The sequence below is a fragment of the Oncorhynchus tshawytscha genome, linkage group LG17, assembly GCF_018296145.1.
Source record: "Oncorhynchus tshawytscha isolate Ot180627B linkage group LG17, Otsh_v2.0, whole genome shotgun sequence".
Classification (NCBI taxonomy): Eukaryota; Metazoa; Chordata; class Actinopteri; order Salmoniformes; family Salmonidae; genus Oncorhynchus; species Oncorhynchus tshawytscha.
In genome coordinates, this window is record NC_056445.1 from 4,092,763 (window position 1) to 4,236,941 (window position 144,179).

The following is a 144,179-nucleotide window of genomic DNA, read 5'->3' on the forward strand; positions in this document are numbered from 1 at the left end:
ATTCTCCCCTCCCCAACTTTCCTCTGTATCATTGAAACTACCACATCAACATCCCCACTACTTAGTGCTTGTTTAGTCAGTATATCAACTGCCCCGTTCCCTTCCACTCCCACTTGAGCTGGGACCCATGTAAATATTATCTGTATACCCACTTGTTTACTCCTGCCATGGGTTTGTAGTACCACATAAAGCAGGTTTTGTCTGCTATGTGATATAAAGAACTGGAGATGCCTTAACACTGCACATGAATCAGAGCAAATTTACTACCCTTTCTGGCTTAACTTCCTCCACCCACTGCAAGGCCAACAGTATGGCAATCAGCTCCGCCGTATATACAGCCAGATGATCTGTAATACGTTTCCTGACGGCCACCCAACATTCCTGCGCTACAAATGCTGACCCAGTATATCCTGTCCTTGGATCTTTTGAACCATCTGTGTAAATGACCAAAAAAATCCAGATCCGGACATGTATAAAACAAATTAGATGGATCAACACCCTCCCTATCTTTCTGTAGTCTCTCCAATACTTCTAGATCAACTACTGGAAGCGGGGGTAGTCATGGTGGATTTACAGGAATAGCTAACGTTGGGCTAAACTCCCTTCCGTACAGTCCCATCTCCTTCGCCTGGCATTACCCACCCACCTAAAGCTCATGTTCGGTCTTTGCTCATGTTCCCAGCATCCCTTTTATAGGATGAGATACTCCATGTCCCTATAGGTTGACCCAATAATTCATTGCCAGCTGCTGTCTCCTTATCTGCAATGGTATTCCCCCCCCCATTTCCACCTGTAGTGCAGCCACTGGGGACGTCCGAAATGCCCCACTACATATTCTGAGTCCTTGTCCCTATATGACATCTAGCCTTTCCAATGATGTCCGGGCTGCAGAACCATACACTATACTTCCATAGTGTATAACAGATCAGATCAATGCAACATATATGGTCTTCAATGAGGCACACCCAGCCCCCTACTAAATGCACATCACATTTAGTACCTTCTTACACCCCACTACTCACTTGATGTGTTCTGCCCAGGTCATTCTAATATCAAAGTAAACCCCAAAGAACCTGAAGGCTACCACCCTCTCCAAGTTGCTCCAAGCATACCTCATCTCACACCTTCCTCCTGGTAAAGAACACAGTTCTCTACAGAGAACCTGAATCCCCACATTAATGCCCACCGCTCTACCTCATCAAATGCTCCCTGTACCTTCCTGACTGTTTGGCACATTTCTTCCCCTCGTCCATAAGGCCCCATCATCTGCAAATAATGACCTCCCAATATCCGGCTGTACCTAAGAGTAAACATCATTAATCCCGATTAAGAACAACATAGGACTAATCAAACTCCCCTGTGGTATACCATTATCCACCAGGCAGCTGCCTGATAAAGGATTTCCTGTTTGGAAGGTTTATCTAGTTGTACGTTCTTCCTCCTAACCCCACAATATCAAGCATGAATAACAATTAACAATATCAAGCTTGAGCCAAGATGGTGTGGCAGTCAGTCGTCTTTGTTTTTCGTCTTGTCCCATGTATATATCTTTTTCTTCACATAACTTATTTATATTTTTTTCTAAACCTCAACTTCAAAACACTCTCCTGCAACCCGCCTCATCCAATGTGGTGCGGATCTGTCTTTTTTCTAAAGTATTTTTATTCACCTCGAATCCGTAATCCCCCAACAGAAGCTAGCCAGCTCACTAGCTACTAGCTAGTAGTCAGCTAACCACTGCTAGCGGTCATCAGCTAACCTTTAGCTCGGAAAGCTCTCGCCAGTTTGTACAACGCGACTCAAACCAGAGCGTACCGGACCTATTTTACCTCCATATCCCCGGATTCCTACTGCAAGCTCTGGACATTTTCACCTGGATCATCGCAGCTAGCTAGCTGCTATCCGAGTGACTACTGGCTAACGTCGGTCCCGGAGCAAGCACCAATTATCCTGGAACTAGCCTATGCTAGGCCCTTTCTCCCAGCTAGCTAAAGAGGCCCATCAGCCACTCCTGGGCTACAATACCCGGACCCCTTCTACTGCCGGTACAGGGCACGGAACCCCGCCGATCATTCATGACTGGACTACGACGTAATCTGCTCGAGGGGGTACTCAGCGGCCTCTACATGGCGACGTCCCCTGAATGCCCATCTGCTAGCCGCGGCCCGCTAGCTGCCTAGAGCATATTAGACTGTTAGCTGTATAGATCCATCGACCAATTTCTTGGGCCACTATACCCATTTTGCCAATTGGACTTGGACCCTTCTGCTACTCGGAACCCTACTAATCCATGACGACTGGTCTATCGACGTCACCGCACGAGGAGGCTAAAACAGACTTTCGTCCGTTAAGACGTCCATCTAAGGCCCTTCTGCTAGCTTGCTAGCCCCTGCCTCCTAGCTGTTTGAATCGTCATGTCTCCAGCCAGCCCAACCACTCACTGGACCCCTATTGATCACCCGGCTACACATGCCTCTCCCTAATATCAATATGCCTTGTCCATGACTGTCCTGTTTAGTGATTGTCTTATTTCACTGTAGAGCCTCTAGCTCTGCTCAATATGCCTTAACCTACCATTTAGTTCCATCTCCCACATATGTGGTGACATCACCTGGTTTAAACATCTCTAGAGAATATCTCTCATTACTCAATGCCTAGGTTTACCTCCAATGTACTCACATCCTTCCATACCTTTGTCTGTACATTATGCCTTGAATCTATTCTTTCGCACCCAGAAATCTGCTCCTTTTACTCTCTGCTCTGAACACACTAGACGACCAGTCCTGATAGCCTTCAGCTGTACCCTTATCCTAATCCTCCTTTGTTCCTCTGGTGATGTAGAGGATAATCCAGGCCCTGCAGTACCTAGCTCCACTCCTACTCCCCAGGTGCTCTCATTTGTTGACTTCTGTAACCATAAAAGCCTTGGTTTCCTGCATGTTAACATTAGAATTCTCCTCCCTAAGTTTTATTCACTGCTTTAGCACACTGCCAACCCGGACGTCCGAGCAGTGTCTGAATCCTGGCTTAGGAAGAGCACTAAAAACCCTGAAATGTCCATCCCCAACTAACATTTTCTGACAAGATAGAACTGCCAAAGTGGGCGGTGTTGCAATCTACTGCAGAGATAGACGGAGTTCTGTCTTCCTATCCAGGTCTGTACCCAAACAATTTGAGCTTTTACTTTTAAAAATCCACCTTTCCAGAAACAAGTCTCTCACCATTGCCGCTTGCTATAGATCTCCCTCTGCCCCCAGATGTGCCTTGGACACCATATGTGAATTGATTGCCCCGCCCATCTATCTTCAGAGCTCGTGCTGCTAGGTGACCTAAACTGGGACATGCTTAACACCCTGGCCATCCGTACACTCTAAGCATGATGCCCTCAATCTCACACATTATCAATGAACCCACCAGGTACAACCCCAAATCTGTAAACACAGGCACCCTCATAGATATCATCCTAACCAACTTGCCCTCCAAATACACTGCTGCTGTTTTCAACCAAGATCTGCAATCACTGCCTGCATACGTAATGGGTCTGCTGTCAAACGCTCCCTAAAACACTTCTGCGAGCAGACCTTTCTAATCGACCTGGCCGGGGTATCCTGGAATGACATTGACCTCATCCCGTCAATAGAGGATGCCTGGTTATTCTTTAAAAGTGCCTTCCTCACCATCTGAAGCATGCCCCATTCCAAACAAAACTTTAAAAAAGGAACATATAGCCCTTGGGTTTCTCCAGACCTGACTGCCCTTGACCAGCACAAAAACATCCTGTGGCGTACTGCATTAGCGTCGAATGGGTGGGTAATAATTTGTGGAACGTTCCAACAGGAATCCGTTCCAAAAACTTCGTAAATAACAAGGTTGCCAACAAACAACGCATACAGAGTCGTATAACAGTAGAATGAGATACCGGGTAGGGAGTGAGCTATGTAATTACGTTTTTCACTCACCACGTTTATTCTGAAAAAATGTCTTCGTTCTGGTAGCCTCCACCATTTCTCATTCGTTGGTTTAGTTATTATTTCCCGGTGAACTCTGTTGCGCATTAATTGGGGAATCGCTATGTTGAAATGTAACAAATGACCGCAAGCCCCAGTATTTTATTAGCTAGGTGGCTTGTACACAATTGTTACCTATGATACTGTACTACTCGTACTACAGAAGCATGCATTGTATTTTGTCAAGTTCTCTCTGTGTTAATCCTGTTTCCCAAATATAGCAGGTAACTTGTGTCTATGTCGATGTTGTTGAGTTCATCTTGCCTAGTTAAATAAAGATTAAATAAATTAGAACATTTAAAATACCCTGCTCAAAAAAATAAAGGGAATACTAAAATAACACATCCTAGATCTGAATGAATGAAATATTCTTATTAAATACTTTTTTCTTTACATAGTTGAATGTGCTGACAATAAAATCACACAAAAGTTATCATTGGAAATCAAATTTATCAACCCATGGAGGTCTGGATTTGGAGTCACACTCAAAATTAAAGTGGAAAACCACACTACAGGCTGATCCAACTTTGATGTAATGTCCTTAAAACAAGTCAAAATGAGGCTCAGTAGTGTGTCTGGCCTCCACGTGCCTGTATGACCTCCCTACAACATCTGGGCATGCTCCTGATGAGGTTGCAGATGGACTCCTGAGGGATCTCCTCCCAGACCTGGACTAAAGCATCCGCCAATTCCTGGACAGTCTGTGGTGCAACGTGGCGTTGGTGGATGGAGCGAGACATGATGTCCCAGATGTGCTCAATTGGATTCAGGTCTGGGGAATGGGCGGGCCAGTCCATAGCATCAATGCCTTCCTCTTGCAGGAACTGCTGACACACTCCAGCATCATGAGGTCTAGCATTGTCTTGCATTAGGAGGAACCCAGGGCCAACCGCACAGCAATATGGTCTCACAAGGGGTCTGAGGATCTCATCTCGGTACCTAATGGCAGTCAAGCTACCTCTGGCGAGCACATGGAGGGCTGTGCGGCCCACCAAAGAAATGCTACCCCACACCATGACTGACCCACCGCCAAACCGGTCATGCTGGAGGATGTTGCAGGCAGCAGAACGTTCTCCACAGCGTCTCCAGACTCTGTCACGTCTGTCACATGTGCTCAGTGTGAACCTGCTTTCATCTGTGAAGAGCACAGAGCGCCAGTGGCGAATTTGCCAATCTTGGTGTTCTCTGGCAAATGCCAAACGTCCTGCACGGTGTTGGGCTGTAAGCACAACCCCCACCTGTGGACATCGGGCCCTCATACCACCCTCATGGATTCTGTTTCTGACCGTTTGAGCAGACAGACACATGCACATTTGTGGCCTGCTGGAGGTCATTCTGCAGGGCTCTGGCAGTGCTCCTCCTGCCTCTCCTTGCACAAAGGTGGAGGTAGCGGTCCTGCTGCTGGGTTGTTGCCCTCCTACGGCCTCCTCCACGTCTCCTGATGTACTGGCATGTCTCCTGGTAGCGCCTCCATGCTCTGGACACTACGCTGACAGATACAGCAAACCTTCTTGCCACAGCTCGCATTGATGTGCCATCCTGGATGATCTGCACTACCTGAGCCACTTGTGTGGGTTGTAGACTCCGTCTCATGCTACCACTAGAGTGAAAGCACCGCCAGCATTCAAAAGTGACCAAACATCAGCCAGGAAGCATAGGAACTGAGAAGTGGTTTGTGGTCACCACCTGCAGACCCACTCTTTTATTGGGGGTGTCTTGCTAATTGCCTATAATTTCCACCTGTTGTCTATTCCATTTGCACAACAGCATGTGAAATGTATTGCCAATCAGTTTTGCTTCCTAAGTGGACAGTTTGATTTCACAGAAGTGTGATTGACTTGGAGTTACATTGTGTTGTTTAAGTGTCCCCTTTATTTTTTTGAGCAGTGTATATACTTTGACCTATTTCAGGTAACCCCAAGATGCCCAATTTCAACTTCCTGCTACTCATGCCAAGAATATAAGATAAGCATATTATTCATAGATTTGGATAGAAAACACTCTGAAGTTTCTAAAACTGTTTGAATCATGTCTGTGAGTATAACAGAACTAATGTAGCAGGCAAAACCCAGAGGACTAACTGTTCAGAATTATTATTTTTTTGCCTCTCTCTTTTATATTTTATTTCAGCGCTTTGTTTAGCACCTGCAGGGTTGAAATATGCTAACCCCTTTATTTACTGCTGGTGCTATCATCAGATAATAGCTTCTTATGCTTTAAGTAACACAAGATAATTACATTTTTTACCTTTATTTAACTAGGCAAGTCAGTTAAGAACAAATTCTTATTTTCAATGACGGCCTAGGAACAGTGGGTTAACTGCCTGTTCAGGGGAAGAACGACAGATTTGTACCTTGGGGATTTGAACTTGCAACCTTCGGTTACTAGCCCAACGCTCTAACCACTAGGCTACCCTGCCGCCCCATAACAACATAACAATACGGAGGCTATATACATGGGGTACCGGTAACGAGTCAATGTGCGGGGGTACAGGTTAGTTGAGGTCATTTGTAAAGTGACTTTGCATTTATAATTAACAGTGAGTAGCAGCAGTGTAAAAACACTGGGGGGGTGGAGGCTCTTTGACTATTTTTGGGCCCTTCCTGTGACAACGCTTAGTATATAGGTCCTTGATTTCAGGAAGCCTTGATGTCAGGAAGCACTACCCTCTGTAGCGCCTTATGGCCACATACCCAGCAGTTGCCGTACCAGGATGCTCTCGATGGTGCAGCTGTAGAACTTTTTAAGGATCTGGTGATCCATGTTAAATAGTGTCAGTCTTCTGGGGTGGAAAGGTTTTGTCATGCCTTCTTCACAACTGTGTTGTTGTGTTTCTACCATGATAGTTTGTTGGTGATGTGGACACCAAGGAACTTGGAACTCTCACTCCACTTCAGCCCTGTCGATGTTAATGGGGGCCTGTTCGGCCCTCCTTTTCCTAAAGTCCACGATCAGCCCCTTTGTCTTGCTCACATTGAGGGAGAGGTTGTTGTCATCAGGCCAGGAATTCCTGAGGCATGGTTCCAGGGCTCAGGACCTCTGGGAGGGGAGGGAGAGGGAGAGAGAATTAGAGGGTGGAGGCTGAGATACGAGGGGTAGGGAGATACTGTGGCCATGTCCTATGATTCCCCCGGACAGGGCCTATGATTCCCCCGGACAGGGCCTATGATGTAGTGGACCCTACCAAAAAACATTTAGTAATACTCCTGTCTCAAATACGTGTGAAAAATTAACCAGGTTCTTTCTGTGTATATGCAGAACAGTATACAACATACACTAAGAATACATCCAGTCTCTGGTTATTGGTGATACTTTCCATTCTGCCCTATTGTGACCTTTGACCCCTTGCAGATGACATTTCCAGGCGAAAGACTGAAACACCTGGAAAAGTACACTGACATGACCAATATGTCCCTTGCTCGACGAATTGTGTTCTTCACTTGTGCTAAGTTGCGAGGTTGGTGCTCTGGCATGAATGATGTGTTTGGGGATGGTGGTGGGTTATTGGTCATGTCAGTGTACTTTTCCAGGTGCTTCAGTCTTTCGCCTGGAAATGTCATCTGCAAGGGGTCAAAGGCCTTTTGTTGGCATGAAAGAGCTAACTTGAGGTTTGTAGGGGGTTAGAGGCTAGTTCCCATCACATAGAAGGACTGAATTGACACCCTGTATAGAATGTCCTTTTAATCGAGTTGTGATAACATACTATGTCGTGGAGTAACAATATATTCCTTGTCTGCAAAAGCCAAATTTGACCTGGGGGCATGCTTTGTAGACCATTCAAAAGCGTTCTGATACCTTGTCGCCAAGAAAAAAAAACGCATGTTATGATAGCTTATAGACAGTAATAGGCAAATTAAGGGACAAAGTTCCAATATTAAGATGCTGGAATAACATTTCTAGGGTCTATTTGCTGGTAATTGGAAACACGTCCCTTTCAAATTTCGTCCCCCGTTCCTAAACACATCCATCCTATAGTGTAGGTTCTGAAAATTCATAATGTTTGTAGTCATCAGAAGAAGATTGAGGAACGGTTGGTGGACCCAAGAAGTACAAGCTCCCACACCATTCTCCAACCTTTGAAGTGTTGTCTTTGATGTGTGCATATTCAAGTACCCTTTACTATTTAGTCTCTGTCTGTCTGGTAGAGTAGTAGTTATGGTGGTTGCTCCCCAAACTAGAGTTTGAAAGTTCAAATCCCAGAGAAACAGTTAATGGAACAACTTCTTTCTTGTTGCCTTTTGTGTGCCCCATCAAATAGCAAGAATGAAGTGACACCTTGTTTCAAATGTAATTTCAAGAGAGTTGTGATAACATACTATGCTGTGGAGTAACAATACAACCACACTCTGCAAAAGCCAACTTTTACCTGGGGCCATTCTTTGTAGACCATTCAAAGGTGTTCCTAGTCTTGGTCCCCCTGAAGAAAGCCACATGTTAAGATAGTTTAGAAATAGTTGTAGAAGTAGTTTGTGTGGTGTATTCCCAAAGGAGAGGTTGTGAGTTAAATTCCTTCCAAGAGTATGCCAACTTGCTTTTGTTGCCTTGACAGAACAATGTTGAGGTGGGGTTCCGGAAGGACGTTAGACAGCAAGGGAAATTGGATTATAAGGTTTTAGGGTACAGCAACTGGTGTTGCGTAGGAGTGCTGATCTACGATCAAACCCACCCCTGTCCATATAATCTTATTCCAGAGACAACTGATTCAGAATGATCTAGGTAAAGCTGATCGTAGAAAAGTGCTCCTCTGTATGCATTTATGAACTGTCTCAGGCTAAGAATGCTGAACTGGAATCAGTACCCCCCACCCCCCGTCAAAATAATGTTATTCATTCTACTCACAAATGCTAAACAGATCCTAGTTCAGCACTCCTATTTCAAGCCACCAAGTGAATGTTGGGTATTTGGTGCTAAATGTCTTGAACAGTGGTTGAAAAAGTACCCAATTGTCATACTTGAGTAAAAGTAAAGATATGTTAATAGAAAATGTCTCAAGTAAAAGTGAAAGTCACCCAGTAAAATACTAAACGTAATTGCTAAAAGATACTTAAGTATCAGTGGTAAAAGTATAAATTATTTGACCTTCCATATATTAAGCAAACCAGACAGCACAATTCTCTTGTATTTTTATTTAAGAAATAGCCATGGGAACACTCAGACAATTTACAAACAAAGCATGTGTTTAGTGAGTCCGCTAGATCAGAGGCAGTAGGGATGATGGACCATTTTCCTGTCTGGCTTAGCATTCAAAATGCAAAAAGTACTTTTGGGTGCCAGGGAAACTGTATGGAGTAAAAAATACATTATTTTCTTTAAAAATGTGGCGAAGTAAAATGTAATGTAAAGAAACAGAGTAAAAGTACAGATACAAAACAAAAAGATAAACAGAATGTAGTGGAGTACTTTAAATACAGTTTTATTAAGTAATTTACACCACTGGACTTGAAAGGAACACCGGTACCCCATGTATATAGCCTCGCTATTTTTATTTTACTGCTGATCTTTAATTATTTGTTACATTTATTTCTTATTTTTTACTTAACACAACTAAATTGTTGGTTAAGGGCTTCATTTCAGCATTTCACTGTAAGGCCTACACATGTAGTATTCGGCGCATGTGACAAATGCAATTTGATTTGTTACACGTGAAAACATGTTGTGAACCTGGTGTGACATTATTGAACCAGTGCTGACACCTAGTGGACATCAAGAAGACCTACACTACACACATGTACACACATTAACCTTAAAACAGATGGGATGCTTTCCATGAGTTGCTTTTTTTATTTTTTATTAGACACATATATAGATAAACAGACATTCAAAAGTCGGAATGTAAAGCAAAAACGACTGGAACGTTATTTAAAAGCAGCTATAATGAATCAAGCATCTTGGGGTTACCTGAAATAGATCAAAGTATATATTTTAAATGTTCTAATTTATTTAATATTTATTTAACTAGGCAAGATGAACTCAACATCGACAGACAAGTTACCTGCTATATTTGGTAAACAGGATTAACACAGAGCGAACTTGGCAAAATACAATGCATGCTTCTGTAGTACGAGTAGTACAGTATCATCGGTAACAATTGTGTATAAGCCACCTAGCTAATAAAATACTGGGGCTTGCGGTCATTTGTTACATTTCAACCACAGCGATTCCCCAATTAAGGCGCAACAGAGTTCACCGGCAAATGCAGGAACAACGGAAATAATAACTAAACCAACGAATGAGAAATGGTGGAGGCTACCAGAACAAAGAGACATTTTTTCAGAATAAACGTGGTGAGTGAAAAACGTAATTACATAGCTCACTCCCTACCCGGTATCTCATTCTACTGTTATACGACTCTGTATGCGTTGTTTGTTGGCAACCTTGTTTTTTACGAAGTTTTTGGAACGTTCGACAAATTATATCCACCCGCGGCGAATAGCCCGTGATATGCAACTTTTCAGGAAAGTTAAGAACAAATATACACAGGCAGTTAAGATGTCTTTAGCCTAACGTTTTCCCAACTGACTCGAACCAGATGTCGTTTCAGGTCTCATGGCGGTCGCTTATTAAAACAAATCTGAAAATAGTGAATCTTCTCAGGCACATGCACAGATATGGCTCTACCTGTGCAGAGCACTTGCCCCTTTTCCCTATACATTTTTGGTCGTTGTTCTGAACCCATTGCTCGCAAGTCGTCATTAAATTCATATCTATTCTTCAGAACCGAAAAGCTGCGCCACGAGTCTTGATTGTTGATCAATGTCCAGTTATCAGCATTGGCACACAAGGCGGGCCTATCCAGATTAGTGAACAGAAACCACTTGTTTTGTTCCCTCCAGTTTTGCCTAGCAAAACTAGAGTAGGACTACATTTATCATCCATATAAAATACAGTTTAGCAATCTACTACTGACTCATGATCATTTTCATATTTCAGATAAGCCCAGTTTGGGTGGCTATATGTCTAAAGATAAGCAGCTGTAACATCGCACTGCCTTAAATATTATGGGATGATGATGTAACATTTTCTGGCAAATTTATTATGATATTTGTGAGGAAGAAAAGGGGTACCAGGCTGGCAACAAGCATTCTGCAGGCAGGTTGCCCTCCAACGTGATGGTAGCTTTCCATCCGATCCTGCAACCTCTGCTAAAAGTAGGCCATATGATTTAGCTTGCTCTGGAGTCCAGAGATGTGACATCAGATATCCCTACGAACATGAATGACTTTCAGTTCCAAATGCAGGTGTAAAACGCAGTTCAGTTCTGTAGCCTATCTTGCATTTTATGACTGAAATGACAGGCAACGTTTGGAGTTCGGTTGGATATAGTAATGGTAGGATACAGTATTTCCTGCAATCTTTTTTTGACTGGAATTGTGTTGGTTATTGTTAAGTGGTGAATTTAATCAATTTCAAATTAGTTTTTTAAAATCAAATTTATTTATGTAGCCCTTCGTACATCAGCTAATATCTCAAAGTGCTGTACAGAAACCCAGCCTAAAACCCCAAACAGCAAGCAATGCAGGTGTAGAAGCATGGTGGCTAGGAAAAACTCCCTAGAAAGGCCAAAACCTAGGAAGAAACCTAGAGAGGAACCAGGCTATGAGGGGTGGCCAGTCCGCTTCTGGCTGTGCCGGGTGGAGATTATAACAGAACATGGCCAAGATGTTCAAATGTTCATAAATGACCAGCATGGTCAAATAATAATAATCACAGTAGTTGTCGAGGGTGCAGCAAGTCAGCAACTTAGGAGTAAATGTCAGTTGGCTTTTCATAGCCGATCATTAAGAGTATCTCTACCACTCCTGCTGTCTCTAGAGTGTTGAAAACAGCAGGTCTGGGACAGGTAGCACGTCCGGTGAACAGGTCAGGAATCCATAGCCGCAGGCAGAACAGTTCAAACTGGAGCAGCAGCACGGCCAGGTGGACTGGGGACAGCAAGGAGTCATCATGACGGGTAGTCCTGACGCATGGTCCTAGGGCTCAGGTCCTCCGAGAGAAATAGAGAATTAGAGAGAGCATACTTAAATTCACACAGGACACCGGATAAGACAGGAGAAGTACTCCAGATATAACAAACTGACCCTAGCCCCCCAACACATAAACTACTGCAGCATATATACTGGGGGCTGAGATAGGAGGGGTCAGGAGACACTGTGGCCCCATCCAATGATACCCCCGGACAGGGCCAAACAGGAAGGATTTTAACCCCACCCACTTTGCCAAAGCACAGCCCCCACACCACTAGAGGGATATCTTCAACCACCAACTTACCATCCTGAGACAAGGCCGAGTATAGCCCACAAAGATCTCCGGCCTGGCACAACCCAAGGGGGGGCGCCAACCCAGACAGGAAGATCACATCAGTGACTCAACCCACTCAAGTGACGCATCCCTCCTAGGGACGGCATGAAAGTAAGACCAGTGACTCAGCCCCTGTAATAGGGTTAGAGGCAGAGAATCCCAGTGGAGAGAGGGGAACCGGCCAGGCAATAAATTGCCACCATTGTTTGGTCTACCATTCTTTTTTTACAATTCAGAAGAACTGTTTTGAGGTATAGGCACCAAATTTGGAACCAAGATCATTTTATGGACCCTGGAAGATGTAGATTTGGAACCCCCACAGACTTGGCACCTGGGGGTCGTGGCAGACTGTACCACTATTTTACAAACCATTAATCTACAAAAAGTTATTGCCTTTTAAAAGTAATATATTTATTGCCTATACTACTTGCCCTGGAACTCCTGAAAACAAAAAAGACTTGACATTAACACACAGTATATTTCAGTGAGTACAGAGGGAAACACAGCAGTCATGTAGGCCACATTTATTTTATTTTATCTAGGATAAGTGTAGCAGAGTCGAGTTAAAACACTCTGGTGATGAAGTAGCCCGGCATACAACTTAAAACCACCCTTGGCCAAAGACTGACTATTTCTTTGGTCTAATGGTTAAGAAGTTTGGTTCTGTTTATGAACTGTACATGTGCACCTCACTCAGGTTTCAACTCAGGTTGCATGGCCTTAACTTGTGTATGGAATACTACATGATAAGTGTGTAACAGTATATAAAGTATGCTAATGTACTGGTGTGAAGGCATTTGGGCAGTGGTCAAAAATACTTAAGTAGTTGTCACGTTCTGACCATAGTTCTTTTGTGTTTTCCTTGTTTTAGTGTTGGTCAGGACGTGAGCTGGGTGGGCATTCTATGTTGTGTGTCTAGTTTGTCCGTTTCTATGTATGGCCTGATATGGTTCTCAATCAGAGGCAGGTGTTAGTCATGGTCTCTGATTGGGAACCATATTTAGGTAGCTTGTTTTGTGTTGGGGTTTGTGGGTGGTTGTTTCCTGTCTTTGTGTTCTCTGCAACAGATAGGACTGTTTTGGGTTTTGCCACGTTTGTTATTTTGTATTTGAATAGTGTTCACGTTATCGTCTTTTATTAAACATGTTGAACACGAACTACGCTGCATTTTGGTCCTCCTCTCCTTCGACGGAAGAAAACCGTTACAGTAATTTAAAGTATTTTTGGGGGGGTATCTGTACATTACTATTTATATTTGGGGAACTTTTACTAAACTACATTCTGAAAAAAAATAATGTACTTTTTACTCCATACATTTTCCCTGACACCCAAAGGTACTCGTTACATTTTGACAGGAAAATTATCCAATTCACACTCATATCAAGAGAGAATCCTTACTGCATCTGATTTGGCAGACTCACTAAACACAAATACTTTGTCTGTCAATTGTCATACTTGAGTAAAAGTATAAATATTTTCAAATTCCTTATAATTAACTAGACGGCCAAAATAATGTACTTTTTTATTTTTATTAAGTACTTTTTCCACCACTGGATGTGGCTGGGGGTCATAGCATTTATTTCACATGACCCATCAATTTAGTGTGTCTGGGAAAGCGTCATCTAATATTTATCAAATATTTCTGTCTGGACGCTTGCTGTTTACCTGACATTTTTCCTTATTGTAGGCTCACTGTTTAGCACATGACCTCATGTGAATCCTTAAAGAGATGGGTGGGGCTGGCTTAGGATGGTGTGAACAATGGTGAATGGGTGTAGACAAAGGAGAGCTCTCCAGTAGGTACCAAAACATTCAATAGCTCCTTTCCTCAAAAGTGAGTGTATCAATTTTCAAAGCAATACCAAGAGAATACCAAGAGTGTGCAAAGCTGTCATCAAGCTAAAGTGTGGCTACTTTGAAGAATCTAAAATATATGTTCACCACCACATGTATCATTTCATAGTTTTGATAGTCTAATAAAGAAAATGTGTCCAAACATTTGACTAGTACCGTATACTGTGGTTCTGTTAATGATACGCATAGCCCCAGGCTGTAACTCAGGGTTACGGTGGTGGTATAGCATGCCAGGCCAGCTGAGGAACACGTATGGTTAATGCTGGGAGCAGAATGTCATGTGCTGGGGTGGGAGGGGTGTATCTGTTTACTCTTGCTGTGCAAAAAAGCAGACAGTCACTAGAGAGGTGTGTGTGTGTGTGTTGGAAAAGATTAGACTCACAACACAACATTCAGGTAATTTCTTTATTTAAAAACTGTGTACTGTGTAAAAAAAAGTGAATCATTCTCTTCTAAGGTAAAACACAGATGTTCTTTGTCTGTCTGGGCTTAATGATATAAACACTATAGCCCATAGATAACTCAAGATTACAACGTTTCATTAAACATGTAACATGACACCTCAGGTAACACTAGCATTAGAGAGCATTCAAAGACAATGTAAAAAAATAAAGCACTTATTTTTTTTTAAATCAGAAGAGTAGACATTGTTGAAAATGTTTTAGCATTTTTTTCCTTCATAATTTAAAAAGCTAAAGTAAACAAATAGTTTAAGTTCAGAGTGAAAAGACTTGAACTGCATCGGTGTTAAACCGAAATTACACCCGGAGATGCCTGTCAACGGTGTGAAATTTGCTTGCGAGAGGCCAGCGTCAATTCACATATACTGCGTAGCGTATGCCAACGTAATCGTCATGATAATCCATAATAAACAGTTGTAATTGTTATGTTCGCTATATAGCACCTGGGAACTATTTTTGTGTGTTCCTTTTGACTCATCTTAGATGTCCTATGGGAGCCACCGTACCTGCCTGCACAGGCTAAAAAATTGTTATTCATGAACATGAGGAGAGTTGTAGCTAATAAACCCGAGCAGTCTATAAGGAATTTAGCTAGTTCGTTCTTCCTACATAATAGTATTCTCTCTTGAAATCGTAGTTCCTCGAGTTTCCCAGCCGTAGTCTGCCAAGGCCTGGGGTCTCCAGCAGGTCGATCATGAGCTACCAGTAGCTCGCAGCTCACCTATGAGTAGCTCACCAAACAATTCTGAAAGCATATGCAATTTTTCCTCTGTTCCATCGCAAACTGTCATAAACAAATCTCCCAATTATCCGACACTGCAAGCTACCACCTATCTAAACAACTCAACATTGACATTATCCCACCCCTTGTTAGCCACTATTGGCATAGAGAATTAAACCTTCACAATATCTGCCAATTCATTTCCGGTAGTATTGCGCGTCTGTCTACTGTATATGGTGTGGCGCGTTTGTCAATCACTCCGTGTGTAGCCAGGTGATGCGATAACCGTCTTGTGGCAGTAGGCTTACCAGGCAGAAGTTTATATATAAATGATATAAGTAAATATATCATTTGTATCTATTTGTTATTTACTAACTTTGCCATTAAATGAGCAGCAGCAGCAGTACAGAACCATCGCCAGACTGGCACATTAGACGGCACATTCCTTACTCGCTAGATGCACAATAAAGGGGAAATCTATTTGTCCCCCCCAAAAAAAAGGGTATCCTGATGTGATTTAACCATTGACATGTCCTCAGAACAAACTTCTCTATGAACAATTGTAATTTTAAGAGTAAAATCAACATCTTAAACCAGAAAATATAAAACAGAGAAAACGTATTTTGGGAAATTGAAAACATAATTTTGGAGAAAACAAATCTGACTTTATAGGTCTCCCCTTAGAGTTGTTTATTAATCCTTATTTTACCAGGTATATTGACAGAAAACAGTGCACTACTTTCTCTTATACACTAAGGACCTGAGGAAGAGTTGAATGGGAGAAGAGAAGCGACATGTTACATTTTTCTTAAAGTAACTCAGGCTAGAAAAAACTTTGGAGACCCCTGGCCTAGGCTATATGCCTGTGATCGAAATTCTATGCATTTGTTTTCATATATGTATTGGCAGTTAAAAAGTGTCTATTCAGTGTTGATCAGTTTAACTATACATTTCACATTTCCAGACATAACGATGCAAACAGTCTATTTTCTGGCAATTTATTTGCTCATTTTACCAGCATTGCTTCTTGTAGATGTGGAGAGAAATAGACTTGCTTTCTAAACTGATGTGTAATGACACCGTTGAGGCCCATCTGTTGTCTCTCATTCTCTCCCATGCATTCTATTTCCTGGGTGAATTAACGCGCGTAAAAACGTTGGGCTTTTGTCAACAGTCTGCAGTTATATGCTCTCTACAGTTCACTGTGTAACATAATCTTCTAAGTCACTAAAACAAAATGAACTGAGTACTGGTAACTTACAAAAAAATGTGTTGCTTTAATTTAATGAGTCAAGGCAATCAGTTTTTCAAATAATTTGAGTTAACAGAATTATGTTTTACGGTGATAGGTCTGAAAACAGGCCAATCTCTGGATTGCATGATTATAATATTAGTTTTAATCAACTGCAAATGTCATGTAGGTACTGTTGCTCTCAGTAAAGCCAAGATGAGGATTTTAAACAAAGAAAATATACGTTTGCATTTTCAGTCATCTCAACTATGGCTGTACTAACACAGTCATATCGGTGTGATTAAGTATTCAAAACACTCACAGCAATTCAGTGTTATACAGCCATTCAGAAAGATGTTGATAATATTTCAGGCAAGTGGCTTAGTTAAACCTTACTATATATATTCTGTAAAGACATTATACACGACTGCATATAAGATCTTAAAACCTTTACTAAGGGCAATAAGCTCCTTTTTTTTGAGAACTGCTGAAACTAGAATCAGAGTTAGAACATGAGTGTTGCTGTGGACACACACTGCCTTTTGAGGGTTCAGAGTGGACACAGTTCTAAATCAAAAATGGTGGTTGTAAGATTACCACTCTAAAGATATCTCCTATGATTTTCATTTATGGCAGCAGTGTGTGTATATATCTCAAGACGCCTTGGGCCAGATATTGTAAAAGTTTGCAACTAAACAACTTGAACAAAAACTAGGTATATTGAAAAGTGCAGGTGCAAATGTTGAGTAAGTCTGGGCCTGTGTGTCAATAGCATAGCTTTATAGAGGGATGTTAGTCACATTAATCAGAAAACAGACAGTTTAGTCAGCATACAGACAGGTCTAGAGGCACTCCGTTGTGGGACGCCTTAGTATCAGTGTTTTAAACAAACATGATTCGTGGTGGAGCTAAATGGGTAAATGGGGTACACACAGGAGGGGCTAAAGTACAGGTGAGGAACAATAAACACATGATCACAGTTTCAGAATAAAAGATCAAACAGGCTCTGGTTTTGCCATTGCCCGAGATTCACACTTTAAAAGAAAAAAGGGACATATTAGTAGTTGAAAATCAGTACATTATTGAATCATGCAGTAGCACCACAATGTTGTTGATGAGGTCACTTCTTTTTGCTGCTCTCTCACTTCCTCCTCCGTCCGCAGTATATACCCTGGCAGTCGGCGACCCCTGAAGGACCATTCACAGCACAGCATCTCAGGGCCATTTGATCAAATTACATACAATCAAATAAGAATATTTACAGTATAGCAAGGGTGGAACAACATGTATTATGCACAGTGGTGTCCGAAATTACTGACAACAGCCCCAGGACCAGTGGAAGGAAGCAAAATAGCCCCATAACTTCAATGATCCACCACCATATTTGTCTGTTGATATGGGGTTCTTTTCTGGTTATGCATTCTCGTTTCAATACCAAGCTCACCACTGGTGTACGTGGCCAAAGAGCTCTATTTTTATGTCATCCAACAAATGGAAACGCCTGGAGTTTGCTAAACGGCATTTGGATTGGAACTGTGCTTTTGTCAGATGACATGAAAATGGAGCTCTTTGGCCACGCACGCCAGTGGTGGGTTTAGTATCGAAATGAAAGCAGAAAAGAATCCCATACCTACTGTCAGGGACGGACTGGGACAAGAATTCGGCCCTGGAATTTCATCCTCACCAGCCCACATCACTGTGCGCACTACCAACTCATCCCAAATGTATACATATTTTATTTTTTACCTTTTAACCTAGGCAAGTCAGTTAAGAACAAATTCTTATTTATTTATATGCAGTACAGTACCAGTCAAAAGTTTGGACAACACCTACTCATTCAAGGGTTTTTCTTAATTTTTTACTATTTTCTACATTGTAGAATAAAGTGAAGACATCAAAACTATGAAATAACACATATGGAATCATGTAGTAACCAAAAAAGTGTTAAACAAATTATAATATATTTGAGATTCTTCAAAGTAGCCATCCTTTGCCTTGATGACAGCTTTGCACACTCTTGGCATTCTCTCAACCAGCTTCATGAGGTAGTCACCTGAAATGCATTTCAATTAACAGGTGTGCCTTGTTAAAAGTTAATTTGTGGAATTTCTGTACCTTCTTAATGCGTTTGAGCCCATCAGTTGTGTTGTGACAAGGTAGGGGTGGTATACAGAAGATTGCCCTAGTTGGTAAAAGACCAACTCCATATGGCAAGAAGAGCTCAAATTAACAAAGAGAAACAACAGTCCATCATTACTTTAAGACATGAATGCAGAACATTTCAAGAACTTTGAAAGTTTCTTCAAGTGCAGTCGCAAAACCCATCAAGCGCTATGATGAAACTGGCTCTAATGAGGACCGCCACAGGAAAGGAAGACCCAGAGTTACCTCTGCTGCAGAGCATAAGTTTATTTTAGTTAAATGCACCTCAGATTGCAGCCCAAATAAATGCTTCACAGAGTTCAAGTAACAGACACATCTCATCATCAACTGTTCAGAGAAGACTATGTGAAACAGGCATTTTTATTAAACAAGGCAGTTAAGAACAAATTCTTATTTATAACCCTAACAACACTGGGCCAATTGTGCTCTGTCCTATGGGACTACCAATCATGGCCAGTTGTGATACAGCCCGGAATCTAACCAGGGTCTGTAGTGACGCCTCCAGCACTGAGATAAAGAGCCTTAGATCGCTGCACCACTTGGGAGCCCTTCATGGTTGAATTGCTGCAAAGAATCCACTACTAAAGGCCACCAATAAGAAGAAGTGACTTTATTGGATAAAGAAACACAAGCAGCGGACATTAGACCGGTGGACATCTGTCCTTTGGTCTGATGAGTCCGAATTTGAGATTTTTGGTTCCAACTGCCGTGTTTTTGGGAGACAGAGTAGGTGACTGGATGATCTTCGCATGTGTGGTTCCCACCGTTAAGCATGGAGGAGGAAGTGTGATGGTGTGGGGGTGCTTTGCTGGTGACACTGTCAGTGATTTATTTAGAATTCAAGGCACACTTAACCAGCATGGCTACCACAGCATTCTGCAGCGATACGCCATCCCGTCTGGTTTGGGCTTAGTTGGACTATCATTTGTTTTTCAACAGGACAATGACCCAACACACCTCCAGGCTGTGTAAGGGCTATTTGACCAAGAAGGATTGTGATGAGTGCTGCATCAAATGACCTGCCCTCAACAATCCCCCGACCTCAACCCAATTGAGATGGTTTGGGATGAGTTGGACCATAGAGGGAAGGAAAAGCAGCTAACAAATGCTCATCATATGTGGGAACTCCTTCAAGACTGTTGGAAAAGCATTCCAGCTGAAGTTGGTTGAGAGAATGCCGAGTGTGCAAAGCTGTCAAGGCAACATTAAAATATATTTAGATTGGATTAACACTTTTTGGTGTTGGTTACTACATGATTCCATGTGTTATTTCATAGTTTTGTGTGTCCAAACTTTTGACTGGTACTGTACATATAAAACATTTTGTACTAACAAATCACTCATATTGGCCCGTCGGCCACTTGTTGCCGACCCCTGCTCTACCCTGCCCTGCCCCTACACACCTTAGTTAAAAACAGGCAGTAGTGCTGACACATAACAGTACATACAGTACAGTGTTTATCAACCATTTCTGTACCAGTGACTGGCGAGATATTGTCCTCATCTTTTTTAACCAGCTTATTTTTTTAAACAAATACAATGTGTAAAAACACTACTGGCAATACAACTCACCGCTATTAACTGTGCCTCTGCTCTAGCCATTTAGTTTCCCTGCTGTAACTCTGTGCTTCTTTTTGTTCTCTGTCTGTCAGCCTGTCTGCTTCAGCCTTATACGTTACAAAAGCCAAGCTAATGACTTAAGGCCGGTTTATAATTGGTCTAACGACATGTCTGTAGACAATTTAGAATGTGAGTCAAACTCTGGTGGAATGTCTGTAGGCCGTCGCTGCAACTGTCGGTTTCCTTTTCGCACAGACATTAAAAAAGTTTCCGCCTCTGCGACTAACGCAATGCCGTTGCCATGGTTACAGGACATCCACAGCAACCAGACCAAATCCTCCTGTGACCAAACAATGCAGGAGTTCTAAAGTTCTCTAAAATAATTACCTACTGTTATTTATTCACACTGCAGTAAGCTATTTTCTGTAAGCTCACCATTACCTTGTAAATAATATTGTGGTTTTATTTTCCTGTAATAACGAATAAAAAGTAGCTTAAGTTGTCAGCTATACTCTGGTCATTATTTGAACTGGCTAGCTAACTAGTTAGAAATGAACCAAAGCATTGTTTAGAAAATTGCTTTTAGTTGCCTGGCTTGCTAGGTTGACATTTACTAAATTAATTTGGTTCAGAAGTAAGTTGCTTTTAACTTTTCCGGCGTGTGTGCTCCATCCATATCTCAAAGCCATATCAAATATCTTGGTTGTATTAAGTTGTTATTAAGCTGAATAGTGAGAGTTGAGAAATTATACATACAGAAAGCTGAGACCCTGCTCTCTTTGACAGGGACAAGGGGACGAAGCTTCCAAAGGTGTGTTTTTCCCGCAATTGCATTTTTAAATGTTTTACGATCAGAACGCATTTTTCTCTCAAGTGCATTGGGGAAGAGGAGAGTGGTTCGCTTATCACAGCAGCATACTCCAGCATAACAGGCACAGGGGCAGGGCAGACACTTTCATTACAGGAATAATTAGGATAATGCCCTTTACTATTAGCTATGAAGTTGAGTGAGGTTACAATATAGAATGTGCTCTTTCTACGTTTATAGGCACCCTTTCTGTTTTTTACGATTCATGATCTTGGCTGTCTAACTAATGATGGAGTCGGAGCAGGTCTCTTTGCTGATGTCGCATTTGACTTTGAATGTTAGTTTGCGTGACTTCAGCTCAGCCTATCAGAAAACCGTGCTGGTCCAGCTTGGTACGGGGGCTGGCCGTTGCCCACTGATCAGCCAAAGGCTTATTATATAAATTGAGAAATTGCAAAAACGTTGTCAAAAAAAAAGCCCAAAAAACTGTTCCAAAGCACATGGGCCGTCAGCCATGTCACCTATTTTAGTTCACCTTTTTTTAACTAAGCAAGTCAGTTAAGAAAATTCTTATTTACAATGACGGCCTAGGAACAGTGGGTTAATTGCCTTTTTCAGGGACAGAACGACAGATGTTTTAAATGTTCTATTTTTCTATCAAACAAATATGGTGGTGGATCTTTGAAGTTATCGGGCTATTTTGTTTCCACGTGTCCTGGGGTCCTTGTTAAGGTCATCATGAACTTTACCCAGTACCAGGACATTTTCCCCAAAATTTGGTCACCTCTATCAGGCGAATTCTGTACGGAGTAATGGACTAAGATCCCTCCCAATGTGTTCTCCAAAAAATAAAACATCCTCGCAAGGTGAGGTATTGAAAGCTATTAAAAACAGAGGTTTCAACCATTTTGACCCCTACCTTTTTGAGAAAAAATTGATTACCTGTTGAACAAAATCTGTTTCTGTGAGCTATTGTATTAGTATAAAATAATATACTTTTTTTTTTAAATGAGCACACAGCATAGCTCATCTTTATCAAGTAGGTAAATCATTTTGGACCCCACTGTATATTATTTACAACACATTGTGCTCTGGTATTGTTGTTTACCTCTGTAGCTGCGTGCTCCCAGGAAGCCTTGCATGGCTGTGTATTTGGCTGCCTTCTGTGCCTTTGCTGGAAGAGTAGAATAAGACAAGGAGGTTCATCTATTTAAACCTTATGTGTCCAGTACAGCTCAGGAATGCCAGAAACATGTTTATTTCATGTCTCAGGTGTTGTGCCATAAGGTCAAGTAGTTTTGACTCAATTCATCACTAAGCAAAATGAGACCAAGTCCCTAAAAGACAAAAAAATAGCAAACTATGTGTGAGTCTTTGAGCTGATATTGTGTTTCATTATGTTAATCATTCTGACTCAGTGAGGTGTCAAGCTAATCAAGATTAACATGTGTTAATTAACTGTGAGCAAGTGGGAGTGAGCATGCGTACATGTGTATTTGTGCTTACATGTGCATTTGAGTATCAGGACAGTAATTGATTATAATATGTGAAGCGGAATGTCTTACATTTCTGCCCTGACTGTCCCGCTTCTCCTACTCCGTAGCCTCCTAGAGGAGAAGAAAAATAACAGGAAATAGACACATCAGTCATAATAAACAGCTGATCATTCCTACTAAACTGACTATTTAATCTGTTCATTTTTTGTCAGGCATTTGTTAACATAATAAATAAAGGACTGACATCTCTGCAACATCAATGTTTATAAAAACCAAAGACTTTGACTCTCAGAAAATTGTATACTAAAGCGTTTCCAACATCTTTTTTCATACCATGGGAGAACATAGTGAATATAAACTCATGTGAGAGGTCTCTATAGTAAAACTCGTTAACATCTTCTAGCATACACAGTGGAGGATTACACTTAGAACTATTGAGAAAAAGTGCATTGATATGGTGTCGCAACAATGTTTTACGACACCTTGGCTGTTATTTAGATATTTCACTATTGACTATTTTGAAGCAGAGATGAATTGGTATTTGTGAATTGACATTGTAGTCTCGGTCCTAATTTATGTGCTCTACATCACCTCTGGCCGCATGGCAAATGGCCCAATACAATGCCCAAAGGTCAGTCAGCCCTTCCCTGTCAAGAGGCCAAATTCTCTCTCTACAGTATCCAGAGGACTTACCATTGGAATGTGTGATATAATAATAGTAAGGATTCATGTTTGGTATCTATCTGAAACTTGTTCACTGAGGGTAACTCTGATGCTATATGGATGTATGATCTCTGTGGTAACGTGTATATGTTCAGTGTGTACTCTCGACACCATAAGCAAGGATCTCTTTTGTCCTCTTGGGAATTATCGCTCTCCCTCACCCCCCTAGGTGACCACATATACAGTAACTTCAGAAAGTATTCATACCCCTTGACTTATTCCACATTTTGTTGTGTTACAGCCTGAATTCAAAATGTGTTAGATATATTTTTTTTCTCACCCACGTACACACAATACCCCATAATGACAAAGTGAAAACTAGAAATGTTTGCAAATGTATTGAACATAAAATACAGAAATCTCTCATTTACATTAGTATTCACACCCCTGACTCAATACTTAGAAGCCCCTTTGGCGGCCATTACAGCTTTAAGTCGTCTTGGAAATGTCTGTATCAGCTTTGCACATCTGGATTTGGGGATTTTCTCCCATTCTTCCTTGCAGATTTTCTCAAGCTCTGTTAAGTTAGACGGGGGAGTGGTGGTGCACAGCAATCATTAAGTCTTTCCAAAAATGTTCAATGGGATTCAAGTCTGGGCTTTGGCTGGGCCACTCAAAGCCTTTCACATTCTTGTTCTGAAGCCATTCCAGCGTTGCTTTGGCTGTATGCTTAGGGTCATTGTCCTGTTGGAACGTAAATCTTCGCCCAAGTCTAAGGTTGTTTGCACGCTGAAGCAGGTTCTCATCAAGGATTTGCCTTTATTTTGCTCCATTCATTGTTCCCTCTATCCTTACCAGACTCCCAATCTCTGCTGCTGAAAAGTATCCCCATAACATGATGCTGCTACCACCATGTTTCACGGTAGGGATGGTGTTGGAAGGGTGATGAGCTGTATTCTCCAGACATAGCGCTTTGCATTCCGGCCAAGGAGTTACATTTTTGTCTCATCAGGCCACAGAATATTTTGTCTTATGCACTCAGACTTTCACGTGCCGTTTGCAAACTCCAGGCGTGCTGTCATGTGCGTTTGTCTCAGGAGCGACCTCTTGTCTTGCCACACTCCCATAAAGCCCAGTTTGGTGAAGTGCTGTAGAGACTGTTGTCCTTCTGGCAGGTGCTCCCGTCTCAGCCAAGAAACTCTGTCGTTCTGTCAGAGTGGTCATTGAGTTGTTGGTCACCTCCCTGACCAAGGTCCTTCTTGCCCGGTTGCTCAGTTTGGTTGGATGTGTGTGTGTGTGTGTGTGTGTGTGTGTGTGTGTGTGTGTGTGTGTGTGTGTGTGTGTGTGTGTGTTTAACACAGGACAGGTCAGTTTGTGTAACTAAAGAACAGCTCCTTAGAGCCAGCGGACTGCATGTTTGAATTCAGAACCATAGTTAGCAACATGTTCATAACACTTGCACTGTTAAAGCTCCATGGTCTTTGCGGTGTTGCTCTCTCACCTGGTTGATAGCCAGCTCTACCCTGGGAGCCATAATAACCTGGTTGATAACCAGCTCCACCCTGGTAGCCATAATAACCTGGTTGATAACCAGCTCCACCCTGGGAGCCATAATAACCTGGTTGATAGCCAGCTCCACCCTGGGAGCCATAATAACCTGGTTGATAGCCAGCTCCACCCTGGGAGCCATAATAACCTGGTTGATAGCCAGCTCCACCCTGGGAGCCATAATAACCTGGTTGATAGCCAGCTCCACCCTGGGAGCCATAATAACCTGGTTGATAGCCAGCTCCACCCTGGGAGCCATAATATCCTGGTTGATAGCCAGCTCCACCCTGGGAGCCATAATAACCTGGTTGATAACCAGCTCCACCCTGGGAGCCATAATAACCTGGTTGATAGCCAGCTCCACCCTGGTAGCCATAATAACCTGGTTGATAGCCAGCTCCACCCTGGGAGCCATAATAACCTGGAAAGAGCACACATTAAACAAGCCATCTAGCCTGCACTAAACAAGCAGAGGCTACAGAGAATACCAACACATGGGATGTATGTTCCTACCCCCCTTGGTAGTTCACCTTGTACCTAACTCCAGGTACACCCTATATTTACACCCCAGGTAACTAACCTGGTACTCCTCCTCTTCGCCCGGTAGCTCCAGCACCAGGTACCCCACCTGCTCCACCACCTGGAGAAGAGGTACAGGTGTGTTAGGGTGTGTGTAAGATAGAGGGGAGTTCAACAAGGGTGCTGTTTGCGGTGAACAATTTCAGTTCAACAATTTGAATTACCATTCCAAAATGTTACAGTAAAGCTGCAAATAGCAAATCTTAGTATGGATAACTGTGACTTTTTACCAGCAATATTCAGAGTGCAAATTACTTTGCTATTATTACTGCGTAGAACACAGCCACACAACCCTACACAGCCACATTATTATTTGTATCAGCAGTTTAAACCCGAAACAGATACTTATGTTCGCCAAACAATGACCTTCCCATATCAAATACATGGTAAATATAAAGAATTGGCCCGAAAATATATTTCCAAATGTATGTATTACAAATATATTTACGTTTCAAAATTGCCAAAGAAATACCTTATTTGGCAAAACATTTATAATTCACATGTATCCTAAAATGCATCAAGGTTATATACAAAACAAATGGAATGTTTCCCTTCTTAAACGCCCCTATGGACTAACACAGGTAAACTGGACACACCTGAAGAACAGATTGATTATAAATTCAAAAGCGCCAGAAGGCCAGTGAAAAGGTAAGCAGGTGTCTAGTCATCATCAGTTGTAGCTACACCAATACCCTGGACAGTTAACTACAGAGGGGATACAAGTATGTTTTCTTCCATACCTGGTCCAAAGAGAGCTCCACCCGAGGAGGAGGAGCCATAACCTGATTTGTTTGGCTTCACTGCACCCTGTCCGGCTCCACCTGGTCCATAACCACCAGGCCCAGTCCCATAGCCATCTGGTATGGCCCCAACTCCTCCCTGGCCAAGTCCGGTCCCAGCACCCCCTCCTGGTCCATAACCACCAACAGTTCCACCACCAGGTCCAAATCCTGCTCCAGGACCATAACCACCGGGGACACCTCCACCACCACCAAGCCCAGATCCAGGCACTCCACCCTGGCCTACTCCAGTCCCTGCTCCCCCTCCTGGCACACTTCCCTGGCCAGCTGCTTGTCCTCCTCCAATGGTACCACTTAGCATACCTGTCAGTGGAAGAACTTCATCAGCAAAAAGATTATTCCTTACGAGAATTAATGGAACTTCTAAAAAGATGATATACTCACCATATTTACGAGCTTTAGCATTTGCGTCATATCCTGCAATACAAAACAGGTATCACAAATTGTTTGCTCTAAAGTGCATTTTTCTGAGTGGAGAGGTGTATAAATAAATACAAAGAGATGATCTCTATTGATCCACACTTAAAAGCAGTTATTTTCAGTACCTCCAGCTCCAGTTCCCTGTCCAGCCCCAGCTCCAAGTGGTCCATAGCCACCTGGTCCGACCCCGGCTCTTCCCTGACCAAGTCCGGTCCCAGCACCACCTCCTGGTCCATAACCTCCATGGGTTCCAATGGCAGGTCCATACCCAGCACCCGGACCACTACCGCCACCAAGCCCAGATCCAGGCACTCCTCCATGGCCTAGCCCAGTACCTGCTCCTCCTCCAGGCACTCCTCCCTGACCTAGCCCAGTCCTTGCTCCCCCTCCTGGCACTCTTCCCTGGCCAGCTGCTTGTCCCCCTCCAAGGGAACCACTTAGCATACCTGTCAGTGGAAGAACTTCATCAGAACAAAGATTATTATTCTTTGAGAGAATGAATGGAACATCTAAAAAGATTATGTACTCACCATATTTATGAGATCCAGCGCCACCTGGTCCATAGCCACCAGGTCCATAGCCACCAGGTCCAGCCCCATAACCTCCAGGACCAGCTCCGCCAGGACCAAGACCAGCCCCAGGCCCATAACCTCCAGGCCCAGCACCATAGCCACCAGGTCCTGCCTCTGCTCCACCTGGTCTGGCTCCACCTGGTCTGACCCCAGCTCCTCCCGGCCCTGCTCTACCTGGTCCATAGCCACCAGGTTCAGCCCCATAACCTCCAGGACCAAGACCAGCCCCAGGCCCATAACCTCCAGGCCCTGCGCCATAGCCACCAGGTCCGGCCTCTGCTCCACCTGGTCTGACCCCAGCTCCTCCCGGCCCTGCTCCACCTGGTCCATAACCTTTATGTCCGGCACCATATCCACCTTGCCCGGCCCCAGCCCCACCTAGTCCGACCCCAGTTCCTCCTGGTCCATAACCAACTGTTCCGCCACCATAACCACCAAGCCCATCTCCAGCTCCAACAGCTCTCCCATAGCCTGAAACAGAGGGGACAGTGAATTCACAGACACTAGGATACATTTTTATTTTCACACATGATTTAAATGTGATGTGACATTATTAAAAATGTATGTGACAATGTTTCTGCCATACTATTAGGTGGTTTTCCAGTGCCAGTTCCTGTACCAGTTCCAGCACCTGTGGGGTATCTGCTACCAACTCCACCTGGTATATATCCACCTGGTCCAGCTCCACCTTGACCTCCACCTAGACCGCCTCCTTGACCTCCACCCACTCCTCCTGGTCCGGCTCCTATGGCACCCAGGCTGCCAGCTCCACCCAGACCTCCACCAACACCACCGGCTCCAGCACCTCCAGTCTTGTATGGCTTGGATCCATATCCTCCAGGCCCAGCCCCTGTCCCGTAGCCACTTGGCCCAGCACCATAGCCACCTTGTCCAGCACCATATCCACCTGGCCCAGCACCATAGCCACCAGGACCAGCTCCAGCCCCATAACCACCTGGACCAGCACCATAACCACCGGGTCTGGCCCCATAACCACCGGGTCCAGTGCCATATCCTCCAGGACTGGCTCCGTATCCGCCTGGTCCGGCACCATATCCTCCAGGACGTCGTCCTCCTGCTCCAAATTGGCCAGCACCATATCCTAAGTGGAGGAGAGAGAAATGACATGGATGAGCCTGAAGCAGATATTTTTTTAGAAGAGATACAAACACAGAAAGACATGCAGACAGCTGAAAGAATGCTCAAAGGTACCTTTGCCCGGCTTCCCTGAGCCCAGTCCTTCTCTAGCCCCAGTTGGGTAACGTAGACCTGAGAAACCAAGCCTGTGATTAATGCTCTAATAAAATTAACATTATGTGTGTGAACTCCTTTCAGACTGACAGGGCAGTAACTTTCACATACCTCCACCTGGCAGGACTCCACCAACTCCGTAGCCTGCAGAGAGAATAATTACCATAATGAAAACATCAGGACAATCATCTTGTTGTGGTGTTGAGTTGAAACCAGAAGACTTGTTTGGTTTATCTGGTTTGCAGTCATGACTTACTTTTTCCTGGTTTGGGGGTTCCAGCTCCTATATCACCGGCACCACCAGTCCCAGGGACCAGAGCTGCTCCTCCAGCACCTCCTGCACCCAGACTGCCAGCCCCACCTGCTCCATAACCTAAAGTTGCAGAGACCAGATCATTAAAGTGTCATCTTAATCTTCACTTCGTTGACAGTGACAGCCCTATATAGTCTTGTTATAGTACAGTAACTGTACCTTTGGGTGGTTTGTCACTACTGCCTGGTCCTGCACCTCCTCCAGGTTCTACTCCTGCTCCTCCAACTCCTGAACCTCCAGCTCCCCCTGTACCGTTAGGACTTCCTCCCACTCTAACTGCACCACCGTCTTTCCCCCCTGCTCCTCCCGGTCCTCCTCCTCCTTTACCATCACCATCTCTTCCTACACCGCCAGATCCACTGTCTGCTCCTCCTGGTCCTCCTCCTCTACCATCACCATCTCTTCCTACTCCGCCAGATCCACTGCCTGCTCCTCCTGCACCATCAGGACCTCCACCAACACCTCTTGCTCCTCCTCCTGCATCTCCCTCTCCTTCACCAGGTGTATCTCCTCTTGGAGCCTTCAGAGGTTTAGCTCCAGGTAGAGTCCCCCCTCCAGTGATATCACCGTTAGCAGCACCTGTAGAACCAATCAGGTGACAGAGGTTTCAGACCCAAACCTTGCCAGACAGATCGATGTGGAACACAGAATACCAGATCGTAACTGCTGCAATTGTCTCTTGTTAATAATAACCTTTCTTTTAACAGTTTCATTCAGACAGTCTTAGCTGATATTCCATGTTTTACGTTTTACAGGAGATTGTTTTGGTGAAATCATGTACACAATGAAACCATCAGCTGCTTGTCTTTCTTTAGAGGGTTTTCCGCCGGCACCAATACCGATGCCTGTTTCCGAACCTAATGAAGATAAAGGACTTAAAATGACATCACCTGTACACATAGCATAACTGTTAGTCAAGCACTACTAAAGGCTATAGGGGCGGAGCTTGATTTGGCATCTACAGTACCTTCAGAAAGTATTAAAACCAATTCACTTATTCCACATTTCGGTTTTGTTACAATCTGAATTCAAAATTGATAAAAAAATGTTTTTTCAATCTCACCCATCTACACACAATACCCCATAATGACAAAGTGAAAGCATGTTTTAAGACATTTTTGCAAATGTATCTCTTTTACATAAGTATTCACACCCCTGAGTCAATACTTTGTAGAAGCACCTTTGGCAGTGATTACAGCTGTGAGTCTTTTTGGGTATGCCTCTTTCTACCCCTGGATTGTGCAACTTTTACCATTATTCTTTTCAAAAATCTTTAAGCTCTGTCATATTGGTTGTTCATTATTGCTAGACAACCATTTTCAGGTCTTGCCATAGATTTTCAAGTAGATTTAAGTCAAAACTGTAACTCGGCCACTCAGGAACATTCACTATCTTCTTGGTAAGAAACTCCAGTGTAGATTTGGCCTTGTGTTTTGTGTTATTGTCCTACTGAAAAGTGAATTAATCTCCCAGTGTCTGGTAGAAAGCAGACTGAACCAGGTTTTCCTCTAGGATCTTGCCTGTGCTTAGCTCCATTTCCTTTCTTTTTTCCAGAAAACTCCCCAATCCTTAACGATTACAAGCATACCCATAACATGATGCTGTCACTGACCTTCTGACCTTAGTTCTTTTGTTATGTCTTTGTTTTAGTATGGTCAGGGTGTGAGTTGGGTGGGTTGTCTATGTTCTTTTTTCTATGATTTGGGTTTTCTGTGTTTGGCCTGGTATGGTTCTCAATTAGAGGCAGCTGTCAATCGTTGTCCCTGATTGAGAACCATACTTAGGTAGCCTGGTTTCACTTTTGAGTTGTGGGGGATTATTTTCCGTGTCAGTGTTTGTGCCACACGGGACTGTTTCGTTTGTTTCGGTATTTCACGTTGTTATTTTGTAGTTTAGTGTTCATGTAAATAAAGTATCGTTATGGACACTTACCACGCTGCACATTGGTCCGATATCTCTTACTCCTCGTCAGAGGAGGAAGAAGAAACTCGTTACAGATGCATCCACCACTAACTTGAAAATATGTAGAGTGATACTCAGTGTCACGTTCTGACCATAGTTCTTTTGTGTTTTCTTTGTTTTAGTGTTGGTCAGGACGTGAGCTGAGTAGGCATTCTATGTTGTATGTCTAGTTTGTCTATTTCTATGTTTGGCCTGATGTGGTTCTCAATCAGAGGCAGGTGTTAGTCATTGTCTCTGATTGGGAACCATATTTAGGTAGCCTGTTTTGTGTTGGGTTTTGTGGGTGGTTGTCTTCTGTCTTTGTGTCATTGCACCAGATAGGACTGTTTCGGTTTTCACATTTGTTGTTTTGTATTTTGTAGTGTTCTCGTTTATCGTCTATATTAAAGATGTTGAACACTAACCACGCTGCATTTTGGTCCTCTCCTTCAACGGAAGAAAACCGTTACAGAACCACCCCCCACAACAGGACCAAGCAGCGTGGCAACAGGCAGGAGCAGGAGAGGCAGCGATGTCAGGATTTCTGGACATGGGAGCAGAATCTGGGCTATACAACTTGGGAAGAGATAGACAGGTGTGCGGTCGACCCAGGGAGAGTGCCGGAGCCCGCCTGGGATTCGCTGGAGCAGTGCGAGGAGTGTTACAGGAGAATGAGGTTGGAGAAACGGTAGGAAGCCCGAGAGTCAGCCCCAAAAACGTCTTGGGGGGCGGCACACAGGGAGTATAGCGAAGCCAGGTAGGAGACCTGCGCCAACTTCCTGTGCTTACCGGAGAGCGAGAGGGACCGGGCAGGCACCGTGTTATGCTATGGAGTGCACGGTGTCTCCAGTGCGGGTGCATAGTCCGGTGCGGTACATACCAGCTCCTCGTACCGGCCGGGCTAGAGTGTGCATCGAGCCAGGTAAGGTTGGGCAGGCTCGGTGCTCAAGAGCTCCAGTGCACCTGCACGGTCCGGTCTATCCAGTGCCACCTACACGCACCAGCCCTCCGGTGGCAGCCCCCCACACCAGGCTTCCTGTGCGTGTCCAGAGCCCAGTACTCCCTGTTTCTCCATCCCGCACTCGCACCTCAGAGCGTGTCCTCGGCCCAGTACCACCAGTGCCGGCACCACGCACCAGGCCTACAGTGCGCCACATCTGTCCAGAGCTGCTAGAGTCTCCCGTCTGTCCAGAGCTGCTAGAGTCTCCCATCTGTCCAGAGCTGCTAGAGTCTCCCGTCTGTCCAGAGCTGCTAGTCTGTAATGAGCCGCCAGAGCCGCCAGTCTGTCATGAGCCGCCAGAGCTGCCAGTCAGCATGGAGCCGCCAGTCAGCATGGTGCCGCCAGAGCTGCCATTCAGCCAGGATCTGCCAGGAGCAGCCAGAGCCGCCATTCAGCCAGGACTGGCCAGAGCCGTCAGTCAGCCAGAAGCTGCCTCTCAGCTACCCCTCGGTCCTGAGCTACCTCTCATTCATGAGCTGCCCCTCAGTCCTGAGCTGCCCCTCAGTCCGGAGGAGTTTGTTTAGTCCAGTGGGGCCCTTTAGTAGGGTTGCCAATCCTAGGTCGGTGGCGAGGGTCGCCAAAGCGGACAAAGACTATGGTGGAGTGGGGTCCACGTCCTGCGCCAGAGCCGCCACCGCGGACAGATGCCCACCCAGACCCTCCCCTATAGGTTCAGGTTTTGCGGCCGGAGTCCGCACCTTGGGGGGGGTACTGTCACGTTCTGTCCATAGTTCTTTTGTGTTTTCTTTGTTTTAGTGTTGGTCAGGACGTGGGCATTCTATGTTGTATGTCTAGTTTGTCTATTTCTATGTTTGGCCTGATATGGTTCTCAATCAGAGGCAGGTGTTAGTCATTGTCTCTGATTGGGAACCATATTTAGGTAGCCTGTTTTGTGTTGGGTTTTGTCGGTGGTTATCTTTGTCATTGCACCAGATAGGACTGTTTCGGTTTTCACATTTGTTGTTTTGTATTTTGTAGTGTTCTCGTTTATCGTCTTTATTAAAGATGTTGAACACTAACCACGCTTCATTTTGGTCCTCCTCTCCTTCAACGGAAGAAAACCGTTACACTCAGTAATATGTTTTGGATTTGCCCCAAACATAACACTTTGTATTCAGGAAAAAAAGTGAATTACTTTGCCACATTTTTATTGTTATTACTTCAGTGCCTTGTTGCAAACAGGATGCATGTTTTGTTATATTTTATTCTGTACAGTCTGCCTTCTGTTCACTATGTCAATTAGGTTTGTATTGTGGAGTAATTACAATGTTGCTAATCTATGCTTAGTTTTCTCCTATCACAACCATTAAACTCTATCTCTTTTTAAAGTCACCATTGGCCTCATGGTAAAATCCCTGAGCAGTTTCCTTCCTCTCCAGCAACTGAGTTAAGAAGTTTTCCTATATCTGTAGTAACTGGGTTGGTACACCATCCAAAGTGTAATTAATAACTATACCATGCTCAAAAGGATACGCAATATTTTTACCCATGTCCCAATTAGGTGCCATTCTTTGCGAGGCATTGGAATAGCTCCCTAGTCTTTGTGGTTGAATCTGTGTTTGAATTTCACTGCTCGTCAGAGATCTTACAGAGATGAGGTAGTCATTTTAAAAATCATGTTAACTATTATTGCTACTTTTATGTGACTTGTTAAGCACATTTTTACTCTTAACTTATTTAGGCTTGCCATAACAAAATAGTTGAATATTTATTGACTCGATATCAGTTTTTAATTTTTCATTAATTTGAAACAATGTCAAAAAACATAAATCCACGTTGACATTATGGAGTATTGTGTGTAGGCCAGTGGAGACAGTGTTTAGATTATAACTGGAGGTAATTCAGACACTTGCATATATATATAGACTAGGATTAATTTGTTTCTAATATATGTTAATAAGTATTGGTGGTTACGTTGTACAGTTACATTGTTATTGTTTAATTTGTTTAAAAAATAACACAACTGCTTAAAGCAAGTTAGTTACAGTACGCTCATATTTGTCATGGAGAATCAGATTGTTGATTAGTTTTCGGTGCAAGAGGAAAGTACTTTGGTTTTACAATTCCAAATGGCTGAGACAGCCATGCAGTAATAGAATAATCCAGAAATTGTACCTGCATTAGCCCTAGACCAGGCAGGGTTAGATCACAACAATAACCAGGTTAAAGTCCTGAACTAAGTGTTTGAGACATCACTTTTAACTCTTATCTTGAACAATGATGAGCATCTGGAAAATGAATGATTAATTATGTAAGCAGAAATCTTTGATTATAAAAGGGCTTATCTTTGCACTGGCAATGTATTAGTAGTAGTAGTAAAACCGTACAAACAAGCAGACCATCAGTGAACCAAGCAGCTTGTTTCCTTCTTGAAGCTATTAGTGGTGAATACTGCCAAGTTCAGGCATATCTACATGAATGTCACATACTGTTCTGCATAGACATGTTATGGTAAGCTCCAGTCACATACTGCACTGGACTGACATGTTATGGTAAGCTCCAGTCACATACTGCACTGGACTGACATGTTATGGTAAGCTCCAGTCACATTCTGTACTGGACTGACATGTTATGGTAAGCTCCAGTCACATTCTGTACTGGACTGACATGTTATGGTAAGCTCCAGTCACATTCTGTACTGGACTGACATGTTAACTGGACTGACATGTTATGGTAAGCTCCAGTCATTCTGCACTTGACATGTTATGGTAGCTCCAGTCACATTCTGTACTGGACTGACATGTTATGGACCAGTCACATTCTGCACTGGACTGACAGCTCCAGTCACATTCTGCACTGGACTGACATGTTATGGAAAGCTCCAGTCACATTCTGCACTGGGCCTGTCAAGGCACAGAGCCTTCATTTACATGGCTGACCAGCAGTTTACTGGCCCACCAGAGCTGATACCAATACCCAACCCAATACCACCATTGCCCAGCCCGACAATACCAGTGCCCGCACCAACACCAGTACCAGAACCAAACCCCACACCAATCGCATCACCAGATGAACCTGACCCAGAACCAGCGGAACCTGATGAAGAGACCATAGGTTGAAAGAGATGAACCTGTTGTCAATGAGGTCATCACTCTGGAGGTACTTTCATGCTCCTCCCATGTCTTCTGAGTGTTGTAGAAAGACAAATAATCTACATTCAGTTTCAAACAGCCAATTCGACTGGATCAAACAGACTTATTTAGTTAAAACTCCACCTTTTCTCTTTGTATATTAGACAGTATGCTAGACGAGCATCATGTCCATAGATATCTATATACAGACACACACACACAGTGGTGGAAAAAGTAGAAAACTGTCATACTTGAGTAAAGTAGATAACTTAATAGAAAGTTTAAAAATAAAAAAAATAAAAAGTGAAAGTCATCCAGTAAAATACTACTTGAGTAAAAGTCTAAAAGTATTTGGTTTTAATTAGTCTCTAGTTCCCCTCTTTATGTGAGGAACATCAGGGGTCTGACAGTCACTTACCAGCACCAGACTGGCTCTGGTGCTCAACACCAGCTCCTAAGTCCTCTGTAGAAAGACAGACCACGTGATCCAAGTGCAGACCACAGAATGAAAAAATAGGCCCGTAGACATAAGGGTATGGTATTAGTTTACAAATATGTGGTTATTCTATTTCTCACCTCCAGAGGGAACTCCTACCCCATCTGCAGCTCAAGAGAGTGATAGTGGGAGAGGAGGGGGTGGTGAGTTAGAGGAGGAGGGGGGGTGAGTTAGAGCAAGAGAGAGAGGAAGCCGGATGGAGTGAAAGACAAATAAAGAGAGAGAGAAAGAATACCTTAAGTCACGTATGCCTGCGACAGATATCAATAATTAAAAGGCTGTTATTACATATGTATATTGATATCACAATGAACACAAAGACAACTGATACTCACCAACTCCAGCCCCAGCTGTATAAGACAAGACATGAAAGATAGTATTAGACTTCATGTAATGGTGACACAGACATCAAGATAATATCAATGCACCACAGACTCACCACTGGGTTGAACAACTCCAGCCCCAGCTGTATAAGACACAAGAATTTCAGATGTTGGCCAATGAAACCACACCTTATTGAATTCAGGATTAGTATTTTATACCTCTAGATTCTTAAATCACTTACTTTCTGGCACTGCAATTCCACCTATGGAACCAAATGGAAACAGACATTTTAGAAGTGAAACAATACTATGTACTGTACATCTGTTACATAATAGTGATAAAAGTTAGCATGAAAAGGGTTGAGAGCTGATGTGTGAGAAACTCAGAGTTGGAAGCGAAGAGAGGTGAGAAAGGGTGAGAGCGAGATGCATATTGCCTTACTGGGTGAATCAGGGGCTGTGTCACTAATGATAATAGCGATGCCTGTTGCCAAAAGAGACAACAGAGAACAATGACTATGGTCCTCATCCTCAACATCACTGCATCCTCTCTGCAATTTCATTGGCAGTGCTATGTGTGCAAAGTACCAGTAGTTGGTTTTTGTCTGGCTTCATGTGCACACATATGATACCAGAATACTTTGTGTGCTTTCCGCACCCTATTCCCAACATAATTCACTACTTTTGACCAGGCACTACTTTGACCAGAGCCCTTGTCGGGCCCTGGTCAAAAGTATTGCACTATACAGGGAATAGGGAGCCATTTGGCATGCATCCCTTTTGTGTTCTACAGCATGTCTGGAATCATATGTGTGCACATGAAGCCAGACAAAAACCAATTACTGGTACTTTGCGCACACAGCACTGCCAATGAGGTTGCAGAGAGGATGCAGTGATGTTGAGGATGAAGCAAAGGTAACTTTAACACAAACAGTGCTCATTAACAGATGCAGAAGAGACCTATTACATTCTCTCTAAAAGATCAGATGAACACACCTGGGATTGCTGTCCCCCCGAGCCCCGATTGATCTGTTAAACAGAAAAGAAAGATAAATGCACGTGTTCACACATACAACTAAAGCCCAAGACTGGGACTAGGGATGTTTGATCAGGTAGTTATCAGACATACCTGGTTTTCCTCCAATGCTAGGGATTCCTGTGTCTCCCACCCCTCCTCCAACAGCACCAGCTGTGACGCCGGTGCCTGTCATGAGATGATAAAGGTGTTATAAGAATTATATAATGTCAAAAACATCACCTTAGTTTATGGCTTCTTCTCTAAAACCACTGTTGCACTCATTGAAGTCAATGGCTAAATCTTGATTGACCAGAAATGATGTTAGAATGGTTTCAGCAATAGGATTTGGCCTAACCCACCACACCCACCATCTCCTGGGCCAGCAGAACTTCCAGATCCTTCTAGAACCCCACCGGCACCACCAGGCTCACCTGGTGGAACAAAGTAGCTACAGGTAACTGGCAAAATAGAGGAAACACCAACATAAAGTGTATTAATAGGGCGTTGGTCCAGAACAGCTTCAATGCACTTTGGCATAGATTAGTGTCTGGAACTCTATTGGAGGGATTCAACACCATTCTTCCATGAGAAATTCCATAATGTTGTTGATGGTGTTGGAAAACTGACTCTAGAATCTCCCATAAGTGTTTAATTGGGTTGAGGTCTGGTGACTGAGACATATGGTTTACATCGTTTTGATGCTCATCAAATCATTTAGTGACTACTCATGCCCTGTGAATGGGGGCATTGTCATCCTATGGGGGTATAGCCATGGTAGCCAAAATAATAGCCTACACAGCATTTTTATATATGATGGGATGCTCATTGCTGAATTGACTCAAGAACCACACCTGTGTGGAATACTTGCATTCCTCATTTACTCAAGTGTTTTTATTATTTTGGCAGTTACCTGTACTATGAAAACTGGGAAAGTTTCAAATATTAATGGAATGAATATGACACATGCAGTGACATTCCAGTGTGACATAGCAAACAAAAAGGGAGAAAAATGTTTATATTGGACATCCTAGATATTATTTAAACATCCATTGCAAAGTTATGGCATGTGTAACCATGTATTTACTGTAACTGTTAATGAAAACATGCTCCAACAGACCAAATCTAAATATCTAAATTCCATGGAGGCACCATCCAGAGTACCTCCAATACTGTTACCTCTGTCCACATAAACCTAGGTAACATCCCAAATGGTACTTTGACTTTACCAAGTATTAGATCAAATGCAATTGTGTTCATTGTCCGTAGCTTATGCCTGCCCATACCATAACCCCTCCGCCACCATGGGCCACTCTGTTCCCAACGTGGATATCAGAAAACCGCTCGCCTACACAATGCCATACACGTGTTCTGCGGATGTGAGGCTGGTTGGATATACTGCCAAATTCTCTAAAACAACATTGGAAAACGGCGTATGATAGAGAAATGAGCATGACATTTTCTGGAAACAGCTATGGTGGATATTCCTGTAGTCAGCATGCCAATTGCACGCTCTCTCAAATCTTGAGACATCTGTAGCATTGTGTTGTGTCCCCAGCAGAAGGTGCACCTGTGTAATAATCATGGTGTTTAATCAGCTTCTTGATATACCACATCTGTCAGATGGGTGGATTATCTTGGCAAATGAGAAATGCTCACTAACAGGGATGTAAACAAATTTGTGCACAACATATGAAAGAAAGAAGCTTTTTATGCATCTGGAAAATTTCTGTGATCTTAAAAATTTTAGCTGATGAAACATTGGACCAATATTTTACATTTACGTTTATATTTTTGTTCACTGTAAATAGTGTGCCAAAAAATGTTGCTAGAAATATGCAAATGTTTAATGGCAAACAGTTCATCAGAGGGTTTTTTTCTGCCGAAAATACTTAACCATAGAAGAAAAATATATTGGAATTGGAAACCTAGTAAACTAGCTTTCTACCAAAGTTGTTCCTGATAACTTGCTAATAAATTGTCCTAATAAACCTAAAACTCGCTAGGTATTTGATGCCTGGTTAGCATTGTCATGTTTTTATGGTATAGAGGGAAGCACATTTTGTTACTTGGTAGCTAGCTAATGGTTAGCGTTTAGCTAGCAAGCTTAGCTTGCTAAAGTTGGCTATTATAACTAGCTAACTAATGATTCGATTGATATCTTAAAGACATATTTTTAGATGAAGACGTTGCTGTCTTTAAATACCAATATACATGTCAATATGGTAGCGTCACTATTCAGTAACGTTAGCATGTTTATTAGCTAGCATAACAACTAAGGTAGCAACTAATTGAGTTGATATCTTTTGCGGATTGGGATACCCTTTTTTTCCCTACTCATGGTGTTGGAAGAAGCTGCATTGGGAAGAGGATGCATCAACACCCTGGAAAGATTTTTGTGGTACACTTAAGACTTTTTTTTATTGATAAATATATTTATCGTCTTCAAGCTTGATAAGGTAAGAAAATGCATCTATTGTTCTCAAACGCCAACTCATTCATTCTATGTAACAATTGGATCTTTCATTACTTTATACTAGGAGCTCTCTCTCTCTTTCTAGAAGCAATCAGTTACCAGGCAAAAAGACAGATTGAAGCTTTCAAACGAAGGAAAGCGAAATATGTGTGCACCAAATCAGGACTTCTTGCATGCATTACCTTGATGTAACTCAAATATAATTAATTTTGGAAAAATAATAGAAATAGCCATATTAGGCATAACTCAATTTTATGTTGCTTTTCTTCCACACAAGCCTCATACACCCAAATCAGGAATAAGAGACAGCTAGTAGACATCTGGCTCTTCATCATGATGTCTGAATGCAGTCTAGATTGAAGATTGTAATTAGTTAATTCGTTTGAATCAATTGTGTTGTGGCTTGGCCGAAGAAAAATCTTGTATAGGAACGATTTAGCCACACATTTAAGATTTAGTAGGCCTAAGTCCCACTTTATGCTAGCTACATCGTTTGTCTATATAGAATGTATACAAGGCAGAAACATTGTTTCCTTGCTGAAAAATATATAGAATATCTGTTTTAGTTAGAAGAAAAGCAACATCAAGGCAACTTTGTTACAGCTCAACCAGTTTTTCCAAAGCCTAACCCAGCCATTGGCTGGTGAGTCTACCTCTTAAGATGCACAAATATTAAATGTTTAGGTACTAGGTTTAGGTTTTCTATCTTCATTTTGTTTTTGTTTTGTGTTCTCTGATTGTTCCAGTGCATGCATTCAACAAGCTTTGGATGAAGGACTCCAAAGTTCACTCAAAAAATGCAATAGTTCTGACCTGGGTTTGATTTTGTTTTTGTTGTTTTAATTGTTTAAATTTGGTTTATTCTATTTTAAACCCATTGGTTGAAAGCTCATTGCTCAGTTATATACTGTCCTAAGGCTAACATCCCTATAGTGTTCACATTTCTCTCATGTAAATGTTGTAGCAATGTGAAAGCATTAAATAAACCATTTATTTTGGGAAATATTCAGTCTTTGCTCTTTTTTTCATTAGCATGCTGATGATTTCAAGGGTAACATTGTAACACTTGGCATTATGTTTTAATTGTAGGCTAGATAAGAATTTGATTGGATTTATTTGTATATGTTAAGACATTCAATACATGTTGTTTAGTTTACTCTATGAAAAACAAGTTCATTTTAAGCTATGTGTGATTGGTTTTATGTAAATAAGACATTTCAATGTGAAGTAATCAAAAACCTCATCTAATTTGCATATTCAGAATGAGTTTGAAACCAATTTGCAACAAACCGTGTTCTCCACAAGTTTCCCAGAATTGTTTGCCAGATGTTCACGTCGTCGCAAATTTGGCACAACAGTTTAGTGAAAATATTATTGCCACAACTGTTTGCCAGAAGCCTGTTTTTTTTCTGTAAGGGCGTGCAGCAGGTAAAGAGAGATGAATAGATGCCAGAACCAGTTCAAACAGGATTATTCAGTTGAAATGAATTGAAATGAAGTCGACTCAAACTTTGACCCATAAAGAATTGAGGTGAAGTTAACTCAAACTTTGACCAATAACTCTGATTATGTAAGCTACCTCCTGTGCCTGCTCCTCCTGCGCCTATCCTGTCTCCTCCTGCTCCTGTCCCAGTGCCATCTCCTCCTGCTCTTGTGCCAGGGCCAGGTGTAGGTCCTGCACCTCCTAAGTAAAAATAGAAATAAGTCATCCTCAACATCCTCCTCCTTGTCATCATTAGACCGGATAACAAAGGATGGACCCTCATTGTATTTATCAGGTTTGCTTCCGGCTCCACTAGGCGCAGCTGCAAAACAGATAAACCATAAGCTCTGTCCCTTCCTAGACTCTATCCCTAACAGTACCAACTTGACCTTACCTCCAGCACCTGTCCCAGCTCTGGTCCCGGTCCCAGTCCCTGTCCCAGCCCCTGCACCTCCAGCTGCCCCAGCACCAAGGGCCCCTCCTGCCCCACCTGGTCCTAGAAAAATAAACATCAAGGCAGTTCATATGTCTGCATCTTTCCATCTGAGAGATGATGGGAAATGCAGCAGCAAGGTATAGTAGGGGTAATGGGTGCCGGTTTAGCTCTGGGAACGGCTTCACTTGAATGCAACAGTGCAGTATTCTGGAAAACAAAACCTTCTCACCATATTTGTCTGCCTTAAATCCAGATCCAGTACCATAGCCTGCAGATCCCAACCAAACACACAGAGACCAGTGTCAGACATCAGAACATACTGATGGAATACACTTACCCATTGGTCTTTCTCTGTACATTTCATGTACTTACCAACTTGTCTTCTATGTAAAGTAAAGGTCAGTGAAATGACCCAAACTAACCCATCTATATCCTCTCCACTCTCTCAGCTCTCCTCACACTTACCCCTTTTCCCCCAGGGAGAACCGCTGTACCCTCCTGGAAGCCCACCTGGCACCCCTCCTAATCCTGCTCCGCCCCCGGCTCCAACGCCACCTGGTCCGGCTCCAAAGCCACCTGGTCCGGCTCCATAGCCACCTGGTCCGGCTCCGAAGCCACCTGGTCCAGCTCCGAAGCCACCTTTGTATACAGAGTGTGTTAATATAGGGATGTGATGATATTGTATCATCTGTTTAGCTAGAATGTGGTGTTGCAGTGTGATTATATGTACAATTTTCAGCTGTTACTTAAATGGTGGTAGTGCAGTAAGTAGCTTTGAGAGGCAAAGTCGACATTGGTGCTAAATAATAGGCAATATTTTCTCACCTGGTCCATAGCCACCTGGTACCCCTCCGACTATGGAAGTAAGAGGTAATCCCCCAGATCAAAGTTAGACATTTTCTGGACATCGATTCAACTTTATATTCCCTTAAAGGGATAGTTCACCCAAATTACCATATTGGTTTCCTTGAACAACGTACGACCAGACTGACAAGACCAATAAACTCACATCCTTGTCCAGCTCCTCCTCCAAGGGCCCCACCGGCCCCACCAGCAACTTGTCCATATTTAGCAGGTTTTGATCCGGCTCCATATCCTGTAGAATCATAGCGAATCTTTTCACTACAGAATGTTGAACTCAAAACCAACAGAAAAAAACTGCCCAACCAATGCCATTTAGTAGGAAGCTTGAAGCCCAACAAACAATGTTTTCCCTGGAATACACAACAAGGATTCCCAATCAAATAATCCCCCCAAGTCCAACTATTATTAGTTGCCTTTATTTAACCAGGTAAATCATTAAGAACATATTCTCAACAAACAAGGAACGCTGCTTTGTAAATAGCCCCTATATCCCAACCTGTCCTAGGGAACCCCTGGCTCTGCTGTTGACTAACCTCTTCCAGGTCCATATCCGGCCCCAGGTAGTCCTCCTGCTCTTGCCCTAGCTTCATAGCCTCCTCCAGGGACTCCTCCTGCTCCCTGACCGTACCCAGCTCCAGGCCCTGTTCCTGCTCCATACCCTGCACCAGGCCCAGCTCCGGTCCCGTATCCACCCCCAGGCACTCTTCCTCCTGCTCCTGCTTCTCCTGCTCCTAAGGCGCCTCCTGCCCCTGGTCCGTAGCCTCCTCCTGGCAGACCTCCTCCCGGGGCACCGAATCGCCCACCAAGGCCTCCACCCGGAGCTCCTCCACCTCCTCCTGGACCTGGCAGGACAACACGGGAGGGGTCAAAGGTTAGGGTTAGACAACATAAATATGGCAGCCATATTGTTTTGTTTCAAGGATTTTAACATAAATACTCTCCACAGAGAGAAAATAATGATTACCGTATTTCAGAGACTTAGCCCCAGCAGGATATCCTGTGAGACAGAGCACATGATGGGAGACATTTTAATGATGGGAGACACTTCGTTGGTCCTATACCAGGCAGTGTCAGAGGAAGGCCCTAAAAATGGTTGAAGAGTCCAGCTATCCAAGTCATAGACTGTTCTCTCTGCTACCGCACGACAAACGGTACCGATGCACCAAGTCTGGAACCAACATTATTCTGAACAGCTTCTAGCCAAAAGACTGCTAAATAGTTAACCAATTAGCTACCCAGACTATCTGCATTGACCCTTTTTGCACTAACTCTCATCACATGCAGCTGCAGCTGCTGCTGCTTATTATCTATCCTGTTGCCTCGTCACTTTACCTCTACCTATACAGTGCCTTGCAAAAGTATTGTTGTAGTTGAATCAGAATTAGTTAGGTAACATAGATAAATAAGATGTTTTATTTACTTTATACTTGTCATTAGAATGTCTTCTTTTGGACTATACTGTTGGCAGTTGCATTTTCTTCTCCTCTAGGGAAAAGTCACTTGGGGCCCAGAGAGGGGAGAGGTCAGGCTTGTCTTTTACATGTCTGGTAATAGGCAGAATATCAGAAAGGGAGAAGTCAGGTTTGAACATTGTCTTCATAATGAATATATCTGTGAAACCATGTGAAGGGCTCCGTAATGTCTGTACTCCAGTCACTCCCTCTCTTTTCCCATTGGGGGAGGAGTATGGCAGTGTCTGGAACCATTGTATGTCCCCTCTCTTGACCTAGTATATGACCTGGAGGCTCACTCTCCTCCGTGAGCTTGTCCAGGAGGGGGTGTATTTGAGATGGGAGTATCTAGAATTAACAACTGATATAAGCCATTGGATGAGGTAATGTTTTGGTAATATGAAGTACCAAGAACGAGAAGTAGAACCTCGTCTACGAGACCAAACTGAACGAAAATTTATAGTTAATGCTATCTGGCTATGGGATACTCCTCTTTCAAGTAAAAGGCCCTTTGTGAAGTTCCTAAGATCTGTGGTTCGTCATTGTGAGTTGAGAGGGGTGTATCTTGGCTATAAAATATGAAGTATTCTTTTGTAAGCACTCTCAGAATTCATTTATAGACACTGAATTGATCTGAGAGTCACAGGGCTATGGTGAAGGTCATTATTAAAATATTAAGTTTAAGTACAACTCTGACTGGTGTGTGGTTTGTAACTCTCCTCATTTAGTAATACAGGAAATTACCACGACAGTAATTCTTCCCCCTTGGTGTTTTTCCTATTTTGTTGCATTACAACCTGTAATTTAAATGTATTTTTATTTGGATTTCATGTAATGGACATACACAAAATATTCAAAATTGGTGAAGTGAAAAAAATGACTTGTGCAAAGAAAGAAACAACTGAAAAGTGGTGCGTGTATATGTATTCACCCCCTTTGCTATGAAGCAACCAATTACCTTCAGAAGTCACATAATTAGTTAACCCACCTGTCTGCAATCTAAGTGTCACATGATATCAGTATATATACACCTGTTCTAAAAGGCCCCAGAGTCTGCAACAGCAATAAGCAAGGGGCACCACCAAGCAATGGGCACCATGAAGACCAAGTAGCTCTCCAAACAGATCAGGGACAAAGTTGTGGAGAAGTACAGATCAGGGTTGAGTTATAAAAAAATATCCGGAACTTTGAACAGCCCACGGAGCAACATTAAATCCATTATTAAAAATGGAAAGAATATGGCACCACAACAAACCTGCCAAGATAGGGCCACCCACCAAAACTCACAGACCAGACAAGGAGGGCATTAATCAGAGAGGCAACAAAGAGACTAAAGATATCCCTGAAGGAGCTCCACAACGGAGATTGGAGAATCTGTCCATAGGACCACTTTAAACCGTACACTCCACAGAACTGGGCTTTACGGAAGAGTGGCGATAAAAAAGCCATTGCTTAAAGAAAAAAATAAGCAAACACATTTGGTGTTCGCCAAAAGGCATGTGGGAGACTCCCCAAACATATGGAAGCAGGTGCTCTGGTCAGATGAGACTAAAATTGAGCTTTTTGGCCATCAAGGAAAACGCTATGTCTGGCGCAAACCCAACACCTCTCATCACTCCGAGAACACCATCCCCACAGTGAAGCATGGCGGTGGCAGCATTTTCGTCCACAGGGACAGGGAAACTGGCCAGAATTGAAGGAATGATGGATGGTGCCAAATACAGGGATATTCTTGAGGGAAACCTGCTTCAGTCTTCCAGAGATTTGAGACTGGGACGGAGGCTCACCTTCCAGCTGGACAATGACCCTAAGCATACTGCTAAAGCAACACTCAAGTGGTTTAAGGTGAAACATTTAAATGTCTTGGAATGGCCTAGTCAAAGCCCAGTCCTCAATCCAATTGAGAATCTGTGGTATGACTTAAAGATTGCTGTACACCAGCGGAACCCATCCAATTTGAAGGAGCTGGAGCAGTTTTGCCTTGAAGAATGGGCAAAAATCCCAGTGGCTAGGTGTGCCAAGCTTATAGAGACATACCCCAAGAGACTTGCAGCTGTAATTGCTGCAAAAGGTGGCTCTACAAAGTCTTGACTTTGGAGGGGTGAATAGTTATGCACGCTCAAGTTTTCAGTTTTTTTGTCTTATTTCTTATTTGTTTCATAATAATAAAAAATTAGAATCTTCAAAGTGGTTGACATGTTGTGTAAATCAAATGATACAACCCCCCCCAAAAAAATATATATTTTAATTCCAGGTTGTAAGGCGACAAAATAGGAAAAATGCCAATCGGGGTGAATACTTTCGCAAGCCACTGTATGTACATGTAAATCCAACATTGTTATCAGGAACTATTCCAAAGGTTAGAAAAACAGCTTATGTGCTGCCACTCCATAAGGCAGGGATAGTCGTGAACTTGATCATTATCGTCCCATCTCCAGGCTTCCATGTCTCGCTAAGATTTTCAAATATTTGGTAAATAATCAACTTCACTATTTTATATCTGTGAATGGTATTTTGAATATAAATCCATCTGGATTTAGGCCAGGGCACTGCACTATCACAAAAAGCACATTAGTTGTTAATGATATTGTCAATGCTTTTTCTAAAATGAAAGGTGCTGCTTTGTTTGTGGACCTGTCAAAAGCTTTTGATGCTGTTGATCATGCTATTTTAATGACTAAGTTGTCCTAGATTGGCCTGAGCTCTGATGCTTGCCCATGGTTTCATGATTAACTCAGTGACAGAACTCAGGCCATCTTGATTGATGGGGTTAAGTCCAAATGTCTTGAAAATAAAGGTGTTCCGCAGAAGTAGATACCAGGAGCTGTTCTTTTCAAAAAATGTATGAATGCAATTGGTCAATCTGTAAAAGAATGTTAACATTTCATCAATATGCTGTATATACTACTATGTACGCAATTTCCCTGACTGCTGACCTGGCTGTGACAAGGCTACAGTTAGATTTTATAGCTGTACAGGAAGCCCTTACTGATTTTAAAACTCGTGCTTAATACAGGCAAACTAAATAAATGCTGTTTTGAAGTTCTCCTAAAATTGTCTCTGCTGGATTACATCTTCATTCATCATTGGATGGTTCTATAAATCGAACAAGTCCCTGCATACAAATACCTTGGTGTGTTGATTGACAGTGATTTAACATTAAAAAAAACATATGAATGAGAAGCTAAGATTAAAAGTGGGCTTTTTTTTTACAGAAACAGATCTTGCATCTCTCTAGTCAGTAGGAAGCAGATTGTGCTGTCAACCTTTCTAGCTGTTCTTGATTATGGTGATACTATTTATCGAAGTGCAGCTGCCACTACTCTTAAACCCTTTGATGTACCCTTCGTTTTATCACAGTAGACAGTTGTATTACTGATCACTGCAATCTTTACCAAAGGTTGGCTGGACGGTTAAAGGTGAAAGTCACATACAGTAGATCACATCATTATGCTCTTTTTGTTTATAAAGCCCTGCTGAACAAGCTTCCAACTTACCTATCTTTACTGTTACGATTTATAACTACAAGTTATCAACCCCGTTCACAGGGTTAAATAACTTGCAATAAATAACTTGTTATTATTTTTCTGTTTTTCTCTCTGCATTATTGGGAAGGGCCTGTAATTAAGCATTTCATTGTTAGCCTACACCTGTTTACGAAGAATGTGACGAATCATATTAGATTTTTTGACCCACTGGTTTAATGTACCTCCAACACCAGCACCAGGTCCGTAACCAGCACCACTACCAGGTAAACCACCTCCGGGTCTGTATCCACCACCAGGCACTCCACCAGCACCAAGCCCAGCTCCAGGCCCTGCTCCCTGGCCAAGTCCAGTCCCAGCACCCACTCCTGGTCCATAACCACCACCGGTTCCACGGCCAGGTCCAAATCCAGCTCCAGGACCATAACCACCAGGGACACCTCCACCACCACCAAGCCCAGATCCAGGCACTCCACCCTGGCCTACTCCAGTCCCTGCTCCCCCTCCTGGTACTCCTCCCAGGCTGGCTGCCTGTCCTCCTCCTGGGGTCCCAAGGACACCACTTAGCATACCTGTCAGTGGAGACATTGATTTACCTCTCTATTAAAGTATTATACCAGCTGGTACAGTATGCATACAAATAAATATTTCAAAACAGAACTTTCAACTTTACAAAAGACAAGGATATTGGATTTACTCACCATATTTACGAGCTTTAGCATTTGCATCATATCCTGTAAAGGAGCGCATTTTTGAATTAAATACACATCCTGTTTTCTCTTTTACAGATTATTCTTGTCACTGAACAGGAATACAATTATGTCTCCAGCTCCAGTTCCTTGTCCTTCCCCAGCTTCACCTGGTTCTTTGACTGAATGTCTATTTAATGTGTATATTTATGTTTATCTATACTTGTCTATTGATACACTTGTTTTGTATGGTGCAGGGCTCATTTGTAAAAGAGACTTTAGTATCAATATGACTTCCCTGTTGAAATTAAGTTAAATAAATATATCTACCTCATTTACCTGGAACCCCTGCACATCGACTTGGTATTGGTACCCCGTCTATATAGCCAAGTTATATTGTTACTCATTGTGTATTTATTCCTTGTGTTATTATTTTTCTGTTTTTCTCTCTGCATTATTGCGAAGGGCCTGTAATTAAGCATTTCATTGTTAGCCAACACCTGTTTACGAAGAATGTGACAAATCATATTAGATTTTTTGACCCACTGGTTTAATGTACCTCCAACACCAGCACCAGGTCCGTAACCAGCACCACTACCAGGTAAACCACCTCCGGGTCTGTGTCCACCACCAGGCACTCCACCAACTCCTCCACCTGGTCCATAGCCAGCTCCACCATGTCCTTCCCCGGCACCACCTGGTCCAACCCCTCCACCTGTTCCATAACTTCCAGCACTACCTGGTCCATAGCCACCAGGTCCAGCTCCACCTGGTCCATAGCCGGCCCCACCTGGTCCATAACTGGCCCCACCTGGTCCAACTCCACCTCCAGGACCGAAGCTACCGCCAGGCCTGTAACCGCCTCCTGGTTCCCCTCCAGCCCCACCAGGCAGTCTTCCGGTTCCAATCCCAGATGCAGGCACTCCCTGGCTGAGCCCACCACCAGCTCCAGTGCCTGCTCCACCCTGACCTGGAGAAAGGGAGGCAATGGTCTTGTATGAAGAGTGCTTATACCTCAACAATTAGAGGACCAGTGTTGGGGAGTAGTGAACTACATGTAGTTCAACTAGTAATTTAACTGCATTTTGCAGTAGCTTGGTGGTAGTTCAACTAGTTATTTAATTCCACTTTGCAGTAGCTTGGTGGTAGTTCAACTAAATTCAAGTCTAGGTATTGTTTTCAGAAGTTAATAACTTTTTTTTGCCATGCAGTGGTGTACCCAACTACACACTATTATATATATGCTGTATATATATATATTATACAGTTGAAGTCGGAAGTTTACAAAGTTGGTTAGGACATCTACTTTGTGCATGACACAAGTAATTTTTCCAACAATTGTTTCCAGACATATTATTTCACTTATAATTCACTGTATCACAATTCCAGTGTGTCAGAAGTTTACATACACTAAGTTGACTGCACCTATATACAGCCTGGAAAACTCCAGAAAATTATGTCATGGCTTTAGAAGCTTCTGATAGGATAATTGACATATTTTGAGTCAATTGGAGGTGTACCTGTGGATGTATTTCAAGGCCTACCTTCACACTCAGTGCCTCTTCTTGGGAGCAATTTCCAAATGCCTGAAGGTACCCCTTTCATCTGTACAAACAATAGTTTGCAAGTATAAACACCCTGGGACCACGCAGCCGTCATACCACTCAGGAAGGAGACGCATTCTGTCTTCTAGAGATGAACGTACTTTGGTGTGAAAAGAGCAACTCAATCCCAGAACAACAGCAAAGGACCTTGTTAAGATGCTGAAGGAGACAAGTACAAAAGTATCTATATCCACAGTAAAACGAGTTCTATATCGACATAAGCCACTGCTCCAAAACCACCATGAAAAAGCCAGACTACGGTTTGCAACTGCAAATGGGGACAGAGATTGTATTTTTTGGAGAAATGTCCTCTGGCCTGATGAAACAAAAATAGAACCGTTTGGCCTTAATGACCATCCTTATGTTTGGAGGAAAAAGCGGGATGCTTGCAAGCCGGAGAACACCATCCCAACCGTGAAGCACGGTGGTGGCAGCATCATGTCGTGGGGGTGCTTAGCTGCAGGAGGGACTGGGGCACTTCACAAAATAGATGTCATCATGAGGTTGTCACGACTTCCGCTGAAGTTGGCTCCCCTGCCTCGTCGTCACCGTCCTATTAGCCACCACCGATCCCTTTTTCGTTTGTCTGTTTGTCTTGTCTTATTAGTTTCACCTGTGTTCTGTTGTATGGCTTAATGAGCTTCCCTATTTTAAGTACGTGTACCCGCCCTTGTTTTGTGTGGGATTGTCTTTCTGTTACATGTGTGCGTTTTAGGTAGAGGTGGTTATATTTTCTGGACTTGGCACCCTGTGTTTTTGGGTAGTCACTCTGTTGTCCGCGCCCTGTGTTGTTGGGCTTGTCATTTTTGTGTGCCTTATTAAAGAGCACTTTTCCCCGGTGGAACTCTCTGCGCCTGATTCCTTCACCCACCTAGTCCCGCGTGACAGAGGTAGGAAAATTATGTGGATATATTGAAGCAACATCTCAAGACATCAGTCAGGAAGTTAAAGCTTGGTCTCAAATGGGTCTTCTAAATGGACATTGACACCAAGAATACTTTAAAAGTTGTGGCAAAATGGCTTAAGGACAACAAAGTCAAGGAATTGGAGTGGCCATCACAAAGCCCTGACCTCAATCCTACAGAAAATTTGTGTGCCGAACTGGAAAAGCGTGTATGAGCAAGGAAGCCTACAAGCCTGACTCAGTTACACCAGTTCTGTAAGGAGGAATGGGCCAGAATTCACCCAACTTATTGTGGGAAGCTTGTGGACGGCTACCCGAAACGTTTGACCCAAGTTAAACAATTTGAAGGCAATGCGACAAAATACTAATTGAGTGTATGTAAACTTCTGACCCACTGGGAATGTGATGAAAGAAATAAAAGCTGAAATAAATATTTCTCTCTACTATTATTCTGACATTTCACATTCTTAAAATAAAGTGGTGATCCCAAATGACCTTAGGTAGAGAATTTTTCCTAGGATTAAATGTCAGGAATTGTGAAAAAACTGAGTTTAAATGTATTTGGCTAAGGTGTATGTAAACTTCCAACTTCAACTATATATATAATAATAAAAGTAGTAATAATAATAATATGGGTAAGTTTGCGTTTAATAGGCTAAATTACCCATTCTGACTCCAGAGTGATCTATCTTGCAATTTGTAGTCTGACATTTCAGATTTAGATATGATCATTTTTCCCAAAGTAGTTTGGATGTCGTGAACTACATTTCCAAAGTAATTTTAGCTAAGTAAACTATACGTTTCTTAAGGGTAGCTTTAGTGTAGCTTAACGTCTTCCAGTGTGAAGTAATTGGTAGCTTGGTAAACTATATTTTCAGAGTAGCTTACCCAAAACTGAATAGGATGCAGACAGTTACCTTAAATAAATCATAGTTAAGTGCTCTTGGTTTTGAAGCAAACTCTCACCATATTTGGCTGCCTTAGATCCAGCTCCTGTAAAATAGAGCGATGCAAGAAACTAAAATTAGCATTGGCATCAGATTAAATAACTTATCCTTCAAAAAATAAGAATATTTAAGTGAACTCCTTTTGTATTTCAAACGCCAAATGCGTAGCCATGCAGAGTGTAGGATGGGAGGTAGCCAGATGGAGGGACCTGCTGGGTGGTAGGAGTGAGTGTACACAGATCTAGCACATTCTACATGTGTATGATATGTAAGATATCATGTGGAAAGATAGGAGAATGCCCCACACACTGTTTAGATGCTCTTAGAGTTAGTTGAGGACCAGATTCAATGTTTAGGTCAATATGGTCAACATTTCGCAACATCAAAACAGCTAGGAGTATTTAAAAACTTGGCAGCAAGTATTCTCCTTTCTTTTCCTTTATGTCTCTAACTCACCTCCGGGGTAGGCACCTCCTACACCTAGGCCAGCCCCTGGGTACCGCCCTCCACCTGGGTAACCCCCTGGGTATCCATACCCACCTGAGCCAGGGACGCCCCCTGCCCCAGGTACGCCTCCTGGTCCGGCTCCGCCCCCGTAACCAGGTACGCCTCCTGCTCTGGCTACGCCTCCGAATCCAGGTATGCCTCCTGCTCCACCTCCGTAACCAGGTACACCACCAGCTCCAACTCCATAACCAGGGACCCCATCTGCTCCAGGTACGCCGCTAGGTACACCTCCTGCTCCGGCCATGCCCCCTTGACGAAGTACACCTCCAGCTCCAACTCCATAACCAGGGACCCCACCTGCTCCAGGTACACCGCTAGGTACTCCTCCTGCTCCCGACATGCCCCCTTGACGAAGTACACCTCCAGCTCCAGCTGGCCAGGGATAGACAATTCTCATCTTTGACTCCAATTATCACTGAACCCCCAAACACATAGGTCCCCCACATCACAAACACCTGAGCCTCTCCACACCAAACACCTGAATCCCCCCAGACCACAAATACCTGAATAATTCAATACCTGGGTAATAAAACCTGTTATGTCACCAAACATACACTTACCATCTTCCTAAGGACTAGTTCATGTAGTCTTACCGTAAACCTACCAACTACCACCTTCCTAAAGGATTAATTATTAATTCAGTCTTACCATATTTAGCAGCAAGCTTGGCCTGGGAATTAGCTGATTTGCCTCCAGCCCCTAAAAATGGAAGAGAAGAAGAGGACAAAGAGGAGGAATGAAATAAGAGAAGGAAGAGAAATAGCAGGATAATAGATATGGATTGTGGATTGTTGTAGTAGTTTTCTAGTGTCCCAACCTGGTCTCAGAGCATTTCGTACGTAAATACAGGACACTCAATTTATACTGAACAAAATGTCAAGTGTTGGTCCCATGTTCCATGAGCTGAAATAAAATATCTCAGAAACGTTTCATTTGCACAAAAAGCTAATTTCTGTCAAATTTGTTTACATCCCTGTTAGTGATCCTTTGCCAAGAGAATTCCATCCACCTGACAGGTGTGGCACATAAAGGAGCTGATTAAACAGCATGATCATTACATTGGTGCACCTTGTGCTGGGGACAATAGAAGGCCACTAAAATGTATAGTTTTGTCACAACACAATGCCACCAATGTCACAAATTTTGAGGAAGCATGCAATTGGCATGCTGACTGCAATAATATCCACCAGAGCATTTGCCAGATAATTTAATGTTGATTTCTCTACCATAAGCCACCTCTAACGTAATTTTACAGAATTTGGCAGTACGTCCAACCGGCCTCACAAATGCAGACTACGTGTAACCACACCAGCCCAGGATCTCCACATCCGGCTTCTTCACCTGTGGCGTTGTCTGAGACCAGCCACCCAACTGAGTATTTCTGTCTGTAATAAAGCTGTTTTGTAGGGAAAAACTCTTTCTGATTGGCTGGGCCTGGCTGCCTAGTGAGTGGGCCTGGCTCCCATGGCTGCTCCCCTGCCCAGTCATGTGAAAACCATAGATTAGGGCCTAATGAATTTATTTAAATCGACTGATTTCTTTATATGAACTGTAACTCTGTCAAATCGTTGGAATTGTTCAATGTTGCTTTTACTATGGTATGTAATTAATTTGTTGTTGTCCATCACCTATTTCGTATGATATGTTTCGAATTGCAATTCGTAATATATATTATGAATCCGCAATTGTACAATATCTTACACATTTCTAAAACATACTATATGTTACGAATTTGCTAAACTTATGATATGTTTTGAATTCTAGCTAGGTGCTAGGTGGCTAACATTAGCTAGCTGGCTAACATTAACTAGGCTAGGGGTTAGGGTAAAGTTTAGGAGTTAGGTTAAAGGGTTAGGGTTAGCTAAAAGGGTTAAAGTTAGGTGTAGGGAAAGGGTTAGCTAACATGCTAAACATTTGAAAACTCGCTAATTAGCTAAAATGCTAAAGTTGTCCGTAACGAGATTCGAACTTGCAACTTTTGGGTTGATAGACATTCGCGTTATATGCCCACCCATCCACTCTGACCAATCACGCTACTTTCATTAAGTCTCATACAAAACATAACATATCATACAAATTTGAGTGTCCCGAATGTATGTTTACTATGTTACATCTAGTTTATGAGACCAGGCTGTCCAGTACCAGAGTGTCCAGTACCTCCAGATTTAGGTGATATGAGGGGATATCCACGGAACACTCCATTTAAACTGCCTCGGCCACCTGAGGAGAAAAATATACACTATATACAATGTATTTATTTATATATTAATGTACATGTAACTGCGAAAATAAAGGAAAAACCAACATAAAGTGTCTTAATAGGGTGTTGGGCCACTACGAGCTGCCAGAACAGCTTCAATGCATCTTGGATTTGATTCTACAAGTGTCTGAATTCTATTGGAGGGATGTGACCATTCTTTCACAAGAAATTCCATAATTCTATGTTTTGTAGATGGTGGTTGAAAACGCTGTGTCAGGTGCCGTTCCAGAATCTTCCATATGTGCTCAATTGGGTTGAGATCTGGTAACTGAGACACACACACACTTATGCTCCTTAGAGACCCCTCTTTCAAAATCTCTTCTTCTAGCCACGGTAGACAAAATAATGGGCAACTGAGAATTTTTATAAATGATCTTACACATGATGGGATGTTAATTGCTTAATTAGCTCAGGAATCACACCTGTGTGGAAGCACCTGCTTTCAATATACTTTGTGTCCCTCATTTATTCAGTGTTTCCTTTATTTTGCCAGTTACCTGTATATTAATGCACAAGGTGAGTGATTATATAGAGTACATAGAGTGAGCTACAAAAGTATTGTACTCCAGCACTTTCGATTTGAAATGATACAATGATTTTAAGGTTCAGACTGTCAATCTTAATTTGAGGGTATTTTCATCCATAGCAGGTGGAACATTTAGAAATTACAGCACTTTTTGTACATAGTCCCTGCATTTTAGGTGACGGAAACTATGGGGACAAATTCACTTATATGTGTATTAAAGTAGTAAAAAATTATGTATTTGGTCCCATATTCATAGCACGCAACATCAAGTTTGTGACTTTACAAATTTGTTGGACGCATTTGCTGTTTGCTTTGGTTGCGTTTCAGATTATCTTGTGCCCAAAATTTTGTGTACAAATTAATGGTAAATAATGTATAGTGAGAAGGTTAGACACACAAATATCTTACCCCCAAGACATGCTAACATCTCACCATTACTATAACAAGGGATATTAGCATTTTATATTGCTGGGGGAGGGCTTCAGAATGACAATACATTATTTACCATAAATTTCTGTTGGGCAGAAAATAATCTGAAACAACTAAAACAAACAGCAAATGTATCAAACAAAAACTAAAAGTTTGTACTACTTTTATACACATATACAATGCATTTGGAAAATATTCAGACCCCTTGACTTTTTCCACATTTTGTTACATTACAGCCTTATTCTAAAATTGATTAAATAGTTTCTCCCCCTCATCAATTTACACACAATACCACATAATGACAAGCAAAAACAGGTTTTTAGAAATGTTTGCAAATTTAAAAAAAAAAAAACAGAAATATTCACATTTACATAAGCAATCAGACCTTTTACTCAGTACTTTATTGAAGAAGCTAGGGCAACGATTACAGCCTCGAGTCTTCTTGGGTATGACGCTACAAGCTTGGCACACCTGTATTTGGGGAGTTTCTCCCATTCAACTCTGCAGATCCTCTCAAGCTCTGTCAGGTTGGATAGGGAGAGTTGCTGCACGGCTATTTCCAGGTCTCTTCAGAGATGTTCGATCGGGTTGAAGTCTGGGCTGTGGCTGGGCAACTCAATGACATTCAGAGACTTTGTCCCAAAGCCACTCCTGCATTGTCTTGGCTGTGTGTTTAGGATCGTTGTCCTGTTGGAAGGTGAACCTTCGCCCCAATCTGAGGTCCTGCGCACTCTGGAGCAGGTTTTCATCAAGGATCTCTCCATACTTTGCTCCATTCATCTTTCCCTCGATCCTGACTAGTCTCCCAGTCCCTGCCGCTGAAAGACATCCCACAGCATGATGCTGCCATCACCATGCATCACCATAGGGATGGTGCCAGGTTTCCCCCAGATGTGACACTTGGCATTCATGCCAAAGAGTTCAATCTTGGTTTCATCAGAACAGAGAATCTTGTTTCTCATGGTCTGAGAGTCCTTTAGGTGCCTTTTGGCAAACTCCAAGTGGGTTGTCATGTGCCTTTTTACCGAGGAGTGACTTACGTCTGGCCACTCTATCATAAAGGCCTGATTGGTGGAGTGCTGCAGATATGGCTGTTCTTCTGGAAGGATCTCCCATCTCCACAGAGGAACTCTGGAGCTCTGTCAGAGTGACCATCTGGACCATCTTGATGAGGACATTTTTTTTTGCGTAATCCATTTTAGAATCAGGCTTTATGGTAGCAAAAATTGGAAAAAGATAAGAGGTCCGAATACTTTCAAAATGCACTGCAAGTGAATTTGTCCCAATAATTTTGGTCCCCTAAAATATGGGGAGGGCGATGTACAAAAAGTGCTGTTATTTATAAACATTTCACCTGATATGGATGAAAATACCCTCAAATTAAAGCTGACAGTCTGCCCTGACAGTCTGCCCTTTAAGAGGTTAATAACCTCCTATCATTTCAAGTGTTGGAGTACAGAGCCGAAACAACAACAAAAATGTCACTGTTTCAATACTTGGAGCTCACTGTATATTCACGTCTTATAAAATCAATTATAACACTGTTGTCCCTCTCTGTTTGATAAACCCTTACCTCCAGCTCCAGTGCCAGCTCCAACTCCACCCTGGCCCAGCACACCTGCCCCTGTAGGAAAGACGAGACCAAGGTCAACAGGGTGCAGAATTAGGGGTCAAAGGTCAGTAGTTCAACAGGTGGATGACAGACTCACCTGTCTGGGGAGCAAGTCCGGATCCAGTGGCAACACCTGGTAGAACCCCACGCCCTCCGAAACCTAAACACAATAATGGAGGAGAAATGAGAGAGCACCAAAGCAAAGTTTTGCAAAAGCAGACATGTAAAGTATCAACCAAATCAGAACATCTTGGCAGACATACCTTGACTAGGCACTATTCCACCTTGATAAAGTCCAGGTACTCCAACACCTGTGTTGATAAAGTAAGGAATATATGACAAAACAAAACTACTGTGTTTTGAAATAAAACTACTATCTTTACATCTGTACTGCAGTAAGATATGGAGTTGGCCTCTGGGACTTGTAGTTTACCTGGCACTTGTTTGTTGGCCTTCCAACCGCTCTTCTCTCTAGCTCCACCCCCAGGGACTCCAGTCTGTGGAAGTACTGGTGCTGCAACAATATACATCATTCATCTTAATGAGGTGTATTGTACTGCATATCTTCTCCCTTCATTTCCCACTCAGTCTAATATATATACTTTACACAATGAAATAGTGTTCAGTCTCACTCTGTTTTTTTGCATGTTCTCTGTGGATGTCGTAGTTCTCGGGTTTGATAAACCCTTACTAACCTCCAGCTGGTACTGCTGCGCCACCAGGCCCAAAACCACCAAGGCCAACTCCACCTGTGCCACTAGGCCCAGTTCCTGCGCCACCAGGACCATATCCACCTGTGCCACCAGGTCCCGTTCCTGCGCCACCAGGCCCAGTTCCTGCGCCACCAGGCCCAGTTCCTGCGCCACCAGGCCCAGTTCCTGCGCCACCAGGCCCATGTCCACCTACGCCACCAGGCCCATGTCCACCTACGCCACCAGGCCCATGTCCACCTGCGCCACCAGGCCCATGTCCACCTGCGCCACCAGGCCCATGTCCACCTGCGCCACCAGGCCAATATCCACCAGCACCACCAGGTCCATATCCATCTCCTCCTAGTGTGCTTCCTGCTCCTAATGCAAATGAAAAAGGGTGAGAGAAATGCACAGAACAATCAGGCAATAGCCAGGTGGCCATAAAGAGCTGACCAAACTCTGTATACCTGTGACATATGGCTCTGGTCATTCCACCCCTAGCCCCATCCTCCCAGAGCCTGTACCTGTTTTGGGAGGTTTCTGGCCTGCCCCCGCCCCTCCAGCTCCAGGGTACAGACCACCAGCAGCACCACCGTAGCCTCCTCCAGGTCTGTATCCATCTCCTTGGCCGGCTCCAAGACCTTGGCCTGCTCCAAGTCCTCCAGCCCCCTGACCTGTACCTCTGGATCCCAGTCCCCCAGCTCCGAGACCTCCATACCCTGATGGGAACACAGTATAGACATGATGTTTTGATGTGTTACATGAATCCAACACATGACGGCATCATTAAATTGTGGCCTCACCCTGCACCGAGGCCTCCATACCCTGATGGGAACACAGGAGGAATTATGTTTTATATGAATCCAACACATGATGGCATCCTTGCATTGTGGGCACATTTTTCTGAGGTTAATGTAAAAGACATTTTAAATAACACTCCAAAATAGAACACTGAGATTAATGTTCTAAAAACACACTGGGTATATAAGGGTTTAGTGCTTGAATTAAATCCAAGCCCTGGGGTATGAAGCACTGCCCTCCTTTGGCCAGTTACATTACAGCATGTAGTCTAATTCCCAGGTCTATTACACTACATCAGTGTTTCCGAACTGGTTTTACCCCGGTACCCAAATTGAACCAGGTTGTCTCATTTTCAACCCAATACTTTGCATTTAAAATTTTTTTTGAATCGACAAGATACAATCTGGAAAACATTTTTCATCGTTATATTTTAAAGTATTTCAAATAGTGTTTGAACCCAGGTCTGTGGCACACTTTCTATCTCAGGGTCTAAAGCAGGGGTCTCCAGTAGCTCGCAGCCCACCTATGAGTAGCTCACCAAACAATTCCGAAAGTATATGCAATTTTTTATGTAATCCATCGCAAACTGTCATTAACAAATCACACAAGTATCTGACACTGCAAGCTCCCAGCTACTGTCTAATCAACGCAACATTGACGTTATCCCACCCCTGCTTAGCCACTATTGGCTTAAAAAGCCAAACCTATGAAAATATCTGCCAATTAATTTCCAGCAATATTGCCCCTGTCTGTCTGTATGGTGTGCGCATTTGTCTATCACTCCGTGTGTATCCAGTTGATGTGATAACCATCTTGTGGGTTGACAGAAATACTTTCCCCAAAACCTTCTCAATTAAATGTTAACTGCAAAGTCAACTCGGTCTCAGAGCATTTTGTATTATTCTGGACATAAATTCGAGACACTCCATTTAGTATGATAATTATAATTATAAAACCAGGAAAAATAAAACTGCTAAAACATAATTTTGGAAAAAAAATCAAATTTTATAGGGCCCCCCTTAAAGTTGTCTTTTAACCATTATTTTACCAGGTATATTGACAGAAAACGTAGTGCATTACTTTCTCTTATACACTAAGGACCTGAGGAAGAGTTGCATGGGAGAGGAGAAGAATGTGCCTATTTAAAAGCTAGAAAAAAATTAACTCACAACATTTCATTTTTTTAAGTAGCTCTCATGCTAGAAAAGGTTGGAGACCTCTGGTCTAAAGGGTGGAACATCTAACTAAAGGTTCCACAAAGCCGGGTCATAAGCATCGAGAACTGCTCCTCGGATAACATCATCAACATTCCTCATTCTATATAAGCTGTGTGTGTGCCTGTGTGTACGTGCATGTGCGTGTATGTGTGTGTACGTGCATGTGCGTGTATGTGTGTGTGTGCATGTTCGGTGTGCATACAATCCAAATAACAACCCCAGGCTTCAGTTGTGTCTGAGGAAATGAAATGATGGATAACTTGATCCATTTCCTGCTTTCACTTATGCAGGAAAATACAATTAAAGCATGTGATGTATCAGAAATTGTGTAATGGAATATAATTGACCTAAAGTATTGTCATATAATTCTAAATAAAGTTTATATAGACATTTTCTGTATAAACAGACTATAAATGTCTCATTTTATTTCTTGGAAAGCTGTGTTATTATATGATATATGCATGTATATATCATATGATATACACTCAACGGCCAGTTAATTGTGTACACCACCCAGTTCACAAAAATGTATCACTCCTACAGACAGTGGCCGTGGCTTGCTATGTAAAGCAGGCAGGCAGGCAGGCATTCAGTTACTCTTTGATTGAACATTAGAATGAACATGGTATGATTGTAGGTGCAAGGCGTGCCGGAACCAATATCTCAGAAACAGCCACCCTCCTGGGCTTTTCACGCAAGACAGTGTCTCGGATTTTCCGAGAATGGTGCAGCAAACAAAAAAAATCCAGTCAGCAGCAGGCCTGTGGGCAAAAACAGATTGTTAATGAGTCAAAGGAGAATGGCAAGTATCGTGCAAGGTAACAGACGGACCACAGACAGACAAATAACGGCGCACAGTGGTGTGTAGAACACACAACTCGTCAGTCCTTGTCACGGATGGGCTATTGCAGCAGACGACCACACCGGGTCCCACTCCTATCAGCTAAAAACAAGAAGAAGTGGCTCCAGTGGGCACGCCATCACCAACACTGGAAAATTAAGGAGTGGAAAAACATTGCCTGGTCCGATGAATCCCGTTTTCTGTTGCTTCATGCTTATGGCAGGTTCAGGATTTGGCGTAAGCAGCATCAGTCCATGGACTCATCCTGCCTGGTGTCAACGGTACAGGCTGGCAGCGGTGGTGTACTGGTGTGGACAATGTTTTCCTGGCACACTTTGGGTCCCTTGATACCAATTGAGCAACGATTGAACGCCACAGTGTATCTGAACATTGCTGCTGACCAAACCCAATTGACCATCTTTGAGATGAGATGGAATGGGCTGTTCACAGAATGAATGTACCGCTGTCAAATCTACAGCATGGACCAACATCCATGTGGAACATTTCCAACACCTTGTAAAATCCATGCCCCGAATAATTCAGTCTGTTCTGTAGGCAATGGGTGTACCTAATAAACTGACCATGGAGTGTATATGTATATGAGATATCATATTTGATTATATGAGGAGTACTTGTTTAATGTAGGATCTTAATTTGAGACAGCTTGCTACAGCAGGAAAATAATCCTGCCGCAACAGGATATTTGAATTATTATGTGAATTATAATTAATATACCTTTTTGTAGGGGTCGATACATTTTCCATTAGGGCAAAACAAGTCTGAAATTTCAAAGTTAAAATTACAAACTTTAGAAGCCTTTTTAAAACTCAAATACACTAGAAGTTTGCATTTCCTCCTGTGCAGGAAAATTATCAGCAAAAAAATAGTGAGCAAATGAAGATCCTACAGTACATCTGTATCATCAACTGATTTCAGCCAGTATATGGCTGTGGATTGACTGCATTGCTTGAATGGAATGTTGGCAGTTCATTTGAAAAATGAATGGAATCATTCCTCTAAAACTGTGGCTATCTAGCTAACACACATAAAATGCAGATCAATTATTAACATTCATTGTTTTACACAATATCTTACCTCAGCACTGGCAAACCATGGTTGACAAACTCCCTGACCAACATGGCTGACCTTTGGACCATCATAAGAAAGTCCATTCTAATAATCAAATTCCTAATTCTATGGATGCTAGTGCATAAAGATGGTAGCATGGCTTTGGCTTTACTCCATTACAGCAGTCACAGACTTTATCATCATTAATAGCACCCAAAGACGCACCTACAGTAGCAAGTTACAGTATATCAGACTCATGGGCTATACGAGTTAGGCCATACACCCTACCAGCTCCAAGGGCATCTCCTTGTCCGCCAGCTCCAAGACCACCACCAAAACCACCTGGACCAGCTCCACCCTGGCCAACACCAGAACCAGGCCCATATCCTCCTGGTCCAGCTCCACCTGGTCCATAGCCTCCAGCTCCTAATCCAGCCCCCTGTCCCCCAGGACTGCGACCTACATAGCCAGCTCCTGGGGATCAAACACAAGAAATACAGACTCAAACAGACAAAAACAAGTACATCTCAAAGGTCTACTGAACATAGAGACAAGATTCACACACATCTGTTTTGGAAGGCTTCCCACTGGCTCCTGTAGAAAGATGGAGAAACAGCAGAGGAATAACAGAGGCCATAAGATCAGGTTGTACTGCATGAGTTAGTGTGACTCCCAAAACGCACCCAATTATGGGAAAAAGTAGTGCACTATTTAGGTAATATGGTGCCCTTTGGGAACACGGCCGGTATCTTTGACAGTACTCCTGTAAACCTCAGGTTTCTTTACCTGTTCCATCGGGTCCATAACCACCACCAAAAACTCCAGGACCAGCTCCCCCAGGACCAAGACCAACACCAAGCCCATAGCCACCTGGTCCAGCACCAGCTCCACCTGGTCCATAGCCACCTGGTCCAAAACCTCCAACACCCAGTCCAGCCCCCTGTCCTCCTGGATCTCTACCACCGTAGCCAGCTCCTGGAGATCAAGATTGACTGCATCATCCTCTCGATAACAACAAACAGGCTTAAAAGCTTTAGGAGGGTCTTTGTCATGTGTAGTGTTAATTTGGATATACTGAGGAAATAGGCTGCCATTGAAAAAACAAGTCAATAGTTTGTGAGCCCTAAAAGAAGTCTAAGGCAGACCTGAACTGCATATGTCACTCACCTGCCTTCTCTGGCTTTCCTCCAGCTCCTGTGGAAACACAACAATCATCAAAAATACATTTCTGTAAAATGAACTGAAATTAGTTATAATTGATCAGATGATCAAATCAAGAGCATCATACCTGCTCCAAGGCCTCCGGCACCTAGACCCCCGCCAAGTCCGTAACCACCACCAAGACCTCCAGCTACAGCTCCGCCCAGACTAAGATCAGCACCAGGCCCATAACCACCTGGTCCATAACCTCCTGGTCTGGCTCCTGGTCTAAGACCTCCTCCTCCCAGACCTCCAGCTCCTAGTCCAGCCCCCTGTCCTCCAGGACCCCAACCTCCATTGCCAGCTCCTGGAGAGGAAGACTCAAGTATCAGTACCACAACTGAATCTGTCCATTACATCCAGGGCCGGATTGCAGAAGGGGCACGCAGGGCACGGGCCAGCAGATACCATATGATAGCAAAATGTGTAGAATTGCAGGAAATTAGCTTTAAAACGTATAAACAATTATCTCAGGATTATGAAAAATGTTTAGTATAGCAGGAAATTTCCTTTAAATCTGCCCTACCTCACTCCCCCCACAAATATCCCTGGGGCCCCAAATGCAGTTGTTCGGCCCTGATTACATCTCTAAGCCAAGAAAATACCAATATAACAAACACAAACAGTGAGTAGCTCATAGTATACCTGCTCCAAGGCCTCCAGCTCCTAAACCACCGCCATGTCCATAACCTCCTGGTCCGGCCCCAGCTCCTTCTGGTCTAACTCTTCCTTCCCCCAGACCTCCAGTCCCCAGTCCTCCTTGGCCTTGGCCTTGGCCTACAACCTGACCACCATAGCCAGCTGCAAGATACAATGGTCACATCAACAGAATTACATCCCAGCAAATGAAAACACCGATATTTGTTTAATCGAAGGTCATCATCCTAACCTTGAGACTAAATAAAGGCAATTATCAATTTGTTGATTGATTGATTGTCTGTGAGAGCATGAATCATTGTAAGACTTTAATAGGAATATGATAAACATTGTCCTTGGCAGCAACACTGACGATCAATAAGAAAAACAAAGGAAGGATTTTCTCTACTGGCTCAGTTCCTTCTTCCCATTCTTCATTCCTTCAGTCCACAGTGGATGGCTGATTTCATAACCATGTTCATCTTAAATACAAAGGACTTGGCTTTCTATGTTAATAAAGTATCAGCAGGACTTAAATAAAGACATTGAATGCAATATGCTGTATTTGCATGTATTATGGATGTCCTTTACTTTTCCTGGGGTCCAGCAAAATTAAGGCAGTTACATTTTAAAAACATTACAAGACATTCACAACAGATTTCGCAACATATTAAGTGTGTGCCCTCAAGCCCCTACTCTCCTACCACATATCTACAACACAAAATCCATCTGTACATGAGTGTGTAATGCTTATGTTATCGTGTGTTTATATGCATGTGTCTGTGCCTGTGTTTGTGTTGCTTCATATTCCCCGGCTGTTCCATAAGGTGTATATTTAAGTGTTTTTTTAATTCAAATTTTACTGCTTGCATTACTTGATGTGGAATAGAGTTCCATGTAGTCATGGCTCTATGTAGTACTGTGCGCCTCCCATAGGCTGGTCTGGACTTGGAGACTGAAGAGACCATTGCTGACATGTCTTGTTGGCAATGCATGGGTGTCTGAGCTGTGTGCCAGTAGTTCAAACAGACAGCTCGGTGCATTCAACAGAAGTTTGAGAAACAAACACCTCGTTAACAGTGAAGAGACGACTCCGGGATGCTGGCCTTCTAGGCAGAGTTGCAAAGAAAAAGCCATTTCGCAGACTGGCCAATAAAAAGAAAAGATTAAGATGGGCATAAGAACACAGACACTGAACAGAGGAACTCTGCCAAGAAGGCCAGCCACCCGGAGTCGCCTCTTGACTGTTGACGTTGAGACTGGTGTTTTAAGGGTACTATTTAATGAAGCTGCCAGTTCAGGACTTGTGAGGCATCTGTTTCTCAAACTAGGCACTCTAATGTCCTTGTCCTCTTGCTCAATTGTGCACCGGGGCCTCCCACTCTTTCTGTTCTGGTTAGAACTGCTCTGCTCTGTGAAGGGAGTAGTACACAGCGTTGTACAAGATCTTCAGTTTCTTGGCAATTTCTCGAAATGGAATAGCCTTCATTTCTCAGAACAATAATAGACTGAAGAGTTTCAGAAGAAAGGTCTTTGTTTCTGGCCGTGTTGAGCCTGTAATCAAACTCACAAATGCTGATGCTCCAGATACTCAACTAGTCTAAAGAAGGACAGTTTTATTGCTTCTTTAAATCAGGACAACAGTTTTCAGCTGTGCTAACATAATTGAAAAAGGGTTTTCTAATGATCAATTAGCCTTATAAAATGATAAACTTGGATTAGCTAATACAATGTGCCATTGGAACACAGGAGTGATGGTTGCTGATAATGGGCCTCTGTACGCCTACGTAGATATTCCATAAAAAATCTGCAGTTTCCAGCTACAATAGTCATTTACAACATTAACAATGTCTACACTGTATTTCTGATCAATTTAATGTTATTTTAATGGACAATGTTTTTTGATTTTCTTTCAAAAACAAGGAAATGTCTAAGTGGTCCCAAACTTTTGAACGATAGTTTACGCTTTTCCAGCAACAGACTATGATCGATAATGTCAAAAGCCGCACTGAAGTCAAACAAAACAGCCCCCACAATCTCTTTATCATCAATTTCTCTCAGCCAATCATCAGTCATTTTTGTAAGTGCTGTGCTTGTTGAATGTCCTTCCCTATAAGCATGCTGAAATTCTGTAAGATAGCATTGTATCTGGTCAAATATAATGTTTTCTTAAAGTTAACAAAGGGTTAGTAACAGGCTGATTGGTCAGCTATTTGAGCCATTAAAGGGGGCTTTACTATTCTTGGGTAGGGGAATTTTTAAATTATTTTTTTACCTTTATTTAACTAGGCAAGTCAGTTAAGAACAAATTCTTATTTTCAATGACAGCCTAGGAACAGTGGGTTAACTGACTGTTCAGGGGCAGAACAGACAGATTTTGTACCTTGTCAGCTTGAACTTGCAACCTTCCAGTTACTAGTCCAACGCTCTAACCACTAGGCTACCCTGCCACCTAACTTTTGCTTCCCTCCAGGCCTGAGGGCACACACTTTCTAGTAGACTTAAATTGAAGATAAGGCAAATAGCAGTTGATAGTTTAATGTTCTCCCTTACCTCCCGTCTTCCCTGGCTTGGTGTAACCTCCACCGGCTCCAGGGCCAAAGCCTGCACCTCCTGGACCAGCCCCAGCTCCACCTACACCTCCTGGTCCAACTCCGGCTCCGCCACCTGGCCCATATCCAGTGCCTACACCACCAGGCCCAAAACTGGTGCCAGCTCCACCTGGACCAAATCCAGCTCTGACTCCTGCTCCAGCTCCTAATCCAGCCCCAGCTTCACCTACACCAGCAGGTATGTATACACCTGGAACACAGCACAATCATGTTAAACCACTGTATACACACAACTAAAGCACACACCTGAAACATAGCACAACCAGTTCTGGTCCTGGAGAGTTATAGGGAGTCCAGGCTTTTGTTCCAGTCCAGCACCAAAATACCTAATCAATCATCAAGTGAGGTATGGGATTGAGTTTGTATTTTTTTTTTAAATACATTGTGTGTTTGATTGCCAGATTGATTGGTTGATTGGTGGGTTGATTGATTGTCTGTGATAAACATTGTCCTTGGCAGCAACAGTGATGACCAATAAGAAAAATAGAGGAAGGATTTTCTCTACTGGCTCAGTTCCTTTTTCCCATTCTTCATTCTGTCAGTCCACAGTGGACGGCTGATTTCATTACCATGTAAATCTTAAATACAAAGGGCTTGGCCTTATACGTTAATAAACAACCGTTTATCCATATTTTCATTTGTTCTGGACTCTTAAATGACCACGAAACTTATGCGGTTCTATGTCAGGCAGAACAATTCTGATACTTTTACACTAATTGGTCTTTTGACCAATCAGATCAGCTCTGAAAAAGAGCTGATGTGAAATCATCTGATGCAATTTGTCAAAAAATATCAGAATTGGGCTGTCTGTGTAAACCCAGCCTGTATTAAATCTGTCATAGTTTATAAAGCACCGTTTAATTTCCTCATTGCTGTTCAGTATGGTTCTGATAGTTTACTCTAACTTGTTCCATTGCACACTTTTGGACATTATGCAAATTTGCATACACAATACCCCATAATAACAAAGGAAAACTTAGTTTAAAATTTGTTTTGAAAATAATAATAAAAATAAAATAAAAACACACAATTACATAAGTATTCAGACCCTTTACTCAGTACTTTGTTGAAGCACCTTTGGCAGTGATTACAGCCTTGAGTCTTCTTGGGTGTGACCCTACAAGCTTGGCACACCTGTATTTGGGGAGTTTCTCCCATTCAACTCTGCAGATCCTCTCAAGATCAATCAGGTTAGATCAAGAACGTCACTGCACAGCTTTTTTCAGGTGTCTTCAGGGATGTTAGATTGGGTTCAAGTCCAGGCTCTGGCTGGGCCACTCAAGGACATTCAGAGACTTGTCCCGAAGCCACTCCTGCATTGTCTTGGCTGTGTGCTTAGGGTTGTTGTCCTGTTGGAAGGTGGACCTTTGCCCCAATCTGAGGTCCTGAGTGCTCTGGAGCAGGTTTTCATCAAAGATATCTCTGTTCCCTCTATCCTGACTAGTCTCCCAGTCCCTGCCGCTGAAAAACATCCCCACAGCATGATGATGCTGCCACCACCATGCTTCACCGTAGGAAGATTGCTCAGTTTGTCCGGGCGGCCAGCTCTAGAAAGAGTCTTGGTGGTTCCAAACTTCTTCCATTTAAGAATGATGGAGTCCATTGTGGTCTTGGGGACCTTAAATGCTGCAGACATGTTTTGGTACCATTCGCCAGCTCTGTGCCTTAACACAATCCTGTCTCGGCGCGCTACGCACAATTCCTTCAACCTCATGGCTTGGTTTTTGCTCTGACATGCACTGTCAACTGTGCACTGTCAAATCATGTCCAATCTATTGAATTTACCACAGGTGGACTCCAATCAAGTTGTGTAAACATCTCAAGGATGATTAATGGAAACAGGATGCACCTGAGCTAAATTTCGAGTCTCATAGCAAAGCATCTGAAAACGTATGTAAACAAGGTGTTTCTGTTTAGTTTTTTATAAATTAGCAAACATTTCTATGAACCTGTTTTAGTTTTGTCATTAGGGGGTATAGTGTGTAGATTGATGTGTTATTGAATCAATTTTAGAATAAGGCTGTAACGTAACAAAGTGTGGAAATGCTTATTCCTGTCATTGTCTTGAATAATGCTTTTTTTGATGCCTGACAAATATTGTATACCAAACAAATTTAAGGAATTGCACTTTAAGATTATACATAAGATACCTGTACAACAACACAGAGTTACACATGGAATGAACAAAACATACAGTCAATAATACAGTAGAAAACAAAGAAAGAAAACAAAGTCTATATACAGTGAGTGAAAATAAGGTCAAATAAGGGAGTTAAGGCAATAAATAGGCCATGGTGGCAAAGTAATTACAATATGGCAATTAAACACTGGAATGGTAGATGTGCAAAAGATGGATGTGCAAGTAGAGATACTGTTGTGCAAAAGGAGCAAAATAAATACATACAGTATGGGAATGAGGTAGATAGATGGGCTGTTTTCAGATGGGCTATGAACAGGTGCAGTGATCTGTGAGCTGCTCTGACAGCTGGTTCTTAAAGGTAGTGAGGGAGATGGGAATCTCCAGCTTCAGTGATTTTTGCAGTTTGTTCCAGTCAGTGGCAGCAGAGAACTGGAAGGAAAGGCGACCAAATGAGAAATTGGCTTTGGGGGTGACCAGTGAGATATACCTGCTGGAGCGTGTGCTACGAGTGGGTGCTGCTATGTTGACCAGCGAGCTGAGATAGGGCGGGGCTTTACCTAGCAGAGACTTGTAGATAACCTGTAGCCAGTGGGTTTGGCGAAGAGTATGACGCGAGGGCCAGCCAACGAGAGCGTACAGGTCGCAGTGGTGGGTAGTATATGGGGCTTTGGTGACAAAACGGATGGCACTGTGATAGACTACATCCAGTTTGCTGAGTAGAGTGTTGGAGGCTATTTTATAGATTACATCGCCAAAGTCAAGGTTCGGTAGGATGGTCAGTTTTACATTTGGCAGCATGAGTGAAGGAAGCTTTGTTGCGAAATAGGAAGCCGATTCTAGATTTAATTTTTGATTGGAGATGCTTAATGTGAGTCTGAACGGAGAGTTTACAGTCTAGCCAGAAACCTAGGTATTTGTAGTTATCCACGTATTCTAAGTCAGATCCGTCCAGAGTAGTGATGCTGGATGGGCGGGCAGGTGCGGGCAATGATCGGTTGAATAGCATGCATTTAGTTTTATTTGCATTTAAGAGCAGTTGGAGGCCACGGAAGGAGAGTTGTATGGCATTGAAGCTCGTCTGGAGGTTAGTTAACACAGTGTCCAAAGAAGGGCCCGAAGTATACAGAATGGTGTCGTCTGCGTAGAGGTGGATTAGAGAATCACCAGCAGCAAGAGCGACATCATTGATGTATACAGAGAAGAGAGTCGGCCCGATAATTGAACCCTAATTGAACCCTGAACCCTGTTATCGATAGCCTAGCATAGCATTTCGTCCAGCTAGCAGCAGGTAACTTGGTCACGGACATCAGAAAAGCAATTAAATTAAATCGTTTACCTTTGCTGAGCTTCAGATGTTTTCACTCACGAGACTCCCAGTTAGATAGCCAATGTTCCTTTTTTCCAAAAATATTATTTTTGTAGGCGAAATAGTTCCTTTGTTCTTCACGTTTGGCTGAGAAATCGCCCGGAAATTGCAGTCACGAAAACTCCGAAAAATATTCCAAATTTGCTCCATAATATCGACAGAAACATGGCAAACGTTGTTTATAATCAATCCTCAAGGTGTTTTTCAAATATCTATTCGATAATATATCCAATTGGTTTTTCAGTAGGATTGATTGGAATAATGGCTACCTCTGTATTTTAAGCGAGAATCACTCTGGGAGCCATCAGGTGACCAGTTGCGCAATGTAGCCGCTTACTGGTATTCTTCAACATAAATGCGTAAAACTATGTCACAATGCTGTAGACACCTTGGGGAATACGGAGAAAAAGTAATCTGGTTGATAGCCCATTCACTGCTCAATAGGGACGCATTGGAACGCAGCGCTGTCAAAACATGAGGCACTTCCGGATTGGATTTTTCTCAGCCTTTCGCCTGCAATATCAGTTCTGTTATACTCACAGACAATATTTTTACAGTTTTGGAAACTACTTTAGAGTGTTTTCTATCCTAAGCTGTCAATTATATGCATATTCTAGCATCTTGTCCTGACAAAATATCCCGTTTACTACGGGAACGTTATTTTTCCAAAAATGAAAATACTGCCCCCTAGTCACAAAAGGTTCACCTTGAGCGTGGCTGAGGTGCACCCATGACCAGCTCGGAAACCAGATTGCATAGCGGAGAAGGTATGATGTGATTCAAAATGGTCAGTAATCTGTTTGTTAACTTGGCTTTCGAAGACCTTAGAGATGTAGGGTAGGATAGATATAGGTCTGTAGCAGTTAGGGTCTAGAGTGTCTCCCCCTTTGAAGAGGGGGATAACCGCGGCAGCTTTCCAATCTTTGGGAATCTCAGACGATACAAAAGAACGGTTGAACAGGCTAGTAATAGGGGTTGCAACAATTTCGGCAGATAATTTAAGAAAGAGAGGGTCCAGATTGTCTAGCCCGGCTGATTTGTAGGGGTCCAGATTTGGCAGCTCTTTCAGAACATCAGCTATCTGGATATGGGTGAAGGAGAAATGGTGGGGGCTTGGGCGGGTTGCTGTGGAGGGTGCCGGGCAGTTGACCGGGGTAGGGGTAGCCAGGTGGAAAGCATGGCCAGCCATAGAGAAATGCTTATTGAAATTCTCAATTATAGTGGACTTGTCGGTTGTAACAGTGTTTCCTAGCCTCAGAGCAGTGGGTAGCTAGTAGCTGGGATGAGGTGCTCTTATTCTCCATGGACTGTGTCCCAGTGTCCCAGAACCTTTTTGAGTTTGTACTGCAGGATGCAAATTTCTGTTTAAAAAAAGCTAGCCTTAGCTTTCCTAACTGCCTGTGTAAATTGGTTCCTAACTTCCCTGAAAAGTTGCATATCACGGGGGCTATTCGATGCTAATGCAGAACGCAACAGGATGTTTTTGTGCTGGTCAAGGGCAGACAATTCTGGAGTGAACCAGGCGCTATATCTATTCCTGGTTCTACATTTTTTGAATGGGACATGCCTATTTAAGATGGTGAGGAAGGCACTTATGAAGAATAACCAGGCATCCTCTGCTGTCGGGGTGAGATCAATGTCGTTCCAGGATACCCCGGCCAGGTCGATTAGAAAGGCCTGCTTGCAGAAGTGTTATAGGGAGCGTTTGACAGTGATGAGGGGTGGTCGTTTGCTCGCAGACCCGTTACGGATGCAGGCAATGAGGCAGTGATCGCTGAGATCTTGGTTGAAAACAGCAGAGGTGTATTTGGAGGGTGAGTTAGTTAGGATGATATCTATGAGGGTGCCCGTGTTTACGGATTTGGGGTTATATCTGGTAGGTTCATTGATAAGTTGTGTGAGGTTGAGGGCATCAAGCTTAGATTGCAGGATGGCCGGGGTGTTATTAAGCATGTCCCAGTTTAGGTCACCTAACAGCACGAGCTCAGAAGATAGATGGGGGGCAATCAATTCACATATGGTGTCGAGGGCACAGCTGGGGGCAGAGGGTGTTCTATAGCAAGCGGCAACGGTGAGAGACTTGTTTCTGGAAAGGTTCATTTTTAGAAGTGGAAGCTCAAATTGTACAGACCTGGATAGTAAAGACAGAACTCTGCAGGTTATCTTTGCAGTAAATTGCAACACCACCCCCTTTGGCAGTTCTATCTTGTCGGAAAATGTTATAGTTAGGGATGGAAATTTCAAGGTTTTTGGTGGTCTTCCTAAGCCAGGATTCAGACACGGCTAGGACATCCGGATTGGTGGAGTGTGCTAGGGCAGTGAATAAAACAAACTTAGGGAGGAGGCTTCTATTGTTAACATGCATGAAACCAAGGCTTTTACGGTTGCAGAAGTCAACAAATGAGAGAGCCTGGGGGATGGGAGTGGAGGTAGACACTGCAGGGCCTGGATTAACCTCTACATCACCGGAGGAACAGAGGAGGAGTAGGATAAGGGTACGGCTAAAGGCTAACAGAACTGGACACCTAGTACGTTCAGAACAGAGAGAAAAAGGAGCAGATTTCTGGGTACGGTAGAATATATTCAAGGCATAATGTACAGACTAAGTTATAGTAGGATGTGAATACAGTGGGGGTAAACCTGTGCATATAGTGATATGATAATGAAAGAGATATTAAGAAAAGAGATATTGTCTCTAGAAATAGCATTTAAACCAGGTGAAGTCACTGCGTGTGTGGGGGGTGGAACTAAATTGTTAGCCGAGGTGTGTTGAGCAGTGCTAGAGGCTCTACAGTAAAGTAAAACAATTGTTACAAACCAGAACAGCAATCGACACGGCATGGTGACGTTAGGGAAAGGCATGCATAGCCGGGTGATCATTCAAGTCCAGTGTGTGGCTTCAAGCAGCTAGCAGCACGGGGCTAGCAGGCTAACAGAAAGGCCTTAGAGGGATGACGCGACGGAGTGAAGTCTGTTGTGCCCCCCTCGTGCAGTTACATCAGCTACATCAGCAAATGGCAGCCGATACACAGTATATAGTGCACTACTTTTGATCAGAGTCCTTAGTGCACTGTAAAGGGAAGAGGGTGCCATTTGGGATATAGGCTGTGAGTTTCAAATCATTTTGTTAACAGTATAGAGCTGGTCTTTTTTTAAACAAACTTTATTAAGAGCTGTCATTTTATTGTGAGGAACTGCAGTTTCATAAGAATTGATTTATGTTTTGTCATCTGTTATATGATTGATTTTTACACTTTAGTCTTTTCCCTTTTCAGTCATTCATCAATGCCATGTTGGATCTCATGAGGAACTCGCAAAAGCATCTTCACTGTTTCAGAGATAATAAGAAATGATGCATCTAGTTTTGGGAGAGTTGTGGTCTGTGTTCAAAGGAAACTGAACATGAGAGGGACATCTGTTTCTATCATTGGACTTGACCAAGAGCACGGTGGAGCGGAAAGGTATAGGTTGTTCCCCAAATGACAGCATATCCCTTATAAAGTGCACTACTTTGACCAGAGACTCCAGTGATATGTTCTGACATTGGACCTAACCAAGACCCCAGTGGGTTGGAAATGTACAGGAATTGTTGTGCATGTTGCTATAATCCACAGTGGGAGATTCAGTATCTGTGAAGTGGACAACATTACTCATTCCCTTCTGCCATGAATCGTCTGTAAAAGAACACGACAGTTCTGTATGTTTCAACAGAACAGGACAGATTTCTCACATCAGCATAGATGTAAGAGTCTTGGAGGGGCCCAATGCTATATTGAGTATTTCTCTATCAATGAGTAACTCAATCATACAAACCTGAACCATGCTCTACAAATCATTTCCTTTCATTGAGTTACACTCCATATAAACTTAAGCCTGAACCACAAACCTCACTGTTATTTCACTGTTACCAAAGACCAGCAAGATTTGCCATTTTCTTCAATCAGTGTGTAATAATGAAGTTGCATTTTCTATTCAACTTCTGTTCTCCTCCAACAGTAGCTGAATATACAGTATTTCCAGTTGGTTCCACAGTTCACACACCTTGGTTGAACATGTGAGATACTGATATTACGATCTTATTACATGCTTATTACAGTGTTAGAAACATAGTTATTACCCTCCACCCTTTGACCTCTCTCAGAGCTGTTTAAGTCCTGTGTTCCAGTGAGCGGAGAGATCATAGGAACCAGTAACCCTCAGCTGGCCTATCAAAACAAGCTAAACAAAACCCAACAGCCCATCAGACAGCTCACTGTCTACCTATAGTATGGCATCGTGGGTAATTCTGAATTATATAACTGCCTGTACTGTAGCGGAGCGGGTCGCAGAGTGGGGAGAGGAGTGGGACTCGAACTACAAGCCCCACTCCTAGAGGGAATACCAGCAGGTAAATACACTCAGCTCCACGGGCCGATTCTATGTCACTCCACAGAACAGTAGAGCTCCAGAATGTTGGACACTTTGAAAGACACTTTGAAATCTAAAAGATGTTGAGAACATTTTTAACAAATCTATCAAAATAGCATAATACATCAATACGTCTTGAGCAAATCAGTACAGCGCTCAAAACTGAAAACACTTAAACTAAAAACACTCAAACACCCTTGACTCTACCAAGGATTAATGCTCAGCTTGGAGCATCATGTACCTTGTACTTGCGTACCAGGCTGGTGAACTATACAACCAAAATCCCGAGCAGGGGTTAAGGGCTATGGTTTCAGTGCCTTCGGCAGGGAGAGGAGGATTATGGTTTCAGGACTATGGTTTCAGTGCCTGCAGCAGGGAGAGCGTTTGGAACGTGTACACCTGCACTGTGCTATAAAGAACCCTTTTCTAAGGTTCTATAAAGAACCATTCAAAAACAGGGTTCCGCTACAGTTACAACCGTTTTGGGGGCTATATAGAAGATCTTTTTATTGTTCTTTATAGAACATTCTCAATCTGAAAGGTTCTTTGTAGATCCTTTTGAAGAACCATACAGGGTTTTTTATTCTGGTCAACCATTTTATATTGTTAAAATTCCAAATGCGTTATTATTATGTTAATTTACTTGTTGAATAACATGAGCTTTCTCAGGAACAGCTGGGGGTCCCTGTGGAAAGAATCAAGACCCACTGACCGATTTTGTCAACTGTTCACAATTGACACAAGACACTGTCACTAGCCATAGCCATTCAAAATATGTAATTTCATACAGTAACACAACACATTAGATAAACTAGAATGACACTCCCAATCACGGTTTTACAAAAAGAGCTGTGCATAAACCACACCCCAAAATATTCTAATGTACCAACTCGCCTACATTTTAATTATCACTAAAAGAGCAAACAACCCTTTTGTGAACCGTAAATAACCATTGAAGAGTTCAAAGGCTCATTATAATTGCACATAGAACAATCACCCTTACCAAAGAACCCTTGAGAAACCCTCCTTTTTTTGTGTGTACAAGGTTAGAGGGGCACCTGAAACACAGGGGTGTATATACATAGATATCCATAGTAAAGGGGGTCCTACCTCCTTGCAGTGAAGGTTTCCACAGAGACAGGAGCAGGAATCCATACAGGAACAACGCCACCGTCCCACTCGCCATCTCGCTCCCAAATGTCCCTCTCCTCTCCCAAACTCTTGATTCTATCCCCTTGTCAGAGCTCAGCCAGCCAGAGAAAGAAGGAGGGGAATAAAAAGTAAGAGAGACAGAAAACAAAAGACAGAAAGGATGAAAAGGCAGGACAGTATGGAATTAATGAAGAGAGCAAGAGAGAGAAACACTGAGTTGAATAGATCACTTCATTGAACCAGCGGCTTTTCTCCCCCACAGATTGGTGGGGCTGCTTTTATTTGGTTGACTCCTGCCATAAAAACATGGTTGCCTAAAAGAGAGAGAGAGGGGGGTAATTGAGAAAGAGGTGGAGAAAAAGAAAGAGATGAAGGAGAGAGAGAGAGATGAAGAGGGAGAGAGAGTTGGGTGAGTCCACCCCCTATCCCACCCCTCCCAAAAAAAGACAGAGTGGTGGAGGATGTAAAGAGAGAGAGATGGAGAGAGAAGGAAATTGAGAGAGAGAGTTGGGGGTCCACCCCCCCATCCCACCCCACCAAAGGAAAATAAATGGGACAGTCTGCCAGATATTCTCATAGATTCCAAAATGATGTCATTTTGTTAAGTCAAGGGGAAGAGGTAACTAACTATACAGGCCTGATACGGCAATTACAGATGTGTGTTTTTTCTGCTGAATGTAACTGAAGAAAGACGGAAACTTTTCCGGAACATTATACAATACGGTATATCCATGGACAACTCTAGAACAGTGGAGTAAGTGGATACTGTGTTGATGACAAGTAGCACCAAGTAAAGACTGAGGAACCTCACCTGATCATCCCATTATCCTCTTTGCACACTCTTCTAGACCCACAGTTTGTTTGTGTGTGTGTGTGTGTGTGTGTGTGTGTGTGTGCGTGCGTGCGTGCGTGCGTGCGTGTGTGTGTGTGTGTGTGTGTGTGTGTGCGTGTGTGTGTGTATGCATGTGCATATTTTGTGCATGTGTTGGTGTATGTGTATAGAGGGGGTGGAGGGTCCTTGGCAGGCTTCCACTCAACACAGTCCTTTCCTGAGAAGAGCATGAAGTCATGTCACTAACGGGGGAAACTGAAATGTAAACTTGTTATTCATAGAAAGACGTAATTAAAGAACAGGAGATATATCAGCCAGATAGAAATTAGCACCTCCTAGTACCATTCCTTTGAAAAAGTGACACACACACACACACAATAAAACAGACACACAGCAAATTGGCCAGTGTTGATTTTTCAGTGTAATAATTCTACTGTTGATTCAGGAGTTAAATTCACTCTGTAAGAGTGAAATTAACATTCAGTGGTATAAAATAACCTCCAGTGTTGGTGTTAATAGCTAGAGTTATTGTTTTACACTGTGGAAAGTAAAATAGTCCCATCAAAACCATGCCCATCATTATCACATTTCCCAGCATGCTCTACTGCAGGTCGATTTTTTTAAATATCTGCATTTTTGCATGTACTGTATATTGATATATTCATTAATCTTATGCTACACAAAGATATATAACATACATTCTGCTAATCTAATCCAATCAATTGGTTAGATTTATGTTTTTTCCGGTTTAAATGATTTAGGTAGTGTTTTTTTAACCAAGTATCTTAATCCACACAGTCAATCTGAATGCAGGTTGCGGGTGAATAAAAATGCCACCTGTTGGATATCCTATCCCAGGCTGGATTCCAATACACATAACCTTGCAAGCAAGCATAATGTGACTTGCAGACCTGATGTGGCCTGTCATCCAGGAGTTTCCTGGATAGGGATAATCTAGGCCATTTAATATACTAATAATTAAGACCTTATGATATATGTAATGCATTGGCATAGGGTTTCATTTTAAATGATAACGTTCCCCTAGGTACCTACTTGGCAAAAGCACGGACCTTTATAATGGAAATAATTCAACAAACATGTCTCTGGGTGTTAACAAATACAGTCATGGGTGTTAACTCAATTTACTCAAAAAGAAAAGGCACCCTGGGAAACATACAAATTAAACATTACTCTCTAAATCAAGTGTTATGTTTCACACTGTAGGTGTGGCGTACTACTCCACAGTAAAGCTATGCAAGCACCACAACTTAGTTCCTTTGAACACTTTAAGAGTTTACATGGGGAACACTGCAACATAGTTCAATCTTTAACACTTTCAAAAGTGTTATTTTAACACCAGAACAGTGGGACAGTACAGTGAAAACAGTGTGCATTTTACACTTTCAGAGTTAAATGGGGAACACTGCCACAGAGTTAAAGGTGCAATATGCAGATATTGCTCCACCATTTCCTGGTTGCAAAAATTATAGTAGTTTGCTTAATTTCAGTAAATGTAACAAGACATCAAAAAATCATTGTACCATCTAAACCGCTGTGAAAAATATTTTCAATAACGAAAAATATGTATTTTTCAGCTGTTGAAGGCGGTGTACAAAACAGAGAGTAAATTAAACTTAAGAACGGGAAGCATAGAAATAGCGCACATAGAACACATCTACCACTTTCTTTTTTTAGACTTGCATTCAATGAGAATGACAGATCTATAAGTGCAGTAGTTTATGTGTCGGGTGGCTAGGGTCAGTCTGTTATATCTGGAGTACTTCTCCTGTCCTATCCGGTGTCCTGTGTGAATTTAAGTATGCTCTCTCTATATTCTCTCTTTCTTTCTCTCTCTCGGAGAACCTGAGCCCTAGGACCATGCCTCAGGACTACCTGGCATGATGACTCCTTGCTGTGCCCAGTCCACCTGGCCGTGCTGCTGCTCCAGTTTCAACTGTTCTGCCTGTGATTATTATTATTTGACCATGCTGGTCATTTATGAACATTTGAAAATCTTGGCCATGTTCTGTTATAATCTCCACCTGGCACAGCCAGAAGAGGACTGGCCACCCCTCATAGCCTGGTTCCTCTCTAGGTTTCTTCCTAAGTGACATATTGCAGCTTTAAATCGTGTATGTTGTATTCAAGCCAAACCCATGGTGTTTAGTAATACATGGCATGTTCGTTATTAGAAATGACTTCTGATCTGAAATCCTGCAGCTGCGGCCTTGGATTGATTCATGTAAATGCTAAATCTTTGATTTCTAAAATTGCCTTTATTGTGACTCTTGCTTCTCAAACCCACGCAGATGTTTTGGTTATAACCTAATCTTGGCTAAAGAAGTCTGTGCCGGATTCTGATGTGTATCTGACCTGTTAGAATGTTTTTAGATCTGACAGAGGGGCTGTCGCTATATGCATAAAGAGCAAGTTAAATGTTTTTGTATCCATTAACATCTCTGTGCCTAAGCAATTTGAATGTCATCTCTTAAATGTGAGCCATGGTAATGATCTGAAGCTCGTGGGGATTTATCACCTGCCCTTTGCCTCCATATGTGCTCTTAACAAATTGTCTGACCTGCTGTCTAACTATTCTAAATCTGAATTATTAACAGTGGATGATCTTAATCTGGACAAGTTGACACCAACATCTGATAATCTGAAAGATATTTGTACGGAGCTAAATCTAACTCAACTAAACTAACTCGCCTCAACTTGATTAAACACCCCGAAAAATTGACTCTCTTAGCTATTATTCTAACAAATGCTCCTCATAAGTTTACAGGCAATGGAATATTTGTTCCATTGCCAGCATAAGAGACCTTAAACTGCCTTAAATCTCGCTCACGAATCATTACAAATGAATATTATAGACATTTTAATGAGCAACATCTTTTGTCTTAGCTGGGGTTGAGTGACTGGTGGGTTATGTCTGTGGCAGTCCTTCAGACATTTCAGAAATAGATGTCTATCTATGCATGGTTAAAAAAGCAATATCAATATATTTATTGAATTGAGGATTCACCCCTTTGTGGCCCCAGCAGGTTTTGACAGCCTCTTGTACCAAACTAGACATTTGTAGTGTAGAAAAAAAAGAAGGAAGGGAAGCGCTGCTAAGGTACACCATTTGATTTGAAGGAGTGGATACATAATTCATTGGACAACACCTAGTAAGCAATACTGTACACATTAAAAAGTGAAATACTGTAGATATGCTTTTAATAACAGCTGTTTACAATGATAGTCTCTGAAAATGTATCTCATTCCACTAGAGGGAGTCCTTTAGTCACCTCAAAACAGATTGTGGAGAATGATGCTCTAACAGACTCACATACTTTATTTTCAGTTCAATCATTTTGTCTATGATGTATTAAGTGCCTTGCTAAAGATCGACGCAAAACATATCCACAGGGGCTGATTTACTTGACCCCGTCTTACTAGAGCTCTCTGCCCCACTCATTGTTGAAACTTGAACCTGTATTTCTTATTTAACAATTGCTACTGATGTTATCCCTAAGATTTGACAAGCGGCAAATGTCCTCCCCCTAGATAAGGGCGGCGTTCCTTCTGACTTAGATAATTACCATCCAATATCCAAGTTATCTTGCCGAGACAAGATATTAGAATCCCTGACCAACTCCCAGCTAAGAACTTTAACTTCTAACTGTATTCTAAACATGCAACAATCTGGTTTTAGACCTGGACATAGATCTGTTTCAGCCACTACGCTTGTCTTAGATGATGTGTTAAACTGCCTAGATCATAAAAAATATTGTGCTGCCTTATGTATAGACCTTTCCAAGGCATTCGACACCGTTGACCATTCCCTACTCATTCAAAAACTGTCTGAAATGGGCCCGGATAAGGAGTCTTGCAAATGGTTTAAGAACTATTTGACAGGCAGGACACAATGTGTGCTTTCTGATGGTGTCAAGTCTAGTTTCCTCGATATTATGAAAGGCGAACCGCAGGGGTCCGTATTGGGCCTGACTTCTTCCCCACTACACCCCGGGCGTTACAGAATCCCGCACCTTAAAAATGGAGTCAGCAGGAGCAGCTGCCAACCCTCTCCCATCGATGGAGGAACGTGTCCTCCACCATACCATACATTAGCTCAACCGTCCCATGGAAGGGACACCGATCCCGAAGAAGTTTTAATGTCCCGTAAAATGTATTTCAAATACATGTAGATAGATTTACATCGTTGCTCAAATGCATGTAATGCCTGACAATATTCCAGAAATGTATGGATAATGACATCAAGTCTACACAAGGTGGCCAAAGTGGTTTCTTAATTCGGCTTCATAAGAGCTCATTTTTTGGAACAACAAGCCAAAACTTGTTTTGTGATATCATTTGAATGGTGATGCTGAGTAAAAATGAGCAAGTTTGATTTTACCAAACGTTTACATTCTATCATCAAGAGCACATGTTCAAAAAACTAGTTTTCCCATCTCACGTGAAAAAAAAAGAAATTACTATAAGGTTTCTGTACCAAATATTAAGATCTGCTTTTCTGATGTATCAAATTCTTACGTCATGCAATAAAATGCGAATTAATTACTTAAAAATCATACAATGTGATTTTCTGGATTTTTGTTTTAGATTCTGTCTCTCACAGTAGAAGTGTACCTATGATAAACAATTACAGACCTCTACATGCTTTGTAAGTAGGAAAACCTGAAAAAATCGGCAGTGTATCAAATACTTGTTCTCTCCACTGTATATTAAAACAACATTTGGTTACGATTTTGTTTGCTTTGATCGTTTTGAACAGGTTTTCTTTTGGCTGTTCGTGAATGCAAATGTTTTTCTTGAGGCAAGTCGAATTTCAGGAACCTAAATTTACGCCCCTTCGTTAATGGTACTACCCTAGTAGGAGTGGGAACATTAAGTGTTTGTTGTCATTCAAAGAGCGGGGAGTAGTTTTCATGCACATTTTTTAACTTGAGAAATACTGCACCTTAACTAGATGTAAAATTGAGCTACTAAGACCTCATCGGCAAAAACGTAAAATAATTCTATTTTGAGGAAATGTTTCTGGCTTTGTTGTTGCTATGATGGCTCAAGAGGGACCAACGACAGCAATATTGCTGCTTTTTTCTTGTTTTTTCAAGCAAATTTCTTTATAGGGAGTATGAGAGCACAGACGGTCGCTTCGCCTAGCCTAGTTCTGCTAGGAGCAGACTGAAACTATGTATGCGGACACCTTTGGAAGTCTTGGAGACTTGATCAGGCTGACACTGTTGGCTCTGAGACCCGTCTGAAACAACTTTACTAGTTTTGTGTGGTGTGTGTGTGTGTGTGTAAAGAACTACCTGAGCTCCCATAATTGGGCTTGAAAGTATAGATTTTTATTACCCCTTTTTCAAATGAGGTCGTATGCTTTAATGGAGTAGCATAGTTATGCAGTGAAATAAGACCAGAATAATAGAGAGAAAAAAGAATTAGGGGAAAAATAAAATATATACTTATGGAACGGTATGCATTTTTCCTTCTCTCAGGTGATACATGCAGCAGTGTAGAAAGGGGTCAGACAGGGAGATGAAACACTACTCTAACTCAGCCTCTCAGACGTGTAATAAGAAACAAGAGAGGAGAGTCAGTGGTAGTGGTGGCAGAGGACTTGGCCCACGGGGAAATTACCAGGACAGTTTTTAGTGCCTCTGAGGGGAAAACAGCAATGAGCTGTGGTAAATATCAGAAACCTTATTTGGTTTGCACCTTTCATACAAAATGTAAGTGGGTGCTGTGACCTTTTGAGAAGATTTATGAGCCAGCACTGCAGGCATCTGTCCAACAGTACAGGAAAAGACATGTGAGAGGGGAATCTGACCCATTTACTCCATTTGACAGCTAGAGAGGGAAGAGCTGATCCCTCTGATATAGATATGCTTCTCTTGACTCCTATCCAAACCAAACAAACAGACCGACACACATCCACCTGCCCACACCCATATTCATGCATGCCTGTGTGCACACACACACACGCACACTTACACACCCCATGCCTGCCCAGTACCCTATGTTGAGTGATGCCTGTGCCAGCTGAGAGAGGCGTATTGGTGCTATGTATAAAGCTACCGATTGAGTCCTGCCTGTTTCAGTTTACCTAACGTCTACCTAGCATTTACCCAACGTCTGCTGCCTTTATAAGGACCTGTGGAGAGCAATGCTCTGTGCTGCTCTCCCTTGCTCAGTCTACCCCCTCCAGCCTGGTACCCCTGAAAGGAGAGAGAGAGAAATAAAAAGTCAAATCTGAGCAAGGTCTCACACACACACACACACACACACACACACACACACACACACACACACTCCTCTGATAATCTGGCACGAGTGAGCCCTGTTATTTCTCAGCATGAAGGTCTGGTTCTAGGTCGGTATTGGCTTTCAGTGTCGACCCTCGCCAAAGCATTACACACCCCTATCCTCACCCAGACCTCCACCCTCTCCATGCTTCAGACAGGTGTCTGGACCAAAACATACTGTTGGTCTCCATGGAAACTAATCAGACAGAATGGATGTTGGTTAGGAGATTTTGTTGTCATTCACACACCTTTATATTTCCACCTGTTCTGACTGTGGTTTACGTCATCATTCTGACTTTCTGGGAAATGGTAAGAAGTGTTTTACCCTCATTAAAAATGCTTTAATGAAGGTTGTTGACTGATTCCACTCTGTGTGTGTGTGTGTGTGTGTGTGTGTGGGTCCCCACAAGGATAGTAAAACAAGGAAAATGCTCCCATTTCCCACATCCCCATGAGGACAAAGGCTATTTTAAGCTTAGGGGTTAGGTTTAGTGTTAGGTTTGCAATTGGGGTTAGGGTTAGGTTAGGGTAAGGTTTAGGGTTAGGTTTAAGGGACGTTTAGAATGTAAATAAGTTTTAGGTCCCCACAAAGATAGAATAAAAAACTATTTGCATGTGTGTGTGTGTGTGTGTGTGTGTTGAGTGCCTGTGCCAGGGCAGGAGAAATGTGAGGACTGGGTGTGTATTTGGTTCATTAGACTGCTGTAATAACACAGGCTGTGATGTGTGTATGAGGTCAGCTCTAAGGATTCTCCTCTCTGCAGGGCTGAGATGGAGACAGACGTGGGAGTGAAAACATTCAAGGTATGACAATGGACAATCAAGTCTTATTTTTCTCTCCCCTGCAATACCTCTAATGTACATTTACCTGTTATTTAAGAGTATCTGTTATTCAGTGAAGAGTAAATTACTCTATATTACATTCCAAATCCCATGGGGGCACAAAGCAGGGACAATAGAGTAGAGAGGATAAATACTTGTCTAAATGAAACGTGTCACTATGAACACCATAATCTCACCTAATAATGGGGATTAGAAGAAGAGTGGATGACCACCCAGCATAGCTCACAGAAAAGGAGAACAAAAATGCATTTGCCACACGCTGTCACGTTCTGACCTTAGTTATTTTGTTATGTCTTTGTTTTAGTATGGTCAGAGCGTGAGTTGGGTGGGTTGTCTATGTTCTTTTTTCTATGATTTGGGATTTCTGTGTTTGGCCTGGTATGGTTCTCAATTAGAGGCCGTTGTCAATCGTTGTCCCTGATTGAGAACCATACTTAGGTAGCCTGGTTTCACTTTTGAGTGGTGGGTACTTATTTCCTGTTTAGTGTTTTTGTCATTCACCTTACGGGACTGTTTGTTTGTTATTTATTGTTTTGTTCAGTGTTCTTGTACTTCATTAAACGCTATGAACACGTACCACGCTGCACCTTGGTCCTCCTCTCTTTCTCCCAACGACGAACGTTACACACACACACACACACACGCATACTACTGATGTGAGCTCACCTTTGTCAAATAGTACCTGTGAGAATAGGTCATATCCTTAGAGACAAGGTCGGCAAGGCAACAGACTCCCCTGATCTCATGGCAACTGCAAATACCAATGTATGTAGAACTTCTTCTTCTTTTTCTCTGCTCCAGTTGTTAAAGTATGACAAAGTTCATTGTCTTCATCATGACTTTATTTCACAATCACTTTCTCCCTGGAGAAACTAAAGGGGAACATTATGAGGAAATATTGTCGGTTACACCCCCCGCCTTATCAAATGATGTTCAAAGCCTGCCATTTCTTAGTCGTAATTTTCCTACCATTATTTTAGAGTTATGGTTTGATTTTAATATCAAGGAAATGTTATACAAAGTCAGGGGGATATCCCTGACTGAAACTATCTGACATCGTTTTAATGATGAAGTTAGTTAGATAACGTTAGTATCTCAGGCCCTTTTACCCAGACCATGTTACCCAATAATAAAACATTAGTCAATGTTGCAGGTATTGTATTGCTCATGTAAACCTCATGCATTGCATGAGGCTTTCAGGTATTTCCACCCTCCACAGTGATTGAACTGATGCAAAGCCAAACCCCCACCCCATGCCCAGCTGCAGGCATTTATTTAAGTAATAATTCCCAAGAAGCTGATATTTGAAGGATATATTGGCACGGGTGTTTTTTTATTTAAAAAATGCATTTAACTTTAACTTAAGTTATTTACAATGACAGCCTACCCCGGCCAAACTTGGACAACGCTGGGCCAATTGTGCGCTGCCCTATGGGACTCCCAATCACAGCCGGATGTGATGCAGCCTGGATTCAAACCAGGGACTGAGGTGACCCTCTGGCACTGAGACGCAGTGCCTTAGACCGCTGCGCCACTTGTTAGGCCCAAGACGAAGTGCAGCCAGAATAACAGCAAAGTACCTGCATTTCCATAAACTGTTTTCTAGTGACATTTATTTGCATACATCAATAACAATAAGCTGATGAGACGCGATTTCGCCTGGCATAGAAAATGTGCTTACTTGTCAGGACACTGTTGTTCAGAGGAGCTTTCCAACAACACATATACAGTAACACAATCACTTCAAACTGAAGCTGGGAAGACTGAAAATTAGCTGCGTTTCGTTATATCTTTATTATTTTTTTTTCTATAAAAATGATGGCAGCTGAATCGTGATTTAAACTGAGAAACGTTGCCTGCCTGTCTGTCTCGTCCCGACTCACAACACGTTCATTACTATGGGACAGCAGGAGATCGAATTTGAAAATTGAAACAATGTTGCAAATGTCAGACAGACAGACAGCAAGGTTTATACAAATCTCCGCTGTTGAAAACTAAATGTTAGTGTAAAAGAATGAGACAATGTCTGGATGCTTTTTATAATGGAGATCAAGTTTATACGTTGCTTGGCTGGGCTGATGAGACAGTGGATTGCGCAGTCAGATGGAATAGAGTAAATAGGCATTTCAACATCATAGATTTAGCCGGTGGCAACCGGCTCGAATGCGGTTTTAACCAATCAGCATTCAGGATTAGACCCACCTGTTGTATAGTATTGGTATCATTCTAAAGTATGTCATACAAGAAACTCCAACCTATATATAGCTCATCAACACATCACAAGTCACACAGGGGTCAGGCCTGTAACATGTAACAGACATGTTCTATATCTCTCTCTGTTCTCTAGGTGTAGGCATTTACATATCAGACATGACACAGCTCCAGGGTTGCTCGTAGGATGCAGGATACAATGTAATCTAGAAAACCCACACCTTATGTATAGCTCATCAGCACATCACAAGTGACATAGGGGTCAGTCATGTAACATGTCTTAATTATTTTATATCCATCTCTCTGATCTATATACCCCCTAACCCCTGACATGTGATAGGAAGTCATCCTCCACACAGGACAGGAGCTCTTAGTTGAGAACAGAGAGGATGAGACGCTCCCTGTCATCACCGTAACGTCAGGACTGTAACATCTCATCTGGACATAATTTAGGCTCTGTAATCATCCCGTTCCCCTGCTGACATCACCATTAGACCAATTATACCGCAGGCTCATCTATCCTGTGTCTGATCAGAGACCGTTTAGACTTCCTAGATCAGTGGTTACCAACCGGTCGATCTTCAAGGCATTCCGAGTCGATCACCAAACATTTCTGTAGAATATCTAATGACAAAGCCTTGCGCTGCTATTTTTTGCAAACCGGGTAGGCAACGTGTTCCCATTTTGAACCATTTAATTTGTCTGAAGGGACAGATTCCGCCTCCCGGTGAACCAGGAGAGCTAAATCAAGTGTGCCTACTGCGCTGGCCAATCAGATAGCTAAAAATCATTGTGTCAACAGCTTCCATGACCCCACAGCAAAGTGTGATACTAGCCTATGTGAGATTTCACAACTTTTAAAACCATGACCCGAGAGAGATTGTCAAAGAATACTGCAAAGAGTAAGTTCATGTTTAAGTTTTATTCAGCACTGCCAACACTGTGTTTATTCAACACTTTTCCAAAACATATGATGCGCTTCTCTCTACTTCCACTCATGCTACAAACAGCACTGCAGCTGCAATGAATGAGTAGCCAAGTGTATTGACAGGCCTGCCTTTTTATTCTTTGCAGCTCATTGTGTCTATTTTAATATCTAGGAATATTTCACTTCATCTGTTCATAGGAACAACATGCATTTGTGGCCCTCTCTCTGGTCAGTCTCACAGGAGGGAGGAAGAGAGCAGGGACTGTGAGAGGCAGACCCTCTGCTGCTCTCTCTCTCCCTCCCTTCGCTGAGACTGACCATCAAATACAGGTACCATTTGGTACAGTAAATTAAAAACATAATTATTTGCTAATTATTTCAATTTATGCTCAGATAGGCCTTGCAAGTGATACAACAACTGATAAATGTTTTTATCAAAGCTTGAGTTTTGAAATATAATATGATCTGAGAAAGAACAACATTGGCAGGCCAAGCATATAGCCAATATGCTGTGATTGTGTATTAGGCCTACAGCACAAACCTCATTCCTACAAAACTGTTTTTATTAGGTTAATGTTGCATAGGCTTACACGTGGTAAGTCATATTGAAAAAAAAATTCAGAGCGGTAGATCTCAGCTTGCTTTTTGACTCCGAAAGTGATCATGACTCAGAACAAGATGGTGACCACTCCTATGGGTTTCCGTGAGTTACTATTCTGAGCACACTGATTGGTCACAGTCTGCCAAATGAAGGCTTGGAATGATGAATGAAAGGAATTTTAATGTCCTCCAGAATAATGGAACACATACTATTTACCAACCTTCAATCAATTGTTTATATAGGTCGTATTCAAGAAAACGTCACAATACAATGCAGAGCGTTCGATTTGACTGCTGGGGGGCAAGGAGACCCCCAGCTCTGTTAAAACCATTAACAATCCCGTTTTCAAAGGGATTGTTAAATAAATGTTATAACTATTTGGTTTAAATATCATCACCTCTTGAAGAGCATAGTCAGAACTACACATTTCCGATTATTCCACATTTAGCTCTATCATCAGAGTTTTACAGCAAATAACTGTACGGTTTTCATGATCAGTAAACATCAATTTATTATTTATTTTCAGATACGTGAGAGAAGTTGACGCATTTGGCAAGTAGCTAGCTAGCTAGGCAAACAACGTGTTATTTAGCTTTTGGTAAGAATTTGACATCGGCAAGTCCTCGTCAAAGTTGTCAGTCTGACTACTGTCATCACCAGTATAGATGGCAAGCAAATCAAACAATATTTGCATATAGCCATCTACAGTGGGCTCCAATATTATTGGCACCCCTGACTGGCAATGCACAAACAATACTTAAAAAAATATAAACAACAACAACAAAATAATTATAGAGATGAACTCATAATACCAACATGTGAGAAATACTGTACTTTATTAATGCGACTTTTTATTGATAATGACCTATTGCTGAGTGTGGATTCTAGAAATCAACCCCCAAAAGTAACCTTCCCCATTGGCTTTCCAAAACCCTCATGCACCCAGAAAAAGACACACCCATGTACGCAGCACCTAACACAAGTTATTGGGACCCTTGCTAAAGATGGAGCAAAAAACACTGTATGAAATATATAATACATATTCTGAGCTATATTGTATGCTACATTTTTTTTTTAAGTATATTATTTTATACAACATTTTCTCAGAGAAAGAGATTTTGTTGAACAAGTTTTTATTTTTCTCAAAATGATAGGGCACCCATGTTTTCAATATCCTTTGTCTGAGTTTATGGACTGCCCACTTCAATTCAAACCACAGGTTTTCAAGGGGGTTCAAATCCAGAGACTGAGATGGCCATTGCAAAATGTTGATATTGTGGTCAATTATCCATTTCTTTGTGGATTTTTATGTTTGTTGGGGCTATTTACTTGCTGGAATATCCACTTGTGGCAAAGTTTCAGCCTCTTAGCAAAGGCAACCAGGTTTTTGGCTAAAATGTCCTGGTACTGGGTAAAGTTTGTGATGCTGTTGACCTTTCTGCTTACGCATCCTTATTTAGATGCCAAAGCCACCACTGGTGTCGTGGCCAAAGAGCTCTATTTTCATGTCGTCCAACAAAAGTAAATGCTGGGAGTTTGCTAAACCGCATGAGAACTTAGATTGTAACCGGTGTTATGGTCAGATTACATGAAAATAGAGCTCGCTCTCTCTCTCTCTCTCTGGCTCACTCTTTTTCTCTCTCATTCTCTCCCTATCTCTACAAGACTGCAGCAAAGAGTTGTCATTTCTCCCTCTGGCTCTAACATTGAAATCCAAAACAGATATTGGTTGAGAACTAATAGCTTTTCAGAGCCAACCTGCAGTCCCAGCTGAAGCCATTTACTAATCTTTAATAATGTTTAGTTTATGTGGGCTGGAGAGCAGCCAGTCAGATAAGAGAGCTGGTGCTCCCTGAGAGAGCAATGACCTGCTGTCTGACCACGTTAATAACAGCACGCTGACGCAACTGGATGGAAACACACACATTTCCGCCCACACGCAGTCTCACGCACAGCGCTCACATGTTCACAGACAAAGAAACACACACCATATTAGCTATCACAGATTGATCACTTGCTTGCTCGCTAACTCTCACTCACACACATATACACACACACTGATTCCTTGCACACATGGGCCAAAATTTTGAGTAACATTAATCAGTTTTGCATGTACCTAGCACAAAGAGCTTGGCTTGTGGTGACTAATTGTCCTTCGATGTGGTATGTATTTTTTTTTTCGAGCTGTACGAATGTTTTAAAAAGCAAGTGTGTGTGTTAATTAGAGAAACTAAACTAGACCAGCTACACATCTGAACCTGGACTGTCAGTACCGCTGTAGTGTGTGCGTTAATTAGAGAAACTAAACTAGACCAGCTACACATCTGAACCTGGACTGTCAGTACCGCTGTAGTGTGTGCGTTAATTAGAGAAACTAAACTGGACCAGCTACACATCTGAACCTGGACTGTCAGTACCGCTGTAGTGTGTGCGTTAATTAGAGAAACTAAACTAGACCAGCTACACATCTGAACCTGGACTGTCAGTACCGCTGTAGTGTGTGCGTTAATTAGAGAAACTAAACTAGACCAGCTACACATCTGAACCTGGACTGTCAGTACCGCTGTAGTGTGTGCGTTAATTAGAGAAACTAAACTAGACCAGCTACACATCTGAACCTGGACTGTCAGTACCGCTGTAGTGTGTGCGTTAATTAGAGAAACTAAACTAGACCAGCTACACATCTGAAACTGGACTGTCAGGCCCGCTGTAGTGTGTCCCAAATGGCACCCTATTCCCTATATAGTGTGTTTCCATTGGCCAGAGCCCTATGAGTGAATGAGGTCCCATTTTCCAATATGTTATGTTGTGTCAACTATCTAGAAGCGTAACTTATTAAAGTCCCGTAGATCTCTTCACTATTCCCTTTTTGTTTACAAAGCTCTACTACATTCCGACTTACCTAACTCCGCTATTAAAATATAATAACATAAGATACAAAACCTATTCACAAGGATGGTTAACTCTTGAGGTTCCTCGGGTCTCCGGCGAACTAGAAAAAAAAATCCACTTTTAGTTTTAAAGCACCTCATTACTGGAACCATCTACAAAATACATTATAAATGCATGTGATGTTGCCGCTCAGCCAGTTCATTATATTGACTGGGGACATTCTTATTGAGGAATGTTTTCTTGAACATTTCTGTCGTGCTGTATTTTACCTTTGAATTTGATGTCTATGAAATTGTATATGCAGGACTCCCTCGTGAAAGAGACCCTGGTATCAATGATGACTCCTTGCTTAAATAATGATAACAAATCTATATATGTGTATAATTAATCCAATGGGGAAACTATTTTTGGTTTAGTTTTCACCCAAATGTCTATCACTGTGCTTCAACCATTGTAAAGTTCAACAGGATTTCAATTGAGATATTTTGTTGAATTACACAACATATTGATGTGTTATCACTGTTCCTCATCTATTAGCAGAACCAAATGGCTTGGATTTCAGTTGAGATTACATTCGAAATTCAAAAAGGCACTCGCACATCTGAGCTATCTTTTTTTTGCAGGTGCGTGGGTAACAGTTGAATAAAATGAGAAGGAAGTTAGACACACTGGTCTTGCTAGTATCACTGCTCTTTAATAAGCTTTACGTGTCGGCCTCACGGCCTTCACCAGAGCTTTTGAGACGTTAAAAGTACTCGGTACAAGTTAGAAATGCCGTTCGAGATTCTGCACATACTATTACAGCAATTGTGAAGATCTCCACTGGCCTATTTTGAACATGTAAGCTTTATATGATTACATAACAATACATTTACAGACCAAGTAACCTCACAATGTGGACATATATGTGCTACTAATTTTAAGGTTGAATGTTACATGGTAAGATAGCTTTAGGCGATCTACTGTATTACTAAAGTGATTACTCTGTTAAATTACACATTTCCCGAGGTAGGAATATCACCAAAATATGATCAATGTCTCATTTGAGAGAAGACAACCTCCAACGTTATGACATTGTCCCGTATTGAAAACTGACATTGATAGATGCTTTTGTGATCTAAAAGTCGTATTCCTAGTAACATCCAGTGTAGTGAGAGCGGCTTTTCACAATGCTACTTCATACCTGCCGAATTTCTGTCTGCTTGAGGGGCAATAGCTCAGATGCACATGAAATGAACCTGGGAATCGACAGAACATCACTCAGAGATGCACAAAAACAATATAACACTCAAAAAGGGGGTGAATCTGTTTTTTTAAAACCTTACAAAAAAATCCATGTAAACTGCCACTTCCGGTTCTGGAGGTCTGAAGTTTGTGCAGGCTTTTGTTCCAGCCCAACACTTACACACTTGATTAAACTAATCATGATCTAAATAGAAGGCAATGTTTAGTTGACTAGTTTAATCAGGTGTGTTAGTGCTATGCTTGGAGAACAGACTATACACATTGTATACAGCTCTCCAGGCCCAGCGTTGCCATGCCAATCCCTGAGTTAGGCCAATAGCAATTATAATGGCAAACTACGGCAGTTTCTCAAATGGCACCCTATTCCCTATGTAGTACACTGCTAAAATACACTAACCATGCTGCCCCCTGGTCATCACAGGCTTATCCATATGATGAATGTCATCAGAGTGCGACGGTTACAGCAGGCAGGCAGGTGGCACAAGGTCTGTGTCTGACACAATACATTATATAGTCTCATTCATTTATCCTTCACTCAACAATCTGCCTTTACACAGCCAAGATCACACACTGTACTGTACCACATACTTTACATGCATGTCATTCATAGTCACATTGAGCTCCAAAAGTATAGGGACAGTGACAAATGTTTTGTTATTTTGGCTCTGTATTCAAGCAATTTGCATTTGAAATGAATCAATGAGTATGACGTTAAAGTGCAGGCGGTCAGCTTTAATTTGAGGGAATTATGATCCATATCGGGTGAACCATTTGGAAATTACAGCACTTTTTGTACATAGTCCCCCCATTTTAGGGGACCAAAAGTACTGGGACAAATTAACTTGTGTATTAAAGTAGTAAAAAGTTACATCTTTGGTCCCATATTCCTTGCACGCAATGACTACATTAAGCTTGTGACTGTACAAAGTTGTGACTGTGCAAACTTTTTCTATAAATGTACTGTTTGTGTTGATTGTGTTTCAGGTTATTTTGTGCCCAATAGAAAAGAATGGTAAATCATGTATTGTGTCAATGCTGTGACTGGTACAGGTCGTTAACGCGTGTGTGTGTGTGTGTGTGTGTGTGTGTGTGTGTGTGTGTGTGTGTGTGTGTGTGTGTGTGTGTGTGTGTGTGTGTGTGTGTGTGTGTGTGTGTGTGTGTGTGTGTGTGTGTGTGTGTGTGTGTGTGTGTGTGCAGGACACCAGTGAGATGTGCAATGACTACACGTGAATACGTCTGTAACCATGGTGATGCATGATGCCTGCTGTGTTTAGAAGAAGAGAGAAAGAGAAGGGTGGTTGTTGTGTTTTCCTCAGTGTCTGGGCAGATGAGGAGAGGACGGGCGCTCCTGAGAACGAAGGATAAACAAACATACGAATGGATGACAAAAACAACAGGAGGACATTGCCCATTAAGCATTTGACATCAGGCAACGTCTTTTGGCAGGCTTTTTTTGGTCCGGATTTGCCTTGATTTCAACGTCCATGTACGTTGACTTTTGGTCTGGTCCTGAACAAATCTGAACCAATCATAGATGTCTACAGATGTCCGGACTGGCCTATATTTGACTCAAACATAGACGTTCCGATTTTATCCGATTTTAGACGTATATACAGTGAGGGAAAAAAAGTATTTGATCCCCTGCTGATTTTGTACATTTGCCCACTGACAAAGTATTGATCAGTCTATAATGTTAATGATAGGTTTATTTGAACAGTGAGAGACAGAATAACAACAACAAAGTGTTGTATGTTCTATGTCCTTTTTTCTATGTTTTGTATTTCTATGTCTTGGCCTGGTAAGGTTCTCAATCAGGGACAGCTGTCTATCGTCATCTCTGATTGAGAACCATACTTAGGTACCCTTTTCCTGTTTTGTGGGAAGTTAACTTTGACTTTGTTCAGGGCACATAGCCCAAAGCATCACGGTTTGGTTTTGTTCTTTGTTTTGTCAGCGTCATTTTTAATAAAGAGAAAATGTATGCTTACCATGCTGCACCTTGGTCCTTCAGCCAGCCGTGACATGGTGCGATTATTCTCAAATGGAAGAAACACAAAAAAACTGTCAATCTCCCTTGTCCTGGGGTTCCATGCAAGATCTTACCTAGTGGAGTTGCAATGATCATGAGAACGGTGAGGAATCAGCCCAGAACTACACAGGAGGATCTTGTCAATGATCTCAAGGCAGCTGGGACCATAGTCACCAAGAAAACAATTGGTAACACACTACGCAATTGGTAACACACTACGCCATGAAGGACTGAAATCCTGCAGTGCCCGCAAGGTCCCCTTGCTCAAGAAAGCACATACAGTATACATACCCGTCTGAAGTTTGCCAATGAACATCTGAATGATTCAGAGGACAACTGGGTGAAAGTGTTGTGGTCAGATTAGACCAAAATGGAGCTATTTGGCATCAACTCAACTCACTCTGTTTGGAGGAGGATGAGTGCTGCCTATGACCCCAAGAACACCATCCCCACCGTCAAAAATGGAGGTGGAAACATTATGCTTTGGGGTGTTTTTCTGCTAAGGGGACAGGACAACTTCACCGCATCAAAGGGACGATGGACGGGGCCATGTACTGTCAAATCTTGGGTGAGAACCTCCTTGCCTCAGCCAGGGCATTGAAAATGGGTTGTGGATGGGTATTCCAGCATGACAATGACCCAAAACACACGGCCAAGGTAACAAAGGAGTGGCTCAAGAAGAAGCACATTAAGGTCCTGGAGTGGCCTAGCCAGTCTCCAGACCTTAATCCCATAGAAAATTTGTGGAGGGAGCTGAAGGTTTGAGTTGCCAAAATTCAGCCTCGATACCTTAATGACTTGGAGAAGATCTGCAAAGAGGAGTGGGACAAAATCCCTCCCGAGATGTGTGCAAACCTGGTGGCCAACTACAAGAAACGTCTGACCTCTGGGATTGCCAACAAGGGTTTTGCCACCAAGTACTAAGTCTTGTTTTGCAGAGGGGTCAAATACTTATTTCCCTCATTAAAATGCAAATCAATTTATAACATTTTTGACATGCGTTTTTCTGGATTTTGTTGTTGTTATTCTGCCTCTCACTGTTCAAATAAACCTACCATTAAAATTATAGACTGATCATTTCTTTGTCAGTGGGCAAACATACAAAATCACGCAAAAACAAGTTCGGTATTCGCATTTAAGGAATAAAGTAACAAACCAAGTGTTTTCCATCATACAATGTTCAGCTGCACACTCTGATGCTAAGCTACAGGACTGTTTTGCTAGCACAAACTGGAATATGTTCCGGGATTCTTCTGATGGCATTGAAGAGTACACCACATCAGTCACTGGCTTCATCAATGAGTGCATCGATGACGTCGTCCCCACAGTGACTGTACATACATACCCCAACCAGAGCCATGGACCGAGCACGCCCCCATTCTCATCGACAGGGCTGAAGTGGAGCAGGTTGAGAGCTTCAAGTTCCTTGGTGTCAACATCACCAACAAATGAACATGGTCCAAGCACACCAAGACAATCATGAAGAGGACACTACAAAACCTAGAAGTTCTACAGCTGCACCATCGAGAGCATCCTGACGGGTTGCATCACTGCATGGTATGGAAACTGCCTCCGACCACAAGGCACTACAGGGGGTAGTGCGTATGGCCCAGTACATCACTGTGGCCAAGCTTCCTGCCATCCAGGACCTCTATACCAGGCGGTGTCAGAGGAAGGCCCTAAAAATTGTCAAAGACTCCAGCCACCCTAGTGATAGACTGTTCTCTCTGCTCAGTTCAAGAGGCTTCCAAACAGATTCTACCCGCCAAGCCATAAGACTCCTGAATATCTAATCAAATATCTACCCAGACTATTTGCATTGCCCCCCCCCTTTCACGCTTCTGCTACTCTCTGTTATTATCTATGCATAGTCAATAATAACTACATATTACCTTAATTACATCCACTTACCACTACCCCTGCACATTGACTTTGTACTGTTTTTAGCCTCGCTATTGTTATTTTACTGCTGCTCTTTTACTTCTTATTTTTTACTTATCTATTTTTTTACTTAACACCTTTTTGCTTAAGACTGCATTGTTGGTTAAGGGCTTGTAAGTAAGCATTTCACTGTAAGGTCTACAACTGCTGTGTTCGGCGCATGTGAAATAACATTTGATTTGGCTTACGGTCATCCAGTGCATTCAACTAAGGTAGATAAACAACAAAATGCCACATTCATAGCAACAACATAAAAATCTGTAACCATTACTCAGAATGTTATTGTAGTTGAAGTCATCTGTTGGTTTCTTCTTTATGTTGGCTTACTTATAACATCATTGCTGCCAGTTTTAAAGCTTTTGAAAAAGCTAACATAAGTGCACGTGATACAATTTTAAGTTGACTCCTCTTTCCTATTAAGAGACGTGAACGATTATTAATGTATATGATGCTTACTTAATTTAGAATGTCTAGCAGTTGAAATTTGGCCATAGAATCAATGACTGAAAAAAAGTATTTTCAGTGTCTGTAAATTATATATTTTCAATGAATTTTTACCTTTCATTCATCACCTAAAATGTCTGTATAAGAAGTATTTTCAACGTTCATATAAGACGTATTTCTGACATCCGGAAAAGAGGTCTTCTAACCTGAAAAGCACGTGATTTCAACATAATTTTGCTTACTGGGTGCATGTTTATGTTGACTGGCACAGCCACTGAAAAGTAGGAAAAGTCTCTCTGGTGTCCACCCAAAGTCACAGCACAATGGTGTAAGTTATGAGCTCACAGTGTTTCATATAGGCCTGCTTTGTATTTATAAATGAGGGCCATGCTTGCTTAAAAGATAAACATCACGCTCAACTCCACATTAAATAAACTTAAATCGGGCGCTGAATCCGTATATAATCCAAAGAACAAAAATAGGACAGCACTCCAGTGAATAAACTTAAATGAAAAATCAAATAAAAACAACCAGGCTCTCAGGATGGAAGTGCGCAGACTTTACGAGGAACTGTCCAGCACAGACAACACCAGCCACATGCAGAAGGAGCTACAGTACACGAGCTAAGGCAGGTGCAACCATCCACTCTAAAAGAGTCCCACAAAAATCCAGAACCAAGCCAACAGCTGAATCAGTACCCACCAACCAACCAACCAACCAACGCACCAACCCAGTTGACCCACTTCATCCCCATCTCACAGGAGAGGTGGCCACATCAATGAGTGATAGAGAGGGCCTCCACCATCTTCCCCCTTAGAAGATTGTCATATCTACACTACACCAGAGGAGAGATTTTCTCCCCGCCACCATCAAGAGGGTAAATGTCAGCCTCTCTCAGGACTGTGTGCTATGGCCCAACATACACCTGGCCCACCATCCCATCTTCAGCCTGGACTTGTCTTTATGATAATGTACACATGTACAAAGAGACAGTCTCCACATTCGAAAGGGCATTAAAAGATGTTGCTCTGTGTGGCCTGTCTGCCTCACCCCACAGGAGCAGTAGACCAGCCACCAACTCCCCTAGATAAATCAGACACTCCTTTAGACATTTATCTGGTGGCGCTTCACAGAGACGAGACCAGCCACCAACTCCCCTAGACAAATCAGACACTCATTTAGACATGTATCTGGTGGCGCTTCACAGAGACTGGAGACCAGCCACCAACTCCCCTAGACAAATCAGACACTCATTTAGACATGTATCTGGTGGCGCTTCACAGAGACTGGAGAACAGCCAGCAGACACTGCCCCCCACACCACTCTCCACCACTTATCTCCCAGGAACTGTATGCAGATACACTGAGCTATGCCCAAGCTATACGCAGTAAAAGAGACCCCACACAGAGTTTGGAGCATCGCCGGCCACACTTCCCTCTTCAATTCCCTCTAAAAACCTCCCTCCCATGCTACCCACCACAGCACAGCTCAACCAGACCAGGCCCGTCTCAGCACAGCTCAACCAGACCATGCCCGTCTCAGCACAGCTCAACCAGACCAAGCCCGTCTCAGCACCGCTCAACCAGACCCAGCCCGCCTCAGCACAGCTCTACCAAACCAGGCCCTCCTCACTACAGCTCAACCAGACCCGGCCCGCCTCAGCACAGCTCTACCAGAGCCGGTCCGTCACAGCACAGCTCAACCAGACCCGGCCCGCCTCAGCACAGCTCTACCAGAGCCGGCCCATCACAGCTCTACTAGACCAGGCCCACCTCAACTCAGCCCAGCTCTACCCTAGGGTCTGACAAAACAATGTCAATGGGAGTGCACCACATGATGCAGTCCACACCATGTATCATATTCATCATCAACTTACATATAATGAGAGTTTTGAGCTTTGCCAGCCACACTGCCCTCCATACCAACCTCATCAATTTCCGCCACAACCTCCCTTCCAGGTTAGTTTTGGTTACCCTCCCTACTCCCATCCCCAGGACAGGCCTAGGACATCTGGGTGCACTGAGCTCTGCAAACACTGCTCTCCCAGTTCTTGAGGGAGGTCTGTCAAATGCTCATTCTGCTCTGCTCTCACGTTGTTGGCCAGGGACCTTGACAAAGTCTCAGCTCTCTCAACAAATAGCTGCAGATGACGCTATGCCTCTTAGCCCTTATGGGAAGGAGCTTAATACCCCTTCTGACTTTAAATCTCATAGGGGACTTGGACTAATGCACTTACAGTGGGGCAAAAAAGTATTTAGTCAGACACCAATTGTGCAAGATCTCCCACTTAAAAAGATGAGAGAGGCCTGTAACTTTCATCATAGGTACACTTCAACTATGACAGACAAAATGAGAAAAAAAAATCCAGAAAATCACACTGTAGGATTTTTAATGAATTTATTTGCAAATAATGGTGGAAAATAAGTATTTGGTCACCTACAAACAAGCAAGATTTCTGGCTCTCACAGACCTGTAACTTCTTCTTTAAGAGGCTCCTCTGTCCTCCACTCGTTACCTGTATTAATGTCACCTGTTTGAACTTGTTATCAGTATAAAAGACACTTGTCCACAACCTCAAACAGTCACACTCCAAACTCCACTATGGCCAAGACCAAAGAGCTGTCAAAGGACACCAGAAACAAAATTGTAGACCTGCACCAGGCTGGGAAGACTGAATCTGCAATAGGTAAGCAGCTTGGTTTGAAGAAATCAACAGTGGGAGAAATTATTAGGAAATGGAAGACATACAAGACCACTGATAATCTCCCTCGATCTGGGGCTCCACGCAAGATCTCACCCCGTGGGGTAAAAATGATCACAAGATCGGTGAGCAAAAATCCCAGAACCACACGGGGGGACCTAGTGAATGACCTGCAGAGAGCTGGGACCAAAGTAACAAAGCCTACCATCAGTAACACACTACGCCGCCAGCGACTCAAATCCTGCAGTGCCAGACATTTCCCCCTGCTTAAGCCAGTACATGTCCAGGCCCGTCAGAAGTTTGCTAGAGAGCATTTGGATGATCCAGAAGAAGATTGGGAGATTGTCATATGGTCAGATGAAACCAAAATATAACTTTTTGATAAAAACTCAACTCGTCGTGTTTGGAGGACAAAGAATGCTGCGTTGCATCCAAAGAACACCATACCTACTGTGAAGCATGGGGGTTCAAACATCATGCTTTGGGGCTGTTTTTCTGCAAAGGGACCAGGACAACTGATCCGTGTAAAGGAAAGAATGAATGGGGCCATGTATCGTGAGATTTTGAGTGAAAACCTCCTTCCATCAGCAAGGGCATTGAAGATTAAATGTGGCTGGGTCTTTCAGCATGACAATGATCCCAAACACACCGCCCAGGCAACGAAGGAGTGGCTTCGTAAGAAGCATTTCAAGGTCCTGGAATGGCCTAGCCAGTCTCCAGATCTCCACCCCATAGAAAATCTTTGGAGGGAGTTGAAAGTCTGTGTTGCCCAGCAACAGCCCCAAAACATCCCTGCTCTAGAGGAGATCTGCATGGAGGAATGGGCCAAAATACCAGCAACAGTGTGTGAAAACCTTGTGAAGACTTACAGAAAACGTTTGACCTCTGTCATTGCCAACAAAGGGTATATATGTCACGTTCTGACCATCGTTCGTATGTGTTTTCCTTGTTTTAGTGTTGGTCAGGACGTGAGCTGGGTGGGCATTCTATGTTGTGTGTCTGGTTTGTCTATTTCTATGTTTGGCCTGATATGGTTTTCAATCAGAGGCAGGTGTTAGTCATTGTCTCTGATTGGGAACCATATTTAGGTAGCCTGTTTTGTGTTGGGTTTTGTGGGTGATTGTTCCTGTCTCTGTGTTTGCACCAGATAGGGCTGTTTAGGTTTTCGCATGTTTATTGTTTTTTGTTAGTTTATTCATGTATAGTGTCTTTATAAATTAAACATGAATAACCACCACGCTGCATTTTGGTCCGCCTCTCTTTCACCAGAAGAAAACCGTTACAGAATCACCCACCACAACAGGACCAAGCGGCGTGGTAACGGGCAACAGCAAAAGCAGCAGCAGGAGAAGGAACAGAGGCAGCAGCAGCAGGAACAGCAACAGCGAGGTCAGGATTTCGGGACATGGGAGCAGAATCTCGACTACACAACTTGGGAGGAGATAGACAGGTGGGCGGTTGACCCAGGGAGAGTGCCGGAGCCCGCCTGGGATTCAATGGAGCAGTGTGCGGAAGGTTACAGGAGAATGAGGTTGGCAAAGCAAGCACGGCGGCGCGGACGGAAGCCCGAGAGTCAGCCCCAAAAATTTCTTGGGGGGCACTGGGAGAGTGTGGCAGAGTCAGGAGTCAGACCTGAGCCAACTCCCCTGTTTATCGTAAGGAGCCAAGGAGGAAACCAGAGCCAGTGTTGGAGGTGAGCGAAGTAGAGACGGTGAAGGAGTTAATGGGGAGATTGGAGGAGAGAGATATGAGGGAGTTGCTGTGTTGGTGCATGAGACACGGAATTCGCCCAACGGAGCGTGTCGAGGATTTGATGACACCTGGGTCAGCTCTCCATACTCGTCCTGAGGTGCGTGCTAGTTGGCTGGTGAAGATGGTGCCAGCCTCACGCACCAGGCCTCCTGTGCACCTCCCTAGCCTTGCACGTCCTGTGCCAGCTCAGCGCTACAGTGCGCCTAGCAGTGCTAACCGTGGCGGGCGTGGTACTGGTCAGGCACCGTGCTATGCGGTGGAACGCACGGTGTCCCCAGTACGCGTGCTTAGCCCGGTACGCTACATCTCAGCTCCTCACATCTGCCGGGCTAGACTGAAGATCCAGCCAGGGCGGTTGGTGCCAGCCCTGCTCTCAAGATCTCCAGTACGCCTTCACGGTCCGGTCCATCCTGTGCCACCTCCACACACCAGCCCTCCGGTGGTAGCTCCCCGCACCAGGCTTCCTGTGCATGTCCTCGGCCCAAGTACCACCAGGGCCAGCACCACGCATCAGGCCTACAGTGCGCCTCGCCTCTCCAGCGCTGCCAGAGCCTTCCTCTCCAGCGTTGCTGGAGCTTCCCGTCTGCCTAGCGCCATCTGAGCTACCCGTCTCTCCAGCGTTGCCGGAGCCTCCCGTCTGCCCAGCGCCGCCAGTGCCGCCAGTCTGCCCAGCGCCGCCAGTCTGCCCAGCGCCGCCAGTGCCGCCAGTCTGCCCAGCGCCGCCAGTCTGCCCAGCGCCGCCAGTGCCGCCAGTCTGCCCAGCGCCGCCAGCGCCGCCAGTCTGCCCAGCGCCGCCAGCGCCGCCAGTCTGCCCAGCGCCGCCAGTGCCGCCAGTCTGCCCAGCGCCGCCAGTGCCGCCAGTCTGCCCAGCGCCGCCAGTGCCACCAGTCTGCCCAGCGCCGCCAGTGCCGCCAGTCTGCCCAGTGCCGCCAGTGCCGCCAGTCTGCCCAGTGCCGCCAGTCTGCCCAGCGCCGCCAGTGCCGCCAGTCTGCCCAGCGCCGCCAGTGCCGCCAGTCTGCCCAGTGCCGCCAGTCTGCCCAGCGCCGCCCGGTCTGCCCAGCGCCGCCGGTCTGCCCAGCGCTGCAAGTGCCACCAGTCTGCCCAGTGCCGCCAGTCTGCCCAGTGCCCCAGTCGCCGCCAGTGCGCCAGTCTGCCCAGCGCCGCCAGTGCCACCAGTCTGCCCAGCGCCGCCAGTGCCGCCAGTCTGCCCAGCGCCGCCAGTGCCGCCAGTCTGCCCAGCGCCGCCAGTGCCGCCAGTCTGCCCAGTGCCGCCAGTCTGCCCAGTGCCGCCAGTGCCGCCAGTCTGCCAGGCCAGTTAGCCAGTCTGCCAGCGTCAGCCAGGATCCGCCAGTCTGCCAGGCTCCACCAGTCAGCCAGATCTGCCAGAACTGCCAGTCAGCCAGGCTCCACCAGTCAGCCAGGATCTGCCAGAACTGCCAGTCAGCCAGGACCCGCCAGTCAGCCAGGATCCGCCGGGATCCGCCAGTCAGCCGGGATCCGCCAGTCAGCCGGGATCCGCCAGTCAGCTGGGATCCGCCAGTCAGCCAGGGTCTGCCAGTCTGCCAGGATCTGCCGGAACCACCAGCCAGCCAGGATCTGCTAGATCCATCAACCTGCCGGAGCTTCCCCTCAGTCCCGAGCTACCCCTCAGTCCCGAGCTACCCCTCAGTCCCGAGCTACCCCTCAGTCCGGAGCTGCCCCTCAGTCCAGTGGGGCCCGTTGTTAGGTTTCCTAGGCCAAGGTTAGCGGCGAGGGTCGCCACTCATGGGACGCTAAGGAGGTGGACTAAGACAATTATGGAGTGGGGTCCACGTCCAGCGCCAGAGCCGCCACCGCGGACAGATGCCCACCCAGACCCTCCCCTATAGGTTTAGGTTGTGCGTTCGGAGTCCGCACCTTGGGGGGGGTACTGTCACGTTCTGACCATCGTTCGTATGTGTTTTCCTTGTTTTAGTGTTGGTCAGGACGTGAGCTGGGTGGGCATTCTATGTTGTGTGTCTGGTTTGTCTATTTCTATGTTTGGCCTGATATGGTTTTCAATCAGAGGCAGGTGTTAGTCATTGTCTCTGATTGGGAACCATATTTAGGTAGCCTGTTTTGTGTTGGGTTTTGTGGGTGATTGTTCCTGTCTCTGTGTTTGCACCAGATAGGGCTGTTTAGGTTTTCGCATGTTTATTGTTTTTTGTTAGTTTATTCATTTATGTTTATTCAGGTGTCCTGTGTGAATCTAAGTGTGCGTTCTCTAATTCTCTCCTTCTCTCTTTCTTTCTCTCTCTCGGAGGACCTGAGCCCTAGGACCTGAGCTCCAGGACTACCTGACATGATGACTCCTTGCTGTCCCCAGTCCACCTGGCCATGCTGCTGTTCCAGTTTCAACTGACCTGAGCCCTAGGACCATGCCCCAGGACTACCTGACATGATGACTCCTTGCTGTCCCCAGTCCACCTGGCCATGCTGCTGCTCCAGTTTCAACTTCCACCTGACTGTGCTGCTGCTCCAGTTCAACTGTTCTGCCTTATTATTATTCGACCATGCTGGTCATTTATGAACATTTGAACATCTTGGCCATGTTCTGTTATAATCTCCACCCGGCACAGCCAGAAGAGGACTGGCCACCCCACATAGCCTGGTTCCTCTCTAGGTTTCTTCCTAGGTTTTGGCCTTTCTAGGGAGTTTTTCCTAGCCACCGTGCTTCTACACCTGCATTGCTTGCTGTTTGGGGTTTTAGGCTGGGTTTCTGTACAGCACTTTGAGATATCAGCTGATGTACGAAGGGCTATATAAATAAATTTGATTTGATGTATAGTGTCTTTATAAATTAAACATGAATAACCACCACGCTGCATTTTGGTCCGCCTCTCTTTCACCAGAAGAAAACCGTTACAATATAACAAAGTATTGAGATAAACTTTTGTTATTGACCAAATACTTATTTTCCAGCATAATTTGCAAATAAATTCATTAAAAATCCTACAATGTAATTTTCTGGATTTGTTTTTCTCATTTTGTCTGTCATAGTTGAAGTGTATCTATGATGAAAATTACAGGTCTCTCTCATGTTTTTAAGTGGGACAACTTGCACAATTGGTGGCTGACTAAATACTTTTTTTGCCCCACTGTAAATGGGCAAAGTATGATTAATAAAATAGGACACAATTTATATTTGGACTGACATTCTGGAAACATGATTGTATGGAAACATGGTTAAATAGTTTTGTCTCTTATTATAATGTATTTAGATGTGACAGATTACAGAAAAGGGGGGGATTGGCCATACATGTACAATTTAATTTTATGGCATCCCAATCTTTAAATATTCATGTTCCCAAGAAAGTTGAGCTCTTGATTGTAGATGTGTTCGTAAACCAGAATAAACATTTATTTGTTGCTGGGATTTACCGCCTCCATTGCTGCCATGGCGGATGCTATTGGTGCTATATCTGAGTGTTTAACACCTTTTCTGTCCTCGGTGTTGGTCATTTTATGGTATTTTAATCTGGATTGGCCATCCCTGGCCTCAGATCAATTTAAGAGTTTATGCATTGATTTTAATCTGACTCAATTGATGTCAAAACCCACAGCTAAATGTAAAAAAACCTGTTAACTTCTTATGGCTGGGGGCAGTATTGAGTAGCTTGGATGAATAAGGTGCCCAGAGGTGCCCAGAGTAAACTGCCTGCTACTCTCCATTGATTTAATTACTAATAACCTCCATAAATATGTGTCTAGTGGAGTATCTGCACATGATCTCAGTGACCATTATCCCATAGTATGTATTAGTGATACGAAACAGCAAAATGCTAATCCTCGTTTAATTAAGAAGTAAAAAAAAATTCTGTTCAAGGATTTTTACATGACATGTTCTACTCTGATTTAGCCACCGTTTCCTGTATTCCTGAACCTGAGTTGGCTCTAGAAAATGTATCCTCCATATGTATTCCTCTGGCAGATAAACCTTCCCCTTTTAAACAATTCAGAGTCAAAGATAGATCGTAACCCTTGTGTTTCTTCTGAGTTATCTGAGCTCATTCAGATGAGAAATCAGGCCTGGGCTAAAGCAAGGAAAAAGCAACAGTTTCTCATCACTGCATTCTATACCAGAAAGTTGATTGGCCTTCTTTGATGTCACAGAGGTTGATGTCACAATCTCAGGGATGGCTATCGCTGGAAATTCTCTGGAAATGCTCTACTGAGTTCAGTAAATCAGCTTTTCTTGCACCTTATTATGTGGAACAATCTTCAAAATATTCTTAAATTTGATGTTCTGGTGCCTCTAAGGGCAATTCAGAAAGGTGATTGAGGACCTCATTACTGATTAATGTGTTGTTCTGGTGCCTCCAGAGCAATTCAAAGAGCTGATTGAGGCCTTATTACTCATTAATGTGATGTTCTGGTCCCTCTAGGGCAATTCAGAAAGGTGATTGAGACCTTATTACTGATGAATGTGATGTTCTGGTGCCTCCAGGGTAATTCAAAAAGAGGGTCGAGGACCTTATTACTGATGAATGTTTTTTAAATTCGTTCTGCTTGCATTTTCTGTTCTTCAAGTAAATTGGTAAAAGAGACCTTGGTCTCAATATGACTCCCTGATAAACTAAAGGTTAAATAAAATAAAAAATATACAAACACACAATAAAGATACATTAGTATGTCATAACCTAAATGTAAGGAGGGTATTTTTGGCCTACATATTTATAACCTTCTACAAAAAAACAAGAAAAAGAACATTCGTCATTGAGACTTGCTGGGCAAAGGTGCCCAAGCGCTTTATCCAATGTCTCTTTGGAGATGTCATTTATCCCTATCTCCTCCCCTATGTCGCACCTTCACCAATTCAATGCCCATATAACGTAAGCCACTTAGGTCATGATTATGGCGATTGAAATGCCTGGCAACAGGTCATTCTTCATTGTTTTGTGAATGGAGCTCTTATGCTCACAAATCAATGCTTGCTTGGATATTCATGGAGGACTTATTCAATGTTGCAGTCAGACATGCAAAGTCATTGGTTGGTGCAGTGATGCCAGCAAACATCCAATAATTCAATAAAACCAGTACAAATTGTAATAAAAGTGAAAATGCCAAAACTAATGTCTGCTGGTCTATGCGTGTGCCAAGACACTCTCCCAGTGTAGTGTGTGCTCTTGCAAGTGCACATGTTCTTACAAGTGCGTGTGTGTGTTCTTGCAGTGCGTGTGTGTGTGTTTGTGTGTGTGTGTGTGTGTGTGTGTGTGTGTGTGTGTGTGTGTGTGTGTGTGTGTGTGTGTGTGTGTGTGTGTGTGTGTGTGTATGTGTGTGTGTGTGTGTGTGTGTGTGTGTGTGTGTGTGTGTGTGTGTGTGTGTGTGTGTGTGTGTGTGTGTGTGTGGCAAATATCAGTGCATGCCACAGTTATGAGCACACAACGTCTGATTCAGACCTCTGAATCACTGCACAAACAGAACACAGGAATGTAATCACTTCAAGCAGAGAGCAGAAGAGGGAGAGAGAAAGGGAGAGATAGACACAGAGAAACAGAGAGAGAGAGAGAGATAGACACAGAGAGAGAGAGAGAGAGAGAGAGAGAGAGAGAGAGAGAGAGAGAGATAGACACAGAGAAACACAGAGAGAGAGAGAAAAACACTATGCTTATTTATTTTATCTTGTGTCCTTTACCATTTGTACATTGTTAAAACACTGTATATATATATATAATATGACATTTGTAATGTCTTTATTGTTTTGAAACTTCTGTACGTGTGATGTCTACTGTTAATTTGTATTGTTTATTTCACTTTATATATTATCTACCTCACTTGCTTTGGCAATGTTAACACATGTTTCCCATGCCAATAAAGCCCTTGAATTGAATTGAATTGAAAAATTGAAAAACACAGAGAGAGAGAGAGAGAGAGAAACACACACAGAGAGAGAGAGAGTGAGAGAGAGAGAGAGAGAGAGAGAGAGAGAGAGAGATTGGGCCAGCCTGTCAGTCAAAGTCCTGGCAGCAGCAACCAGCAGCCCACTCCACTAGTGACCACATACCTGCATTCTTTACTTCTGACCATACATAGAATCAGCCCCTATCACAGACTGCCGAGCTGAGACGCGCTATAAATATTGATTTTAGATACTTTGGCAAGTTCAAACTGTGAGGTAAACCCTGAAACTATGAACAGTTCAGGTTTTTTTTATAAATAAAAGGAAAGAACTGAGTATTACTGTAATCTTTTTCTAGTCTGTGTGCTGTGCTAACTGTGATGTGACATACAGTACCATTAATTATATAGAGAGTGGACTGAAGGGCTTCACTCATTAACGTTAGACCATTGCTAAAGCACACCTCTGACATATGAGACTGATGTGGCTGTCACTCAGTGTCACTCATTGTCACTCATTGTCACTGTCACTCAGCCTGTCAAACAGACTTTCATTAATCAAAGGCTCTTGCCCAAAGAGACGAACACACCAACAACAGACATGAATTGCGGTATAGTATTCAGAATAATAATTGATTAAAGTAACTAACTAACTAACTAATGCAGTCAGACATGACTGTTTGGCTGTCTTGTCCCATCTGCATACAACACATTGATGCTAATGACTCTTTAATCTATGGTATCTGTTGCTAATAAATACATTTATTGAATAACAAAATAATAATTGTTCAGAGACAGGGACGTCCCTTGAGTCCATCTAAACTCTGTCCAGAGATGCTTTCTGTCTCCCAGTCAATCAGACTCTCTCTTACAGTGCATACCCTAAAATAAAACTGGGATGTGATGAATTCATCCAATGACAAATCCGAAGAATAGCCCAATGTGATTAAACCATTATGGCCACTGTTCCCTCACAGATTGCCATAATTACACTTACAAATAGAATCCTATGTAGGACTATGTGCCCCAAATTGCACTATATTCCCTACATAGTGTACTTTTGACTAGAGCCCTATGGGGGCGATTCCACACCAGGACTGCCCGAAAATATTTTGGGTATCTCAGATTGTTCTGCCAATTCTCACGTAGGATCTTCATCGTGAGGAAGGATGTTTGACATGCTTGTTACATTAGAATCATGATGAGAGTGGCCATCTTAGGCACTTTTTATAGCTATAGATGCCTCCTGTAAGACCCATCTTGGTGTCAGGGTAGGCAGGGTAGCCTAGTGGTTAGAGCATTGGACTAGTAACCAGAAGGTTGCAAGTTCAAATCCCTGAGCTAACAAGTTACAAATCTGTCATTCTGCCCCTGAAGAGGCAGTTAACCCACTGTTCCTAGGCCGTCATTGAAAATTAGAATTTGTTCTTAACTGACTTGCCTAGTTAAATAAATGTTAAAAAAAAGAATTATCCTCCTCATAGTGTGCTCTAACATATGGAGTATGTGAAGATTATAAAATACAATTTAGTTTGTTTGGAAAGCAAATGCCTACTGATGAAAAGAGAAGACTAATCCATCTGTAGAAGCTACCAAATGTTTTCTCAGCTCTCAATTTTGAGCAAACAGCACTGTTTTTCAAAGTAGCCTAGCTTGAGACAAGCTATTGGTGCAAGAGCATCGGCCAATCAACGGTGAGTAGCCTATGCATATTCATGCTCTCTTTCTCAGTGGGTGAGTCAGTGCCACTCAAAAGTTTATTTAGTAGCCTATAATGTAGCCTATTATATTTCCTCCTAATATTGTCTCTTTTCGTTGGCCTGGGCTATTGGTTGCATTCATGATGAGGTCATTTTTATTGATCTCAGTTTTTCAATGTCTGAGTAGTTACTCATTTCGGTTAATTGTGTGGTATTAAAAAATATTCTGCTAATGTCTCCAGCAGGGGTTGGAACTGGTTCAGGGAACAGAACAGAAAACCGGGAAAGATCAACATTTTTCAAAGATCAGAAATGGAACCTGGAACGAAACGAACGAATCCATACTGTTCTGAAAAATAACCATTATTTTAAAAGCCTGGGAACTGGTTTGTAACATTTTTTAATGTTTCAGGCATTTTTTATCAACTTTCACAACAAAACACAACAAGCGCCTCGGCAAAGCCCTCTGTCTGTTACTCAGAAATGTATTCCAGTGTCTGCATGCAAGCTGAAAATCTTTGCCTGTGCTTGTGCGTGTTTAGGCTACCTAAACAATAGTGGTTCTGTTCAGAAAGTAACGATTGGAAAATAATTTTGGTTCCAACCCCTGGTCTCTAGTCATGTAAATTACATAGAATTGCATGAAATGTGTAATGAAAGGCCCCCAAAAAATGTGGGTGTGCAAATCCTGGGGTACGGTGTGTGTTCTGTTGGTTTGCCTGGGATTTGTGGAGTAGGACAATGCCTATCTATTCACACATGCACAAGCACAAGCACACGTACACACACGCATGCATGTGCATACACACGCAAGCATTAACAGCTACGTGTGATAGGACTGAGACCGTAATTGCCTTATCTGTGGAAGGCCCAGGCCTCAGCCATGACCTCAGTGCGCTGGGGTGGAAAAGATCTCTGGTATTCTACAGCCATCATTGTTTTAATGTGACATCACAATGTGTGTGATACGCTTTCACACAATCAGCACTGGAGTTCCCATTACTGGGAAGTGGGGAATATTCTGATTGATTATGGTGGGAATCACACACATACCAATGCATGAAGACACACGCAGACACACACATACTCACATGAAGACATACAGCCATACAAACATACACACACAAAACACAGACACACATATCTTCTGTATAATGGTCTCGGTAAAGCCTACACTAAATGTTACAAGAGTCTATACATATCAGTGCTGCCCAATGAGAAGAGTCGCCATGGAGAGGTTGTGGTATCTGTGGATTCAGAGCGAGAGAGAGGTCATGATTAAGTGACATTCATCCTTCATGCATGACAGATTTGGTGGTCAGGTCTGGAGAAGAGCCGACAATAACTGACATCATCATTAAGGGACAATTATCTTTCTAAAAAGAAAGCTAACCTTTAGCCCAGACAACTCCTGCCAGTCTGCACAGCGCAATTCAACCCAGAGCTTATCGGACTTCTTTTTCTTCATATCCCCGGATTCCTACCACAAGCTCTGAACCTCTTCACCTGGATCATCGCGGCTAGCTAGCTGCTATCCAATTGGCTTCTCCTAGCTAATATCGCTGTCCTGAAGTAAGAACCAATTAGCCTATGTTAGGCCTTTTAACCTTTATTTTACTAGGCAAGTCAGTTGAGAACAAATTCTTATTTTCAATGACAGCCTATGAACAGTGGGTTAACTGCCTGTTCAGGCAGATTTTGTACCTTGTCAGCTCGGGGATTTGAACTTGCAACCGTTCGGTTACTAGTCCAATGCTCTAACCACTAGGCTACCCTGCCGCCATCTCCCGGCTAGCTGAAGAGGTCCATCAGCCACTCTTTGGGCTACAATAACTATTTTGCCAATTGGCCTGGACCTAATTTATTGCCAATACGGAGCCCCGTCGATCCATCACGACTGGACTCCCGAACGTAATCCACCCGAGGGTTTTTTTCAACAGGCTCCTCCGTCGTGACGTCCCCTGAATGCCCATCTGCTAACCTGCTAGCCACGGCCTACTAGCTGTCGAGAGTGTTAGCTGAAGAGGTCCATCAGCCAATTTACTACATGAACCCCAGAGGATCCATCACGACTGGTCTGCCGACGTAACCGCACGAGGGGGCTACAACAGACTTCATCCATTGCGAAGTCGCTCTATGGCCCTCCTGCTAGCCTGCTAACCCCGGCCCGCTAGCTGTCTGAATTACCGTGTCTCCAGCCCGCCCAGCTACTCACTGGACCCTATGATCACTCGATTACGCATGCCTCTCCCTAAGGTCAATATGCCTTGTCCATTGCTGTTTTGGTTAGTGATTATTGTCTTATTTCACTGTAGAGCCTCCAGCCCTGCTCAATATGCCTCAGCTAACCCTCTTGTCCCACCTCCCACATATGCGGTGACCTCACCTGTTTTACCTTGGTTCCGAATGTACTAGACGACCAGTTTTTATAGCCTTTAGCCATACCCTTATCCTACTCTGCCTCTGCTCCTCTGGTGATGTAGAGGTTAATCCAGGCCCTGCAGTGCCTAGCTCCAATCCAATTCCCCAGGCGCTCTCATTTGTTGACTTCTGTAACCGTAAAAGCCTTGGTTTCGTGCATGTTAACATTAGAAGCCTCCTCCCTAAGTTTGTTTTATTCGCTGCTTTAGCAAACTCTGCCAACCTGGCTGTCCAAGCCGTGTCTGAATCCTGGCTTAGGAAGGCCACCAAAAACCCTGACATTTCCATCCCTAACTATAACATTTTCTGACAAGATAGAACTGCCAAAGGGGGCGGAGTTGCAATATACTGTGAAGATAACCTGCAGAGTTCTGTCTTACTATCCAGGTCTGTGCCCAAACAATTTGAGCTTCTACTTCTAAAAATCCACCTTTCCAGAAACAAGTCTCTCACCGTTGCCACTTGCTATAGACCACCTTCTGCCCCCAGCTGTGCTCTGGACACCATATGTGTATTGATTGCCCACCATCTATCTTCAGAGCTCGTGCTGTTAGGTGACCAAAACTGGGACATGCTGAACACCCCAGCCATCCTACAATCTAAGCTTGATGCCCTCAATCTCACATAAATTATCAATGAACCTCCCAAGTTCAACCCCAATCAACCCCAATGAGGCACCCTCATAGATATCATCCTAAACAACCTGCCCTCCAAATACACCTCTGCTGTCTTCAACCAGGATCTCAGCGATCACTGCCTCATTGCATGCATCCATAATGGGGCTGCGGTCAAACGACCACCCCTCATCACTGTCAAATGCTCCGTAAAACACTTCAGCGAGCAGGCCTTTCCAATCGACCAGGCCCGGGTATCCTGGAAGGATGTTGACCTCATTCCGTCGGTAGAAGATGCCTGGTTATTCTTTAAAAGTGTTTTCCTCACAACCTTAAAGAAGCATGCCTCATTCCAAAAATGTAGAACCAGAACCAGATATAACCCGTGGTTCACTCCAGATCTGACTGCCCTTGACCAGCACAAAAACATCCTGTGGCGTACTGCATTAGCATCGAATAGCCCCCGCGATATGCAACTTTTCAGGGAAGTTAGGAACCAATATACACAGTTAGTTAGGAAAGCAAAGGCTAGCTTTTTTAAACAGAAATGTGCATCCTGCTGCACAAATTCCCAAAAGTTCTGGGACACTGTAAAGTCCATGGAGAATAAAAGCACCTCCTCCCAGCTGCCCACTGCACTGAGGCTGGGAAACTTTGTCACCACCGATAAATCCACGTAAATTGAGAATTTCTGGCTTTCCACCTGGCCACCCCTACACCGGTCAACAGCCCTGCACCCCCCACACCAAGCCTCCCCATTTCTTCTTCACTCAAAGCCAGATAGCTAATGTTCTGAAAGAGCTGCAAAATCTGAACCCCTACAAATCAGCCGAGCTAGACAATCTGGACCCTCTCTTTCTAAAATTATCAGCTGAAATTGTTGCAACCCCTATTACTAGCCTGTTCATCCTCTCTTTCGTATCATCTGACATCCCCAAAGATTGGAAAGCTGCCGCGGTCAGCCCCGTCTTCAAAGGGAGAGACACTCTAGACCTAAACTGCTACAGACCTTTATCTATCCTACCCTGCCTTACTACGGTCTTCGAAAGCCAAGTTAACAAACAGATCAACGACCATTTCTAATCCCACCGTACCTTCTCCGCTATGGAATCTGGTTTCCGAGCTGGTCATGGGTGCACCTCAGCCACGCTCAAGGTCCGATTATGAAATCATAACCTATATCAATAAGAGACAATACTGTGCAGCTGTATTCAAAGACCTGGCCAAGGTTTTTGACTCTGTCAATCACCACATTCTTATCAGCAGACTCAACAGCCTTGGTTTCTCAAATGACTGCCTCGCCTGGTTCACCAACTACTTCTAAGACAGAGTTCAGTGTGTAAAATTGGAGGGCCTGTTGTCTGGACCTCTGGCAGTCTCTATGGGGGTGCCACAGGGTTTAATTCTCTGGCCGACTCTCTTCTCTGTATACATCAATGATGTCGCTCTTGCTGCTGGTGATTCTCTGATCCACCTCTATGCCGACGACACCATTCTGTATACTTCTGGCCCTTCTTTGGACACTGTGTTAACTAACCTCCAGACGAGCTTCAATGCCATACAACTCTCCTTCCGTGGCCTCCAACTGCTCTTAAATGCATGCTCTTCAACCGATCGCTACCAGCACATGCCTGCCTGTCCACCAACACTACTCTGGATGGTTCTGACCTAGAATATGTGGACATCAACAAATACCTTGGTGTCTGGTTAGACTGTAAACTCTCCTTCCAGACTCACATTAAGCATCTCCAATCCAAAATTAAATCTAGAATCGACTTCCTATTTTTTCAACAAAGCATCCTTCACTTATGCTGCCAAACATACCCTTGTAAAACGGACTATCCTACCAATCCTTGACTTCGGTGATGTAATTTACAAAATAGCCTCCAACACTCTACTCAGTAAATTGGATGCAGTCTATCACAGTGCCATCCGTTTTGTCACCAAAGCCCCAAATACTACCCATCACTGCGACCTATATGCTCTCGTTGGCTGGGCCTCAATTCATATTCATCTCCAAACCCACTGGCTCCAGGTCATCTAAAGCCCCGCCTTATCTCAGCTCACTGGACACCATAGCAGCACCCACCCGTAGCATGCGCTCCAGCAGGTATATTTCACTGGTCAAAGCCCAAAACCAATTCCTCCTTTGGCCTCCTTTCCTTCCAGTTTTCTGCTGCCAATGACTGGTACGAATTGCAAAAATCACTGAAGCTGGCAACTTAGCAGGAGCAGGATTACTATTGCAACAACACATCAGTAGGGTAAAACTAACCTGTCTCACGATGGTCTAAACCCAGCTCACGTTCCCTATTAGTGGGTGAACAATCCAACGCTTGGTGAATTCTGCTTCACAATGATAGGAAGAGCCGACATTGAAGGATCAAAAAGCGACGTCGCAATGAACGCTTGGCCGCCACAAGCCGGTTATCCCTCACTAACTTTAAGCACCAGCTGTCAGAGCAGCTTACAGATCATCTGTAAATAGCCCATCCAACTACCTCATCCCCATACTGTTATCTATTTTTTTTTGCTCCTTTGCACCCCAGTATCTCTACTTGCACATTCATCTTCTGCACATCTATCACTAAAGTGTTTAATTTGCTATATTGTAATTATTTTGCCACTGTGGCCTATTTATCGCCTTACCTCCCTCATTTGTACACACTGTATATTGACTTTTGTTCTATTGTGTTATTGACTGTATGTTTGTTTATTCCATGTGTAACTGTGTTATTGTTTGTGTCGAACTGCTTTGCTTTATCTTGGCCAGGTCGCAGTTGTAAATGAGATCTTGTTCTCAACTAGCCTACCTAGTTAAATAAAGGTGAAATAAAATAAAAAATAAATATGAGACCTTAAATAGACAAGTGTGTGCCTTTCCAAATCATGTCCAATCAATTGAATTTACTACAGGTGGACTCCAATCCAGTTGTAGAAACATCTTAAGAATGAGCAATGAAAATAGGTTGCACCTGAACTCAATTTCGAGCCTCATAGCAAAAGGGCCTGAATTCTTATGTAAATAAGGTGTTTATGTTTTTATTGTTAATCATTTCTGGGAGTCACGTGGGACCACCGAAAAAGAAAGCAACACTTTAGAGAGCTCCTAATACCTGCATGAAATTCAACGGCATACACTTTCAATTTATTCTTCATAAATTGACATGAAGTACAGTTTAATATAGAGATAATTTACATGAGAAACTTCAAGACCACTGCTTTTAATCAGGGCAAGGTGACTGGTAACATGACCGAACACAAACAGTGCAGCTATTCCCTCCGCAAGGCTATCAAACAAGCTAAGCGTCAGTACAGAGACAAAGTAGAATCTCAATTCAACGGCTCAGACACAAGAGGCATGTGGCAGGGTCTACAGTCAATCACGGACTACAAGAAGAAATCCAGCCCAGTCACGGACCAGGATGTCTTGCTCCCAGGCAGACTAAATAACTTTTTTGCCCGCTTTGAGGACAATACAGTGCCACTGACACGGCATGCAACGAAAACATGCGGACTCTCCTTCACTGCAGCCGAGGTGAGTAAGACATTTAAACGTGTTAACCCTCGCAAGGCTGCAGGCCCAGACGGCATCCCCAGCCGCGCCCTCAGAGCATGCGCAGACCAGCTGGCCGGTGTGTTTACGGACATATTCAATCGATCACTATGCCAGTCTGCTGTTCCCACATGCTTCAAGAGGGCCACCATTGTTCCTGTTCCCAAGAAAGCTAAGGTAACTGAGCTAAATGACTACCGCCCCGTAGCACTCACTTCCGTCATCATGAAGTGCTTTGAGAGACTAGCCAAGGACCATATCACCTCCACCCTTCCTGACACCCTAGACCCACTCCAGTATGCTTACCGCCCAAATAGGTCCACAGCCGATGCAATCTCAACCACACTGCACACTGCCCTAACCCATCTGGACAAGAGGAATACCTATGTGAGAATGCTGTTCATCGACTACAGCTCGGCATTCAACACCATAGTACCCTCCAAGCTCGTCATCAAGCTCAAGACCCTGGGTCTCGACCCCGCCCTGTGCAACTGGGTACTGGACTTCCTGATGGGCCGCCCCCAGGTGGTGAGGGTAGGCAACAACATCTCCACCCCGCTGATCCTCAACACTGGGGCCCCACAAGGGTGCGTTCTGAGCCCTCTCCTGTACTCCCTGTTCACCCACGAATGCGTGGCCACGCACGCCTCCAACTCAATCATCAAGTTTGCGGACGACACAACAGTGGTAGGCTTGATTACCAACAACGACGAGACGGCCTACAGGGAGGAGGTGAGGGCCCTCGGAGTGTGGTGTCAGGAAAATAACCTCACACTCAATGTCAACAAAACTAAGGAGATGATTGTGGACTTCAGGAAACAGCAGAGGGAACACCCCCCTATCCACATCGATGGAACAGTAGTGGAGAGGGTAGCAAGTTTTAAGTTCCTCGGCATACACATCACAGACAAACTGAATTGGTCCACTCACACAGACAGCATCGTGAAGAAGGCGCAGCAGCGCCTCTTCAACCCCAGGAGGCTGAAGAAATCTCAAGGCCATCAGACTGTTAAACAGCCACCACTAACATTGAGTGGCTGCTGCCAACACACTGACACTGACACTGACTCAACTCCAGCCACTTTAATAATGGGAATTGATGGGAAATGATGTAAATATATCCCTAGCCACTTTAAACAATGCTACCTTATATAATGTTACTTACCCTACATTATTCATCTCATATCAAATCAAATCAAATCAAATCAAATTTTATTTGTCACATACACATGGTTAGCAGATGTTAATGCGAGTGTAGCGAAATGCTTGTGCTTCTAGTTCCGACAATGCAGTAATAACCAACAAGTAATCTAACTAACAATTCCAAAACTACTGTCTTATACACAGTGTAAGGGGATAAAGAATATGTACATAAGGATATATGAATGAGTGATGGTACAGAGCAGCATAGGCAAGATACAGTAGCTGATATCGAGTACAGTATATACATATGAGATGAGTATGTAAACAAAGTGGCATAGTTAAAGTGGCTAGTGATACATGTATTACATAAGGATGCAGTCGATGATATAGAGTACAGTATATACGTATGCATATGAGATGAATAATGTAGGGTAAGTAACATTATATAAGGTAGCATTGTTTATATATTTACATCATTTCCCATCAATTCCCTGGAGTTGAGTCAGTGTCATTGTCAGTGTGTTGGCAGCAGCCACTCAATGTTAGTGGTGGCTGTTTAACAGTCTGATGGCCTTGAGATAGAAGCTGTTTTTCAGTCTCTCGGTCCCAGCTTTGATGCACCTGTACTGACCTCGCCTTCTGGATGATAGCGGGGTGAACAGGCAGTGGCTCGGGTGGTTGATGTCCTTGATGATCTTTATGGCCTTCCTGTAGCATCGGGTGGTGTAGGTGTCCTGGAGGGCAGGTAGTTTGCCCCGGTGATGCGTTGTGCACACCTCACTACCCTCTGGAGAGCCTTACAGTTGAGGGCGGAGCAGTTGCCGTACCAGGCGGTGATACAGCCCGCCAGGATGCTCTCGATTGTGCATCCGTAGAAGTTTGTGAGTGCTTTTGGTGACAAGCCGAATTTCTTCAGCCTCCTGAGGTTGAAGAGGCACTGCTGCGCCTTCTTCACGATGCTGTCTGTGTGAGTGGACCAATTCAGTTTGTCTGTGATGTGTATGCCGGAGAACTTAAAACTTGCTACCCTCTCCACTACTGTTCCATCGATGTGGATAGGGGGTGTTCCCTCTGCTGTTTCCTGAAGTCCACAATCATCTCCTTAGTTTTGTTGACGTTGAGTGTGAGGTTATTTTCCTGACACCACACTCCGAGGGCCCTCACCTCCTCCCTGTAGGCCGTCTCATCATTGTTGGTAATCAAGCCTACCACTGTTGTGTCGTCCGCAAACTTGATGATTGAGTTGGAGGCGTGCGTGGCCACGCAGTCGTGGGTGAACAGGGAGTACAGCAGAGGTCTCAGAACGCACCCTTGTGGGGCCCCAGTGTTGAGGATCAGCGGGGAGGAGATGTTGTTGCCTACCCTCACCACCTGGGGGTGCATACGTATATACTGTACTCTATATCATCGACTGCATCCTTATGTAATACACGTATCACTAGCCACTTTAACTATGCCACTTTGTTTACATACTCATCTCATATGTATATACTGTACTCGATACCATCTACTGTATCTTGCCTATGCTGCTCTGTACCATCACTCATTCATATATCCTTATGTACATATTCTTTATCCCCTTACACTGTGTATAAGACAGTAGTTTTGGAATTGTTAGTTAGATTACTTGTTGGTTATTACTGCATTGTCGGAACTAGAAGCACAAGCATTTCGCTACACTTGCATCTGCTAACCATGTGTATGTGACAAATACAATTTGATTTGATTTGATTTGATTTGACTAACACGCGGTATTCACAGAAGTATTCACAGAAGGCCACATTGACTAGCAAACAAATTGCAAGTCTTCCCGAATCCCCCGACCAAGACATGGATAAACACGTAAACCCAGAGACATTGGTAAATCAGAAGAAGCTACAGTTGAAGTCGGAAGTTTACATACACTTATGTTGGAGTCATTAAATTTGTTTTTCAACCACTGAACAGATAATTTCTTGTTAACGAACTAGTTTTTTTTTTTTGCAAGTCGGTTAGGACATCTGCTTTGTGCATGACACAAGTAATTTTTCCAACAACTGTTTACAGACAGATTATTTCACTTAGAATTCACTGTATCACAATTCCAGTGGGTCAGAAGTTTACATACACTAAGTTGACTGTGCCTTTAAACAGCTTGGAAAAATCTAGAAAATTATGTCATGGCTTTAGAAGCTTCTGATAGGCTAATTTACAAAATTTGAGTCAATTGGAGGTGTACCTGTAGATGTATTTCAAGGCCTACCTTCAAACTCAGTGCCTCTTTGCTTGACATCATGGGAAAATCAAAAGAAATCAACCAAGACCTCAGAAGAAAAATTGTAGACCTCCACAAGTCTGGTTCATCCTTGGGAGCAATTCCCAAACGCCTGAAGGTACCACGTTCATCTGTACAAACAATAGAACTCAAGTATAAACACCATGGGACCACGCAGCCGTCATACCGATCAGGAAGGAGACGTGTTCTGTCTCCAAGAGATGGACGTACTTTGGTGTGAAAAGTGCAAAAAAAAAAGAGCAAAGGACCTTGTGAAGATGCTGGAGGAAACAGGAACAAAAGTATCTTTATCCACAGTCAAACGAGTCCTTTTTCGACATAACCTGAAAGGCCACTCAGCAAGGAAGAAGCCACTGCTCCAAAACCGCCATAAAAAAGCCAGACTACGGTTTGCAACTGCACATGGGGACAAAGATGGTACTTTTGGAGAAATGTGCTCTGGTCTGATGAAACAAAAATAGAACTGTTTGGCCATAATGACCATCGTTATGTTTGGAGGAAAAGGGGGAGGCTTGCAAGCCGACGAACACCATCCCAAATGTGAAGCGCGGGGTGGCAGCATCCTGTTGTTGGGTGCTTGCTGCAGGAGGGACTGGTGCATGAGGCAGGAAAATGATGTGGATATATTGATGCAACATCTCAAGACATCAGTCAGGAAGTTAAAGATTGGTCCAAATGGATCTTCCAAATGGACAATGACCCCAAGCATACTTCCAAAGTTAATGCAAAATGGCTTAAGGACAACAAAGGCAAGGTATTGAAGTGGCCATCACAAAGCTCTTTCCTCAATCCTATAGAAAATGTGTGGGCAGAACTAAAAAGCATGTGAGTGCAAGGAGGACTACAAACCTGACTCAGTTACACCAGCTGTCAGGAAATTCACCCAACTTATTGTGGGAAGCTTGTGGAAGGCTACCCAAAATGTTTGACCCAAGTTAAACAAGTTAAAGGAAATTCTACTGTCGTGTCTTTATAAATTATAATTTTTTATAAATGATAATTTTCCTAATATAACTTTCAGATATTTTAATATCTCATCAATTACTCTTCTAATTAATTAATTATTCTTTACCTCACGTTATTCTCATTCCAAACGTCGTAAATTGTTGGTTATCTGAACGAACCAGTCTTCACTATGAGTCATCCATGCATCAATTGTCTCAATCATTTATTTATTAACTAACTAAATAGTCATAGAAATGCACAAACAAACAAAGTAGATATGGTTACAAGGAAATGATAGGGAATGAGCCCTAGTGGGCTAAACCGGTATGGCGGCTTGGTAGACACAGGGACTGAGAAGGGCGCGAAAGACAGAAGACACTACAAAGTTGATGATTATAACAATTGAAATGCTAATCCTTTGCACATGAACGCACACTCATTCGGGAATAATTGCAATAAATATATATATTTACGTTCAGTGTGTCGTCGTGATCGCTGTTGGAATCATCCTTTGTTCCAGAATAGATGTTTCGGTGGTTGTCAGCCTTCGCATTCAATGGTACACAATTCCTAGCTGCAGACTAGTCATTACAATCGAAGATTTGCTCTTATTTTGTCAGTATCGATAGTCTCAACAACCATTACAACCTTAGGGTTTATGGTCTCTACTCAAACCTTAGCCCTCTCGGTAATTGAGGTAAGCTTGGTCTCCTGGGAAATTCCCAAGGTGGGGGTAATATCCAGAACGTTATGAAAGGGCTGTCCCATGACACCAGACCAATGTCTGTGCTCATGGGGAGGGCCTATGACTTAGTTAACCTCTCTGGGATTAGTGGGATGCTAGCGTCGACCTCGACAACAGCCAGTGAAATTGCAGGGCGCCAAATTCAAACAACAGAAATCTCATAATTAAAATTCCTCAAACATACAAGTATTATACATCATTTTAAAGATAAACTTCTTGTTAATCCAACCCCAGTGTCCGATTTCAAAAATAATTTACGGCGAAAGCACACCATGCGATTATGTTAGGACAGCACCTAGCCACAAAAACATACAGACATTTTCCAGCCAAGGAGAGGGCTCACAAAAGTCAGAAATAGCGATTAAATTAATCACTAACCTTTGATGATCTTCCTCTGGTGGTACTCCCAGGACTTCATGTCACACAATAAATGTTCGTTTTGTTCAATAAAGTCCCTCTTTATGTCCCAAAAACAGTTTAAATTGCCTTGTTATGTTCAGTAATGCATTGTCTCAAATAACATCTGGTGAAATTGCATAGAGCCAAATCAAATTACAGAAATATTCATCATAAACATTGATGAAAGATACAGGTGTTATACATAGGCTTAAAGATAAACTTCTTGTTAATCCAGCCGCTGTGTCAGAAGGTTTTAAGGCGAAAGCAAACCATGCTATTATCTGAGGATAGCACTCCATCAAACAAACACATAACATTCATATTTCAACCCGCCAGGCACGACACTAAATGCAGAAATAACGATATAATCCATGCCTTAACTTTGAAGATCTTCTTTTCTTGGCACTCCAATATGTCTATAACATCACAAATGGCCCTTTTGTTCAATTAATTCTGTCGTTATATATCTCCAAAATGTCCATTTATTTGGCACGTTTGATCCAGAAAAACACCGGTTCCAACACGCGCAACATGACTACAAAATATCTAATAAGTTACCTGTAATCTTTGTCCAAACATTTCAAACAACCTTCCTAATACAACTTTAGGTATTTTTTAAGGTAAATAATCGATCAAATTTAAGACTGCGTTGAAAACTGCGTTCAATAGCGGATAAAAACAAATTGGAGCGAGCCCCAACCACAACAGTACACTTCACTCGACCCTCATTCTGAACTGCCCTACTAGGTTCTCAAAGGAAAAACAGCAACCAATTTCTAAAGAATGTTGACATCCAGTGGAAGCAATATAAACTGCAAGCAAGTGCCTTATAAATCTAGATCCCCATAGAAAACTATTGCAAAAAAAAATCCTGGTTGGTTTGTCCTCGTGGTTTCGCCTGTCAAATACGTTCTGTTATACTCACAGACATCATTCAAACAGTTTTAGAAACTTCAGAGTGTTTCCTAACCAAATCTACTAATAACATGCATATCCTAGCTTCTGGGTCTGAGTAGCAGGCAGTTTATTTTGGGAACGCTTTTCATCCGGAAGTGAAAATACCGCCCCCTAGCCTAGAGAGGTTTTAAACTCCAAAAGGAATTGGAGTTGGCTTCATTAAACAGTTTATTTACATTACATAATTTCACAAATTGTTTCATCTTTCATTCATTTTATACAACAATTGACTGCAAGCCTCACAACTGAGACCCTTGTATAAACAGAGTTATGGTACTGTGGCTGTATTGTCTCTCATGAGTTTCACAAACATTAAATGAAATGGACCAGTCATAGTAGGATTCTTCCCCGACCGTGACCACATTCTCCAAAACATGGACATTGTTCAGTTCTCAAGTTATATGATGGAGAAGAGGTTCCTTTGTTCTCCTGTGAAACCTTCTGTCTCTATTCTGCCTGGCCATGAGGAGAGAGACTCCTCTAGGAATTTATGACCTGCGATAACAGAGCCTGGGTGTAGGGGGAAGAGAGAGATGGTGAGAGAGAGAGAGAGAGAGAGAGAGAGAGAGAGAGAGAGAGAGAGAGAGAGAGAGAGAGAGAGAGAGAGAGAGAGATAGAGATGGGGATTTTGCTTGCTATACCCAAAGAGAGCCACGTCATGACACTACCAAATACTAATTGAGTGTATGTAAACTTCTGACCCACTGGGAATGTGATGAAAGAAATCAAAGCTGAAATTAATCAATATCTCTACTATTATTCTGACATTTCACTTTCTTAAAATAAAGTGGTGATCCTAACTGACCTAAGACAGGGAATTTTTACTAGGATTAAATGTTAGGAATTGTGAAAAACAGAGTTTATTAAAAAATATTTTGGAGGAGTTTGTATCATTTGATTTACACAACATCTTTGAAGATGTTATTTCTTGTTTGTTTCATAATAAAAAATATTTAAGACGAAAACACTGAACTTGAGTGTGCATAACTATTTACCCCTCCTAAGTCAATACTTTATAGAGCCACTTTATAATACTTTATAGAGCCACAATTACAGCTGCATGTCTCTTTGGGTATGTCTCTATAACCTTGACATATCTAGCCACTGGGATTTCTGCCCATTCTTCAAGGCAAAACTGCTTCAGCTCCTTCAGTTCGGATGAGTTCAGCTGGTGTACAGCAATTTTTAAAACTTCTTCGGGATCGGTGTCCCTTCCACAGGACGGTTGAGCTAACGTAGGTTAATGCGATTAGCATGAGGGTTTAAGTAACAAGAACATTTCCTAAGACATAGACATATCTGATATTGGCAGAAAGCTTAAATTCTTGTTAATCTAACTGCACTGTCCAATTTACAGTAGCTATTATAGTGAAATAATAACATGCTATTATTTTAGGATAGTGCACAATTTTGAGCATTAATTTAGTTAGTTAATAAACAAACTAGTTATTAAGTTATTAATAAACTAAATCAGGCACATTTGGGCAGTCTTGATTCAACAATTTGAACAGAAATGCAATGGTTCATTGGATCAGTCAAACACTTTACACATACACTGACAGCCATCTAGTGGCCAAACTCTAAGTTTCACCTGGACTGGAATAATACATTATGGCCTTTCTCTTGCATTTCAAAGAAAACAAAATAACGGTTGGTTCATTCTTTGTATGATCATTTACCAGATCTATTGTGTTATATTCTCCTACATCCCATTCACATTTCCACAAACGTCAAAGTGTTTCCTTTCAAATGGTACCAATAATATGCATATCCTTGCTTCAGGGCCTGAGCTACAGGCAGTTAGATTTGGGTATGTCATTATAGGCGAAAATTGAAAAAAGGGGAGGAGCCTTAAGAGGTTTTGAAGTCATACAACAGGTTCTCAATTGGATTGAGGTCTGGGCTTTGACTAAGCCATTCCACGACATTTAAAGGTTTCCCCTTAAACCACTTGAGTGTTGCTTTACCAGTATGCGTAGGGTCATTGTCCTACTGGAAGTTGAACATCAGTCCCAGTCTCAAATCTCTGGAAGACTGAAGAAGCAGGTTTCCCTCAAGAATTTCCCTGTATTTAGCTCCATCCATCATTCCTTCAATTCTGACCAGTTTCCCGGTCCTGCCGGTGAAAAACATCCCCACAGCATGATGCTGCCACCACGCTTCACTGTGGGGATGGTGTCTCGGGGGATGAGAGGTGTTGGGTTTGCGCCAGACATAGTGTTTTCCTTGATGGACAAAAAGCTAAATTTTTGTCTCATCTGACCAGAGCACCTGCTTCCATATGTTTGGGGAGTCTCCCACATGCCTTTTGGTGAACACCAAATGTGTTTGCTTATTTTTTTCTCTGGAAACTCTTCCGTAAAGCCCAGTTCTGTGGAGTGTATGGCTTAAAGTGGTACTATGGACAGATACTCCGATCTCCACTGTGGAGCTTTGCAGCTACTTCAGGGTTATCTTTGATCGCTTTGTAGCCTCTCTGATTAATGCCCTGCTTGCCTGGTCTGTGAGCTTTGGTGGGTGGCCTTATCTTGGCAGGTTTGTTGAGGTGCCATATTCTTTCCATTTTTAAATAATGGATTTCATGGTGCTCTGTGGGATGTTCAAAAATTGCCAAGAAACTGAAGATCTCGTACAACGCTGTGTTTACACCCTTCACAGAACAGTGCAATCTGCCCCTAACCAGAATAGAAAGAGGAGTGGGAGGCCCCGGTGCACAACTGAGCAAGAGGACAAGTACATTAGTGTGTCTAGTTTGAGAAAGAGACGCCTCACAAGTCATCAACTGGCATTTTCATTAAATAGTACCCTTAAAACACCAGTCTCAACGTCAACAGTGAAGAGGCGACACTGGAATGCTGGCCACGTGTTCTGGTAATATTGCTAGCAAGAAACGCCAGTTGGGTTGAACGTGAGATGTCGTTAGTAAACCCCGTTCCCGAATTGAAGGGGACCTTTTTGTGCTTGAAGTGAATGTTTTTGTACAAGAACGGCTAGCTTGGCATTAGTTATGCTAGCAAACAGAGAAAAGCCGTTCTCCTTTGTTTACAGAAGAAATCCTGCGCTTTGCGTTACAGAAGTCCCGCCTTTGCTGGAATCCCGTGTGATTTCAGCTTTCAGGGGTAAGTGACCCCTTGTGGTGAAGAATCGGCAGCAATTTCTTGTGATTTTTAAATCTTCCATTGTGATGGAAAAACATCTTCTCACATCTGTAACAACTGGTTACACTTCATAATATACAACCAACCTCAACTGATTGGATATTGTTGTCTCATTCAATTTAACTTTGGGACTGGGAACAGTATTGAATAGCTTGGATAAAAAGGTGCCCGGAGTAAACTGCCTGCTACTCAGGCCTAAAAACTAGAATATGCATATAATTAGTAGATTTGGATAGAAAACACTGACGTTTCGGAAACTGTTTGAATGATGTCTGTGGGTATAACAAAAGTCATATGGCAGGCAAAAACCTGAGAAAAAATCCAACCAGGAAGTGGGAAATCTGAGGTTTGTAGTTTTTCAAGTCATTGCCTATCGAATATACAGTGTCTATGGGATCATATTGCACTTCCTAAGGCTTCCACTAGATGTCAACAGTCTTTATAACCTTGTTTGAGGCTTCTACTATAAGGTGGGAGAGAAAGAGAGCTCTTTCAATCAGGTGTCTGGCATGAGCTGATCACGTGAACACCCGTGAGAGCGACCTGCGTTCCATGAAGACAAAGGAATTCTCCGGGTGGACCATTATTGAAGATTTATGTTAAAAACTTCCTAAAGATTGATTCTATACATCGTTTGACATGTTTCTACAGATTGTAATGGAACTTTTTGACTTTTCGTCTGGACCTAGTGATCGCGCCTTATGAATTTGGATTACTGGGCTGAATGCGTGAACAAAAAGGAGGTATTTGGACATAAATTATGGACTTTATCGAACAAAACAAACATTTATTGTGGAACTGGGATTCCTGGGAGTGCATTCTGATGAAGATCATTAAGGGTAGGTGAATATTTATAATGCTATTTCTGACTTCTGTTGACTCCACAACATAGCGGATATCTGTATGGCTTGTTTTTGTGACTGAGCGCTGTTCTCAGATTATTGCATGGTGTGCTTTTTCCGTAAGTTAAAAAAAAAATCTGACACAGCGGCTGCATTAAGGAGAAGTGGATCTAAAATTCCATGCATAATACTTCTATCTTTTAGCAATGTTTATTATGAGTATTTCTGTAAATTGATGTGGCTCTCTGCAAAATCACCGGATGTTTTGGAACTACTGAACATAACGCGCAATGTAAACTGAGATTTTTGGATATAAATATGAACTTTATCGGACAAAACATACATGTATTGTGTAACATGAAGTCCTATGAGTGTCATCTGATGAAGATCATCAAAGGTTAGTGATTCATTTTATCTATATTTCTGCTTTTTGTGACTCCTCTCTTTGGCTGGAAAAATGGCTGTGTTTTTCTGTGACTTGGCTCTGACCTAACATAATCGTTTGGTGAGCTTTCGTCGTAAAGCCTTTTGAAATCGGACACTGTGGCTGGATTTACAACAAGTTTATCTTTAAAAAAATGGTGTAAAATACTTGTATGTTTGAGGAATTTTAATTATGGGATTTCTGTTGTTTTGAATTTGGTGCCCTGCAGTTTCACTGGCTGTTGACGAGGTGGGATGCTACCGTCCCACATATCCCAGAGTGTGTTAACAAGGAAGTTAAATTGCCAAACAAACATTCTTCCCAGGTTGATAATTCAGACAAAGACCAAATTAATTTGTTCCAACCAATAGGACATTTTAAACTTGGCAAAAACTTATGACGACGAACGAGCACAAACTCTTCAACAAAATTGTCTTCAACAGGAACAAAGTAACCTTCTACAGGAACAACTCGGTTTAACCCAAAATAAATACGCCGAAGTCCACGCCAAACTAGATAAATCTGCCGAGTTATCTACAAACAGGGGTGCGCAACTTGATAACACTTAAAGCAATAATGTTCTGGTCCAAATGCTGTAGACCAAAGAATATCAATTAACGAACACAATCACCAAGTTGGATGACATAACAGCGGAACTCATTGAAGTCGATGACCAAATGAATGATGAGAGAACCCAGGCGAGGAATATGGACAAAATGATCTCTGAACAAGTGGAGGAAATCTCATCACTGATTTAATTTATCCGCTATTTTACCAGGTCAGTTGACTGAGAACACATTCTCATTTGCAGCAACGACCTGGGGAATAGTTACAGGGGAGAGGGGGATGAATGAGCCAATTGTAAACTGATTCTGTCGCACTGCACTCAAGACCTCTACCTGCAAACCATGGCAGATAAGCATGAGGCTGAACGGAGCAAGTTCGACCCTCATGTGTCTAAAATAACTACTCTAAGCACCCAAGTGGACTCTGCTATGCAGCAGAATGCCACCCTTAGGTACCACCACTTCAAATCAAATCAGGTTTTATTAGTCACACGCGCTGAATACAACAGATGTAGAACTTACAGCGAAATGCTTACTTACGAGCCCCTAACCAACCATGCAGTTAAAATAAAATATGAATAAGATATAAAGTACTAAGTAATTAAAGAGCAGCAGTAAAATAATAATAGCGAGACTATATACAGGGGGTACCGCCTGAGAGCGTGACTCCGGTTGCAACCAAGCTCGTAACCGGAGCTTGGTACACAAAAGAGTGAAGATGACAGAAAGTTTCAGACTTTACCTCTTTCAGGTATCCCTACGTCTCTTCCACTTGGCCATTCGGCCCAGAGAAGAATGGCGCATCCTCGCCAACAAAGCCAAAGCTCGGCTTCTCCTCTTTGCCTTTCGGCCCATACTTCCTCACAGGATGAGGCAAACCTTTAGGTTTGTGTTGTGGTCTATATTCAGAACCACATTCCTGTAAACCTAAGAGACAATCTAATGTTAAATACTGTTAAAGTAATGTGGCTAGAGGTTCATCTGCCTCACCTAAAGTCCCTTCTTGTGGGAAGCTGCAATAGACCACCAAGTGCTAGCAGTCAGTATCTGGATAATATGTGTGAAATGCTTGATGTATGTGATATCAACAGAGAAGTATATTTTCTGGGTGATTTAAATATTGACTTGCTATCATCAAGCTGCCCACTCAAGAAAATAATTCAAACGGTAACCAGTGCCTGCAACCTGGTTCATGTTGTCAGTCAACCTACCAGGGTAGTTACAGCATAGGAATTAAATCAGCAATATCTGTTGATCACATCTTCACTAATGCTGCAGAAATTGGCTTTAAAGCAGTATCCAAATCCATAGGATGTAGTAATCACAATATAGTAGCCATATCTAGGAAAACCAAAGTTCCAAAGGCTGGGCCTAATATAGTGTATAAGAGGTCATACAAGAAGTTTTGTAGTGATTCATATGTTGATGATATAAAGAACATTTGCTGGTCTGTGGTGTGTAATGAGGAACAACCAGAAGCTGCACTTGACACATTTATGAAATTGCTTATTCCAGTTACTAATAAGCATGCACCCATTAAGAAAATTACAGTAAAAACTGTGAAATCCCCTTGGATTGATGAGGAATTTAAAAATGTATGTTTGAGAGGGATGAGGCAAAAGGTATGGCAAATAAATCTGGCAGCACAACTGATTGGAGATTAAGAAATCATGTGATTAAACTAAATGAAAATAAACTATACTATGAAACAAAGATCAAATACACTGCTCAAAAAAATAAAGGGAACACTAAAATAACACATCCTAGATCTGAATGAATGAAATATTCTTATTAAATACTTTTTCTTTACATAGTTGAATGTGCTGACAACAAGATCACACAAATATTATCAATGGAAATCAAATTTACTCAAAATTAAAGTGGAAAACCACACTACAGGCTGATCCAACTTTGATGTAATGTCCTTAAAATAAGTCAAAATGAGGCTCAGTAGTGTGTGTGGCCTCCACGTGCCTGTATGACCTCCCTACAACGCCTGGGCATGCTCCTGATGAGGTGGCGGATGGTCTCCTGAGGGATCTCCTCCCAGACCTGGACTAAAGCATCCGCCAACTCCTGGACAGTCTGTGGTGCAACGTGGCGTTGGTGGATGGAGCGAGACATGATGTCCCAGATGTGCTCAATTGGATTCAGGTCTGGGGAACGGGCGGGCCAGTCCATAGCATCAATGCCTTCCTCTTGCAGGAACTGCTGACACACTGAGGTCTAGCATTGTCTTGCATTAGGAGGAACCCAGGGCCAACCGCACCAGCATATGGTCTCACAAGGAGTCTGAGGATCTCATCTCGGTACCTAATGGCAGTCAGGCTACCTCTGGCGAGCACATGGAAGGCTGTGCGGCCCCACAAAGAAATGCCACCCCACACCATGACTGACCCACCGCCAAACCGGTCATGCTGGAGGATATTGCAGGGAGCAGAACATTCTCCACGGCGTCTCCAGACTGTCACGTCTGTCACATGTGCTCAGTGTGAACCTGCTTTCATCTGTGAAGAGCACAGGGCACCAGTGGCAAATTTGTCAATCTTGGTGTTCTCTTGCAAATGCCAAACAACCTGCACGGTGTTGGGCTGTAAGCACAACCCCAACCTGTGGACGTCGGGCCCTCATACTACCCTCATGGAGTCTGTTTCTGACCGTTTGAGCAGACACATGCACATTTGTGGCCTGCTGGAGGTCATTTTGCAGGGCTCTGGCAGTGCTCCTCCTGCTCCTCCTTGCACAAAGGCAGAGGTAGCGGTCCTGCTGCTGAGTTGTTGCCCTCCTACGGCCTCCTCCACGTCTCCTAATGTACTGGCCTGTCTCCTGGTAGCGCCTCCATGCTCTGGACACTACGCTGACAGACACAGCAAACCTTCTTGCCACAGCTCGCATTGATGTTCCATCCTGGATGAGCTGCACTACCTGAGCCACTTGTGTGGGTTGTAGACTCCGTCTCATGCTACCACTAGAGTGAAAGCACTGCCAGCATTCAAAAGTGACCAAAACATCAGCATAGGAACTGAGAAGTGGTCTGTGGTCACCACCTGCAGAACCACTCCTTTATTGGGGGTGTCTTGCTAATTGCCTATAATTTCCACCTGTTGTCAATTCCATTTGCACAACAGCATGTGAAATGTATTGTCAATCAGTGTTGCTTCCTAAGTGGACAGTTTGATTTCACAGAAGTGTGATTGACTTGGAGTTACATTGTGTTCTTTATTAAAAAATTTGAGCAGTGTATATAAAGATGATGGTAAAAAGCTTTGGGGCACCTTAAATTAAATTTTGGGGAAAAAAGTCAACTTAGCTCCATAATTCATTGAATCAGATGGCACATTCACCAGAAAACCCAGTGATTTCTGGGGGCAAAGTACCTGCCCTCCAGGACACCTACACCACCCGATGTCACAGGAAGGCCATAAAGATCATCAAGGACAACAACCACCCGAGCCACTGCCTGTTCACCCCGCTATCATCCAGAAGGCGAGGTCAGTACAGGTGCATCAAAGCTGGGGCCGAGAGACTGAAAAACAGCTTCTATCTCAAGGCCATCAGACTGTTAAACAGCCACCACTAACATTGAGTGGCTGCTGCCAACACACTGACTCAACTCCAGCCACTTTAATAATGGGAATTGATGGGAAATGATGTAAAATATATCACTAGCCACTTTAAACAATGCTACCTAATTTAACGTTTACATACCCTACATTATTCATCTCATATGTATATGTATATACTGTACTCTATATCATCTACTGCATCTTTATGTAATACATGTATCACTAGCCACTTTAAACTATGCCACTTTGTTTACATACTCATCTCATATGTATATACTGCACTCAATACCATCTACTGTATCTTGCCTATGCCGCTCTGTACCATCACTCATTCATATATATTTATGTACATATTCTTTATCCCCTTACACTTGTGTCTATAAGGTAGTAGTTTTGGAATTGTTAGCTAGATTACTTGTTGGTTATTACTGCATTGTCGGAACTAGAATTACAAGCATTTTACTACACTCGCATTAACATCTGCTAACCATGTGTATGTGACAAATAAGATTTGATTTGATATTTACAACTACTTTAATGACTTTTTCATTGGCAAGTTGAGTAAACTTAAGGATGACATGCCAGCAACAAACATTGACACTATACATTCAAGTTTGTCGGACCAAATATTGAAAGATGTTGAATTTTACTTTTGAATTCCGTCAAGTCAGTGTGGAAAAGGTGAAAAAAGATTTTTGTCTATCGACAATGACAAGCCACTGGGGTCTGACAATCTGGATGGAGAATTACTGAGGATAATAGCAGATGATATTGCCACTCCTATTTGCCATGTCTTCAATTTAAGGCTACTAGAAAGTGTGTGCCCTCAGGCCTGGAGGAAGCTAAAGTCATTCCGCTACCCAAGAATAATAAAGCCCCCTTTGCCGGCTCAAATAGCCGACCAATTAGCCTGTTACCAACCCTTAGTAAACTTCTGGAAAAAAATATGTTTGACCAGATATAATGCTATTTCACAGTAAACAAATTAACATACTTTCAGCACGCTTATAGCGAAGGACACTCAACAAGCACAGCACTTACACAAATGATTGATGAGAGAAATGACTGCTAAAATGATTATGGGGGCTGTCTTGTTAGACTTCAGTGCTGCTTTTGACATTATCGATCATAGTCTGCTGCTGGAAAAACGTATGTGTTATGGCTTTACACCCCCTGCTATAATGTGGATAAAGAGTTACTTGTGTAACAGAACACAGAGGGTGTTCTTTAATGGAAGCCTCTCAAACATAATCCAGGTAGAATCAGGAATTCCCCAGGGTAGCTGTTTAGGCCACTTGCTTTTTTCAATCTTTACTAACAACATGCCACTGACTTTGACTAAAGCCAGAGTGTCTATGTATGCGGATGACTCAACACTATTACACGTCAGCTACTACAGCAACTGCAATGACTGCAACACTCAACAAAGAGCTGCAGTTAGTTTCAGAGTGGGTGGCAAATAATAAGTTATCCCTAAATATTTTTTAAACTAAAATAATTTTATTTGGGACAAAACATTCACTAAACCCTAAACCTCAACCAAATATTGTCATAAATAACGTGGAAATTGAGCAAGTTGAGATGAGTAAACTGCTTGGAGTAACTCTAGATTGTAAACTGTCATGGTCAAAACATATTGATGCAGTAGTAGCTGAGATGGGGAGAAGATTGTCCATAGTAAAGTGATGCTCTGCCTTCTTAACAACACTATCAACAAGGCAGGTCCTACAGGCCCTAGTTTTGTTGCACCTGGACTACTGTTCAGTCGTGTGGTCACATGCCACAAAAAATAACTTAGTACAATTGCAATTGGCTCAGAACAGGGTAGCACGGCTGGCCCTTGGATGTACACAGAGAGCTAATGTTAATAATATGCATGTCAATCTCTCATGGCTGAAAGTGGAGGAGAGATTGACTTCATCACTACTTGTATTTATGAGAGGTAATGACATTATGAATGCACTGAGCTGTCTGTTTAAACTACTGGCACACAGCTCGGACACCCATGCATTCCCCACAAGACATGCCTCAAGAGGTCTCTTCACAGTCCTCAAGACCAGAACAGACTATGGGAGGCGCACAGTACTGCATAGAGCCATGATTACATGGAACTCTATTCCACATCAGGTAACTGATGAAAGCAGTAAAAAAATAAAAATTAAACTGATTAAAAAACACCTTATGGAACAGTGGAGAATGTGAAGGAACACAAACATAGACACAGACACACACAATAACATACACACTATACACATACATACACATGGATGTAGTACTGTAGATATGTGGTAGTGGTGGAGTAGGGGCCTGAGGGCACACAGTGTGTTGTGAAATCTGTGAATGTAATGTTTTTAAAATTGTATAAACTGCCTTAATTTTACTGGACACCAGGAAGAGTAGCTCCGGCCTTGGCAGCAGCTAATGGGGATCCATAATAAATGCAAAAAAAATACAAACCCTCCCCTGCACTTGGCGTGGAACGCCTTGACAAAATTGTCAAGAACCTCTGCACCTTTGACCCCGTTCCAGGGAAGCAAAACGACACTGAGACGTTCTTACCAGACATAAAGGACGACTTGGATGGCTACCCGGATGCTAGGGATACCAACAGGCTTTACCTGTTGAAGCGACCATTGAATAGACACGTGACAAGGTTCGTCCGTCTACAACAGCAACACGTGCAAAACGACAACACAAAACTTGCCACGGCTTTGAAAATAGAATTCAGTGTTTCTGCAACTCACAAACATGACAGCTCGCTGGCTAACACTGCCATCAGGGATACGATCGGTGAGAGATGACGCACAACAACGGTATCTACCACAAAACTACGATACCAATAACCACCACGGTGGTCGCCAGTGAAACGACTACCGCAAAAATCAACCTGATTGCTACGTTCCTGCACCCAACCCACACAAAAGGTGAGGGCTCAAGGGTAACAAGGGTGACTGTCAAGTTCTGACCTTAGTTCCTTTGTTTTGTCTTTTGTTTTAGTATGGTCAGGGCGTGAGTTGGGTGGGTAGTCTATGATAGATTTTCTATGATTTTCTATTTCTGTGTTTGGCCTGGTATGGTTCTCAATCAGAGGCAGTTGTCAATTGTTGTCCCTGATTGAGAACCATATTTAGGTAGCCTGTTTTCTATTGTGTTTTGTGGGTGGTTATTTTCCGTGTTTGTGTTTGTGCCACACGGGACTGTTTTGTTTGTTTCACGTTGTTATTTTGTATTTTGTAGTGTTCAGTTTTTTCATATTAAACTGGACACATACCACGCTGCAAATTGGTCCGACCTCTCTTACTCTTCATCAGAGGAGGATGAATGCCGTTACAGAACCACCCACCAAGAAAGGACCTAGCAGCGTGGTAACGGACAGCAGCAGCAGCTGCCGGAATCGCAAGACTCCTGGACATGGGAGGAGATTCTGGATGGCAAGGGACCCTGGGCACAGGCTGGAGAATATCGCCGCCCCAAGGCTGAGCTGGAGGCAGCGAAAGCCGAGAGGCGGTGGTATGAGGATGCAGCACGGCGGCGCGGCTGGAAGCCCGAGAGGCAGACCCAAGAATTTCTTGGGGGCACACGAGGAGTGAGGCTAAGTCAGGTAGGAGACCTGAGCCAACACGGTGTCCCCGGTGCGTGTGCATAGCCCGGTGTGGTACATTGCAGCGCCTCGTATCGGCCGGACAAGAGTGGGCATCGAGCCTGGTGCCATGAAGCTGGCTCAGCGCATCTGGTCTCCAGTGCGTCTCCTCGGGCCGGTGTACATGGCACCAGCCCTACACATGGTATGGTGTCCCCGGTTCGCCAGCACAGCCCAGTGCGGGCTATTCCACCTCGCCGCACTGGCCTGGCTACAGGGAGCATTCAGCCAGGTAGGGTTGGGCAGGCTCAGTGCTCGAGACCTCCAGTGCGCCTCGGTTCGGTCTATCCGGTGCTGCCTCCACGCACCAGCCCTCCGGTGGCAGCCCCTGCACCAGGCTGTCTCTCCCTCTCCTTCCTACAGGTGCTCCCGCCTGTCCAGCGCTGCCAGAGCCTTCCTCCTCTCCAGCGCTGCCTGTGTCCCGTCTGTCCTGAGCTGCCAGAGTCTCCCATCTGTCCTGAGCTGCCAGAGTCTCCCATCTGTCCTGAGCTGCCAGAGTCTCCCCTCCCCAAATTGGAGTAAACTAATAAACATTAACACTGGGCTTCTACATACTATACACATTTTACAGACAATCTATTTTACAATAGTTATATTTTGTTTGTTTTTAGTCCTTCCTCTATTTCTGATGTCCATTCAGATTGATTTCTATTTGTAACTGTGCTATTTCACAACATTTCTGAACCTATATACATTTTACAGACACGTATGTTTTACATTGGTTATCAGTCCCACACTTTAACTCCTCCCATTGATCTCTTAACACCATCCATTTTGTATTTCTATTTGCCATATATTTTTCAACCATGCTGTGATGCTTCATAAAAGTACTGAACCTTTCTATTCTCATAGCTTCTACAGATTGTCAATTAAAGATAAACATTTTTTCTAAAATAATGATTATATTATTAATTGATTGACTATGACTTTTCAAAACACCCAGTATTGCTATTTGCATAGTTCTAAGTAAATGTTGCAATTCTGCAGTCATTCCTGGACCTGTGACCAAAAACGAGCTACATATGGGACGGTACCAAAATAAATGATCTAATGACTCTACCTCCTCGCAGCAAAATCTGCAGAGCTGGGAAGATTGTTTATGGGGATACATTCTATTGGTTGCAAGAATTTTGTATAATAATTTAAATTTAAAAGTTTTGAATCCAGTGTTGTTTTTTATGTCAATCCATAAACCATGTGACATGGATTCAGTACATCAAAAATCTCTGTCAATTTTTTGGTCCTTAAATGAAATTGATATTTGTTTTTATTTATCCCAATTTTCTTTAACCATTTACTTACTTTTTCCCCCTTCTACTTGCCTCTTCCATTTTTGTGGTAACGCTGCAGTTGGTTAATTGGTTGTAATTTTGGGAAGAGCAGACATTTCCATATGTCTGTGTTAGCTGCATGTGTGACAACTCCACCAGTCCTATTTATGATATAATTTACAAAAATTATACCTTTTAAAAAAAATACATTTTTTTAAATCAATTAGTATATTTGAGTTAAACCACAATATTTGTTGTATTAATTGTTCTGTCATTTCAGGTGGATTAAACTGAAATTGCAACCAACTTTCTAAGTCTTGTTTAAAAAATAACGACATTTTGGAGATGCTTTCATTTTCAAATAACCGAAAGTGAGTGGTTGTAATCTGAATAAAGGGTAAAAGGCCATTCTTGAACGTGGGGTGAGACATTTTTACTCATTTACTAGAGAACATTTCGGATTAAAGTATAACTTTTGTATGACTGATGCCTATATAAATAGGCCCTTTTAATTTTGTCTGGCTTGCCATTCCAAATAAAATATAATATTTTTTGTTCATATAATTTAAAAAGCAGGTCACTAGGTGTAAGCCAAACCATAAACAAATAGATAAACTGTGATATGACTTAATCAGGGTGATTTTTCCACAAATTGACAGGTATTTTCCTTTCCATGGTAGCAAGATCTTATTTTTGTTAACTTTCTATAAAAATGTATTGGAGTGTGTAATGAAAAAGGAAAGGGTGTAGATTCACACACAGAGCGTGGCAGATGTTCATTCAGCCTTTGTAGAAGGTCAAACACAGGTAGACAGTCAAAAACAAACAATACCTCACAACCATACACACTGAAAGAACTTAACTAAACAGGGAGCTGATGAGACCAGGTGAGAAATGAACACAGGTGGAATCAATGAACAAAATGAAAGACAGGGCTTCGTTGCAGAAAACAAAGAAAAAGAACACAGTGATCCAATACATAATATAGTACACTTATCAATTTGGTTTTCATCCAGAGAGGTTAGCAAATGTATCTAGATCCTCTATGAGGCTGTGAAAGAAAACATGAATCATCAGCGTACAATGACACCTTTGTTTTTACACCACGGATTTCTAATCCCTTAATATTATTGTTGGATCTAATTTTAACAGCTAACATTCCGATGGCAATAATAAATAGATATGCCGATGGTGGACAACCTTGTTTTACTCCTCTTGACAGTTTTAAACGTTCTGAGATGTAGCCATTATTTACTATTTTACACCTAGGCTTACTATATGTCACGATCGTCGTATGGAATGGACCAAGGTGCAGCGTGGTGAGCGTTCATTTCTTTTTATTTTGATTGTCGCCAACAAGAAATAACAAAATGAACGTGACGCTTACTAGGGCTATACAGGCCACTAACAAAGTCAACTACCCACAACTACCAAAAGGAAAAAAGGCTGCCTAAGTATGATTCCCAATCAGAGACAATGATAGACAGCTGTTCCTGATTGAGAACCATACCCGGTCAAGACATAGAAACAAACAACATAGAATGCCCACCCCAAATCACACCCTGACCTAACCAAATAGAGAAATAAAACAGCTCTCTAAGGTCAGGGCGTGACACTATACATAACTTTAACCCATTTTATAAGAGATTCTCCAAAATTGAAATATTCCAGGCATTTATATATAAACTCCAGTCGTACTTTATCAAAAGCCTTTTCAAAATCAGCTATGAAAATCAGGCCTGGTTTCTCCAATATTTCCAGGACTTGTCTTATATTATCTCCAATGTTTCGCCCATGTAAAAACCTGCCTGATAAGGATGAATCATATCTGATGATACCTTTTTAATTCTATGCGCCAAGCATTTATATTCCACTTGGATCCTGTTTCAGTAATAATGAAATCAGACCTTCTTGTTGCGTGTCCTATAATCTACCGTTGGTCCTCTGAGTATATAAAAAGTTTGGTATACTTCCACTGGTATGCGATCCAGCCCTGGAGTTTTCCCAGCCTTAAAGGCTTTAATTGCATCAAGATGTTCCTCCCCTGTAATTTGGCCTTCACTAGAGTCTTTCTGTACAGATATTAATTTTAAATTATTAAAAGGGAAAAAAATCAATCCAATTGGCTTTGGTTAGCGGAGATGGTGGAGACTGAAATGAAAACATATTCTTAAAGTACTTTACTTCCTCTTTCAAAATATCATCCGGTGAATCATGCGTGACTCCATCATTTGTAAGAAGTTTCAATAAAAATTATTATTAGCATTTTTTTGTTGAAGATTGAAAAATAATTTGGTGCATTTCTCCCAATATTCCATCCAGTTCGCTTTATTTTTAGACTATATTACACTGGATTTTTCTTGAATAAGTTCCTCCATTTCTTTTTGTTTTTCCTCTAACTTATTCAGTGCCTCGATGGTACAGTTTTTTATTGCTATCTAACTGTACTGTTCGTACTTCAATTTCCTTTGTTAATATGGACTCTTTTGAAACGAAATCGCTTTTGTTTTAGATGTGAGTACTGAATTGCATGGCCTCTAAAGGCACATTTAAAGGTGTCCCATACAATAAGGGGATCTGCTGTACCTATGTTATGTCAGGAAAAGTCTGTTATAAAATCTTCTGTACCAGTTATAATAAAGTTATCATCCAGTAGGATTTGATTCAATTTCCAATGTCCTCGCCCACGTGGAAATTCTGTAAGAGTAATATATATGCCAATTATGGGATGATCCGACCGCATTCTGTTCCCTATTAACACTTTTTAACTTTTGCTGACAGAAAGAGTGATATAAAGTAATTGAGACGACTAGCTTGATTAAGCCTCCGCCATGTATATCTCACTAGGTCAGGGAATTTAAGCCTCCATATATCCACTAATTCCAATATATCCATGACATTCATTATTTCCTTAAGTGCCTGAGGGTGATAGTTTGTAGTGGGATATCCTTTACGATCCATAGAGGTATTTAAAACCGTATTTAAATCCCGCACCATAATAATGGAGTCTTGTGTTGCTTGTAGAATTGATCAATTCTTATATTTTCAAAGAAGCTTGGATCTTCATTATTTGGACCTTATAGGTTAATAATCTATATATGTTTATTGTCCAATAACATATTTAAAATAATCCATCTACCTTGATGATCTGTTTGAACAATTGGCACACTTGGATCAGAATTACTGTTAATGAATATCATCTCCCCTTCTGAATTTCTTTGCCCATGGGAGAAATATATTTCACCCCCAGTCCTTTTTCCACAAAACTTCATCTAAAATTGTTGAATGAGTTTCCTGTAAACAACAGATATTATATTCCTTCTCGTTTAGCCAGTTAAATACTGATCATATTTTCTTATTATCTGCTAAGCCATTACAATTATAACTGACTATACTTATTTTACCACTTACCATAATGAGACAAGTTTAAATTCTATTTATCAAAATATAAACTCAGCAAAAAAGAAACATCCCTTTTACAGGACCCTGTCTGTCAAAGATCATTCGTAAAAATCCAAATAACTTCACAGATCTTCATTGTAAAGGGTTTAAACACTGTTTCCCATGCTTGTTCAATGAACCATAAACAATTAATGAAGATGCACCTGTAGAATGGTCGTTAAATTAAGACCCTAACAGCTTACAGACAGTAGGCAATTAAGGTCACAGTTATGAAAACTTAGGACACTAAAGAGGCCTTTCTACTGACTCTGAAAAACACCAAAAGAAAGATGCCCAGGGTTCCTGCTCATCTGTGTGAATGTGCCTTTGGCATGCTCCTTCCAGTTCTCTGCTGCCAATAACTGGAACAAACTACAAAAATCTCTGAAACTGGAAACACTTATCTCCCTCACTAGCTTTAAGCACCAGCTGTCAGAGCAGCTCACAGATCACAGATTAATTTAGCCCAAACAACTACCTCTCCCCTACTCTATTTATTCATTTATTTATTTTCCTCCTTTGCACCCCATTATTTCTATCTCTACTTTGCACTTTCTTCCACTGCAAATCTACCATTCCAGTGTTTTACATGCTATATTGTATTTACTTCGCCACCATGGCCTTTTTTTTTTTTTTGCCTTTTACCTCCCTTATCTCACCTCATTTGCTCACATTGTATATAGACTTATTTTTCTACTGTATTATTGACTGTATGTTTGTTTTACTCCATGTGTAACTCTGTGTTGTTATATGTGTCAAACTGCTTTGCTTTATCTTGGCCAGGTCGCAATTGTAAATGAGAACTTGTTCTCAACTTGCCTACCTGGTTAAATAAAGGTGAAATAAATAAATAAAATGCTGCAAGGAGGCATGAGGACTGCAGATGTGGCCAGGGCAATAAATTGCAATGTCCGTACTGTGGGACGCCTAAGATGGCGCTACAAGGAGACAGGACGGACAGCTGATTGTCCTCGCAGTGGCAGACCACGTGTAACAACACCAGCACAGGACTGGTACATCAAATCAAATCAAATTTATTTATATAGCCCTTCGTACATCAGCTGATATCTCAAAGTGCTGTACAGAAACCCAGCCTAAAACCCCAAACAACAAGCAATGCAGGTGTTGAAGCACGTTGGCTAGGAAAAACTCCATAGAAAGGCCAAAACCTGGGAAGAAACCTAGAGACCAGGCTATGAGGGGTGGCCAGTCCTCTTCTGGCTGTGGCGGGTGGAGATTATAACAGAACATGGCCAAGATGTTCAAATGTTCATAAATGACCAGCATGGTCAAATAATAGGTCTGGGACAGGTAGGACGTCCGGTGAACAGGTCAGGATTCCATAGCCGTAGGCAGAACAGTTGAAACTGGAGCAGCAGCACGGCCAGTTGGACTGGGGACAGCAAGGAGTCATCATGCCAGATAGTCCTGAGGCATGGTCCTAGGGCGCAGGTCCTCTGAGAGAGAGAAAGAAAGAGAGAAGGAGAGAATTAGAGAGAGCATACTTAAATTCACACAGGACACCGGATAAGACAGGAGAGGTACTCCAGATATAACAAACTGACCCTAGCCCCCGACACATAAACTACTGCAGCATAAATACTGGAGGCTGAGACAGGAGGGGTCAGGAGACATTGTGGCCCCATCCGATGATACCCCGGACAGAGCCAAACGGGAAGGATATAACCCCACCCACTTTGTCAAAGCACAGCCCCCACACCACTAGAGGGATATCTTCAACCACCAACTTACCATCCTGAGACAAGGCCGAGTATAGCCCACAAAGATCTCCGCCACGGCACAACCCAAGGGAGGGCGCCAACCCAGACAGGAAAATCACATCAGTGACTCAACCCACTCAAGTGACGCACCCCTCCTAGAGACGGCATGAAAGAGCACCAGTAAGCCAGTGACTCAGCCCCTGTAATAGGGTTAGAGGCAGAGAATCCCAGTGGAAAGAGGGGAACCAGCCAGGCAGAGACAGCAAGGGCGGTTTGTTGCTCCAGAACCTTTCCGTTCACCTTCACACTCCTGGGCCAGACTACACTCAATCATATGACCTGGAGAGATGAGTCTCCAGTAAAGACTTAAAGGTTGAGACTGAGTTTGCGTCTCTCACATGGGTAGACAGACCATTCCATAAAAATGGAGCTCTATAGGAGAAAGCCCTGCCTCCAGCTGTTTGCTTAGAAATTCTAGGGACAATTAGGAGGCCTGTGTCTTGTGACCGTAGCGTACGTGTAGGTATGTACGGCAGGACCAAATCAGAGAGATAGGTAGGAGCAAGCCATGTAATGCTTTGTAGGCCCATGTAATGCATTTTTGTCCAAGATAGCGTAGCAGTGAAGACGTGTTTTGTTCGTCCTCTCGTGTACTTCTGTTTCATATTTTTTGTATATATATTTCAATTTTATTTTCAATCTCTTTTCGATTTTTAATTTGATTATACCTTCCGGTAACCTGCCTCACCCAATGTGATACGGAATTGCTATTATTTAAAATTTTAGAACACATTCAAGGACCTCCAGAAGCTAACCAGCTAATTAGCTACAGCTATTTAGTTATTGTTAGCCACTGCTAGCGGCTTTACCTTCTGCACAGATACCAGCCCTGTTTTTAGCCTGGATAATACTCGCCAGTCTACCAGTTTCGGACTGTCTCTCCACAACAACGCCGGATGAGCCAGGCGCATCTCCCGGCTAGCAAACTAAAATCTACAATACCTCTTTCGCCATCTGGCTTGGATTCTCTGTTGACACAGCGCCCCGCCACACCACCACGACTGGTCTGCCGGCGAATACTCCATCCGCTGTGCCTTCAACCGGCCTCCGTCGGAGCAGACGCTCCTACTAGCCCCTTGCTACTAACTTTAAACGCCGTGTCGCTAGAGTAATGGCGGCTTCCCTGTTCCATCTACTGCTGCCCCCTGGACACTATGATCACTTGGCTACATAGCTGATGCCTGCTGGGCTGTCCATTAATCACGGTACTCCATTCTGTTTATTTATTTTTTATCTGTCGGCCCCAGCCGCAAACTCAGGCTCTGTGTGTAGTTAATCCGACCCTCTCTGCCTAGTCATTGCCATTTTACCTGCTGTTGTTGTGTTAGCTGATTAGCTGTTGTTGTTTCACCTGTTGTTTTAGCTAGCTTTCCCAATCAACACCTGCGATTACTTTATGCCTCGCTGTATGTCTCTCTCGGAAGTCAATATGCCTTGCATACTGTCGTTCAGGTTAGTTATCATTGTTTTAGTTTACAATGGAGCTCCTAGTTCCACTCTTCATACCTCTGATACCTCCTTTGTCCCACCTCCCACACATGCGGTGACGTCACCCATTACAACCAGCATGTCCAGAGATACAAGCTCTCTTATCATCACCCAGTGCCTGGGCTTACCTCCGCTGTACCCGCACCCCACCATACCCCTGTCTGCGCATTACGCCCTGAATATATTCTACCATGCCCAGAAATCTGCTCCTTTTATTCTTTGTCCTCAACGCTCTAGACGACCAGTGTTGATAGCCTTTAGCCGCACCCTCATCCTACTCCTCCTCTGTTCCGCGGGTGATGTGGAGGTAAACCCAGGCCCTGCATGTCCCCAGGCACCCTCATTTGTTGACTTCTGTGATCGAAAAAGCCTTGGTTTCATGCATGTCAACATCAGAAGCCTCCTCCCTAAAGTTTGTTTAACTCACTGCTTTAGCACACTCTGCCAACCCTGATGTCCTTGCCGTGTCTGAATCCTGGCATAGGAAGGCCACCAAAAATTCTGAGATTTCCATACCCAACTATAACATTTTCCGTCGAGATAGAACTGCCAAAGGGGAGGAGTTGCAGTCTACTGCAGAGATAGCCTGCAAAGTAATGTCAGACGACACCGGTCCTCTCTTTCGTATCGTCTGAGATCCCCAAGGATTGGAAAGCTGCCGCGGTCATCCCCCTCTTCAAAGGGGGAGACACCCTGGACCCAAACTGTTACAGACCTATATCCTGCTCTGCCTATCTAAGGTCTTCGAAAGCCAAGTTAACAAACAGATCACTGACCATCTCGAATCCCACATTACCTTCTACGCTGTGCAATCTGGTTTCCGAGCCGGTCACGGGCGCAGCTCAGCCACGCTCAAGGTACTAAACGATATCATAACCGCCATCGATAAAAGACAGTACTGTGCAGCCGTCTTAATCGACCTGGCCAAAGCTTTCGACTCTGTCAATCATCATATTCTTATCGGCAGACTCAGTAGCCTCGGTTTTTCTAATGACTGCCTTGCCTGGTTCACCAACTACTTTGCAGACAGAGTTCAGTGTGTCAAATAGGAGGGCATGTTGTCCGGTCCTCTGGTAGTCTCTATGGGTGTGCCACAGGGTTCAATTCTCGGGCCGACTCTTTTCTCTGTATATATCAATGATGTTGCTCTTGCTGCGGGCGATTCCCTGATCCACCTCTACGCAGACAACACCATTCTGTATACCTCTGGCCCTTCCTTGGACACTGTGCTATCTAACCTCCAAACGAGCTTCAATGCCATACAACACTCCTTCCGTGGCCTCCAACTGCTCTTAAACGCTAGTAAAACCAAATGCATGTTTTTCAACCGTTCGCTGCCTGCACCCGCACGCCTGACTAGCATCACCACCCTGGATGGTTCCGACCTAGAATATGTGGACATCTAGAAATACCTAGGTGTCTGGCTAGACTGTAAACTCTCCTTCCAGACTCATATCAAACATCTCCAATCTAAAATCAAATCTAGAGTCGGCATTTTAATTCGCAACAAAGCCTCCTTCACTCACGCCCCAAACTTACCCTAGTAAAACTGACTATCCTACCGATCCTCGACTTCGGCGATGTCATCTACAAAATAGCTTCCAATACTCTACTCAGCAAACTGGATGCAGTTTATCACAGTGCCATTCGTTTTGTTACTAAAGCACCTTATACCACCCACCACTGCGACCTGTATGCTCTAGTTGGTTGGCACTCGCTACATATTTGTCGCCAGACCCACTGGCTCCAGGTCATCTACAAGTCCATGCTAGGTAAAGCTCCGCCTTATCTCAGTTCACTGGTCACGATGGCAACACCCACCCGTAGCACGCGCTCCAGCAGGTGTATCTCACTGATCTTCCCTAAAGCCAACACCTCATTTGGAACTAATTGCAAAAATCGCTGAAGTTGGAGACTTTTATCTCCCTCACCAACTTTAAACATCTGCTATCTGAGCAGCTAACCGATCGCTGCAGCTGTACATAGTCCATCGGTAAATAGCCCACCCAATTCACCTACCTCATCCTCATACTGTTTTTATTTATTCACTTTTCTGCACTTTTGCACACCAGTATCTCTACCTGCACATGACCATCTGATCATGTATCACTCCAGTGTTAATCTGCTAAATTGTAATTATTCCCCTACCTCCTCATGCCTTTTGCACACAATGTATATAGACTCTTTCTTTTTTTTTCTACTGTATTATTGACTTGTTTATTGTTTACTCCATGTGTAACTCTGTGTTGTTGTCTGTTCACACTGCTATGCTTTATCTTGGCCAGGTCACAGTTGTAAATGAGAACTTGTTCTCAACTAGCCTACCTGGTTAAATAAAGGTGAAATAAAAAATTAAATAAAAAGGTTAGCAGTAAAACCTTGAAATCAGCCCTTGCCTTGACAGGAAGCCAGTGTAGGGAGGCTAGCACTGGAGTAATATGATCACATTTTTGGTTCTAGTCAGGATTCTAGCAGCCGTATTTAGCACTAACTGAAGTTTATTTAGTGCTTTATCCGGGTAGCCGGAATGTAGAGCATTGCAGTAGTCTAACTGAGAAGTAACAAAAGCATGGATTCATTTTGCTGCATCATTTTTGGACAGAAAGTTACAGATTTTTGAAATGTTACGTAGATGGAAAAAGATGTCCTTGAAACAGCCTTGATATGTTCATCAAAAGAGAGATCAGGGTCCAGAATAACGCCGAGGTCCTTCACAGTTTTATTTGAGACGACTGTACAACCATCAAGATTAATTGTCAGATTCAACAGAAGATCTCTTTGTTTCTTGGGACCTAGAACATGCATCTCTGTTTTGTCCGAGTTTAAAAGTAGAAAGTTTGCAGCCATCCACTTCCTTATGTCTGAAACACAGGCTTCTAGCGAGGGCAATTTTGGGGCTTCACCATGTTTCATTGAAATGTACAGCTGTGTGTCATCTGCATAGCAGTGAAAGTTAATATTAAGTTTTCGAATGACATCCCCAAGAGGTAAAATATATAGTGAAAACAATAGTGGTCCTAAAACGGAACCTTGAGGAACACCGAAATGTATAGTTCATTTGTCAGAGGACAAACCATTCACAGAGACAAACTGATATCTTTCCGACAGATAAGATCTAAACTAGGCCAGAACTTGTCCGTGTAGACCAATTTGGGTTTCCAATCTCTCCAAAAGAATGTGGTGATCGACAATATCAAAAGCAGCACTAAGGTCTAGGAGCACAAGGACAGATGCAGAGCCTCGGTCTGATGCCATTAAAAGGTAATTTACCACCTTCACAAGTGCAGTCTCAGTGCTATGATGGGGTCTAAAACCAGACTGAAGCATTTCGTATACATTGTTTGTCTTCAGGAAGGCAACAGCCTTTTCAAAGAAATTTGAGAGGAATGGAAGATTCGATATAGGCCGATTTTTAAAAATATTTTCTGGGTCAAGGTTTGGCTTTTTCAAGAGAGGCTTTATTACTTCCACTTTTAGTGTGTTTAGTGAGTACATCCGAACATCACAACTGCGGGACAGGTACAGGATGGCAACAACAACTGTCCGAGTTACACCAGGATTGCACAACCCCTCCATCAATGCTCAGACTGTCCGCAATAGACTGAGAGAGGCTGGACTGAGGGCTTGTAGGCCTGTTGTAAGGCAGGTCCTCACCAGATATCACTGGCAACAATGTCACCTATGGACACAAACCCATCGTCGCTTGACCAGACAGGACTGGCAAAAAGTGCTCTTCACTGACGGGTCGCAGTTTTGTCTCACCAGGGGTGATGGTAGGACTCGCGTTTATCGCCAAAGTAATTACCATTACACAGAGGCCTGTACTCTTTAGCAGGATCGATTTGGAGGTGGAGAGTCCGTCATAGTCTGGGGCTGCGTGTCACAGCATCATCGGACTGAGCTTGTTGTCGTTGCAGGCAATCTCAACGCTGTGCTTTACAGGGAAGACATCTTCCTCCCTCATGTGGTACCCTTCCTGCAGGTTCATCCTGACATGACCCTCCAGCATGACAATGCCACCAGCCATATTACTCGTTCTGTGCATGATTTCCTGCAAGACAGAAATGTCAGTGTTCTGCTATGGCCAGCGAAGAGCACGGATCTCAATCCCATTGAGCACTTCTGGAACCTGTTAGATCAGAGGGTGAGGGCTAAGCCATTCCCCCAGAAATGTCAGGGAAGTCCATGAGGAGGAGATGCACTGCAGTACTTAATGCAGCTGGTGGCCACACCAGATACTGACTGTTAGTTTTGATTTTGACCCC

General features: G+C 42.9%; 1 protein-coding gene across 13 annotated transcripts; it reads right to left on the bottom strand.

The window, feature by feature from the left end:
* Positions 1 to 14,550: 14,550 nt before the first annotated feature.
* On the bottom strand, positions 14,551 to 74,676 carry LOC112216726 (fibroin heavy chain-like). 13 transcript variants are annotated; one of them, XM_042300036.1, is made up of 51 exons: positions 74,355 to 74,676; positions 65,273 to 65,521; positions 62,729 to 62,884; positions 62,172 to 62,390; positions 62,051 to 62,077; positions 61,670 to 61,858; positions 61,172 to 61,357; positions 57,481 to 57,675; positions 57,239 to 57,334; positions 56,960 to 57,121; positions 56,698 to 56,778; positions 56,528 to 56,575; positions 56,362 to 56,424; positions 56,226 to 56,276; positions 53,595 to 53,657; positions 52,086 to 52,136; positions 51,387 to 51,809; positions 50,950 to 50,976; positions 48,035 to 48,445; positions 47,488 to 47,520; positions 47,011 to 47,358; positions 42,815 to 42,847; positions 42,384 to 42,692; positions 41,996 to 42,082; positions 41,812 to 41,841; positions 41,452 to 41,625; positions 41,216 to 41,254; positions 40,945 to 41,046; positions 40,647 to 40,751; positions 36,963 to 37,025; positions 36,706 to 36,780; positions 36,573 to 36,605; positions 36,019 to 36,060; positions 35,819 to 35,839; positions 35,693 to 35,719; positions 35,589 to 35,603; positions 35,334 to 35,357; positions 29,546 to 29,602; positions 28,905 to 29,327; positions 28,689 to 28,805; positions 28,544 to 28,576; positions 28,394 to 28,450; positions 27,768 to 28,283; positions 27,140 to 27,652; positions 26,735 to 27,055; positions 26,574 to 26,606; positions 26,130 to 26,492; positions 25,391 to 25,450; positions 22,669 to 22,710; positions 22,212 to 22,277; positions 14,551 to 17,760 (listed from the first exon to the last, which is right to left on the bottom strand). In XM_042300036.1, the coding sequence occupies exons 1-51, from the start codon at positions 74,428 to 74,430 to the stop codon at positions 17,714 to 17,716; spliced, it is 6,981 nt and encodes a 2,326-aa protein (XP_042155970.1). In that variant the 5' UTR covers positions 74,431 to 74,676; the 3' UTR covers positions 14,551 to 17,713. The 13 variants fall into 13 exon arrangements, with proteins under 13 accessions (XP_042155970.1, XP_024232526.2, XP_024232527.2 ...); XM_024376758.2 differs by having other exon boundaries at positions 51,471 to 51,809; positions 56,960 to 57,334; XM_024376759.2 differs by having other exon boundaries at positions 27,855 to 28,283; positions 56,960 to 57,334.
* Between the last annotated feature and the right edge of the window lie 69,503 nt (positions 74,677 to 144,179).

What these genes read in the sequence shown, in the direction of transcription:
- LOC112216726 (XM_024376751.2), bottom strand. Translation starts at nt 74,430, where the DNA reads ATGGCGAGTGGGACGGTGGCGTTGTTCCTGTATGGATTCCTGCTCCTG. An exon ending in TGGAATAGTGCCTAGTCAAG is followed by an intron (nt 56,425 to 56,527) that starts GTATGTCTGCCA and finishes TATTGTGTTTAG; the next exon opens with GTTTCGGAGGGCGTGGGGTT. An exon ending in CGCTGGATCTCATAAATATG is followed by an intron (nt 27,056 to 27,139) that starts GTGAGTACATAA and finishes TTCCACTGACAG; the next exon opens with GTATGCTAAGTGGTTCCCTT.